The sequence below is a fragment of the Spermophilus citellus genome, assembly GCF_964194105.1.
Source record: "Spermophilus citellus genome assembly, chromosome: 4".
NCBI lineage: Eukaryota > Metazoa > Chordata > Mammalia > Rodentia > Sciuridae > Spermophilus > Spermophilus citellus.
Genome location: NC_138185.1, coordinates 24,732,654 through 24,875,417, shown reverse-complemented (window position 1 = coordinate 24,875,417; position 142,764 = coordinate 24,732,654). Strand labels below are relative to the sequence as shown.

The window sequence follows — 142,764 nt, the reverse complement described above, 5'->3', positions numbered from 1 at the left end:
GTGTCATTCTACCCGAGCCATTTGAGTCTAAAATGATCCAATATCAGACAAACCACAACTGAGCTGCATGAGACTTTCCTGGGCTTTGTCCATATTTGCCCTTTGATTGTCTACTCTCCCCGGTTTTTAAACAACACCAAGAGTTGCTCAGCACTACAAGAAAACACATCTCACTAGGGGTCCTCAACCACTCCCTGTACCAGGCCCTCTACCTCCCCCAGACATCATCTCCAACCCCCAGAACTCCAATGAAGTTCATGCCTCATCTCATTTATCTCTGTGCAGCCAGATGGTGGCCAGCCTCAACCAACCCACTGCACCCAGGGAGCTGGCTCTCCCCTGGTAGAGTGGAGTTGCATTTACACCCTGCCATGGTGTGTTTCTTTGGCAACTCTGATCATTGTGCCAAACTGATTAGTAGAAGAGTGTATACCAGTTATGAACCCCGGGGAGAGACTGGTCACCAGTCCCCAGGGTAGACTCTACGCACTTCTGCTCAATGCATCTGCATGGGAATCTCCAAGGAAAACAACACAGTCAGCACTGGGTAGAAAAACACTTAGATGGAGAGGAGACAGAGCAAGAGGACTTCAATAATGTGCATCACTCCCCATGGTTAACAAGTCCCCCCACGCAAGTCACTGATACCAAGCAATTGGCTATGCTCACTGCTCTTGAGCCTAGAGGCTCCTCCCCTTCCCTAATAGAGTCTGAAAACTGAAAACTGGGGACATATTTCAGGGCCTTTGATGCAGACACTTAAAAAAAAACAAAGGAGTACATATTGAGTTTGAAGCAGGAAAAACTATAACCACATAATGTACACACTATGTGAGCTCCTCATCTTAGGGTAAGGAGGTGTCTCAGGCCCAAGGCTCACTCTCATGAGACTAAACAGAAGTTTGAAAGATTGCACACACAAGACTGCCTTTCTCAGCATAACCATTAATTGGCCACTAAGATAACCAAGCAGAGACTACAGAAACTTCATATGACAAAGAATATAGACTTCACTGAATTGATTCAGGAAAGTCTCTAAACAAATAACTACAACAACCAGTAACAATAACAAACTCTGAGGGGAGGGAGAATCCAATTTCCAGAAACTACCACATTATATTTTTTAAATATCCAATGTTCAGCTAATGAACCAGATATTTGTATAAAACATGCAAATCACTTGTATAAGACATGCAAATCAACAAGAAAACTTGGCCTATACCCATGAAAAACTGTCTCCAAAGAATCTCAGGTGTTGGACTCACTACACAAGAACTTAAATTCACTATTTAAATATGTTCAGAGAATATATGTTAAGAAACCATAACTAAAAACTAAAGGAAATCTCAGAACAAAATCTAGAAAATAGAGAATGTGTATAAAGTCATAGAAATCATTGACAAACAGAAATTCTGCAGCTGAAAAGTACAGTAACTTAAATGGAAAATTCACTTAAAAAATGAAACAGCAGATTTTAACAGGCCAAGGAAAATAATCTGCAAGCTTGGTGGCAGATCAATTGATATTCTTTAATCTGTAGAGCAGAAAGAAGAAATATATATATATATATATATATATATATATATAAATGGATAAAGATTCTAAGGTCATGAAGCATATGAACATACACATCATGGGAGTCACAGAAGAGGAGAGAGGGTGAGAAAACATTTGAAAGAAATAATGGCTTCAATTTTTCCAATTTTGATTAAAAAAATAATCATCACTTCAAAGAGCTCAACAAGAAATTCACACTTAAACAATTTATAATAAAACAAAAGACAAAGAGAGCATCTTAAAAGCAATAGGACAAAAGTGAGTCATCAAGTATAAGAAAGTCTCAATAAGACTAACATCTGATTTTTAATCAGAAACCTTGGAGGCCAGAAGGCAGTTGAATGTCTTACTCAAAGTGCTAAGAGAAAAAGACTATTAAGGGACACAGCCACAGCATTGTTTATAGCAGCACAATTCACAATAGCTAAACTTTGGAACCAACTAGATGTCCTCCAATAGATGAATGGATAAAAAAATGTGGCAAAAAATACATAATGGAATATTACTCAGCAATAAAAGAGAATTAAATCATGGCATTTTCAGGTAAATGGATGGAGTTAGAGAAAATAATGCTAAGTGAAGTTAGCCAATCCCAAAAAACCAAAGGCCAAATGTTTTCTCTGATATAAGGAGGCTGATACATAGTGGGGTAGGGAGAGGGATCATGGGAGGAATAGAGGAACTCTAGATAGGGCAGAAGGGTGGGAGGGAAAGGGAGGGGCATGGGGTTAGAAATGATGGTGGAATGTGATGGTCATCATTATCCAAAGTACATGTATGAAGACACGAACTGGTGTGAATATATTTTGTATACAACCAGAGATATGAAAAATTGTGCTCTCGATGTGTAATGAGAATTGTCATGCATTCCGCTGTCATATATAAATAAAAATAAACAACAAAAAAAGACTATCAGGGGCTGGGGATGTGGCTCAAGCGGTAGCGCGCTCACCTCGCATGCGTGTGGCCCGGGTTCGATCCTCAGCACCACATACCAACAAAGATGTTGTGTCCGCCGAGAACTAAAAAACAAATATTAAAAAAAATAAGACTATCAACCAAGAATTCTATATCCAGCGAAACAATCCTTCAAAAAAGAAGGAGAAGGTAAGGCATTTCCACATAAATAAAACAGAAAGAACTTAACACTAGAGAACATGCCCTAATGAGTCTTTTGGGATACTTGATACAAACTGCAGGAAGAAATAAAGAGCACCAGCAAAGTTAACTACTTAGGTAAATATAAAAGACAGTGGGGTTTTTGTTTATACCTCTTTTCTCTGTTTTATTTAAATGACAAAACAATAATTAGAAATGTGTGATGATGAGGCTGGGACAGAGTGGCACACACCCTAACTGGGGAGACTGGGGTGGGAGGACTGCAAGTTCCAAGCCAGCCTCAGCAACTCAGCAAGGCCCTCAGCAACTTAGCAAGACTTTGTCTCAAAATAAAAAAAAATAAATAAAAATAAAAAGGACTGGGGAATGCTGCTCAGCAGTTAAGCACCCCTCAGCTCAATCTTCATTACCAAAAAGAGAAAACATGCAAATCATGGGGCATACAATGTATAAAGATATAATTTGTATAAAAATAACAGCATGGAGTAGAGGAGTGGGCAGAGATCCATAGAGGCAAAAATATTTATATAGTATTGAGATTAAGTTCATATGAAGCTGAATAGACTTAACAGTTAAGATGCTTATTGTAATCCTTAGGGCAACTACTCAGAAAATAACACATAAAACAAAGTAAAGGAATTAAAACAGTACACTAGGAAATACACATCTACACAAGTGTCAGTTGGTAATTGAAAAAGAAAGAAATATAAAACACATAACTGGGTGCAATGATATGTGCTTTTACTCCCAACACTCTGGAGGCTGAGGTAGAGGGATCACTTGAGACCAGGAGTTCAAGACCAGCCTGAGCAACACAGCTAGATCCCATCTGAAAACAAACAAAAAGCCCAACAACAGTAACAACAAAACATAATGCATTCAAAAAACAAATATCAAAACACCATGTTTAAATCCTGTGTTATCAGCAATTACATTAAATGTAAATGGTTTAAACACTCCAACTAAAAGTTCCTATCTCCAAATACGATCCAGTTGGGACCATGGGGATGAGGTCTTCAACATGGGAATTTTGAGAGGACATAAACTTTCAGTCTATCACATCACCCTCTCTTAATTTGGCCCCTTAAATTGTTCTCTCATGCTTAATTTCTCTGGTTTGTTTTTTTCTTCACATTATTTAACACGCTCTGAAATTGCTGTTTCTTTCTTTCCTTCCCCATTCACTATGATGCTCCCTCACTAGAGGGTAAGCTGCAGGAGGTAAGAGCTCTGTCTCCTCCTCCACAGCTGAATCCCCAGCATCTGAACCGTGACTGCCACATAATAGACGCTTAGCAAGTACAGGTTGAAGGAAAGGATGGCAGAGGCCACTTCCATCGCTGTGTAATAGAACCATGCTTTGAACACCTGCCAAACTGGTGTCGATGTGACTCTGTCACTTTGGGAGATATTTAAATGGAGATTGGAGGTTGTAAAAGTGGTATGGATAGGAGCCTAAGGAGGATTTGAGGAAGGGAGGCCCTTTACCCTGTCCTGACTGGAGTCAGGATAATGTTTTAATGAACAAGAAACTGAAGATGGGAGGCTGGGGACTTTCTCATCAGCTAGCTGTCACTTTACTCCCTCAAGGCAACGGAGCAGGGGATGGTGGTTCTGTGAGTGACTCTGCAGCCACACTTTGGAGGTGCCATTCATTTCCAAGGAAGGCTCCATTAGTATTTGGCTTCTCCAGGCATCTGGCTGAGTTGATGTTGTTTTGTGAAAATGTAAGTGGTGGTTGGCACAGAGGGGTCATTTGATCTTAGTGGACCCTTATTGAGATTGCCTAGCCCCAATTCCCAGACAGTGACAGCCAGCTGCAGAGACTCCAGCCTCCTGTCTTCACTTCTTGTTCATGTGACTGCTGACACCATTTCCCATAGAGACCCCTGACTCTTGGAGAAGCTTCTGAACACACTACTGGTCATACTGATGGAGTTTGCCTGTACAACGCCTCACCATCCAACGGCCCCAGATTAGGCGTTTATAAAAGGAATTTTCTGCTAGGTGCAGGGCACATGCCTGTAATCCCAGTGGCTCAGGAGGCTGAGACAGGAGGATCACAAGTTCAAAATCAGCCTCAGCAACTTAGCAAGGCCTTCAGCAATTCAGTGGGACCCTGTCTCTAAATAAAAAATGAGAGGCTGGTGCCGCAGTCTGGCTGGGCACAATTCAGGAGCCACTTGTCAAAAGAAACTAACTTTATTTTTAGAACTAAAAACACCAAACAAAACCGCTCCTCAGGAAAAACCCCTCAGAGCCCAACTGCCACCACCGGCTTCCCCCAAGCCTCTCACCCCCACACAACCCTCACCACCTCCCACAATCCTCCTGTTCTTGAGGCCGATTGGCTGGGTCGTGTGGGCGGAGCCAAAGAAGTCCCCCAAGGAGCAGCTCCGTGGAGGAGCCAATCAGCTAGATGTTGCTGGGGCCGCTGTGAGCCAATCATCAGCTGGCAGTCTGAAGGGCAGGGAAACAGCCCAATGAACATCACCGCAGAGGAGCCAATCAGCTAGATGTTGCTGGGGCTGCTGTGAGCCAATCATCAGCCGGCAGCTGGAAGTTTGCTGGCAGCTGGAAGTTTGCTGGGGCCCCATTGGCTGTGGCTCTCAACATCTCCCCCTCTCTGTTTAAACAACAAGCATGTGGCTTGGGGACCGTGCCTGCCTTAGGTTGTCCAATACTACATATGGTCCTTACCCGTCTTCGGATGAGCTGACCTCAGGGCGTCAGCCTCCTGTCTTAGGTTGGTACCATTGTAATTGGATCTTACCCGTCATTGACTACCGGTCCAGTATACAGCCACACCTGTGGAGAGGTCTTTGTCATGACAAGCAGAAGGGAGGAAGATACACCAAACCAATTGATGGCTCTTGTTGGAAAAATTGTACCACCGATGACATCATCAGCAAAAATACCCCAACACTACCACAAGTCGCTGCACCAACAGATAGTTCACAATGCATAGTCTAGGCAAGTCTAGGCAAGTTCTGCAAGTTCTGCACATAGTTTAGGCAAGTTCTGCAAGCAGTTCAGTGATGGCTATTGCAGAAGCTGTAGATTAGTTTTATCTTTGTCTTCACCGGCACTGGGATGAAGATAGGAATTCTGGCAATAATGGCTAAAGAAAAAATTATGTAACATTCCAGAAGCCACTAAAAGAAAACAATTTTCTTAACAATTTACATTATCTTGAAGAGAATTATTAAATATAATGAAAAGGAAAGGTGAAAGTAAACAAACAGATCTGTTAACCTTCTTTTTGCCGGCTGATGATTGGCTCACAGCAGCCCCAGCAACATCTAGCTGATTGGCTCCTCTGCGGTGATGTTCATTGGGCTGTTTCCCTGCCCTTCAGACTGCCAGCTGATGATTGGCTCACAGCGGCCCCAGCAACATCTAGCTGATTGGCTCCTCCACGGAGCTGCTCATTGGGGGACTTCTTTGGCTCCGCCCACACGACCCAGCCAATCAGCCTCAAGAACAGGAGGATTGTGGGAGGTGGTGAGGGTTGTGTGGGGGTGAGAGGCTTGGGGGAAGCCGGTGGTGGCAGTTGGGCTCTGAGGAGTTTTTCCTGAGGAGCGGTTTTGTTTGGTGTTTTTAGTTCTAAAAATAAAGTTAGTTTCTTTTGACAAGTGGCTCCTGAATTGTGCCCAGCCAGACTGCGGCATTTGGTGGCCCGTACGGGGAACGAACCCGCGACCTTGATGAATTTGGATTCATCAGGACTTAGTGCTGCAGAAAGGCATATGTGTCCAAAAAATGTACATAAGCCCAAGGTACTTTGGAAAGATATTCTAACAGGACAATGGAAAGGTCCTGACCCAGTAATTGTCTGGAGTCGGGGGTCTGTTTGTGTATTTCCACAGGAAGAACAGCAGCCGATTTGGATTCCGGAGAGATTAACTAAAGCGATTTCTACAGACCAAAAAGAAGATGATTTGGTTCAAATCCATAACAGCTGATATCCAAAACTCCAATTTGGCTATCCTTACATCTGCGACAGAACCAGGATGCTTTTTTCAATATCTATTTTATTATTGCCCTTTCCCATATCATGAAGTTCTATTTTGTTTTTTTTTTGTTTGTTTGTTTTTGTTTTTTTTTAAGAGTGAGAGAGGAGAGAGAGAGAGAGAGAGAGAGAGAATTTTTTTTTTAATATTTATTTTTTAGTTCTCGGCGGACACAACATCTTTGTTGGTATGTGGTGCTGAGGATCGAACCCGGGCCGCACGCATGCCAGGCGAGCGCGCTACCGCTTGAGCCACATCCCCAGCCCCATCTATTTTGTTTTTTGAGCTCATACAGACCTAGGTTAATGTTTTGCTGATCAGTTCTATTTTTTTTTTTTTGACTATAGAGTTTTAAACATTGCAATGGAGATTTCACCTGTAAAAAGTTATAAGGCCTTTACTATTATGTTATGTGTTGTATGTATTATATTATGTGTGCACACTTGTGTTTTGTGTTATATGTTTGAATGTACGTATGTCCATATATCATATATGATGAGCGCTCATGAAAAAATGGATCCAAATTTTTTTTTATTCACGTGATTTAAATGGTTTAACTTAAATTGGGTAAATAACTATTAAGAATTGTTTTAATATGTAAACAAAAAAGAAGGTTAACAGATCTGTTTGTTTACTTTCACCTTTCCTTTTCATTATATTTAATAATTCTCTTCAAGATAATGTAAATTGTTAAGAAAATTGTTTTCTTTTAGTGCCTTCTGGAATGTTACACAATTTTTTCTTTAGCCATTATTACCAGAATTTCTATCTTCATCCCAGTACCGGTGAAGACAAAGATAAAACCAATCTACAGCTTCTGCAATAGCCATCACCGAACTGCTTGCAGAACTTGCCTAGACTATGTGTCACTTGTATGCATTGTGAACTCACTTGTATGCATTGTGAACTATCTTTTGGTGCAGCGACTTGTGGTAGTGTTGGGGTATTTTTGCTGATGATGTCATCGGTGGTACAAATTTTACAAAAGGAGCCATCAATTGGCTTGGTGTATCTTCCTCCCTTCTGCTTGTCATGATCGTTCAGCTAAAATTTGGGGGCCAACAGAGGTGAGGCAAAGAACCTCACCCCCCCCCAGCTGGTACAAAGACCTCTCCACAGGTGTGGCTGTATACTGGACCGGTAGTCAGTGACGGGTAAGATCCAATTGCAATGGTACCAACCTAAGACAAGAGGCTGACGCCCTGAGGTCAGCTCATCCGATGACGGGTAAGGACCATATGTAGTATTGGACAACCTAAGGCAGGCACGGTCCCTAAGCCACATGCTTGTTGTTTAAACAGAGAGGGGGAGATGTTGAGAGCCACAGCCAAAGGGGCCCCAGCAAACTTCCAGCTGCCGGCTGATGATTGGCTCACAGCAGCCCCAGCAACATCTAGCTGATTGGCTCCTCTGCGGTGATGCTCATTGGGCTGTTTCCCTGCCCTTTCAGACCACGGAGCTGCTCATTGGCGGACTTCTTTGGCTCCACCCACGTGACCCAGCCAATCGGCCTCAAGAGCAGGAGGATTGGGGGAGGTGGAGAGGCTTGTGGGTGAGAGGCTTGTGGGAAGCCAGTGGTGGCAGTTGGGCTCTGAGAGTTTTTCCTGAGGAGCTGTTTTGTTTGGCGTGTGTGGTTCTAAAAATAAAGTTCGTTTCTTTTGACAAGTGGCTCCTGAATTGTGCCCAGCCAGACTGCGCTCTGACTACTCTAACCAATTCTGCGTCTTTTCTTTCTTGGATGGCTTGATATCAGGTAGTTGGTACCATGCCATATTGTTCATGAATAGATTAATAAAGTAAGAAAGCCAGGGACAGTGGCCCGTGTCTATAATCCCAGAGATTTGGGAAGTTGAGTCAGGAGGATTGTAATTTCAAGGACAGTCTCAGCAACTTAGTGAGGCCCTAAGCGACTTTGTGAGACCCTGTCTCAAAATTAAAAAATGAAAAGAGCCTGGGATGTGGCTCAGTGGTTAAGTGCCCCTGAGTGCTATCCCCAGTAACAAAGAAGAAAAGATTAAGAAAAAGTGATTAAAACTATATCTATTTACATGATGTTATGTATAGAAACTCCAAAATTTCCACTAAAAAAACTGTTAGAACTAATGAATGAGTTCAGCCAGATTGCAGAATGCAGGATCAATATGTAAAAATCAGCCATGTTTCTATACAGTGCCAAGGAAACAACCAAAAAACAAAATTAAGAAAATAATTGCGTTTATGAGTGCATCAAAGGAGATAAAATACTTAGAAATAAATTTGAACAGGATTTGAAATATTTGTTGCATACTGAAAAGAGAATAATGTGGAAAGAAATTTTAAAATACCTAAGTGAATGAAAAGACCTCCTATGTGCGTGGATTTGAATAGTAGAAGTGACTATGGAGATAGATAGATAGATAGATAGATAGATAGATAGATAGATGGATGAAACCCAGTTGTATTTAAATATATATATTTATACTGAACTCAGGGGTGATTAACCAGTGAGCCACATCCCCAGCCCGTTTTATTTTTTTTATTTTGAGACAGGATCTTGCCAATACTCCCAAAATGGATCTACAGATACAGTGAAATCTCTCTCAAAATCCCAGCTGACTTCTTTGCAGAAATTGACAAGCTCATCCTAAAATTCTTGGAGAAAAATAAATAATGGGGTAAGTTTGCTTTTACAAGATTTCTTGAACTGAACATAGGGAGACAACTTAAAGGAACATATTAAGTACATAAGGGTAAAGGCATCTGATTTGTGGCATGAGGCGTGAAGGGGATCTGTAAATGACTGAAGTCCAGGGAGCTGGGGCCTGATCAGCCTGGTTCCCGAGTTCCCTGAAGCCAAGAGTTCCAGGCCCTTAACCTGTGGTGGGAGCTCACACAGTTCTCTCTGTGACCACTAGAGGGAGCAGATGACCGGTTCTTCCCAGCATCTCTTCCTGGGATAAATAGTAACATTTGGTAGCAGTGACTAGGATCCAGCTCCTCCTGTCCTGCAAGGAAGGGTCTCATCTAATCTACACAGAGTTGGGGTCCTAAGGCCCAAAGTCAAAGAGCTTGTGGGCCATGGACCAGGGAGCAGATCCAGAAGTCGGGCTTAAGAGTTCAGGGTGTCGCTGTAGATTCAAAACTCACGGCTTTGCCCAAATCTGATAGCACCCCGGAAAGGGCTAACGGTTCGCTAGCCCTTTCTATTTTTTATTTTGAGAAAGAGCCTTGATACATTGCTCAGGCTGACCTTGAGCTTCTGACCCTCCTGCCTCAGCCTCTTGAGTATCTGGGATTATGGGCATTCACCAACATGCCCAGCCACTTTTTAAAAAAAAAATTATTTTGCTTTGCACCCTGATTATTCTCCAACTGGGTGCTAACTGTGAATGCATTCTCCATTTTCCCAGCCAGAACATCGGATTCTCTCACATGAACTGCTTGGCCCCTAGAGTTGTAGATTTATCAAGTAGGATTGTAGATTTACTTATAAAAACATAGGCATTTATGGGGGGTGTGGCTCAGTACTAGAACATGTGCTGAGCACAAACAAGACCTCGGGTTCCATCTCCAGCACATAAAATTAAACATGTACATTTAATTAATATATATCACTATTAAAATGCATTTCAGATAAACAACAAATGATTTTTAGTGTAAGTATCTCAAATATTTCATGGGATATAATTATACTAAAATTTTGCTTTTGATCATCATCTGAAATTCAAATACAACTGGGTTTCACTCATATCTATATAGTAGAAGTGACTATGGAGATAGATAGATAGATAGATAGATAGATGGATGGATGAAACCCAGTTGTATTTGAATATATATATTCATACTGAACTCAGGGGTGATTAACCAGTGAGCCACATCCCCAGCCCATTTTTTTTGTTTGTTTGTTTGTTTGTTTGTTTGGTTGGTTTTTTTTAAATTTTGAGACAGGGTCTTGCCAAGTTGCTTAGAGCTTTGCTAATTTGCTGAGACTGGTCTCAAATTTCCAATCCTCCTGCCTCAGCCTCCCAATTCACTGGGACTATAAGAATGAGCTGCTGCACACAGTGATATGTATTTTTAATGCAGAAAAGAAAAAGTCCGGCGGTGCCTGTCTGACCCACATCCTTTGTTCATTTCCCATGTTGGCTTCACAGCAACTTTGCTGGTCTCCTGACTATTCCTCTAACTCAGCAGGTGACTCTCCCAATCTTCCTCTAAAGGCACTGCATTTGAAACTCCTGCTCTGTTCTCCATTACTCTACAGAGAATATTTACTGAGCTTCTACTATGTGCTAGTTTTTTTTTTTTTTTTCTTTTATGGTGCTGGGAAATATACAAGCAGGTAAGCACTCTAGCCCTGAGCTGCACCCCAGACCTGATGTGTTGGTTTGAGGTGGCTGAACCCGGATGTTAGACAATCAAAAGGAAGCTGCACCTTGGCCTCCTCTGAGCTGAAAGCTGAACGGTAAACAAATACCAAGCTCCAGGCAGGATGAGAGCTGAAGTCCGGAGTGGGGGTCGGACCTGAGGGCTTCCCTGGGAAAATCATCAAAACAGTAAGATGGATGGATGGACGGACAGAGAGACGGATGGATGGATGGATGGATGGATGGATGGATGGATGGACGGATGGACGGATGGACGGACAGATTCTAAAGCAAGTGCAGTAAAATGCTCATGGTAGAATGGAGGTGGTCGATAGAGTTCTCTGGAAAACCAACTTTTCTCTAATGCTTCCTGGGGGAAGGCAAGATGGCCCTGGCTACAGTGGTGAGAATAAACTTGAGGGGGTCAGGTGGAGGTCAGTCCATTGAAGAAGAAATAAGGAAGCCTGAGGGCAGCTGGGCAGTGGGGGGGGGGTGGACAGAGAGAGACACCATTTGAGGGAGCCTCTAAGAGCCAGAGACCCAGGTGAGGAATGACTGGAAGCCAGGCCTGCTGTGGGGGTGGCTTCTCAGGAGCAGCCAGAGCCCTGCTGGGCTGGGGAGGGGCTGCTGCGGGGTGCCTCACTCACCACGAGGGCAGCCCTCATCTCCCCTCCTGAAGTCCTGGTGACCAGTCCATGTTCCCACAGGAAACCAATCCTGCGGGGGGCCATGAAGGAGATGTCACATGGTTCCCTGCCCCCCCACCTGGCCCCCAGGAAGACACCAAAGCAAAACAAACAAGACGCAGGACTCAGAATCCAGATCAGACACAAAGAGGTGGAGAACCCCCTTCCCTGGGGCTGGGGTCCCCCGTGGGGAAGAGGCGGGGTCTGGCTCCACGTGCTCAGAAGCCCCCAAGGATTGTTGGGTGACCCCAGACAGCTCGGGCAGGGTTGGCAGGAGCACAGGCTGCCTGCGAACGGGGCACCTTGGAGGCCCCGAGGTCTCCACACCTGTCCCTAATCGTGGCTTTGAAAAGACAGAGCAAGGGCTGGGGACGCGGCTCAGCGGGACAGCGCTTGCCTGGCATACGGCAGGCCCTGGGCTTGACCCCCAGCTTTGCCGGCCAGAGCTGGTGAAGGGGCTCCTGCACCCCCGTCTGACAGGGTCACAGCGTGGGGGAGGCTGCGGCAGGGCCACCCCATCTGGAAACCGGAACCCTGGGGACTGTTAGGAGTTTTGTTTATGAGCCTCAGGATACGGATCACAGGGCTCACGTCAATCAATCATCCAAGTACGCATTGCCTGAGATTGCAGGAAAATTCCAGAAGGAGACCAAGGACATCATAAAGACGTGCCCGAGGTGCGTTTCAGTATCTCTCAGGATTCAGACAATAGTGTCATTCCTCAAACCTGAGCCCACGGTTAACAATTTACTCTACCCCCCTCCTAAAGCCACAATCTGTGTGACACCTGGCTACAGAAAAACAATTGCTGTGTCCACAGAACCAGGACCACCGAAGGCAGCTTATGGTATCCCCCTCGGGGACAGGAGGCTGACACAAATGCATTCCCCCACCAACACCCTCCTCTGCCTTGCACAGGAATTTATGCTGAAATTGGGAAACATATAATTGATATTAATGACAAATGGGTTGAGGTGCAGCGCCTGCCCTTCAGTTACAGATTACAAGACGTAAGAATTGGTGTTCCTTGACCAAGGATCAAGGAAACTGTTTAAGAAAGCAGTTGAATAGGTCATATGAAAAAAGGAAATTACCTTGGAAATTAAAATAGAATAATGTAAAATTAACATAGATGTAGTTTAGAGGCACTTCAGAGCAGTAGGCTTTTAAATAATAGACTTTCACTACGTTAAGTGTGTTTTACTGGGATTTTAGTTTAGAAGTAAGAAAGCTGACCAATAATCATAAGTATGCTTTAAAGTTAAAGGTTAATGAAATAGTTATAGGCATGCGGTAAAGTTGGAAGTGAATAAAGGTCAGGAGACATGGGGCCGAGCTGCGTAGTCTAGCACCTAGTGATCGAGGTGAAAACGTAGAGGCTTAACCATGATTGGCAAAGGTTACGGGATAATATTTTAAACAAGGTACTCAATATCCTAGGTAATCAGCATATGTCAGAAAAGATTGTAACTCTTGAAAATTATGTAAATCAAAGAGGTTTCGGGCTTTGAGGCTCTCCTTTAACTACCCGAAAAAAACCATCTGTAAAAATGGTATTAAAGTAAGGGCCCTCCAGGGGCAGCAGGTCTTTTCTGGAGGCTGCTCCTGACTTGCAACCTGTTGTCCCGTCTCTTCTTCCTCCGCCGACGTCACCCCTCCTACACGACCCCCGGATCCCCTCTGGGGCTGGCCCCCAGCACAGAACTGGTGTGTTTCTGTTTCCACTGAGGCCTTGGAAAAAGGTGTCGCCTCTGACAGGGGCTCAGCCAAACCTCCCCCATCCCCCGCACAGGCACCCGTGGGAGTAAGCAGCACCCAGCCCTCAGCGAGCACTTAGGCAGCTTAACTGTCACCCGTATCATCATCTCTGTAAGCCTGTTGTCACTTTCTATTTGTGGGAAATTATGTTTCTCACCTTGGACTGTGAGACACAAATTCCTTATCTAAGTTTTCAACTGTGAGTTATTTGCCTAAATGTCTGCGCAGGAGATAATAACCCCAGGAGTTGGTGGGAATAGTAAAATATGGAGGTGGACCCAGGAGGTGGTGACAACCTTACAGAAATGACCATACACTGGCCGAAAGATAGGCGCACAGGATTTGGAATCAGACAGGCCCGAGTTCAAATCCTGACTTCTGGTCCAGATAGCTGTGTGACCTGGAGCAAATCATTCAGCCTTTCTGTGCCTCCATTTCTTCTTTTTTAAAAAATATTTATTTTTTAGTTGTAGGTGGACACAATATCTTTATTTTACATTTATGTGGTGCTGAGGATCGAACCCAGTGCCTCATGCATGGTAGGCGAGTGCTCCACCACTGAGCCACAATCCCAGCCCCCCTCTTCTTCCATTTATCCATCTGTCCCATGGGCTCTGGGCTGAGCCTGGCAGGTAGTAAGCTCTTAGAAATGGTAGGACCAATCTGTTCTATGCTTCCACAGTCCCCTTTCCTTTTGGGCATGATCAGCCCCCAAAATTAGATTCAAAGTCAAATGCATGAAAGATGAACAGGGAGTCACATGGTGTGTGTGTGTGTGTGTGTGTGTGTGTGTGTGTGTGTGTGTTGGGAGACATCTAGTTCCTGGGGGGGGGGGGCTGAAACTTCTTAAACCCTCAAAGCTGCATGGCGCTTGCCATCGTCTCCAATATTCCACCTGTGTTCTTTTTCTTCAGGTCCTCCCCCTGAGACAGGAGCAAGGTGACTTCACATTACTTTATCAGTCTCTAGCTCACTCTATCTTCCCAGGAGAATATGAGCACACAGAGGGCCAGGGCTGGGCTGGTCCTCCTGCCTGTCCAGGGCTCAGAACAGTGTCCACACCCAGGATCTGTCCTATGCCTTCATCAGGGAGAGACTCGGGGATGGACCCCTAAGACACCCAGCCAAGTCACGGGCTCCAGGTGTAGGCGCCTGTGACTCTGCTGTGGGCTGCAGGTGGGACCCTCTCCACTCTCCTGACCTAGAGAGAGTGGCGATGGGGTGGGAGTGAGGGGGTATGCTGGCAGTCTGTCTCTAGTGGTGGCCACAGGGGAGACACAAGGCTCAACCTGAGTCCCCTGGAGCTGAAACATCCCCATTTGAGGGACTCAGCTGCCCCCAGGGGCCTGTTCCAGTAACAACCCCATTCCCAGGGCTCCCTATATCCCAGAGACACCCCATTTCCCAGGCCCTACATAGATAGTCACAACTTGTTTCTAAGAACAGGAAACCATGCCCAGGGAAGAGCCGTCACCCCCCTGGGCTTGTTAAACACCTACTTCGTCCCTTGTCATATGGCTACAGCCACAGGATAGCTGTAAGGACCGTAGGGTAACAAATGCTCCGACCAAGAGCGATTCCTGCGCTCGCAGATGGCCCTGGGTCCCATCCCCAGCTCTGCAAAGAAAACAGAGAGAGAGAGAGAGAGAGAGCCCCTTCCTGGGTCCCAGGCCCCTAGAGCCCTGTGGTCATGCAGTTGACCAGTTCCTGCTGGGCTCTCCATGTCCACACCTGAGTCAAGGTCAGGCACAGCTCAGTGATGAGGATGGGACCCAGAGCCCCTTTGCCAGTCCAGGGTGTAGCACAGAGAGGGGAGGACATGTGCCTAAGGTCACACAGTAGAGGCAGACCACTCTTGGCATGTCCACATGCCAACGTCTGTTCTTTCCTCGGGGACCCCAGCTCTGTCCCGGGACTTCAGAGAGGCACCCAAGAGATAACCAGAGGGGCTGGGGATGTGGCTTCAGCAGTAGCGTGCTCGCCTGGCATGCGCAGGGCGCTGGGTTCGAACCTCAACACCACATAAAATAAAAGATGTTGTGTCCACCGAAAACTGAAAAATAAATATTAAAAAATTCTCTCTCTCTCTCTCTCTCTCTCTCTCTCTTTAAAAAAAAAGAGAGAGAGAGAGAGAGAGAGATGACCAGAGACAAAGTGAAAGGGGAGGGTCAGGACAGGGACAGACAGAGGGGGAGGGAAACAGAAAGAAGGGGATAAAAGGAGGAAGACAGAGCCGGGCGCGGTGGCTCATGTCTGTAATCCCAGCAGCTTGGGAGGCTGAGGCAGGAGGATCACGAGTTCAAGGCCCTGTCTCTAAAGCAATATTTTTAAAAGGGCTGGAGGTGTGGCTCAGGGATTAGGTGGCCCTGGGTACAAAAAAAAAAAAAAAAAAAAAAAGGAGACGGATGCAGGGAACCAGAACGGAGAAGTGCAGGCTTCGGAGGCCAGAGGCTGGCGGCAGGGTCCCAGGCCTGGTTTATGGGGGCAGAAGTTCCACTGTGGCCCGAGTCGCTCTGGGGCATGCTGCAGACCCCAGTGCCCCAGCTTTGCTCAGTTCCCACCCCCCAGCCATCTCCCCTCCACCAGTTCCAGTTCTGGTGGGGACAACCCCTCCCCTGCCACCCACCTAGACTGTCCTCCTTCACGAGTCTCCAACAGTCTTCCGGCCTCGCTCCTCATAGCCCACCCTCCCAGGGACTCTCCCCCGCTCACCCATGTGCCACCTCGTGCCATCTCTCTGCCTGAAGCCCGGGTCAGACGTCAGAAGGCCTCTTTGAACCAGCCCAGTCCAGCTGAACCCCCGCCTCTGGGCCACCTAGCCAGTGGGGACAGTCACACCCCAGGCAGGTGCTGATCCTGCTGCCTGTGTCTCTCTGCAACCTTTTGTCACACCCGCACGTGAGGTCCCACACTCCGCCCTGATGACAATCCCTGTGTCAACCTCCGTGCTGGTGTGTGACAGTTGGCCTGGGCCCCCCTCCGAACAAGCCTGCGTCACCCTGTTCAGGTGACGTCCCTCCATCACACACTGTCCTTTGGGCTGGAACTCGCAAAACTTGGTCACCCCAAGGTGACCTTGGTGAGGCCACTCTGCACACTTGCTTCAGCTGGACTGGGAGTCCCACGGGGGCAGGGACGGGGTCCTCATGTCCCACGCAGAGCTGGGACACCGCCTGGTTCGCCAGGGTTTGTTTGCACTGAATTTAATCCGTCTCTGTCCCACAAAAGGGGACTCATACCCGGAAAGTTCCATAACTGCTTTCTTTATTTCTTTCCAGTGGTTCCGGGACTGACGTGACCCTGCTTTTGTCACCGTTATCAGCAAAGTGTCCCTGGAATCCGGAGGAGGTGGGGGCAGATGGAGGCATGAGGTTCCCCCCCTCCCTTGTTCTCTGCCCAACCTCTGTTGACTCACTCTCAAGCATGGAGTTTGTTTGCAGATCAAAAAAATAAAGAAAGAAAGAAAGAAAGAAAGAAAAACATATTCAGTGTAAAAAGAATTCTTCTTGTTTTCTTAAATTTTGAAAAACACCAAGAAAATGGCAAAAGTCACCCAGTGGATCACATCATCAAAAAACAAATGCAGTCACCTGATGGGTGCACTCCTTCCAGAATGTTCTCTAGAGGAAAAAAAAAAATTTTAATGAAAACAGAGGGAACTGTTTTCCGTGTTGGTCCAGCTCGGTCGCCCTGCAGTGACCTGTGGCCCAGGTTTATTTGATGAATTGCCTGTTACTGGACATTAAGCTGGCCCCACTTGGGGACGATCATAGCTAAGGACGCAGGCTGAGTCCAGCAGCTCTCTCCTCCCAATCCTCTGGCAACGCCCTTGGCAGAGCCCACGTGCCCTGGGCCCACAGTGCGGTGCCTCATGGCGTTGACCGGCTCCCGGTGCAGACAGCAGAGCCCATCACACCTGGTGGCATTGGCCACGTGGGGCGCAACGTCCTTATTTGACAGCTGAGGACACTGAGAGATAAGAGCTGGCTTATCCAAAATCAGCCCCAGGGAGTGGCCGACTCCACGTCACCAAGAGACCTTCTCCGCACTCCGTCATCTCTTTAAGATTTTACCACCGACCCCATAATCTCCATGGGACCTGGGGTGGGGTGTGGGACGCGTCGTGGGTGGGATGTGGCCGGAGTGTGGCCTCTGTCCTGCTCGGGGCAGGCCTGGCTGATCCACCCGGACGCCCAAGGCCATCATCAGCCAGTGTTCTTCCTGCCCCTCTTGTCCCCTTTGTCTCCAGCTGACTCAGTGTCCCCTGCATGAGGGACCCAAGAGCTGCGAACCTGTTCTTGGTCCCTTGGCTGCACCACGGCAGGGCCCGATCCTTGGTGCACACTGTCGCTGCGTTGTAGGGCCTAGAATGACACATGAGTTTTCAGATCCAGTTCCAGCAAAAGCTAGTGCCCATCAGGGTGCAGCCAGAAGCACCCTGCTAGGGTCAGGTGAGCAGGAAAGGCCTTTCCAAGTGGGGGACTCTGAAGCTGAGGCTTGGCAAATGAAAAGAAGCCAGCGGAGGTGGGAGAGGGGAGAATGGCAGCAGGCTCTGCATGTGCAAAGGCCCTGAGGTGGGAATGAAAGGCACAAGGGGCAAAGTGGTGAGGGATGAAGTTTGAAGGGAGAACAGCAACCAACCACGACGGGTCTCCCAGAGCCTGGTTCTCACATGAGAGCAACGGAGCCTTGGAGAGTCCTCATGGGCAGAGGAGTGGGGAGTAACGCCTTGAGAGCTAACTGGCTGTGCACAGAGCTGGACTTTAAAAGGGACCAAAGGTGGAGACAGGAGACCAGAGAAGGGGAGTGAATGAGTGAATCATGGACATCCCTCTAGGCAGAGGGCGACCCAAGGCCTACGAGGGTGAAGAGCTGGTGCTCTGAGTCACCCTCCCCGGGGCAGCGGTGGCAGCTCCCTGCAGACGCTGCCTTCTGAGTCAGGTCTCGAACGTGGCCGTAGGCTTCCCAAGTACCAAATTCTCCGAGGTGCCAAGGATCCTGTGGTCTCCTCTGTGACCTTGAGTCGGTCCCCAGTGGAGGAGGAGAGCCCGGGGGAGGAAGCCGCTCTGCTGAGGCCGCAGATGCCCCCAGAGAGCCAGGTGCCTGTGGGGCCTTGGGACTCCAGAGGCTGCCCTCCGGCTCCCGTGGGCGTCGAGGGCGGGGGCCAGTCCCTGGTGCTTGCAGACCCCAGCCCAGGCCAGGGCCGGAGGCAGGAAGCAGCGGCCGACAGGGGCCCAGACGCTGGCTCAGCCTCCAGCACCCACAGAGGGGCATTGTCCTTGGGCAGCAGCCGTGGCCAGTGGGGAGCCACCGCGGGGCGTGTGCCTCCCTGGAGATGCGTCCAAGGCGCTGGCAGGGTCCTTCAGGGGAGTCCTGGCTCCGGAGCTTCCGCCTCAGGGGCTCGGGGCCTTTGGCGGGTTCACAGACGTGGCCGGGCAACAGACGCTCTGTGCCTTGTTCCTCTTGGCAGCACCAAGCAGAGGGGACCAGCCAGGGCCGATCACACTTCCTGACCCCAGGACGTCTCCTGCCCCGTCTGGTCCCCCTGCAGATGGAGACAGGACCCAGCGATGACCACAGCCCTAAGCCACAGCAACTTGCCCTAGACAGGTCAGCCACCAGGACGAAGCTCCAACGCCAACCTGGAGCCCCGGGGAAGAGCGATGTGTGGTCAAGAGATGGGGCCTGCACGCGGCCATCCTGGTCACGTGACCTTGAGCAAGTCACTGTCATCTCTGAGCCTCATGCCCTCAGGAAAACCCAGGGCCACTGTTGGGGAGCAGTGGCACCCACCTGTAATCCCAGGGACTCCAGAGGCTGAGACAGGAGGATCCCAAGCTTCAAGGCCAGCCTCAGCAACTTAGCGGGACCTTGTCTCCAAAAGGGCTGGAGACTTTGCCCAGTGGTTAGCGCCCCTGGGTTCAGTCCTCAGCACCAAAATAAATAAATTTAAAAAGGGCTGCTGATTCCCCATCCTGTCCCTCCTCCCCCCTCCCCCTGCAGGGTGACATATGGTGCAGCGGGGCCTGGGACCAGGTGGGCAGGATGGGGCTACGGCAGGGCTGTTTACTCTGCTCCTGTGAGTTCCAGTCAAGCCTCATTTTCCTTCCACTCCACAAATCCTCACGACCTTCCTGTTGAGACGTGACGGACAAGGTCAGGTGGTGCTCAGTGCTGCAGAAAGCCGGAAAGCCCCGGTGCCAAGTGCTGTGTGGGCAGCACCTTGGTTCATGCCCTTCAGGGGCTGGGAGGAGATGCTACCATCATCCCCATTCTGTAGATGAGGTCATGGAGGCCCAGAGAGGTGAAGCACCTTGCCCAGAGATACACAGCAAAGAAGTGGCTGAAATGGGGTTTAAACATATGCTCTTAGGGTCTTAAATTAATGGAGATTGGCCGGGCGTGGTGGTGCACTCCTGTAATCCCAGCGGCTCAGGAGGCTGAGACAGGAGGATTGCAAGTTCAAAGCCAGCCTCAGCAAAGGTGCACTGCTAAGCAACTCACTCAGTAAGACCCTGTCTCTAAATAAAATACAAAATAGGGCTGGGGATGTGGCTCAGTAGTCGAGTGCCCCTGAGTTCAATCCCAGGTACCCGCCACACTGCATTCCTCTCCACACTCCAGGAGAGCTGCTAGGAGTTGCCCATTTTGCAGGTGGCAACACTGAGGCTCAGAGATGTAATTGACTGAACCCTGAGTCACACAGAATGGAAATGGTGGAGCCAGGATTTGAACCCAGTCTGGCTCATGACACCTCTGTGTCCACCATGCTGTGTAGACATCCCTAGGAGGATTTAAAAGTCAGAGTTCTTCAAATTCTGGCCCTGCCATTTGCCAACCATGGAGTCTGCCCCTCCTGGGCACAGTCAGGACGACCGACCCCAGATGGAGCTGAGGCCCCACCAATGTAACAAACGTAGAACTGGGGGTGGCACTTGTCCCGTCCAAGGTGCTCATTCCTTGTCACTGTTACTGTTCTCATCATGTCCCATGGGGGTGACTGCCTGGGCTAGCTGCTGCATGTGCCCCAGTCCCACCCCCCACCCCCCACGCCAGCTGGGACCCTCCTTTCTCCGGTCTCAGGAGGCTGGAGGCCGGAGGCTGCGTCTGGGAAGGGCTCCACTTGACCAAGAGCCACAAATATTTACCTTGGAGACCTTGGCCCAGCCAGGCGCCTCCGCCCACACTCCCAGGGTGGCCTCTGGGGCTGGACGTGCAGGATATAAGCCTAGATCTCCAGTCCCACTGCCCAGGACAGGAGAGGACGGGCAGAGCACCCGGCGTGTCCAGGTACAGGGCAGGGCAGGGCTGCAGGCCCCGCTGCAGGGTAGTTCTGCTCTGGGGACGCCATTGGGGTCAGTTCAGGATGGACGACAGGCGTGGCCACTCAGTCAGGGGGACCCTCCAAGGGTGAGGGCCAGGGGCAGAGAGGTGCCAGCTCCCTGGTTCTGAAGGCCAGAGGGCCGGGATAAGGGGAGGGGACAGTCTGAGGGGTCTCTGTGACACAAACCTGCCCTGCACACCCAGTGCTCTGAGCCCGAGCTGTGCAGGGGTGACAGGAGGACAGAGGAGGACCAGGCAGAGAGCCCAGGGATGCCCGGTGTGGCCAACGCAGGCTCCAGAGGCCAGGGACGGGGCGTGGGGAGGTCAGAGAGGGCTTCCTGGAGGAGGTGGCGTGGCCCTCGCTAGGAGGAGAGCAGGGCCTTCCTGCCGGGGATGTGGCGTGGCCGGGGCTCCTGGGCAGAGCAGCACGCCTGCAGTCCCCTCTGTCCTCTGGCCCCGACTGCGAGCCGCTCCTTCCGACGCCACTATCAGCAGTAAGCACCATCGTCCCCTTCCTCGTCGTAGCTGCATTTATTAAACCCTTGTCTCTGCCGAGCCTCGAGGTGTGTGTACCACGGTTTCCCCATTTCACAGCCGAGCACCCTGGGAGGTGCAGAGAGGGCAAGTTGCCCGTCCACCATCACAGAGCGGGGTGGAGGCAGACCTCCTTCGTGGGCCTGGCTCTGAAGGCCAAAGGGCAGGGGGTCCCCTGCATCCGGGGCTCCTGACGCTCAGGATGGCCCTGTGGCTCACAGGGGACCCGCCAGCCCAGAGCTCCTCAGCACTGGAGGCTCAGAATCCTGGTCCTCCCAGGGTCCCCAAGTGCCCGTCAGTGGGCGGCTGGCTGAGTGCGGGCTCTGTGCTGGGCCCGGGGACGCGGTGGGGAGCAGCAGCCCAAGGCCTCCCTGCCGAGCTCAGGGCCTGGTCAGGGGGCAGGGTCAGAGCAGGACGTCTCAGAAGAGCCCCGCTTCCCAGGCCACAGCACCCTGTGCCACCCAGATGCCACCTTTGTCTTTGGCAACAAGAGCACATACGCTGAGCCAGCCAAGGGCTTGGGCCTCTGGGTCTGCAGGGCGCCTCTGTCCCAGCAGGACTGTCCACAGGGGGCTCCGATGGGCTGTGGGGCAGAGCAGGCTGAGAGCTGAGAGCTCAGGTGACAGGCGCCAGCCCGCTGTATCAAGGAGGGCACAGAACACCCATAGCTCCTCTCCCTTGCCCACAGCCCCTCTCCCTTGCCCACAGCCCCTGTGTCTGCCTGTCTGTCTGTCTGTTCCTCTCCGTCTCTCCCTGGCTCCACAAAGCCACCCACCCCCTCCTGGGTCCCCTCGCCATTACACATTAAGAAGGTGACCTTCTGGGCAGGCTTTACAGGATGGATAAGAGCCCACCAGGCAGATCTGGAAGGAGCCAATCCCTCTGGGAAGAATTAGAGCACAGGCTTGGACACAGGCAGAAACGGAACATTCTGGAACTGCCAGGCCGGGCAGCTTGGAGGGGCTGGAGTGTGATGGAGTGAGAAGAGACAAGCAGGGTCCGGGGGCCTCGGGGGCTGACCGCAGAGGGCTCTGAGTGCCGGACTGACGGGCCGGGCCGGGGGTGGCCAGAGGGCTTCGCCCTGACCGTCGCTGGGGGGTTTCTGTAAGGAAATAACACACATCCCCACGCGCTCACCGTGGCCTCCCTCCCTCCGTCCTGCGGGCTGGGGACGGTGCCCACTGCAGGCAGGTGGACTCTCCACGGCCACATGACACTGCCCAGCGAGGGGCCGCTCCTGGCCACGCTCCCCAGGTTGGTGGGCATCGCAGACCTGCCCTGGGCCTCCTGCCCTACTTGGAGGGCTCTCTGTCCCCCCAGGCTCTGCCACCTGCCACAACTACACCTGGGAAGATGACCGTGCAGTGGACCGCCACCCTTCTCTGTGGCTTGCTGGCTGCCACCTTGGCTCAAGCCACCTTCAGCGCCCCCGCAGTCCTCAACCTGGGCCCAGACGTCATCAAAGAAAGTAAGTCTCAGCCGAGCCTCTTGCGGCCACCAGGAGGTGGGGACAGGTGGAGCAGACTCCAGGAGGGGCCTGGCCTCCCCGAGGGAACAGGACCTGGGGTGTGAGAGGGCCAGCACTGGAGGTCCCCGCTGCCTCCGGTCTCCAGAGCCCCCTGTGCCAGGTCCCCTTCTCAAAGCCCACTGTGCTGGGGCCCTGTGACCTGCAGAAGGGACATGTGGCCACTGTGTGCTGTGATCCTGCTCCCGCCCTGCCCTGGCCTGGGACCCCTGACATCAGGGTACCCTCCCTGGCAGGCCCAGTACCCCAGCCCTCGACCAACGGCCCCAACAGGAAACCTGGAGGCCTGGGGTCCCCACATGGCCTTGTCACTCTCCAGCTCTGTGACCTGGGCACGTCCCTGAGCCTTGACTTCCTCTCTGGAAACAGATAGGAGGCCGCCGTCACGGGTGTCATGGACACCCGAGAGCACTCTTCCCATGCCATGGATCTGTCCTGCACGCGGGAGAGGGGGGTGCCTTTGGCAAAACCCTCCACACAGGGACAGAGTGAGGCCACAGCCCCACAGTGTGGCCCCAGAGAGGGGTGTCATCAGCTTCAGAGGGTCACCCGAAGCTCTCGGGGACCAGAGCAGTCCATGGAGCTGAGCCAGGGCCGGTGGCTGGATCCGAGGGGTGTGGGGAGCAGAGAGCCGGGGACGGGCGTAGGGAGGGGACGCCTGGGTCGGGCTGCGGAGGCCCAGGCACAGCCCTGACCAGGAGGGGCCTGGAGTGGGCGGTCACGGCCAGAACCCAGGAGCTGACTGCGCCTGGAGGGTCTGAGAGGAGACCCCGGGATCTCTGCAGGACAAGAGGGAGGAAGCTGGGGAGGAGGACACGGCCCAGGACGGCCGACCCGTGTCCACTGCGGGGCCTAGAACTCGGTCCTGCCGGGCAACTGTTAGTAGGGGCCAAGCAGCGGACAGAGCCATGCCCACACCCCAACAGGTGGATGAGAGCAGGACTACCGGGGGACGGAGGGATGGGGACAGGCTAAGAGAGAGAGAGAGAGCCTAGAGGGTACTCAGGGACCAAGGGGACCCAAGGACAGAACGAAGGCAGAGCAGGGCGCCCCCAGACCTCGATGGAACAGTATAGTTGAGGCACACTGGACTGTCCCCAGCCAGTGCTGCTCACAGCTGGCCACCGGAGGCTAACAGGCACAGAGCCACCCAGGGCCCCACGACATTCTCTGGAAGCTTCGGCTGGAGGAAGCGGGTCACAGGGAACCCCTGGGAGGCCATCTCTGGGACACGGCCTGCAAGCTCCCCAGGTGCCCACAGAACTCACCCCCAACCCTCAGCAGTGCTGACCATGGCCCAGTGCCACTAGGCAGTGCCACCACAGGGTGGGGGGGGAGGTTATGCCCCAACCAAATGTCCTGGGGCTGCTAGCAAGAGAGCCTGGAGGGACCAGAACCGGGGCCCTGAACCGAGGCCCCTGCTCCTGGTTCTCCCTCCCGCTGCTCAGCCCCTGAGGGGCTTTGGCCCACAGGCCCTGGGACACAGATGCCAGCATCGTAAGCACCTGTGGGCGGCCAAACTGCCCCAGCGGGGCCTCTGGTCCCCCTGCCTCTCGTGCTGGATGCCCTGGCCAAGGCCCCCGGCAGAGCCTGGGGTCTGAGTGGCCCACCTCCCCTCGCCTCACTCCTCATGGTGAGTCCCCATCCTCAAGGCCACAGCTGCCCAGGTCAGAGTGGGGGTGGTCACACCCTCACCCGACGTCAGGATCTGAGGAGCCCCGAGTGACAGCCCTCCCTGGCCTGGAGCCCCCCCAGCCACCCTGAGTTTGGATGTGCCCCCAGGGCTGACTCAGAAGCTGAAGTATCAGGAGGCCACCACCATACTCCAGCAGCTGCCGCTGCTCAGCGCCATGCGGGAGGAGTCCTCCCGGGGCCTGCTGAGCGGCCTCATGGACACCATCATGAAGCATGTCGTCTGGTAAGTGGAGCCGGACGCCGGCCACTCCTCCCACGCCCCTGCCCGCAGGACTACCAGGGGGTCGAGGAAAGGGGACAGGCTAAGAAGAGAGAGCCTAGAGGGTGCCCGCTCAGCTGAGGGTCCACACCCCCAGGCCACACTGACCCTGCGTCCCCCACTTCAGAGAGCGGATGGGACCAGTCCCTCCCTCCAGGGGCTCCCAGAGCAGCCAGAGGTGGCACAGAGAGGGACGCAGGAACCCTGAGAGGGTGACTCCAGAAGAAGAGGGCCTGGGAGGGGAGAATGAAGGGACGAGGGGACGCCTCCCAGCGGAGGGGACAGCTGAGCCAAAGACCTGAAGAAAGTGGCCTTCCAGGAAGGGGGACCAGCCTGGGCAAAGGCATGAGTGGGGACAGCAGAGCAGAATGGCTGAGGTCACAGCAAGGAGCAAGAGTCCACAGGACCAGGTCCCAGGGAGTCTTAAGGGTCCGCCAAGAAGCGGAGAGTCACCTCCTAAAGGGCGAGGAGCCATCGCAGAGTGCGGCAAACACGGGTGGAGGACCGTGATGGGCAAGACCAGGCTGGAGAGGAGCCACTGGACAGGGCCTGGGATCCGGTCACTGGCCATGCACCCAGGGAAGACAGGACAGACGGAGAGGGAGCAGGCTTGGGGACGGCACTCAGCTGAGCATGATTCTTACTTCTCGCGAATCCCATCCAGGCTGAAGGTTACTTCCGCTGCCATCACCCAGCTGCAGATCCAACCCTCAGACCAGGACCAGGAGCTAGTAATCAAGATCCCCCTGGACATGGTAGCTGGATTCAACACGTGAGTGACCCCTCAGTCAGGCAGTGGGCCTGACTGGTTGGTCCACTCAGTCTCCTCCCCCATGCAAGTATCTAAAAAAGATAGTCCCTAGAAGAGCAACTGCAAAGGTCCTGAGGCAGGGATATACTCATCTTGTCCAAAGAATGGCAAAGAGAAGGGTTGCAGCAGGGAGAGGGGCCAGAGATGAGGTCGACAGGCAACTGAGGCCAGATTATGCCAAGATTCAGGGGCCAAGATAAGGCCTTGGCTTTCACTGAGATGCATAGGAGCCATGGAGGGTCTCAGCCCAGGAGGGGCAGGACATGGCCGAACATTCCTAATGCATCTTTCTGCAGACTATGGGGAAAGCAGACTGTGTGGGGGCAAAAGTGGAGGCAGGGAGGCCACCTAGAAGATACCACAACAGCTCAGGAGGGGATGGTGGTGGCTTAGACCAGGCCCAGTCAGGATGGCACTCAGGCCTTGGTGCTGCCGCCCCCAGGCCCCTGGTCAAGACCATTGTGGAGATGCACATGCAGTCTGAGGTGGAAGCCCGCATCAGAGTGGACAGCGAGCAGGTGGGCCCCTCAGCCCTCGTCCTCAGCGACTGCTTCAATAGACAGGGCAGCCTGCGCATCAGCCTGCTCCACAAGTGAGTCTCTAGCCACGCCGGCTCCCCTAGACCCCGAGGGAGGCCAGGCCGTGGCCTGCTTCCATTTAAAGATGGGGAACACGAGGCTTAGAGAAAGAAGGGGACGGGTCCCTTCTGGTTCCTGACCTGGGGCTCCTCCCAGGGAATCTGGGCTGGGGCTCAGCGGTAGAGCGCTCGCCTGGCATGCATGAGGCTCTTCCTTCCTCCCTGGACTCTAGGGAGGTGCTTTCTAGCAGGAGAGAGGTGAACCTCCCTGACCCTTCCTGATCTCCCGACTCTCCTCTCCCCAAGGATCTCCTTCTGGGTCAGCCCCTTAGTGGATAAAGTCACCAGCCTCCTGATGCCAGCCCTGCCCAAACTGGTGAAGACCCAGGTGAGTGGCATCTGGCCTCTCTGGACTATGAAGGATGCGCCCCCTGTGGGACTAGGGTGGAACTGCAAGCTGGTGCCAAGGGGTTGAATAATTCCTTCAGTAAAGCTCAAGGGCAATGGATTGGACACTGGCCCAGCTGGCCCAGGGCAGTCAAGGAAATGGAGCAGCCGGGAGGCCTTGATCAGTGTTGTGCTGATAAATTGTTTAACGATTTTCCCTGGAGGAGTTGAGGGGAGCCCTGATCTTCCTGATTTATCTGCTGGTGTAAATCCTCCCTCCTTTTAAACTACCAATGTGACGTCACTGAGCAGAGCTGGGGAGAGATACACAGTGGCACATTTCCTCCAGAGAGCTAAAACAGAGGCAGCCTCAAGGGCAACAAATAATTGAAAAAGATAGCAGAACTCCTAGGGAATCGTGAGATTTAAAACTGTATTCTGTTCTTTTTTTTCGGGGAGAGAGTACTGGAGATTAAACCCAGGGCACTCAACCACTGGAGACTAAACCCAAGCCACATCAACAAGCCCTTTGTATTTATTTAGAGACAGGGTCTTGCTGAGTTGCTTAGGGCCTTGCTGAGTTGCTGAGGCTGGCTTTGAACTCGCGAACCTCCTGCCTCAGCCTCCCGAGCCGCTGGGCACCTTGACAACCAGTTGATTTTTTTTTTTATAAGACCTTTTTAATTGAAAAGAGGGTATAATAGCTAAGGCGATTTGGGGAGAGAAATACCCATAATCCTCCCACTCTCGCCAGCCTCAGCAATTAGTGAGACCCTAAGCAACTTGGCAAGACCCTGTCTTATAATAAAAAATTTAAAAGGGCTGGGGATGTGGCTCAGTGGTTAAGTGTCCCTGGGTTCAATCCCTGGTACCAAAGAAAGAAAGAAACAACCCTGGTTCTGTGAATGCAAGCTACTTTCTGCAGTATCTTATTGGAAGAGGGTGAGGAGGGAAAGAGGCAGGAGATGGGAGGTTTTGAACTCGAGTTAATATAAATGTGCAGCATCAAAGTCAAGGCCAAGGTCTGCTGTTGTTAGAATTTTGAGGCTCCTATTTGTTAGCAAAGGTACGTACCCAGGGAGGGTTTTGAAGGGAACGTGAAAGTGAATAATTTCATATGATTGTCTTTTCTTATGTGAGGTTTTTTTTAAGCCCTTTATTTTTCTATGCAAAGGCAGGAATTCCTTTCCCCACACTCATTTATCTATTTACTTATAGCTGTACATACTGGTGGGGTTTGATGGGAGGTATTTGTACCTGCCCACAGTACAACAATGTAATCTGCCCAGTATCAGTCCCCAGCAGGTCCCCATCTCTCCCCTCCTCCCACGCTCTGGTCCCTTTCTTCTCTTCCACTGATCTCCCGTAGATTTTTAGGAGATCCTCCGACCCCCACTTTTTTCCTTTCTCCTCTTGAGCTTCCACATATGGGAGAAAAACCTGCGACCCTTGACCTTCTAAATTTGGCTTATTTCACTTAACACAGTGGTTTCAAGTTCCATCCATGTTCCTGTAAATGACCTAATTTCATTTTGCTTTTTGGCTGAACAGAATCCCACTGCACACGTAGACCACATCTGCTTGACCCTTCTCCCACTGAGGGACACCTAGGCCGGTCCGCAGTTCGCTACTGTGAACCCGCTGCTGTAACCGCAGGTGGCGTGGACCACCAGAGCAGGCGACTTTGATTCTTTAGATGAATGCCAAGAAGTGGTGTAGCTGGGGCCTAGGGTGGTTCCAGGGGCAGGAAATTCTTCAAGTGGGGCCCAGGTGCAAATTTTCTCCCAGCCTCGGGGGAGGGGGGGGAAATGTAACTAATCCAGCATTATATTTTAAAATCCAAGAATATTTTCCTCAAATTTCCCATTTAATACCTAAAAACATAGAAAAGATGGCAAGAACTTGGAATTATAAAATGCTCTTTGCATGGGACCTGTCTGTGGCTCAGGGGAAAAGCCAAGTGTGGGAAACCTCCCGTTTATCACCGTGGTTTCCCACGTAATTCGCTGGCTCTGCCATGAGGGTCCCGTCAAGATTTTCTTTGGCATGAAGGGAGAGTCAGCAGGTGAGTGCGTGGAGGGGCTCATCTGGAAAATGCAGAAGCCCTTTTCCATGTAGACCAGAGGCTCTCAGCCTTGCCTGCACCTCAGAGCCATCCGAAGGGTTAAATTTGGGGGGGTGACTGGCCCCGCCCCTATTCAGATGCAATTGGCTTGGACCCTGTGTCCTAGAGGACTCTACTGTGCAGCCAGGGTTGAGACAGACTCATGACATGAATTGTGGAATTATAGGAGAAAATGCAGAGGAGGCCAGAGACAGCGGATCCCCTGCTCTTCACGGGAAAGGTATCCCCAGATTACATGCTGGGGAGTCTCTCAGCCGATTCCTCCTAGGTTCTGGGTTGGTAAAAGCAGACAGGAACAGGGAATAGTGATGCATAGAAAAAGTTACCATTTCCCCAAGTGCACTGTGGGCTGGGAGTGGTGCACATGACTATACTCCCAGCAACTCAGGAGGCTGAGGCAGGAGGATTACAAGGTGGAGTCCAGCCTCAACAAGTAAGCAAGAATCTCACTGTCTCAAAATAAAAAAGACTGAGATGTAGCTCAGTGGTAAAGCACCCCTCCCTGGGTTAATCCCCAGTACCAAAAATAAAAGTAAGAAAGCCCTCAGTCAAAATGCACTCATTCCTGGAAAGTATTAAGAAATGATTAACTAGGACAATGGTACCTAAAATAAAATGACCTCAGCAATCTTGGAGCACCATCCAGAAAACAGGATGCCTCGGGGCAGGAAACAGGCCTTTGGGTCCCACAAGCTGGCAAGTCAAATATCCAGCCCCCTTAAGCAGAATAGGAGAGGCAGGGGCCTCAACTTGGTCCCACCAACACTCGCGCTGGGTCACACTGTCATGGGGGCTGAGGTGTTCCAGAAGGTACTTGGCGAGGATCTATTCTGTGAATAACCAAATTGTTTACTTCCTTTAAGGAAAACCTGTGAATGAGACAAGGTGCTCTGGGAGGGGAGCTGGACTGCCAGGCACACCAAGACACAGGGCAAAGGTCATAACACTGCCAAGGGTCCCAGGTGGCTCAGGGCCCTGCAGTGGATTCTGAGCAGCAGGGAAGGCTGGGGAGTGGAGAACCAGGTGGCTATGGGGCTGGATTCTGCCTCCCGGCTGAAGGAGCCCGTTTTGCTCTTACAGCTGTGTCCTGTGATCCAGGCAGCCTTCAAGGACATGTTCCAAGACTTCCTGAAGCTGGTGAGGGGTAGGTGCCCGGCTCCCTCCCCTAACTTTTCCCTGACCTAGGTGGGTGGCCTCCAGGCTCTGCCTTCACCAGGCCTCCCCAGGCCAACCGGTAGAGGACCAGCAGGGAGGAATCCATGACTCAGCAAGGTTCTAGGGAGGCCTGTGGGACCCCTGATGAACCCAAGTTCAAATCTCTGCTCTTCCATGACCTTGGGGATGTCCACCTACTTATCCTCAGTCCTCCATCTGTAAAATGGAGCTTACATTCCCTACTTCATAGGACTGTAGGTGAGAATTAAAAGTTTACTGAAGGTTCCCAGAACATAGCAGGTGCCGGGCTTGGCACCCAGAGGGACTCACAAGTCTGGCTGAGTGACAGATGGATTGATCGGAGGGGAGGGGGGGCGGGTGGATAACACAGCGACCACCGTGTGCTACTAGAGAAGGGGAACAGGGAGGAGCCAAGACAGGCACCAGGGAGGGCGGTCACCCCTCCTGCCCGAGAGCAGAGTTGGGGGGACGGGGCTTCTGCCCACCCCCATCCCGAAGTCGGCCCCGCTCAGTCCCCTCGGAGTGGGAATTGACAGGCAAGAAGAAAATTCTAGCACCTGGGATCTAAAGAGGCCCCTTCAAAGGGCGGCAGGGAGCCCTGGGCGAGGAGATGGCGCTTTGACGCCAGAGGCCATCGGCTGAGGGACCGGCCGCGGGCGGCTGCTCTCCCTCGGCCGGGAGTCGCCCCACTTCGCACACGAGGGAACCGAGGCTCAGGGCAATAAGGTCGTTTGTCCTGCCCCCAGGGGAAACCGGCGACAGGGGGGAGCTGGAACCCGATTCTTCCCATTGCCAGCGGGTGTGATTCAGTTTGGGTGGTTACTCCTTAGATCCCGCTTTACCAGGAGGACACGGGGCGGGGCTGGGGCGGGGCTGGGGCGGGGCTGGGGCGGGGCTGGGGCGGGGCTGGGGCGGGGCTGGGGCGGGGCTGGGGCGGGGCTGGGGCGGGGCTGGGGCGGGGCTGGGGCGGGGCTCCGTGCGGGCGCGAGGCCTGGCGCCACGGGAAAGAAAACGGGAGGACGGACAGAGGGCCCTTCAGAGGCGGGAAGAGACCGATTCACCCGAGCTCAGACCCGAGTCTGTGTGGCTCCTGGCTCCCATGGTCAGAGTCAAGGTCAGGGATCCCCGGGGGCAGATGAGACGCCACCGCCACCTGGTGGCCATGTGGGGCATCCCGAGACGAACGCCGGTGACCTGGTGTCCAGCTGCGCCCTGGACGGCGCTGGGTACCGTCCGGTGGGAGAGCAGAGAGTTCTAAGCAGCAGTTCAGGTTTGATAAGACAGACTGGATCCAAAGCTGCTCCCAGGACGACCGGGCACTTCGTGTCGCTTCTCTGTGCCTTGTTTCCCCTTCTGTAAACGGCGGTAGTAACAGGACCCACCTCCTCAGGTGACCATGGGGATGACAGTTGACAGGTTTACAGGGTTAACACTGGCACCGCACCCCGCCCAGTGCTCCCCCTCACAGATCTCTCTTCTCCCCGAGCAGTGCCCATCCCCCTGAGCCCGGGAGGCCTGCTGTTTGACCTTCTGTCTTCCGACATCAAGGGCAATGTCATCCAGCTCAACCTGCAGGTGAGCGTCACGGAACCTCAGAGTAAACCGGGACCTTACTACTCTGCCCTGACCACCCAGGGTCAGACCGCTGGGGGAGAAGACCCTGCTCACTCTCAGGGCACACGGCGGCCTGGTTTAGAAGTCACAGCAGCCTGAACAGGATTCTGAGGGAGAGGACCAGGAGGGGAACCTAAGGACCAGACACAGAATATGCACCCAGGAGCACTCCCGACCCTGACCCTGAACAGTCCTGCCCATCTCGGGACCTCTGGCAACATTGAAACCAGAGCTCAGAGTAGAGAGGCATCCTGGAAGATCACACAGACCTAAGTTTCCCAGCTCCGTGACTTCCTGGCTGTGTGATATTGGGCAAGTTTCTTCACCTCTGAACCTCAGTTTCCTTAGCTGTAAAGGTAAATACTAATAGTCACTGAGGAGAGAATAAAATGAGACCACAGAGGACCTGACAGGAAGTTCCCAGTAACTGTCCTCTAAAAAAATGGAGCTGCACACCCATCTGGGGGTGGACTCCCTGAAGGGTAAGGCTAACTGGGGTAAATCCCGAATAGTTCTGAGGAATCCTTTGGAGAATTGCAGCATCCAATATTTCCACCCATTTTGTTGCAATTTTGAGTTATCCCCTCATTGAAAGGATTTGAGGTGTCTGAGAAGTTGAAATATGTGAAAAATAAGATATTCCAATTGAAAGGCATGGCACTACATGCTTAAAGTCCCAGCTACTTGGGAGGCTGAGGCAGGAGGATCACTTGAACCCCATAGTTCAGGGCCAGCCTAGGCATAGAACAAGACCCCAACTCTTAAATTAAAACAAAATCCAGAGATCATTCAGGTGGCATAGATATTGCCAGACCCCTGGCATAACTCAATGTCTACAGCAAGGCACTGAATTCCAAGCTAAGATTCCTGACAACAGATGCAAAAAGGGAAACAGGCTGAATGGTGTCTGAGTCCATTTTGTGTTGTGATAACAAGCACCTGAGACTGAATAATTTATAAACCCTTTAAGTTTATTTTTACACATGGTCTGGAAACTGGGAAGTCCTAGGGCATGGTGTCAGCATCCGGCAAGGGCTTTCAAGCTTGCATCACTCCATGGAGGAAAGCAGAAGGGCAAGACAGCAAAAGCAACAGAGGGCCAAGTTCACTTCCATCACAGCCCGCGCTGGTGAAAACATCAGTAACCCATCAGTCGTGACCTAATCGCCTTGTAGGGCCCTGCCTCTCAATCCTGTTGCCCTGGAGATTGTTTCCGACACATGAACTTTGGGGGACACATTTGAGTCACAGCAGTGTCATTTCCTGCCAGGTTGTCATTGGGTGAGCTGTGCAGTTCAGGTTCCCAACTCCCTCCTGCTCCGTGTCTTCTCAGGCCAAGCTGCTGGACTCCCAGAGCAAGGTGACCAACTGGCTCAATGACTCTTCGGTGTCCCTGGCGATGCACCCCCTGGACTTCGCCCCGTTCAGCTTCGTCATGAGGCAGGATGTCCTGAATGCGGTGGTGGCTGTTCTGCTCCCTCCGGATAAACTCACGGTCCTGTTGGACTACGTGGTAAGCCTGGGTGGGGACGGAGCTGGGGCCCCTGCCACGGCAGCGTCTGCTGGACCTCAGGGGATGCGAGGCTCCCTGGCCCCGACAGGTGTGGTCGTATCCCTCCCTCTGACCTCCAGCTCCGAGCGGGAAACCTCTGTGACATGGGGCTCTGGCCTGGAGTCTGAAGCACGTATTTCCTCTACCAAACAGTCCTGGGGGGGCGAAGGGCACTGTAGCTCTGAGTAGTCCAGGGACAGCGGTTCTGCCGCTGTTCCCCACTATGTGACCTGTGGCGGACTTCCCTGACGGATCTGGCCCTCCTGGCCACCGAGCCCAGATGCCACCTTGGGATCAGCATAGAAGGCTGGAGCCCGGCCGCGGCCACCTCCTCGGCGGAGCTGCTGGGGAAGCCGAGGTCCAGAGGGAAAGGCTGGGCTGAGTTCTGGAGGGGGCAGGTCCTGCTCTGTGGACAGAGGACACATACCAAGTCCTCAGGGTCCACGCTCGGGATTCGGGGCTGGGACAGTGAACAGATGGTCAGTGGTCACTAGCGATCACATTTGTGGCTGCAGCAAGCACTGGAGTCACTCTTGTGCGTCTTCTGGGAGCGAGGAGTGGCCGGCAGAGCCCAGCCACCACCAACCACGGCCGGAAGGTCACCAGGGACCCCAGGCCCCAGGGCGGCTGACCCAGGGGATATTTTTGCACCACTGACAGACACGTGTCCTGGGCCCAGGGCCCACCCAGCTTCTGAGGGGTTCTGGGACACCTTCCTCCCAGCAGTAGGGTGCAGCCCACCGCCCTGGCTTCCTCTCGTCCACAGCTCCCTGACCTGGCCAAGGAGCTGAAGTCGAGCATCAAGGAGATCAGTGAACAGGTGGGTCCATCACACCTGCAGCCCCGTGGGTCTCGCTGCCAGAGGCTTCCAGAGATTACTGTCGTCTTTCCACCACTGGGGACGCTCACGACAGACCCCAGGCCCCCGGAGGGTTCTATCTAGTCAGGCCGTTTAGGTCAAATGATCACACAGAGTTTCATCCCTGTGCACCTGAAGGGCGGGGGCTGGGGCCTCGAGAGGCCCTCGGAGGTCCCACGCTGTCCGCTGTCCTTCCAGGCTGCAGAGAAGCTGGACCGCACCCAGCTGGTGAAGTTCCAGACTCGCAAGACCCCCCAGCTGCTGCTGAGCCAGGACGGCGCCCAGGCAGCCCAGATGATCGTGTTGGACCTGTTTCCCACCAATAAAGCCCAACGGCCGCTCTTCACCCTGGGCATCGTGAGTGTGGTTGTGTGTGGCACGGGTGGCAACCTGGGGCTCTCCTGTTCACCACTCTTGTCACCCGGAGGGGCAGCTCTGAACCAAGAGTCAGGAGCTTTGGGGACCCAACTCTGACCTTGTGACTTTATTAGTCAGGGATCTTTGGACAGAAACTCAACTCACATGCACAAAAAAGAGTTGTATTCACTCATATAACTGAAAGGTCCAGAAGGGATTGGCTTCAGGAATAGCTGGATCCAGGTGCTCAAACAATTTCGTCTTCATCTGTGCTGCCTCCAGCCTCAGGCAGACTGTCTGCTCGTGGAAGCACCCCCAGCTGCCTCAGGCCCCTATCAACTTCCCAGTCCCAGCAGGAGGAACTTCTCTTTCCCAGTAGCTCCAGCAAATGTCTCAGGGATGAGTCTCATTGGCTGAGCATAGGTCATGTACCTGTGGCGTCTGGAAAATGAAATATGGAAATTTTCTGATGTGGAGCGCACACCAGCTGGGGATTGGAAGTTGACTCCATCTACACCGCACGGAGAGAGGGAAGGATAAGTCCTCTCCCGATGTCTAAACAGGAGTAAACGATCTCCAAGGAAGTTTTTTTTTTTTTTTTTTTTTTTTTTGGTACCGGGGATTGGACTCAGGGGCACTCACCCACTGAGCCCCATCCCCAGCCCTATTTTGTATTTTATTTAGTGTCAGGGTCTTACTGAGTAGCTTAGCGCCTCGCTGTTGCTGAGGCCGGCTTTGAACTCGTGATCCTCCTGCCTCAGCCTCCTGAGCCGCTGGGATTACAGGTGTGCACACTGGGCCTGGCTCCAAGGAAGTTCTTAACTGATGTCGTCAGCAGCCCCAGCAGTTCAGATCTCAGACACCTCCTATTGGCACATGGGGGGCGCTGGGGGGACGTGGGGGTGGGGTCATGGAAGGACAAGCCCAGCAGGAGGCCCCAGGAGCAGGTAATTTATTGAAGGAAGCAGATCAGGGCAGGGGAGGGTCTGAGCAAAGATGAGTCTCAGCTGGAGAGTCCACGGCTTGACCCCAGAAGGGGCATGGATGGCAGCACGCTGAGTCCCACTGAGGCCAGAAGGCAGCCTTTCTCACCCGTCTTCAGTCACCACTGGCCACCAGCCCAGGGGCAGGGGTCACAGAGCCTCCCAGCAAGGCACCTCCATTCAAGCAAGGGAAATGCCCCAGGGAAGGGACAGCTGTGGCCTCTAGTGGCCAACCCCCCGGGGGCAGCAAAGGTCGGAGATGAGGCAGAACTCATGGCTGGTGCTGGGCAGCGGAGACCTGTGCCCAGCTTCACAGGGAGCCGGCCAGCGCCTGGTTGTTAAAGGAAGCTCGGGTGACACTGTCCTTACAGCTGGGTCTCCGGCACAGCCTGCAGTTAGCCCGTGTCAGTGTCATTGGAAAGTCCAGAAGCGAAGCCAGTCCCAGATACGGGGCCTAAGATGTGCATCTGCCAGGTGCCATGGCGCACACCTGTGATCCCAGTGGCTCTGGAGGCTGAGGCAGGAGGATCTCAAACTCAAAGCCAGCCTCAGCCCTTTAGTGAGGCCCTCAGCAACTTGGCAAGACCCTGTCTCAAAATAAAAAATGAAAAGGGCTGGGATGGGGCTCAGTGGTTACACGTCCCTGGGTTCAATCCCTGGTACAAAAAATAGAGAGATGGGCATCAACTTGACCCCTGGCCTGGGGTGGCCTGAAGGCAAGGGGTCAGCCCTGGTCTTTGTGAAGGTCCAGGATGCGTGCCCCTAGGCCACCATGCCCGACCTGTGGATCAGCTCATTCCTGGGCCCCGGGCTCAAGTGGATGCAGGCCTGGGCCCCGTAATGGGGCTAGCGTGGCTTCTGGACAGTCCAGTGACACTAACCCTGGCTAACAGGCAGCAGGGCCTTCCTGGTCCTGTCTGTCCCCAGTTTCCTCGCCTGTGCCGTAGGGAACAGCAGGCCCAGGCAGGGTGACAGGATCAGAGGAGAGAGAAACCAAGACCCTCAAGCTTTGCTGACATTGAGCGAGGGCCCGTGCTCATCTTCGCCGTCATCCCTGAGACATGCTGTGTTGTCATCTATTGGGTGGGGACAGCGGAGACAAGTACTGTCCCGTTTCACAGATGTGGAAAGTGAGGCCCAGAGAAGGCAAACCCTCTCCCGAGGGGCCAGCCACTGAGGTCCAGACCAGGTGTGCTGGACCCCAGAGCCTCCTCGGGTCCCCCCACCCCACACCCTCTTCAGAGGGACAGAGCGTGGCTTCTCTTGTTGCAGGAAGCGAAATCAGAAGCTCAGTTTTACACTGAAGGTGACCAACTTGTGCTCAGCTTTAATAACATCAGGTGAGGTGCATCGCCGCAGAGCTCCTACAGCAGAAATGAGCGCTTCCCCCCACCCCGACTGTGGGCCTGAGTGCCCAGAGGTGGAGCTCAGTGGGTGCTGCCCAGGCTGGGCGGCGAGTGCCTTGCTGGATCTCCTGCCACCGACCACTGAATGCAGGGGACAGGGAAGGACAGGGAAGGGCCTCCCAGCAGCCTCGGGGTGAGCCGGCCCTGCTCAGGATCGGCCTGCGGGGCACCGTCCCCAGGCCTCGGGCAGCCCAGACTGGACACCTCCAAGACAGCAGCAGTGACAGCCCTTGGAGCCCAGCACAGAAGTGCCTCTGTGCCCCTGCAGTTGTCCCCCATCCCACCACCCTCCTCTGCCCTAGAGCAAGTTCAGGGCCGTGCACTGGAGCCTCGCAGGATAAACCAGGCTCGGGGCAAGTTTTGATCAGTTCTCACGAGGCTGGAGTTTATAAATTTGCTGCAACACAGACCACTTGGCCGCGCTGGGCTTGGCCTCCCTCCACAGCCACAACCCTGAACCCGGAGCAAGGGGACCTTCTAGGAGGCCTGGGCTCCCCAAGCCACCGGGGGTTCCCTGTGGGGCTCTTGTGTGTATCCTGGAGCGGCACCTGCCACTGAGGCCTGCGCCGTGCCTGGTACACAGCAGGTGCTCAGTAAGTAGCCAGTGGCCGCACGACTGGGGTTCCCGGGGTCACCTCACGGGCATCTTTTGTTGCAGCGCCGAGCGGATCAAACTGATGAACTCGGACATTAAACTATTCAACGTAAGTATCCACAGTCGTCCCCAAGGCCACAGGGGCTCCCGCCAGAATGGCCCATTCTGCAAAGAGACATTGCCCGGGACTAGCTTCAGATGAGACCCCAACAGCTCGGTACCTGCGGGTCACCTACCCAAGCCCCCAGCTCTGTGGGCGCTGGCTGGGCATCTGCTGTGTCGGCCGTGGGGACACCCCCCGCACGCTTTCCTGCAGCAGAAGTTTGACCCTGTGTCAGGAAACAAACCCCTCCACTCCCGGCCTCAAACCCTGCCGGACCCACCCCAGGAACCCGGGCAGCCCCTTCTCTCGGACCCCATTTGCCGTCGGGGTCCAGCTGCACCAGCGATCTCACACTCGCTGAATCTTCTCTGATGTTTTCTCTGATCTTTATGTTTTTTTGTTGTTTGTTTGTTTTTGTTTTTTGGTACCAGGGATCGAGCTCAGGGGCACTTGGCCACTGAGCCCCATCCCCAGCCCAATTTTATATTTTATTTAGAGACAGAGTCTCACTGAGTTTCTTGGTACCTCGCTTTTGCTGAGGCTGGCTTTGAACTCACCATCCTCCTGTCTCAGCCTCCTGAGCCTCTGGGATTACAGCCTGGGCCACCGCCCCTGGCTATTTTGTTTTTTAATAAATTTTTATTTTATTTTTTTTTAATATTTATTTTTTAGTTCTCGGCGGACACAACATCTTTGTTGGTATGTGGTGCTGAGGATCGAACCCGGGCCGCACGCATGCCAGGCGAGCGCGCTACCGCTTGAGCCACAGCCCCAGCCCTAATCAATATTTTAAAACAAGGACATTTCTATGTGCCCGTGGGGCTCTGAATTCCCTAGAAGTTAGGAACGCAGGCAAGGCAGGGCCAGGTTCCCTTGGAGCATCTGATAGAGCGGTGGATGGAGCCCCGGGTGGGGTGCACCTGACCCTCCACCTGCGGGGACCCTGGGCGGCCGAGTCCTTCCTCGTCCCGACTGTGCGGCCGCGGCATCCTCTGCAGCTCAGACTCGCAGGGGACCTGAGATTCCAGGGTCTCTGGCTCTGCCCTCACCCTGGGGCTGACCTGCACCCACCGGAATGGCCAGGAGGACCTGGGGCTCAGCCGGGGTGACGGGTCCCTTCTCTCTCGCAGCCTAAGCTTCTCAAAGACATCATCACCAAGATCCTCAACTCTGCGCTGCTGATAACCGAGAACGGTGCGTCCCTCTGCCGCCTGCTCCCCTCTCCTGTGTCCTCACCTGGGGTCCCTTTCCTCCATCTCCCACCACCTTCAGGTCCTAGTTCAAATCCCACCTCAGCCGCCCAGCCCCGCCCTTCACTAGAGCCAGTACCAGGGCGCAGGGACGGGCCTCGCAGGGCGGGCGGCGCACCCAGGTCCTGGAGCAGACTCGAGGGGCAGCAGGCCTGGGTCAAGTCCTAGCCCCTCGTGCCGGCTGCCTGGTCTCGGACAGGCTGCCCGGTTCTCCTGGGCCTCAGTCCCTGCACCAGTGCAATGGGAGAGTCAGAGCAGCTCCCTGAGGCACCAACAGGACCCTGCGTGTTGGGCAGCGGGGCCGGTTCACTGCTCGGCCTTTCCTAGCATCGCTGCTGCTGGTGCCATAGCTACGTCACCAGCAGGGGTAGCGGGAGAAAATGACCCCAAGCCCCACGTTGAGTGGGTGGGAGAGTATGTGACCTAAACCAGCATCACCATTTTAATGTCACTCTTTTTTTTTTTTTTTTTGCACCAGGGATTGAACCCAGGGGTGCCTGACCACTCTCTGAGCCACACCCCCCGGCCCTTTTTATTTTTATTTTGAGACAGGGTCTTGCTAAGTTGCATAGGGCCTCACTAAGTTGCTAAGGCTGGCCCCCAGCTTTTGATCCTCCTGCCTCAGCCTCCAGGCCTCTGGGGTTACAGGCGTGCACCAGCGCACCAGCTTTGACTTCACTTTATTAGCCGTGGATGAGGGAGCCCATGAGGGTTCTTGAGCAGGAGGATGGAGGATGTGAGGGGCTCACTTTGGGGCAACCGGAAGCTGGTGCCAGAGCCTGCTTGGCACTGCCAGGCCCACCCGTGCCCCAGCCTCTGACCACATTTATCGTTCCAGGCAAATTAAGAACTGGGATCCCCATGTTGATACCGAAGGCCTTGGGATACACGTCAGTGACGCCGTGTGTGATCAGGGTGAGTGACACGGGACTGAGGGGCTGCCCTCCAGTCCCCGCCCTGCTGGTCCCCTGTGGGGCGACCTGGGCAAGTCCCTGCCCCTCCCAGGGTCCCCCCTCTTCATCTACAGATTGACATCATTCATCCACTGCTCAGCCGTCAGTCAGCTGCCTGTGAGGGCCGAAGGCCCCGGAAATGGACCCGCCCACCCCCGTTTGTAGATACATAAGCCCATAAATATCTCACATCAGGCCAAGTAGGGAAGGGCCAAGAAGGAAAGTAGAGCAGGCTCAGAGGAGAGCGTGAGGCCAAGGAGAGAGGCTGTTTTAGATGGGATGCTCAAGAGGAAGTGGGACAGTGCGCCCTCTGGGAAGCCAGGAGGAGCATCCTGTCAGAGTGGACAGTGTGTGCAAAGGCCCTGAGGCAGAAAGGTAAGGAAGGAGGCCCAGATGTGAGGCAGCATCCAGGGTGTGTAGACCACACACAGCTCCTGTGGCCAAATGGGCTCAGCCCACGAGCATCAGGATGACGTCTGTCCTGTCCATGCCTCTGTCCCCAGTGCTGTCAGCAAGGGCTGGTACACACTAGTTGTTCCAGAAATACCTGTGAGCAAGTGACTCTCCCTGGCATTATCTGGGAGATGGGCTGTCACAGCCCTTACCCCAAACGTCACCCTTCGGCACCTCTCCTCATAACCCCTGCCTTGGACCCCAACCTCTGTATGAGCCACTATCAGTGAGGTGACCCTTTCTGTTGGCCAGCCAGCTAGCAGGCATTTATTAAGCACCAGCTGCATGTATGCACTGATCACAACAGTGGATAAAACAGTCAGAAACCTTGGCTTCTCTGAGATTTGATTCCACTCTTGAGGGAAAAATGTTGAAAACAGAATCATTAGCACTTAAGAAAATCCAGAGAGGCCTTGTCCCCACCCCTTAGTGACAAAGTGTCCATTGTAGGGCTTCAGAGGTGCTTTGCACCAAACTCTGACTCTCATTGGCCCTGATTTGCCCAAAGCCGTTGACCAGGACCACTGAATTCCGGAGTCCTTTAACCCTGGAGAAGCCACAGAGTTCAGTTCATTATTCACATTAATGTCCACATTTCCTGTCTTGCTCTGCCCGACCGTTCCCAGCCAGCAGTACCTCGATTTCCTCTCTATAGTTTCACAATGTCATGTATCTTAAAATCTAGAAAGAAGAATGAATAAAAGGACAGGCATGTCGGTCTGGGTAAGAATCCAGGTGATGAGTGGACGGTGTTCACTCTACAATTCTGCTTTACTGGATGTTTAAAATGGTTATGATAAAATCTTGGATGCCAGGCATGGTGGTGCACAACTGTAATCCCAGCAACTCAGGAGGCTGAGGCAGGAGGATCACAAGTTTGAGGCCAACCCGGGCAACTTAGTGAGGCCCTAAGCAACTTAGCAAGATCCTGTCTCAAAATAAAACATAAAAAGGGCTGGGGATGGGGCTGGGCTGGGGCTCAGTTGAACTGTGCTCACCTGGCAGGTGTGAGGCCCTGGGTTCGATCCTCAGCACCACATAAAAATGAATAAAGATATTGTGTCCAACTACAACTAAAAAAATATTTATAAATAAATAAATAAAAGGCAGGGGATGTGGCTCAGTGGCTAAGTGTCCCTGGGTTCAATCCCTGGTACCAAAAGATAAAAAATAAATCGAGCTGCCTGACCCCAGTGGGTTCACAGCCAGGAATCTACACTTTATAAAACTTCTTGGAGAGTTTTGGTGGCAGGCAGGGCTTGGGGACAGCAGTCCTATAAGACCCACTGCACGTGGACACATCCCCTGTGCGGAGACAGCTGTGCGACACAACTGTTCCCCTCTGGCCCTTCCAAGAATTCTGCAGGAGGGAGTTAGGGTCCTGTCCCCCCCGGGGCCAGCAGTCACCTCATGGAGACAAAACCAGCCCCAACCTGGGGAGGGCCGGAGGTAAAAGTAAATCAACACGTTGACTCTTCCTCTCCAATCCCAGGACGCCCTGGTGCTCGCCCCGGCCACCTCCTGGGCCCTCCCTGTCTCCCAATGAAGACGTGGATGGCGGTCGTCCAGCGCGGGCTGGTCCCCAGCTGGGAGTGTCCCTCTCCATGATCAATAAACACTTCTCTGTGACCCCTGCTGTCTGGAGTGTGACTGTCCCGCACAGGAGTCAGCCGTCCGAGCTACACCTGGGTCACGGTCAGGCACATCTGCCAGTCTGGGCAGCGCCTTAGCTGTGTCTGGGTGACATCAGTCCCCGTGATGATGGGTCAGCCGTCTTGACCACTCCCCGGGTTCAGGCGCTAGAAGGCCCCGTCTCCCCGCCTGCCCTCAACACATCTATGGTGGGCTTGTCTGGTGGGGACACACATTCTGTTGATCTTAGTGGCGTGGTGTGTCACGAGGTCCCAGAGGCAAGCGGACCAGGCTTCAAGTTCTGTTCTGGCCCCTCTTTGATCCTGAAATGTGGCTTCCCCTCTGTGAGCCTCAGTTTCCTTCTCTGTAAAATGGGGACAATCATAGTCCTGGCCTTGGAGGGTTGTGGTTCAGATTTAAATGAGAGAAAACAGTTGCACCAGGCACGGTGGCACTTGCCTGTAATCCCAGGGACTCGGGAGGCTGAGGCAGGAGGATCACAAGTAGGAGGCCAGCCCCAGCAACTTAGCAACACCCTGTCTCTAAGTAAAATATTGTAAAAGGGGGGGGTGGCGCTGGGGTGTGGCTCAACTCCCAATACCTTAAATAAAATGAATGAGAGCAAATAGTGCCAGGCCCACGGTAGGCACCAGACAGTGTCATCTGTGGGTGACGCCATCGTCACTGTTGTTACTGGCCTTGGGGTACGGGGCCTTATCACCAAGCACCCTTCCCACTCAGGCAGTGGTGACTGCCATTGTCTCCCTGGCCCCCCGAGGGCCCAGGAGGTTCAGGACAGACAGTAGGGCCCCTGTTCTCCCCCCGGTACCCAGAGCGCTTCAGTTCCATGAGGGGCCTGACAGGAAGAGTGGCGCGGCATGGCCTGGGGAACGGCGTACCTGTTACTCAATCCCAGGACACACACACGAGAGGACCGCTCAGCCCAGGGCAGCCGGCGAGGCTCTGTCCAGTCCCCACGATGGGCCAGGCTGACAGGCACACGGACGGCCAGGGCCGGTTCCATGCCAGCCCCCAGTGTGGGCCAGCCCTGAGCAGTCCCTGAGCACCAGGCCTGTGCCCAGACCCAGGTCCCCCAGCCCCGCCACCTTGGAGGACCCGGAGGACCTTGCTCAGACCCATCACATCCTGGTTTGGGTTTTTTGTTTTCTAAATCCTTTTAAATCTGGGTTTGAACCTCAAGGAGGCAGAGGTCCATCTCCTGGTCTGGACAGGTCTTGTTGGCTCCCCGGGGTCCTACCTGATCCATCCACCCAGGCGGGGGGCTGCCAAGGGCCTGGAGGAAGGGACAGGGTTCTGTCTTTGGCCCCGTCTGGTCCAGCGAAGGGGCCTCTATTCCAGCCCAGAGGTGAGCAGCTCCACCCTACAGCCGAGCCAGAGCGTGGGGGTCCTTCTCCAAGCAGCCATGGCCAAGGACCCCGGGGTCTGACCACCCACGTCCTCTGGGACTTGCTAGGGGCTGGTGGATAAATGACCCTGGCGTCTTCAGGAGAGGGACCGTTTTTCTGTATGGTCAAGGAACACACCAGCCACCCATGAACCCCGAGGCAGGAGTCCCCAGATGGGGACTCCAAGGCCCCATCACCTTCCTGGGTCTGGGGAGAGAGAACGCCCCCACTTCTGAGTCTCAGCAGCCGGAGCAAAGAGCAAACACCAAGTGACGCTCGCACATCCTCCTGCGTCACAGAGACCCCAGGTGACGAGGTGGGGCGGGCCTAGCCCAGGCCTCACCCACAGCAGGACATTGGCCTTATTTTCTTATTCCTGACAGGAGGAACGGGGACGGTCATAACTGGTATCACCAGTAACGAGGGCTCTTGGGTTCCCAGCTTCCTGGGGGTTCACATTCCCATCTTACACATCAACAAACTGAGGTTCAGAGGGAATCAGCAGCTGGGCCCTGTACCTTCTGCATCCTTCCCAGGGGTTCTCCGCATGGAAGAGACTCCGGGAAACCTCCCTCTCTCTGAAGACACTGGGGAAGCAGAGAACCCTTTGGGGCTCTAAGGAATCCTTCCCTCCTCTTTTCTTTAGAGGTGAGATTTGAAAGAGGCACTTCCCTGAGCATCCTGGGAACGCTCCCCAGGGACTCAGAGGAGGCAGGTCCCCTGGGGGCCCTTCTCAGGCGGCAAGACACCTCCTGACGGTGATGTTGAGACCCAGTCGACAGAAATCAGGGGACTCATCAACTCTTAGAGCATCCTCCAACCCAAAAGCCCGTGACTTTAGGACTCTGAGATTCTAGCACAAGATTCCATCCAGCAGACGCGCTGAGTCACACTAAGCTTAGCCAGTGCCTTTGCTATTAGCCAAAGAACCGGCTCACGTGGACCTCGTGTGGCCGTCGCTGTCCTCCAGGACCCGGCCTTCCACCTCAGCCCCTCTGTCCCCAGCGTCTCCAGGAGTCCCACACCTGCCCTGGCTGCATCCCTAGGTTGAGAAAGAATAAGGAATTAATCCCAGGGGACACCTACAAGCCGCCTACACACCTCTGCCCTTGGGGACTGCACCACCAGCAGTGATGGTCAGCAGGGGGCGCCAGTGTCCCCACGTCAGAGGCTCCAGCCGAGTCCTGGGGCTGTCAGGCGCAGGAACACCAAATCCCCGGTCACAAACCCCAGCTTGACCTCAGACATGCTGCACGACCTGGAACATTTCTCAGTTTCCTCATCTGTAAAGTGGGAGTGAAGCCATTTTTTAACCATTCCCATGTGCCAGGCCCCGTAGTGATAGCCTCGTGACCTCCCTCCAGGAACCTCGCCAGGGGACACAGGTAGATTCACTATGTGCATTACACGGCAGGGAAAGGGGGTCTCGGAGGGAAGGTCGCCTGCCCACAGTCACACAGCCCCTGGACATCAGAGGCAGACTGAACCCAGAGACATGTCCTGGGGAATCAGAGTGAAAATTGTAGCTTGAACAACAGACGCGGAAAAGGCTTGGGGATGCCCGCTGCTGGTCACCGGCGCCCCTCAGCCTCACCTCTGCGCTCCACCTGCTCTCCTATCCCTGCTGCACCCCGCTTCCTCACTCCTCGGGTTCCATGACTCTGTCCTGGGAGGGCTGCAGCCCTGGCCCTGTTTCTCTGATGTTGATCCAAAGGGAAGTGGCCCACGTCCCAAACCACATGGCCCGCCCACTTCCTCCTGGGGGCCGCTGGCCCCGGGGCCAGCCAGAGCCTGCCCCTGTCCTCAATGCCGGGTCCTATCAGTTTTGGCAAGAAGCCCCTTGTCACCCAGTGCCAGGAGGACCCTCCCTCCCCTCAACAGCTCCTCTGAAGGGCAGGGCCTGGCCAGGGGCTGGACTTCCTGTCCACATGCCCACCCCCACTTCAGAGCTCAGTTATAAAAGTTGTCCGGGAAGCTGGAGGCAGAGGCCGAGACCTGGATCCTGGGAGGCTGCATTCGGGGAGAGGTAAGGAGGAGGAGGCCAACGCGGGTGTCTCCCCAACACTGGCTGAGACCTGGTGAAATGGTGCATGGTTCTTAGTGCCAGGAGAGCCAGGTTCAGTCCCAGCTCTGCCTCTTACTCTGTCCCCAGGAGCAAGCCATTTCTCCTTTCTCAGCCTCAGTTTCCTCATCTGTAAAATAGGTCTGGACGTCAGTGATCCCATCTTGATGAGGACGTAATGATTTGATGAAGCCTATAGAGTTCTTGGCACCCAGTGAGGACTCCAGAGGTCAGGGCAGGTGTGGATGCCTCTGGAGGAGAGCTGGGGAGGGCTGGGCGTGGGGTGCACAGGACCAAAACCAGGGAGTGGTGAACTGACAGAGACCAACTCAACGCTGGCTGGCAGAATGAACAGTGGCTGAGTTTAAGGTCAGCCCGGAAGCCTGTGCAGTGGCTCATGCCTTCAATCCCAGCGACTCAGGAGGCTGAGGCAGGAGGATTGCAAGTTCGAGTCCAGCCTCGGCAACTTAGCAAGGGCCTGCCTCAAAATAAACATTTTTAAAAGGGCTGCAGGTGTCACGGTGTGGCTCAGTGGTAGAGCACTTGCCCAGCATGTGAGAGACGCTGGGTCCAATCCCCAGCACCACAAAAAAAAAAAAAAAAAATCATCCTGGAAACCAAATAGGGAGAGTCAATGCCACAGCCACAAACTTCACAGACCAAGATTTGCATATTAATTTCTACTACCCAATTTCATCACCGTGTTGTGGGTTTGCTTGTGTTTATTGGGGTCCTGGAGACTGAACCCGGGCCACGCACACACTGGCAGAGCTCTACGCTGAGCGAGGTCCCCCAAGGAGCGGCCCCGTGCGCCTCCTCAAGGTCCCTGCTCACCATGACATCTGCCTGGAGATGCCGCATTCACTGGGCTGCGTGTCGCTCCAGAGCTTGGCTTCCTGGTGGTGTCCTCCTGCCCCCAGAACGCCCTGCCTGCGGCCTCCGGGGGCCCGGCTGCTCCTTTTGGCCAACTGGGGAGGGCTGAGGGCCTGCTGGTTGGCCCTGGTACAAATGCTGATTCACAAACCTGAATGATTTCCCTGCTACTTGGCTCCAAGGCCCCGGTGCCTACTCCTGCCCCATCAGCCTCCGGGGCACCTCCATCAGGACCCCACCCCTGGTTTCCTCACAATCCAGAAGCATCCAGCTGTGAAGGGAGCCCTGGGCCCTTGGACCCCTCACCACGGGCCGCCACGTTGGCAGCTGCGGGCGCTCACTGTGTGCTTCTACACATCGTCAACAACCTGTGATCGTCCCCGTTTTTCAGATGAGAAAACTGAGGCAGAGAGGAGTCAAGGGACCTGGGCAGGCCAGACAGACGGGAATGGCAGAGCCGGACTTTGAAGCCGGCCTGCAGGAGGGGAAGGGCCTGCAGTTGGGGGGTGCCCGGGCCAGAGCTATGTTGGTGGGAGGCGCAGGCTGTGTTCCAGGACCCGTGGGTGGGAGCTGGGCAGGCAGGGGGCTGGGAGGACGGGATGGGGGAGGCAGAGCCAGGTAAAGGGCTGCCAGTCCCTGGCTGGGACCTGGACGTCCTCACGCTCTGCGCCCACAGGTCCAACAGGAGGATGCGGCTGCTCTGGGCATCCCTGCTGTGCTGGGCACTGCCGCCCCCTGCCCAGGGCAAGGCCCACAACCCGCTCTACCTGCGGGTCAGCAAGGATCAGCTGGAGACAGGTGAATGTGGAGGGTGCGTGGCGGAAGGCGGGGGTCAGGAGAGGGGGCCACAACCCCCCCCCAGCTCCTCCCCACTAGCCATAGGACTCACCTGCCGGTCCCGGGGGCTGACCTGTCTCTCTCCAGCTCTGTCACTTGGTTTGGCTCCCCAGTGCCCTAAAGAGCACTTTTTGTTTGTTTTGGATACCTGATTGAACCCAAGGGCCCTCGACCCCTGAGCCCCATCCCCAGCCCTAGTTTGTACTTTATTTAGAGCCAGGGGCTCACTGAGTGGCTAGTGCCTTGCTTTTTCTGAGGCTGCTTTGAACTCTGATCCTCCTGCCTCAGCCTCCCGAGCTGCTGGGATTACAGGTGTGCACCCAGCGCCTGGCTTTTCTAAAGCATTTCTAAGCTCCTGGTCCTCGCAAAGTCCCACATCTCCCAGCTCTCCCTCCTCTCCATGAACTTCGTTTCCTTCCTTTCTTATGCAACCCTTCTGCCAAAACGGGTGCCCGCTCCTCACTGGGGAACTCTGACCCTCTGAGAAGGCAAAGCTTTTCCTGCGCCTCCTCTGGAAATCCCTCCTGATCCTCCCAGCAGGACTCTCCCTCCTTTGGGCTCCCAGTCCTTTGGTGGAGCCTCTTCTATGGCCCTATCCAAGTGTAACATTGCACCTGTCGCCCTGTCCCTCTGTGTGCCTCCCTCCCCGTTGGCTGTGAGCTACTTGTCTCCCCCACCCCCCAACCCCGGCTCCAGCCTCGCCCATCTTTCTATTTCACAAACCCACCGGGCTCATAACCACCGCAGGGCCTTTGCACACACCATTGCCTATGTCGTTCTTCCCCAGATGGTCAACAGTGGGCTCCCCACTTCCTCAGGCCTCGGTTCAAAGGTCACCTCCTCATGGAGGCCCTTCCTAATCCCTCTGTCCCAAACAGGCCCTCAGCCTGTCAGGCTCCATCTGCTCCCTTTTAGTCTGTAGCACTTAATTGATGCTAAAAATTACTTTGCTCACTGCTCTGAGCGCTGGGATGTTGTCGTCTCCCTGACTAGAGTGCTGCTGTCCCCAGAGCCCTGCTGAGAAGTGCTTCATAAGGGCCTGTCAGCCACTGGCAGTGGGGACGCACCTGGAGTCCCGGCTCCTCGGGAGGCAGAGGCAGGAGGATGGCTGGGGCCCAGGCTTTCAGGCGCAGCCTGGGTGACACGGGGGCCACTGGTGAACGAGTGGGGGGAAGGCCCAGGCTGAGGAGGCCGTGTCTACAGACATTTCAGACCTGTTTGCAGAGCACCAGATCCTGAGCCGCGTAGTCAGGGTGCCTGTGACGGGGACCCCGGGGGAAGGCGCGACTGTCCTGGACCACCTGCCCTTTGTCAGCAAAAGCCTGTCCAAGAAGAGCAGCGGGCTGGACCTGTTGCTGGTCGGGGACCTGCTCTCGGGGAAGAGTCTCCCTCTGCTGCCGGACCTGCTCCAGGCCGGCGGGTGAGTGGCCTGAGGCTGCTGTGGCCTTTCCTGCCCCGGGGACAGGGCCTGCGTCCTGTCCCCAGCCCACGTTCTCGCCTATCCAGCGGAGACGAGGTGGGCAGCCGGGTGTCTCTGTGGCCTCTGCAGCCTCGAGCACAAGGCAAGGGTGTCCTTCTGTCCCTCCAAGCCACTGAAACCCCCTGGGAAGGCAGGAGTGGGGTCTGAGCCAGGCTCTGAGGCCCACAGGGCGGCCGCCCTGTCCCCTTTCTCTACAAACCTGTGTGGTGTCTTTTTTTTTTTTTTTTTTTTTTTTAAAGAGAGAGTGAGAGAGGAGAGAGGAGAGAGAGAGAGAGAGAGAATTTTTAATATTTATTTTTTAGTTCTCGGCGGACACAACATCTTTGTTGGTATGTGGTGCTGAGGATCGAACCCGGGCCGCACGCATGCCAGGCGAGCGCGCTACCGCTTGAGCCACATCCCCAGCCCCCTGTGTGGTGTCTTGAAAGACATTTTAAATAAATTGACCCCATCTAGCAATCGAGACTCTCTGGGCCAGGAGTGTGGCTCAGGGCACGTGTCTGGCCCGCACGAGGCCCTGGCTCAGACCCACCCCACCAAGAGAAAAGGGGAAAAAATAGAGGATTTTTCTAAAAATCTGGCTTTTCCAATTGTGTCTGTTTGTCAAAGTGCCCCAAGCTGAGTCGCCTAAACAGCCTCACTGTCTGCCTAGCAATCAGGCCCAGGTACAGTGTGGGGTCACCGCCCCTGTGGGCTGGCTCCCCGGCTGCTGTCACCTAGGGCGCCCTCTGGTGCTGGGTGTAGGAACTCCACCCGTCCCTGCTCTGCGCACCAGGGATGCCCTCTGTGTGTCCAGAATCCCCCTACCCCAGGACACGTCATGTGGATTAGGGGCCTATACGACCCCAGGACAGCCTGGGATGACGGATCACGTCTGCAATGACCTTGTTTCCCAATAAGGTCACATTCTGAGGCTCTAGGGATTAGGACTTCAACATATGAATCTGGGAGCCAGGGACGTAATTCAGCCCTTGACATTGATTCTCCTTGAAGCAGAACTCTGGGCCACCTGGTTGGCCCCTCCAGGATAACCACGGGTGGTAAGGTCCATGGCCCCGAGTCCGTCCCCAGCCGCCCCACCCCTCACTATGTCCCTTGCTGGGCTCTGAAAACAAATGAGGCAGAGGATTAAGGACGGACATGGGGACCCGTGAGACAAGTGCCTGCGCGCAGGGCAGGGCTCCCCGGGGAGGGGCTCCCCCCACATCCGTCCCCAGCATGAGCGCCTCGGACAGCAGGCCAAACCCTAAGACAGCAGACGACTCAGAGGACGTTTTCGGGGGTGGGATGAGGTGAAAGGCCAGGGCACTGCTGGTGGGAGGAGGTGCGGCCCACGGGGCCCCAGCCTGGCCAAGGCCCGGCTCGGCTGCGGTCACCCTGGCCTGTGCATTCACAGTGCCTCTCCTGCCCGCCCCACCAGGGCATGGCTTCGGAGAGCGGCAGGAAAGCTGCGCGGGTTCCAAGGCATTCTGGAACCTTCCTGAAAGTTCCATGCTGGAGGCCAGGGTTTCCTCCTGTTTGGACTTGCAGCTGCCGGACTCTCTTTGCTCTTCTTTTCCAGAGCCTGCCTTCATGGTCTTGTTTTCCGATTTGGTGTGGCTGTTTGTTTTGTTTTAGCGAGGTTGGGGACCAAACTCTGGGCCTTGCACATACCAGGCAAATGCTCTACCCCAAGCCTTGTCCCCAACCCCAGAGGCCCGTATTTGAGTTCAGACAGGTGAAACATGACAAGACGGCCCCTCCACGTCTCCTCCCCATTTCACAGAGGTGGACACTGAGGCCCAGACAAGGGAAGAGGCTTGTCCCATCTTCAGGGCTTGGAGACTGTAATTAGAGCCCCGTGTTCCACAGCCAGGCTGGAGTCACCGGAAGGGCTTGTCGCCCCAGCTTCTCCTGGGGTCTGCCCCTGTTCCCACCCATTCAGATACACACACCCCACAAGCCTCACCAGCACCCCGTGCCTCTCCAGGTTGGTCATAGAAGATGCCAAAGGACCCGAGGTCACCCTGCAAATCCTAAGCGACAGCCTGCTGCAGGTCACGCTGTGCTGCAAACTGTACCTCTCGCTCCAGGAGTAAGTGCACGTGGGCTTCCTCACCACCCAGACCTGCACTGCCAGGACGCCAACCAAAGCCACAGGCCACATGTCACCACAAGGACCCTGATAGTCCTTTCTATCCATGCACGTTTGACAGCCATTTTGCTGGTGGGAAAAATGAAGCACAGAGTGGGAAAGGGACTTGCCTGGATCACACAGCGAGTCATCCAGCCTTCTGACTCCATGCTGGGGGACACATACTCACTCTGGGCACCTGGGCAGCTCAGGGCACTAATAGCGTGGCCTGAGGAGGGTCTAATACGCGCTCACCTGGAGGCTGGCACTCCTGGGCTGGGCAACTGACTGGGCAGGTCTGCTCCCTGGCCTCGGTTTCCTCATCTGTGAAATGGGCACCGGGCTCCCTGCACTAAGCGGTCCTGAGTGTTCATCTGCAAAACTCAGAAATGCCACAGAGCAGCCCGTGGACCACTGTTTGCCCAGGAAGCGGGAAAACTCATCGATGCCCTTCAGCTACACATCCACCCCCACTTTTCCTTGTAAAATATCTTCCTTCCCCTTGTCGGGTGGCGCCATCAACGTGCTGAGTGACCATCGTCCTGGTGGGGGCTGTAGCAAGCAGGGGAGCCTGAGGCCCACCCCCAGGCCACCCTCAGTTCCAGGTGTGGGTCCCCCGTGAGGGTGCCGCCAGGTCCCCCGGTTGTCCCTGTTTTAAGGAGCTCTCCTGATTTTCAATCTGAGTCCTCCGGGCAACCGTGGGGCCGGCTGTGACGTCCTGCCTCGACCTCGGGCCGGGTTAGAGCCTGTCCCACACACCGTCCCTCCAGGATCCTGCGGCTCAAAGTCATCAAGAACATTCGCATGGGGGTGCGGCTGGAGCAGACGGGGAACAGGACCACGGTGGCCTTGGAAGAGTGCCACACCCCTCCCGGGAGCCTGAGCGTGGAGATCCTGGGGCAGTGAGTGGCAGAGCCCGGGCCCACTCCTCCCTCCCGAGCTGACCGACCTCAGAGACCCAGGGCTGGGACTGCTGCCTCTCCCTAGGGTCTAGAGAGCCCAGGGCACCAGGGACAGGGTCATCTCCAAGGCCCCAGGCTGACAGGCCACCTGTCCCCATCTCCTGCCTCCACACCGGATGTCATGGCTGAGAGCTGCCACCTCGGGCAGGCTCAGACCTCCGCCTGGTCCCTTCCTACAGGGAGGACCTGCCCAGGCTGCCCCGCTCCCGGCCTCGGGTTCCCCACCAGAAAATGAGGTGCCCCCGGCACCCACCAGCGGGGCGGCGTGGGGAGGGGGTCAGCCACAGGCCCACCCAGCGCAGGAGCTGACGCAGGAGGTGACGCTGCCTATCGATCTCATGGGGACACACCCGTGCAGACGTCCTCCAGGAGGCTTTCTGTGGCCTCTGCGGCCAGCTAGAGCTCTGTGCCATGGACCCTACCAAAGACAGAAGGGAAGAGAATCAGGAGAAAGTCAAGTCGGCAGGAGAGAAGGGGGGGACGAGCAGACTGCAAAGAGGGGAGAGAGGACAGGAGGGGAGAGGACAGGAGAGGAGAGGAGGGGGGGACAGCAACCAGGAAGGGAGAGGCCAAGCCACCCAGGCCAGCAGGGGCCCCTCAGCCCAGCCCGGGCCTCCCCTCTCTGACCCACGCCTGCCCTTGCACAGTGTGTCAGGTCCCACAGCTGTCCCCTTCCCCTAGGGCAGACGCCCTCCTGGTGGACAAACCTCTGGAGTTGGTGGCCGGCGTCCTGGACCACTCCCTGCCCTTCCTGCTGCAGAAGATGGTGAGTGGCCCTCCCGCCCTGCCTCCCACCCTCACCAAGGGAGCACGCCGACCTGACCCCATGCTAAGGAGGACTGTGTCGTCCCCCAGGTGTGCCCCCTGGCCACGGCCCTGCTCAGCTCCCTGCTGGAAGACCTACTGACCATCGTCCTCCGTAGGTCACTGCTGCTCGGGGCAGAGGTGTCCACTCCCCGCCCGGCGCCAGGCACTGTTGTAGGCTCTGGGAATGCGACTGGGACAAAGCAGACCTCCCGCAGGGACCCTGCTTTCTAGTGGGGGGAAGGGGCCATGTCACTTGTGACCTTGACAGTCCTTGAGCCTCTGAGCCCCTGTTTCCCTGTCTGATTCAAGGGGCCCACAGAGCATGGCCGCTGGGTGACCCAAAATCCTGTGCAAAGCTGTCGCTCACTTTGTTCTAAGATGCACAAGCACAGCCGTCTCAAGGCTGGGGTCGGGGGGACCTTTCTCCTGCCCCCCACCCCTCCCCTGCTGTAGGCTGAGCCCTGGTTCTATGTCCACCTAGCCCCGGCCATCTCGGGCCCAGAGGACGTCCAATACTACGTCACCACCACGGAGTTCAGGGAGGAGGCCATCCTGATGAGAGTCCAGGTGAGCCGGCCCTCGGCCAGCAGACCCTCTGGGGACCAGTGGTCCAGGGGAGATGGACGAGGAGGAGGAGGAAGGGGGGAGGAGGAGGGGGAAGGGAGGAGGAGGCCCATGGCCTGGAGCTCACCCAGGGCTGCCTGGCCAGCGAGGGGGGCTCAGCTCTGTCCCAGCACTCCCACCCGGGAGGTCCCTCCACCTGGGGAGCCACAGTGTCTGCCCCACTCTGTCCCCTGCTCCTTGGGACACAGGAGGTGGCAGGATGCGGAATCTGCCTGGGTCCCACGGGGCCCTTCTGACAAAGGCACAGAGAAAAGGGTGGGATCAAACCGGGGGACGCGAGGAGCCAGGCCCCTGGATCAGAGCCCAGCGCCCGGCAAGCCCGGCAGGTCCTTGGCAGCCAGCTGCAGCCGGGAGCTGCTCCGCTCAATGTCCCCTTCCTTCTTCTCTCTGAAGCTTGTGACTCCCTGTGGCCCAGCCCAGAGGGCCCTAAGGCCTGACCACCTGGCCCCGCGACCCCTCCCACCATTAGCCCCAGGCAGCATGGCGGACCTGGTCTTTGGGATGGAGCTCTACAATGACATCCTGTCCTGCCTCTACACGAGCAAGGAAGTCCACGTGGCCCCCCAGGACCCCGCAGTGAGTGCTCCAGGGGTGGGGGCGGAAGGGCCTTCACTGCTCTATGTTTCACAGGAAGAAACTAAGGCCCAGCGGCGAAGTGCTGTCCTGGGCCCACACAAGTCGCCCAGGGCCTTGGGCCTCACCTGGGGTCTCCTATCTCAGCCTCAGAACCGCGCAGGGAAGCCCCTCGCCAGAGACGTCACCCGCAGCACTCAGTCAGCGGCAAATGTTTGTTGAAGGCCCACCGTGTCCCGGGTCCCATGCGCACAGCATCCCTGCCCCTGCAGAGCTCAGGACCTCGTGGTACACAAACAGCTTATTTTATTTAAAATAAGCAGGGCACTGGGGTAGCCAGTGGCTGGGGATAGCCAAAGGGCCACCGTGGACAGCGCAGTATGTGACGATATCTCCGAGAAGTGACCTAGAGAGAGCAAGGAAGCACACACTCAGAGGTCCCCAAGAAAAGCTAGTTCCCAGGGTGGATGGGGATCAAAGAGCAAGAAACACAGATGGATCCACCCCGAAGCAGGTCATTACATCCAGAATAAAGTCTCCTTCTGCAGCTCCAGGGTGCTGTGCCATCTGACCCCTGTCCCTTTCTCTAGCCCGGTCTTCTCACCCCCCAGCATTCCAGCCACACAGGCTGAACTGGTTCCTACCTCAGGGCCTTTGCACCTACTGTTCTCTGCCTGGAACACTCTTCTCTCCACTATTGGTCTCAGTTCAAACGTCATCTGCTCAGAGAGCACCTTCTTGACCTCTTCCATTCCCACCAAAACACTGGTCATATTCTGACTTTATATATGTACACGTGTATATAAGGTTATATATACGCAAAGTGGAAAATTTCACACCATGAATCTGGTTCATGCAAAAATAAATAAATAAATAAATATATATATATATATATAAAATAGTGTGTACAAACCAAGACCCAGATAGGGCAAGTTATATGTTTAAGGTCGTCCAGCAGGTCACATCTGGACTACAGCCAGGCCTCCTGCCTCGCCCTGCTGTCCCCTCCTGTCCCCTCTGTCCCACAGAGGTGTGGAGCCCTGAGGCATTAGGTGGAAGCCCGTGATCCCTTATCTGCAGAAGTTCTTGTGCCCATGGACTGGGGTCGGCGTGCCAGGGTACTCTTTGCAGCCCCACTTGTGATGGGGGGAAAGTGCCGTTGACGTGGATGTCGTGGCCACATACAGCAGGTCTGGGTGGGTGTGGCAGAAAGGAGTGTGCTAAGGAGGACCCGTGTGACCTCAGGTGGGACCAGGAGGCAGTGCATGTGGCCAGCAGGTTCCCACGTGACTCGGACGTTCTCCTGATTAGCGCTGTGTTCCCACGTGGCGTGATTAGAAAGTCCCCTGGGGTGGGGGTGTCCCCATTTATGGCTTGTACGAGGCCAAGCGACCCAGGAGGTCGTCCTGGAACCCGTGCTGAGTGACGTGATCCCCGTGACAGTCTCTCCATGTCGCCGGGTAGGAGTTCTCAGAATCAGCTGAGAGAAAAACCGTGGAAACAAGTGAAGTTTCCAGACGGAGCCTGCAGAGACGCTGGGCGCGGGGCCCCTGTCCTGCGGAGACCGGCCAGAGAGCAGGCGGTGTCCCTGTCCCCAGGGCTGCAGGACACGCACACACACTCTGTCCTTTTTCCAGGCTGCTGACCTGGTCCAGCTGCTGTCCCTGGGAGAACTGGAGCCCGGGCCCACGGTAGGGGCACTGCCAGCTCCCCCAGCGCCCTGGCCGGTGTCAGGGAAGGTTCTGGAACAGGGCGGGGCTGGGCGGGCTCCAATCTGGCCAGGGCTCCCCACTGGGACTCCAGACATCCCTGACCTGCCTCCCCAGGCCTGGGGAGGAAACGAGGGACAGCAAATGCATCCCTGAGGGTGCTGCCAGCACAGGTGACCGTGACCTTGAGGAGCCCCACCCGCTGGGCAGGTCCCCCCTTCAGAGGCTCAACCAGGGAAGTCACCTGTCACCTCACATTGTGAAGCGGATGGCAGAACCAGGATTTGAAACGAGCCTCTGGCCCCCAAGTCTAAGCTCAGTGCCCTCTTCAAAGGCTTTTGGAATGTGGCATCGAGGCACTTAGGGGAGGGCACTTAGGGGAGGGAACTGAGAATGCTCCTTTAATCCCTCCCGGCTTTATGGGATAGGTGCAGAGAGATTAAGAAACTTGCCTCAGGTCACACAGCCTGCAAGTGTTGGGACTGGAACTCTGGTGCCAAAACTTATGTTCTTACCTTAAGTGTGAACAGGACAAAGAGGATGTAATCCCACCTCTGAAAAGTTCAGAGAGGGTAAGCGACCTCCCCAAGGTCTCACAGCAAGCTGCTGCAGAGCTAGAATGAAAACCCAGACGCGCTGCCCCCTGGGTGGTCTTGTTCCCATTCTCTGAGCTGAGCCTAGGGACCATCTCCACCTCTGCTCTAACTTCCTTCAGGCTTCTGATGGGTCCAGAGGGAGTGTGGGACTGACCATCAACACTCCGGATCCTCCCACTGTCCACCTGATCGGCCATACAGCCACGGTCACCCAGCCGGGCTCCCTGGTACTGCTGGGGCCCAACAACACCTCCAGCTCCATTTCCTGGGTGAGTGAGGCTCGAAGGTGGTTGTTCGGGGGGTCCTGGGCCCACTGACCGTGGGCAGGGCAGAGCTCACCACCGTGTCATCAGCTGACTTCAGTCACACTCAGGCCACCGTGCCCACTGCCAGGACTGAAGCCCACTGGCACCTGCTCCCGGAGCCCACCCCCAGGGCTGCCCACGGGTGTCCTCAGAACTGAAGGCCGTGTCCCCGCCCCTCGGCTCTGCACTCCTGCTGGGTGACCCAGGCCCCTGCACCCTCTCCCTGGACATCAAGGCATTAGGAGCCCAGGAGGAGGCCGGGTCCTCCATGCCCCAGGGCCAGCCAGGCTGGAGAGGGCAGCCCGGGGGCCTGGGGGATGGGCAGCCCCTGGTTGTCTCTTAGTTCTGTTCCCCTGAGGTGACCACTTCCCCTTTAACAGACCTGGACACAGGGAAGCTGCCTCAGATAAGGGGCCAGGGGTCCGTGAGTCCTCGGGGTCCCTGGAGCTGTTGGTACGATTCCGTGGCCCAGAAGCTGGCCACGTCTGGCAGGTGCAAAAAGTCCATTTTTGAAACGTGAATCTGGAAGGGCCTCCTCACAGCCCAAGGCTCTCTGCTTCCAAAGCCGGGTGCTGGAGCCAGTGACAGTCACTGCAAAGGCTCCCCCACCCCCCACCCCCCCAGGCAGCCAGCTCCGGCCTCTCCCTTGGCAGGGCCCACATGGGCACGGAGCAGACGGTTCTCCGCCTGGAACGCAAATCCCACTCCCCTCCCAACCTCATTCTCTCAATTCCTTCTAGAAACTCCTGTCAACGGCTGCATTTTCCTCCACAAACCAGAAATTAAAACTCCAGTTCTCTCCAAACAGGTAACGTTTTTTGTTTGGAATGTTCTGGAAAAAGAAAAAAAAAAGACAGCCTACAGCAAGAGTGGAGGGGGAGGGTGTGGTTGTGGGCACAGTCCCACCAGCTGTCAGCATGGGGGGAGGGAGGGGCACTGTGTCCACCCCGCCAGCTGCCCTGCCCTGAGAGACCCATCTCTTTTCCCTGGTAGTGCCGCGGTCACCCTGGGCCCTTACCCGGCTGTTCTCAAGAAGCAGGTGAGTCCCTTCCCACAGCCTTGGCCTCCCTGTGGTCTCAAAGGACCCAGTGCTGGACAAACCCAAGGTCCCAAGGCCCTGGTGCAGTGGGGTGGAAAGGCTCATTCGCTTCCTGTCCCATCTCCTCTCCCACTGGGTGGCAGGGAGAAGCCTCCGGGCTTCAACTTGCCCCTTACCCTCCTCCTCACACTGAGCCAACACTAACCGAGCACCGACTCTGCCTGGCCCTGCTCAGGGATGTGTTGGGGAGCAGCGAGGAGGTCCCTGCCCCGTGGAAGGCCTGCGTCATCGGGGTGAGGCCACACTCCACAGGAGCCGCAGTAGGGCAGATTAGAGAGCAGCTTCTACAGGCCCAGGGGGAGGGGACAGGGGATCAGGCATGTGGGTTGGGGTCAGACTGAAAAGGAAGGTCTGCGAAGGCCTCGTTGACAAGCTGAGACCCAGAGGAGAAGTGGGAAGACTGGGGCTGTTGGGAAGAAGTGGGCCCAGGCCCCTGGCCAGGCGTGCCTGATGGACAGGTGGCTGTTGCAGGGATAGTGAAGGAGGTCAGGGGGCGCAGGGTCAGGCTCACAGCAGGGGTGGCCGGTCCTCTGAGTGAGCCAAGAGCTATGGAAGGGAGTGTCCAAGCAGAGGAGGCTCAGATTGGAGGACCAGGTAGAGGCTGGAAGCCAGGAAGAAGACCGGCAGGAGGAGCAGCCCAGCACTGGAGAGGCCCTGAGTGAGGACGTGGTGGCGTGGAGGGCAGCAGTCAGTCACGGGTGTGTTTGAAGGTGGCACTAAAGGGACCTCTCAGTGGAGCTGATATGGGGAAAGAGCGGTGTCCAGAGCCAGGTTTTCCATGGGCACCTCATCCCCTGCATGTTGAGGACAGCTGTGCAGGGCTCCCCGCTGCACGGGACTGACCTGAGCCCCCTGCTCACAAGGGAGGAGGAGGGGAGGCCTCTTCCAGGGCCCAGGGCCAGGTGCCTGGGCTAGAAGCAGGGCCAGGGGCACGCTCCGTTCTCAGCCTCCTCCGTGTCCCTGGGCCAGCGGGGACAGCCCTTCAGTCTTTGCTTTGAGTGTGAGGAAATGTGGGAGGAGAAAACAGTTCTCGTCCTTAACTCCAGCCAGGCCAGAGCACGACCCGGCCAACACGACAAATGTCACCACCGGCACCACCTTGGACCTTCCTCCCTCCATCTCTGCCTCACAGAGTCCCAGGGCTGGAGGTCCTGAGGATCATGTGCCCGGGTCAGGGACTTCTGTAACACCCCAGGGGCAGTCCTCAGACCAGGCTGCCATGCATCGGGTCAGACAAGCCAGGCGCTGTCCGTGCCACCCGCGTCATAGACACCACCTACCTCCTGTGACCACCTCCCGGGGGATAGGAGGAGGGCGATGAAGAGTCCACCTGGGTTGGGACCATCCTGGTCATGACCCCCTCAGCACGTCCCCAGTGACAGGAGGTGGCAGCTCCACGTGTGACATTACTGGCACCTCTCAGCCTTAAAGAGCTCCCTCGATTGTCCCCAGTGGGCACCTGTGAGGCTTTGGCCCTGGGCTCCACAGACCAACCCGTTTCTCCCCCAGAGAGTCCACAGGGTGAGGGTGTCTCTTTCTGAGGCCCTCCGTGTCCCCCAGTCCCTTCACCAGTCTGGCTCCAAGGTCCTTCAAAAGTGCTATCTCCATGTTGTCCCCATGGGCATCTGTGCACTGGGTCCTTCGTCCCTGTGGGCAGAATCTGCCAGCCCAGCCGAGGGGACATTCCTGGAGGTGACCTTCCTGTCCCCCTTGCTGTGCTGCAGGAGGAGCAGCTGCGGGCTTCTCTCTCTCGGTTCCTGAAGAGGAGGTTCCTGCCCCATCACAACGGTAAGCCCCATGCGACTCTCCGCCATGCCACCTGTCACGTGGCTTGGAGCAGCTCCAAACAAGTCCAAAGGGCCTGGTCCCCAGGTGGGCTGAGGACTGTCTCAGGGAAGGCAGGCAGCAGGGCAGACACTGGACCTGGTGTGACGGGCAAGTGCCCTCTTGTCCTGCCCAGTGGCCGTGTGAGGGCAGCTGGGGATGGAGTGGGGCATTGCTGCTCGGGAGGGGAGGCTGGCGTTCGGCGGAAGGGGCTGGAGGGGAGGCAGCCCGCAGAGCACCAGGTGGGCCTCAGGGAGGCCACAGGAAGGGGCGGCTCTTCAGTGACCGCGCACTGACCCGAGAGATGCGGAGGCTGCACTTCACCTTCACCCCAATGCAGGACACTTGTTAGCACGAAAAGACGGGCCAGGGATCAGGGGTCAGGGGTCAGGGGTCAGGGGCCATCTCGGCCTTTTACTCAGGGAAGAGACTGCACCTCCAAAGGGCCACTTCCCTGCGGGAAAACAGCCTCTGCTCTCAGGAGAGGCCGGGCTGTCCAGGCTGTCCTGAGAGCTGAGCGGGTCAGCGGGGCAGTTGGACATGGGGAATTTGAACTTGGGGCGGGGGTCTGTGCTCAGCACTGGAGAGGGTTGTTCGGGGAGAGGTGAGAGCGGGCAGCGTCTGGCTCTTTCTCACTCCCTTCTCCCAGGCCTCGCCATTGGGGGCTTGTCTGGCAAGAAATTCAAGCTCTGCCAAAGCACCACGGTCTCCCTGGGGCTCCCCCAGAGCAGGCCCGGGGAGGAAGGCTGGTCTGGGCGAAGCAGGAAAGCCTGTCCAGGAGCAGTGGGGAAGGCCGCTTGGGGCCTGGGAGACTGAACTGTCAGAGCCTCAGAGCCCTCCCCCACCTGGCCCTGCTCAAACTGTCGCCAAGGTGACCTGTCCCAGGGATTGTCCCTCCCTCTGGGAGTTGACAAGTCTGTTAGTTGATGTCTCCTCTTGACCCTGCCCCAGTCCATTTGCTCCTCACCTTTTAGCCACCCACCGGCGCCTCCTGGGCCTGGTCACACGCAGGAAGGAGAGAGGTAAGGGGAGGAGGCGGGAGAACCAAGAAAGACCAGGAAGCCTGAGAGGGGCAGGGCACCTCACTCCTAGAGCCACCAGGACACCAGCCGTAGCCCTCCTCTCCCTCCCGGGAGAAGTCTGTGTCACTACTTTGTAAATGAACCCTGTGTGTTGTGAAAAAATAAAAATGAAAACCTGAGACAGTGAGACCCGAGGGAGGAGGTGGGGAGGCCACCTTGACAGCCTTCCCCTCTCCCAAGAGGAGCCCTCCCGGTGCTGCCGCGGCGGAGAAGGCGGCTCACAGTGACAGTCTCTAGAAAACACTGATCCCCTCCAAGTGCTGGCCCCCCACCCCCAGCCCAAGGACTCAAGTTCCTGAGTGACACGCTCACTAAGTCACCCACAGCCTATACACGCCCAGTCCCCTCCTGGGTTCAGTGGCTCATTTTCCACCAGAAAGTGGGTCCGTTCCCGTAGGTCAGTCCCGTTCCTGGACAGAGGCAGGAATGATCTGTACATGGTCTCTGTGCCGCCTGCCTCCGCGTCCCTCTCCAGTGTTCAAACTTCCACCCGTGGGCAGCAGCACTCGCCACCGTAACTGGCGGGATCCTAGGGAAGTGAGCCGGGAAGACCGAGTGCAGCTGGGAGTCAGTCCTACAGAGATGCACTTGGCCTCCTGCCTCAGCCTCCCCTGCAGTGAGCGGGACAGTCACCATTCGCCATGTGATTACTTAAGTGTCTGTGTCCGAACCAGAGGGTGAGCTGCCTGAGAGCAGAGCCCCCAGGTCTCCCATGCATCCCAGCACTCTGCCCGCAGCCTCATGCCCCGAAGACACTCATGTAGGATAAACAGCCCGAATCTACTCACCCCCTGGCTCTTCATCTTTCAGATGGAACCATCCCACCAGGTCCAGAGAGGTTAAGTGACTGACCCAAGGTCACATAGCAAGTCTCTGGCAGAGCTGATTCCAGAACCCTGGTTTCTGGCTTCCCCAACAGGAGTCCTGTGCTGTGACTCCTGTTAGGACACAGGGTAAAGAAGCAGGTGGGCGCCAATGCCAGCCAGACTGAGACCTATGGGGCCAGGGAAGCTGGGCATGAAGTGATTCAATTGGTATCTGAGAAGGGGACTAATTGAAGGCAGAGGAGGGTGGCAAGGGAAGACCCAGAGAGGCAGCCAGACGCCAGGTGAACAGGGGCGCAGCCTGCTGGGGAAAGGGGTGCTCTTCATATTGCAGCCTCCCTGCAAGGGGAGGCCAGGGCTCTACCACGTGTTTTGTGTAGTGGTTTTATTAATGAGGTTCTGGCATTCAGTTAGTTAGAAGAGATCAAAATAAAACACACAGACAGTACCTTATTTTAATGTTAGGTCCGAGACGGCTCGGTCTTTCTGTTTTCTTGTCTCCAGCCGCTCAGTAGGGCAGTGAGGATTACTCTGGGTTAGTAGGAGAGAGAGAGAGCGAACACGCCGGGGATTAGTCTTTTATTTGGGGGAAACAAGAGATTTAGGGGAGAATTTCATCCAATGAAGGTTGAGGGGGGGCTGTACTCCAAGGTTAGGGTCAGTGATTGGGTTTTTAGGGTCAGTGGTTACGTACACCCCCACACGGATGGGCTCTCTCATCAGGAAAGGGTCGGGATAACTCCGACACAGCCAGAGTGCCTCAGGCCCTTAACGGGAGTCACCCAATCACGTGTCAGAATGGCTCCCCACATATTCCCCCTTTTTATTCTTAACAATGAGGCGGCGGTTCACTCTTTGGAGTCCCCGGATTCTTGATTGGAGGACTCGCCATCCTATAGTTATAATACAAAAGAGAATTAACAGCAAAGAGAATAATCCAATAATGTACCAAGCGGAGTGTTTAAGAATATTTCCAGGGTTGAATCCATTTAACTCCTTCAATATTTGATTAGCCAAAGAAGAAGGATCTGAAAAATCAGCTCTATTATTTTGAATGTCTTGGATATGGTGATGAAGTTCCAGAATATCCAAGCTATTATTACTATTTTGCCATATACCTAATAAATGGTTTTTAACCTTCTCCCAATCCCAGAGAGAAGCATTGTACTTGGCAGCTGTAACACATACATACTTATAATTAGCATGGCATTTAAGCCTTTTCTTAAATTTTAAGGCTGAAAGTTCATTACCAATGTTAATAACAGTCGCCTCTAAGGCGTTTAATTTAGTCTCAATCCTTTCATCAATATTTACTTGATTACGCAGAGTCTTGGAAGTATTTTGAGCTAAATTATTAAGAATTTTTGTATGTTGAATATTCTGAGACAATGTCAGAGATGTAGAGACGGTTGAGGCAATAAATGAGACCAGTGCTAAGGCACCAACAATTATGACTCCAATAGCACGTTTAGGTCTTGTTAGCTGGGCATGAATTTGCTGTAAAACTTGTAAACCAGCATCAGCATACCATGGCTCTGAAATATTAGCAGGTAATAAAACAAAAGAGGGCTGATGAAGTATCAGCACTCCTTTTCCTCCATTATACCTAGAAATATAATTGGTTAGATTGCACTTATTACAAGTAACAAAATATCTATCATCTATCCATCTAACTTTTACATTTCCAATAATTAAAACATAAGGAGATTGGACACAGGCTCTTAGGCCATAGCAAGATCCCTCTTTACAGTTCTTGCCGACAAATTTTGGTAAAGGTTTGTCTGAAAAATGTAAATACTCTGAGGCAGCAATTAAACGCCAAATATCTCTTTGAATGCCTCCTTTACTATAAGTCAAAATATTACTAACAAATCCTGCAGGTGTCATAGCAGAATTTTTTTGTAATTGTCTCTTATCAATTTTTGGAGACCAATCTAAAATATACCCACTAGCTTTAGACACCTTATGTTGTACAGGAAAGGTATTTACACAATCCATCCATTTAGGAAAGGTGCCAACTTCAATTATAGAACTATTTGGACAGTGGGGTACCGGTGGAGGTTTTGCAGAAATGACTGGCTTGTTATGGGAAAGTCCCATCTTAATTACTGATCTAGTATTAGGTTTTAAGTCTCCATAAATAGAATTATTTGTCAGTCTAGGTTTACCAATCGCTGTCTTTTTTTTGAATGATACTTTCAGACAGCCAGCATGTTTATCATGTGACCAACATAAAGGTAATTGGGCACTGTAGCCAGAATAATTAAATCTAGTCACATGACTGGGAGTAATATGAGTATCTGTAAATCCTCCCATCATGAATGAGTCATTAGTAAATACTGGAATAGATTCTCCAGTCCACACAGCTGGGTGTACCAGGGGTGGATCTGGGAAATATGTCCAATAAGTGTCTATTTGATTCCCTTTTACCTGACAGCCCAGTAGGGCAATTACTGTCGCTACCATCAAGACTGGTGTCCTGTTCTTTCCTAGGCGTCGAAGTATTTGGGAAGCCTGGGTTGTCAATTTCTTCACATCTTTCCACGAAATCAGCTTCTCGGCTGGTTCAATCTGGTCTTTCTTCATCTTTTTCCGATATCTCCTCCTTCTGGGTTGTGGCTCCTCCGTGTCTATCCTCAGTCGCTTGAGTCTGGGTTCTATCTCCTCCATGTCTGATGGCACGTTCAGGCACCCAGATGGGACGGAAAGCACCTTCTGGAAAAACACAAGCATGCCCTCGGCCCCATGATATTACCGGATCTGGGCCCTTCCACTGACCAGTCTGTAAATCTTTCCACAGAACTCTGCCTAAAGGGCCTGTCACCGAGGGAGACATTTGCCTCTCAGCAGCAGTGTGACCTTCTGTGTCACAGTTTAAAAAATTTAAAACAAATAAGGCATGATTAAGGCTATTTTGGGGAGTCATTATCTTATTCCCCCTTTTTAATTTTTGTAATTGAAGTTTAATAGATAAATGAGCTCGTTCTACAATGGCTTGACCTTGGGGGTTATAAGGAATTTTTGTTTTATGATTAATTTGAAACTCTTGGCAAAATTGTTGAAAAGCAGAGCTTACATAAGCTGGAGCATTATCTGTTTTAATCTGCATAGGACACCCTAAAACAGAAAAAGCTGTTAAGCAATGAGAAATTACATGTTGAGTATTTTCCTTAGTACGTGCTGTGGCAAAAATAAATCTAGAATAAGTGTCCACTATGACATGCACATAACATTGCTTACCAAATTGAGGAATATGAGTTACATCCATTTGCCATATTTGATTTGGTTTTAATCCACGGGGATTTACCCCTGATGGCAGAGATGGAGTGTAAATAACACACTTAGGACATTGGCTTACAATCTGACGAGCCTGTTCTCTGGTAATACTAAATTTTTTACGTAAGCTAGAAGCATTTTGATGATGTAAGGAATGGGAAGCTAGGGCACAGTCATATGAAGACATCTGTTGACAAAAAGCTACTAATTTATCAATATTATCATTACCTGCAACCAAAGGTCCAGGGAGGCTAGAATGTGCTCGGATATGTCCAATAAAATATGGGTACTTTTTCATTAGCACTGTCTTTTGTAAATTATGAAATAATTCAAATAACTCCTGTGATGAAGTAAACCCAATAACTGAGGTTTCAATATTTTTGGTAACTCTGACTGCATATAAGCTGTCAGAATAGATATTAATAGGCTCATTTGAAAAATAATCTAAGGCCAAAATCAGGGCTTGAAGTTCTGCCCTTTGAGCTGAAGTATAAGAAGTTTGTATTACCTCTGTGTGAACACGGCTGAAGAAACCTGCCTTACCAGAGCTGGAACCATCTGTGAACACCGATAAAGCTCCCTCTATTGGATGGGAAAGTACAATCTTTGGAAAAATAAGTGATGTTAATGATGCAAATTGTACAATCTTATCACGAGGATAATGGCTATCTATCTGGCCAGGGAAATCTGTAAAAGCTATCTGTCATGAAGTAGAAGTTTGAAAAAGCCAATTAGTCTGTTGAACAGAAAATGGAATAATTATGATATCAGGCTCAGATCCAATTAATTGTAAAATCCTAGTTCTACCCTTAATCACTAATTGAGCTGTAGAATCATGAAAAAGTGTTAATGTTTTTTGAGGGGAATGAGATAAGTAAATCCATTCAATAACTCCTAATTTTTGTCATATGGCTCCTGTTGGGGTATGTTCAGTTGGAAATATTAATAAATATATTATTTCTTTAGGATCTATTCTAGTAAGCTGTGCATTTTTAATTGTAATTTCCACTTTCCTTAAGGCTGCTTTGGCCTCCAAAGTTAGTTGACGTGGAGAGGTTGGAGAAGGATTTCCTTGTAATATCTGAAATAAAGGACTTAACTCAGAAGTAGTTAACTTTAAGGATGGTCTTAGCCAGTTAATATCTCCTAATAGTTTTTGAAAATCATTAAGGGTACGTAACTCCTTAACTCTTATCTGAAGATTTTGAGGACGGATTGTACTCCCTTGAATTATCTGACCTAGATATTGAAAAGGAGATACCTTTTGAATTTTTTGAGGAGCTACACTTAAACCCATAATTGTAAGTGAGGTCTCTAACTGAGTAAAAATTTCTGAAAGTACTTCTGAATTAGCATGGGCCAATAATATATCATCCATAAAATGAATAATGTATGCATCAGGGAAGCTATTTCTAATGGGATCTATTGCCTGATCAACATATTTTTGACACAGGGTAGGGCTATTACGCATTTCCTGAGGAAGGACCTTCCAGCAGTATCTTTTAACAGGTTCCTTAAAATTAACTGCTGGGACAGTGAAAGCAAATTTTTTACAATCTTCAGGATGTAACCTTATAGAGAAAAAACAGTCTTTTAAATCTATTATCATCAAGCTGTAATCTAAAGGAATGGCTGTGGGGGAGGGAAGTCCTGGCTGTAATGATCCCATAGGCCGAATTGTCTGGTTTATTGCCCTTAAATCCTGTAATAACCTCCAATTTCCTGACTTTTTCTTAATAACAAAAATAGGTGTATTCCAAGGGCTAAGTGTTGGTTTAATATGACCAGCTTGAAGTTGTTCCTCAACTAATCTATGAATTATTTTAAGCTTTTCCCCTGAGATGGGCCATTGAGAAATCCAAATAGGCTCTTCTGTGAGCCACGTAATTTTTTCAGCTGTTTTAAGGATCGGGGAAGTACTCAGTGCCCCTAATAAAAATTTTGTCCTGAAGTATTTACTAATCCTTGTCGTGGAGACTGGCTTGTAAACAGATATTCTTTCTGAAAGTTTTCCCTATCATCTCCAGGAAAATACCTTTGATTAATTTCTTCAACTGACCTTATAGAATTTGGGGTGACTAGTAGCAGTCCCATTTTGGCTAGTATATCTCTTCCCCATAGATTAGCTGGTAAAGACTCTAACACATAAGGCTTAAATATTCCACTGTTTCCATCAGAATCTTCCCAACGGAGATAGTTGGCACTTTGAGCAGGCTGTGAAATTTTTCCTATTCCTTCTAGATTAGCTGAGGCTGTATGTAGAGGCCATGTCCTGGGCCAAAATCGGCTGGACAATATTGAACTATCAGCCCCTGTGTCAATTATTCCTAGGAAATTTTTATTATTAATTTTAAGTTTTAATAAAGGGCGTTCTTGTCGCACTAACTGGGACCAATATACTCTGTCCGGCGGTTTAGAAACTGAATCTGCCGGCAGGTGCCTTTTTGAGACACAAGGCAATAATATTAATTGAGCAAAAATATCCTTTGGGGTGAGTCTTAGGGCATAATTGGATCTTACAGTAACATGTAATTGCCCTTTAAATTCTGAATCTATCACGCCAGGTATTACTTCAATAGCTCCCTTTAAATTATTACGCCCCAAAATTAAACCTACAGTATTTTCAGGAAGCGGCCCGAAAATCCCAGTAGGGATTTGTGTTGGTCCCGTTTCAGGATCTAATTCAACTGTCTCTGAAGGTCCTAAGAAAACTGTCTGTGATTTATGTCTCTGCTCTGGTAAAAATCGCGGACTGTCCTGGTCGGCGCCGCTAGTGACGTCACACTGTGCGACGTCTCCCCATATTGTTTCTGGGCCCGGGGAGGGGCCGAACGGAAGTTTTTTGTCCCCTCGCTAGGAGGAAATACTTGTGGCGAGAAGGCGGGCTCATCCGCGCCACCCGAATCAACCACGTGGCGCCGAGTCCTGCAATATCTATTATCGCCAGTAGATGGAGCCCTAAACCTAAATTTGCGTTGGCGACATTCGTAGGCGAAATGACCGGGTTTTCCGCAAACGTAACACTTGCTGCGGGACTTTTGAATTGAATTTTGTGGCCCCAAAGTTTCCTTTAATACTGTTGCTAAGGCTACCGTTTGCAATTGAGTGGAATCTAAGTCAGAACACAAGCGAATATACTCAGAAATTGTTCCTTTCTTACGATGGGGGCGGAGAACATCTTGGCAAATTTTGTTTGCGTTCTCAAAAGCCAATTGTCTAACAATAAATTCGCTAGCTCCTGGGTCTCCGATGGACCTGTTTGCAGCCTGATATAGTCGGGCTACGAAATCTGAATAAGTCTCATTGGCACCTTGTCTGATTTTGGTAAGAACTAAATTGGACTGGTCCTTGGGGACAATTTGCCTCCAGGCACGTTTTGTACAATCAGTTATTTGATTGTACACTACAAAATCATAATTTAACTGTCTTTCTAAATCAGCAAAATCTTCAGTCCCTAAAAACATCGCTACTGGCGTTTCTATGCCCTGTCTTCTGTTTCTTTCTGCCTGTTCATTACAAAAATCAGTCCAGTAAGTTTTCCAAAGTAAGTAATTTCCCCCGCTCAAACAAGATCTGGCTAAAAAAACCCAGTCACTAGGAGGAAGGGGTTGTGAGCAGATATTTTCTATCAGACTCTGAACAAAAGGCGAATTTGGGCCGTACGTTTCACATGCATTTTTTAATTCCTTGATAGTTTTAAATGGAATTACAGCATGAATTCTAACTCTCTGATTTTGCTCATCAGTTTGCTCAAAAACTGGAAAGAGGTGAAAACCAGTAGTATCCTCCCCCATTTTTTGAGCCTTCTTAATACCTTGCTGAACTGGGGTAAGAAAAGTCATCTTTAATTCAGCACACCTGTTAAATTTGGTTCTTCTAGCAGGTATCGGCTGAATTTTTAGGGCTTGGGCAGGTGGTGCTAAATGCAATCTATTAAAATTTCTCTCTAAGTCCTGAGTTTCTATGTCTAATTTTTCTTCCTCAGACTGCGAGCTGTTATCAGACTCTGTACTATCGCCATTTGGAATTTGGGTTTCTAACTCACGTGGCTGAGAAGAAACCTGAGCCCCGCTAGGAGTTTCCTTTGTATTTTCCTCTCCAGGAAGATTGGTTACCACTTCTGGAGGGCTCTCCAAGATTAGAGATGCTTCTTCTTTATCATGCTGTTCTGTATAATCTGTCTGCGGGCTAGCTTGCACATTTTTAACCTTTGTTTTAGCTCCTAGCGCTTTTGTTTTAAAACGGCTCAAAGGAAAGGAAATTAATTTAGCCTCAGGCTGATTTTCCATTTGAATAGACTTAATGGCTCTTTGAATACCTCTCAGAAGCTCTTCTGGTGGCCACGGACTCTGGTCCATGTATTCAAAGAGACAAATTTCTAGGGCCGTCCAAGTTTTCTGTATATTCTCTATGCCTCCAGGTATTTCAGTAGAAAGACAAACTCTCTGTAACTTTCTTCCTAATTTCTCCCAAGTAAGTAAATTTGGAGACTCTTGGTCACAAAACCAAGGACAATATTCACCTACAATCTTTAAGAATTGTAATAACTGAGTTTTCTTTATCTGTTTTCCTTTCTGATTAATTATACTGTCTAAAATAGTTAGATACATTTCCTTATCCGAAGAAGTAGAATTTCCCATTTTAAGTAAATTAACGTCTCTTTCCTTCAATATTTCCTGGTACTTTTGTGACTCAATTGTCACTTCTTCCTTTCTCTTATTTCTTATTTTCTTTATTCTCTTTATTACTTTTGTGACCCAAATGTCACTTCTTCCTTTCTCTTATTTCTTTATCTTCCTTATTTCCTCTATTTTCTCTTTATTTCTTTATTTCTATTTCCTTAATCTTTTTAGCGCGCGCTCCCACTCAATCTAACTAATTCAGAATGCCCCACGTTGGGCGCCAATTCTACCACGCGTCCTGCGCAGTGGTTTCATTAATGAGGTTCTGGCATTCAGTTAGTTAGAAGAGATCAAAATAAAACACACAGACAGTACCTTATTTTAATGCTAGGTCCGAGACGGCTCGGTCTCCCTGTTTCCCTGCCTCCAGCCGCTCAGCAGGGCAGCGAGGATTACTCTGGGCTAGCAGGAGAGAGAGAGAGCGAACACGCCGGGGATCAGCCTTTTATTTGGGGGAAACAAGAGATTCAGGGGAGAATTCCATCCAATGAAGGTTGAGGGGGGGCTGCACTCCAAGGTCAGGGTCAGTGATTGGGTCTCCAGGGTCAGTGGTTACGCACACCCCCACACGGATGGGCTCTCTCATCAGGAAAGGGTCGGGATAACTCCGACACAGCCAGAGTGCCTCAGGCCCTTAACGGGAGTCACCCAATCACGTGTCAGAATGGCTCCCCACACAGGGCTAAGGCCACTGAGGAATCCGGAGGGCTGCCTGCAAGAAGCAGCCCAAATAGGAGAATCGGCAGGAGGGCCATCTGGCCTCCACACAGGGAAAGGACCAAGCTGGGCAGCCTGGAGGCTGGGGCCAAGGGACTGTGGAGAGGCCTCTGCATGGTGAGGACAGAAGGAAGACATGCACCTGTCACTCTTCCTCCATCCCACCCCCACCTGTCTGTGCCAGAAGGACACAGCTGGGGGGGGGGGGTACACTCTCCTTCCCTGGGGCCAGGTGACAGTGTGGGTGGGGCTGGCTAAGGGCTGCTCAGCCCTGAAGAGGAGTCGGGGAGCCCAAGCCAGGCCTCAAGGTCAAGTCTAAGGAAGTTTGCAAAAACCAACTGGCCGAGTAGCTAATTCACAGAAACTGAAATTGAAAAATGACCAGTTCTCCACGTTTACCAAAAACTTGCTTTAAGGACTCTGGGTAGATAAGTATATTCGTGAATACACTTATATATTTGATGGATATCATCCTATTAGCAGAATCCAATTTTTAACATTTTCAGGTGAATTTTTTGGTTTATTCCAACTTTTTTCTAATCCTGTTTTTGAGCCATTCTGTTTCTACTGACATTTCAGCATTTTTTAGGAGCTCAGTATTTTCAGCACAGTTTTCCCGCAGCTGAAGAACAATGCGCCTCCCTGAAGGACTCCTAAGAAGCCTCAACAAATTGATCATCCCTTAACTAGCGTGCTGCTAAACAGAAGATCCTGGGCTGGGGTGTGGCAGCGAGGCAGTGCCCGCCAAGTGCCCCAGGACCCTGGGTTCAATCCCCAGAAGGTTGGGGGGTGGGGGCGTGGTTCACAATGACAGAGGCCGGAGGCCGACCTGGAGCAGCAAGTCTAGGTTGCAGGAGGAGGCTGGGTTTCACAGTTTACAATGAGGGTGAATTACTCACTGGAGACTGCGGGCAGAGCTGTTGGGACACACGGGGACCTAGTTGTGCTGGTTGAAATTTGAACTGGGGAAGGCAGGGGTAGGAAGTCACGGGAAGAGCTCACAACTCGGAATCCACTGCTGACCTTCCTTCCTCTGCGACCTAGAGCCTCGCTCTGTGCTCCTCTCCTTCCAGGGACCACCTGCCATGGGGAAGGTCCAGGCCCGGGGTTCAGTACTGCCCCCTCTTCAGGCCCCGTTGGGGTTGGGAGGGTGAACGTTTGGTTTGGTGGAGAGGCTGGGCACTAGGCGGGAGGGAGGAGGTTGGCTCTCCCCTCAGGGCTGGCGTTCAGGTTGGGCAACGTTTTCCCGGGGAGCGGTCTTGTGGAAGGTCATTTTCCAGAGCCTTCCCAGGGGAGCAGGCAGGGTCCTCTGGCCTGGCCCCGCTCACCCCCCAGCGCCCCTCCCCGCTCCCCTCTTGTAGCGCAGCTCAGAGGACACAGCCTCCCGCTGCCCAATGTCAAGGGCCTCTCCTTCAACCAGGCCCACATGGACCTCTCCGAGGTAGGTGCAGAGGGAGCCCTTTGCAGGGGAGGTGGGGGTCAGAGGCTCCCGCTCACCCGCAGAGGCGGAGGCTCAGTTGGAGGATGCGCCTGCGTGGGCCCAGCCCTTTGCCTCCCTTTCCTTAACCACCTGTCACAGCTGTCCTGGACGCTAGCCCCATTACAGATGAGGAGACCGAGGTTCCTCAGGCCTACAGAGTCCTTCAGGAAGCCAGACCACAGGGCTGAAGAGCTCAACGCCTTCCACACATGCAGGACTCTCACAATCAGCTCCACAAAGTCATTTTTATCACGGAGGGAACTAAAGGCTCAGAGAGGCAGAGAAAATGAGAAAACTTGCCCAGCACAGCAGAGCTGGAGTCCAAGGGGCTCATCTGAACTCACCTATTGTTACCTTAGCCCGGACTACCCACCTCCCTAGAACTCAGGTGTCCCCAGAACAGGGCTATAGTTTACATGACCAATGCCACCAGGAGTTGAGCAGTGCACAACCTACACATCCTTGCATGGCAGGCCTGACCACCCCTCATTCCTTCATTGCCATTCACTCATTCAGTCAATGTATCTCAGGAAAAGCCCCCAAGTCTGGTCTGTTCCTTGCTCGCAAGCATCTCTGAGACTCCTTCTCCTCTGCTCAATCCTCTTTGTCCACCTGGTCTCTGACTCTTCCTTCTTGGAGTGTCCTTGGGACAGGGTGCGGTCCCTCTCTAGAACAGCCTCAGGGAGAGTGGGTTTTATGGGCATCGAGGATGAATGGGGAGTGCAACTCTGTTTCTGTTCACAGGACTACCTGCTGCTGACCATTCCAGAGTAGTCGGTTCTGACCCAGGACCAGTCCCTGCCCTCAACCACGCATGCTCAGGACCTCCAGGTCAAGAACGGCTGAATCACCATGGACTTCTCTGTACAATAAAGATGCTTCCTGCTGGTGGAGGAGTCTGCTCCGTCGCTGACCTACGGGGTTCTGGGAGGCAGGGCTGTGTCCAGCTATTTAAATGAAGCCCGTGGTCCTGGCTCCTGGGGCCTGGGGCGGGGGGGTCTGAGCTCTGTTCTCAGCTCTTCAAGAAAAGGGAGTTTCCTCCAAAAACGAAGAAAAGCCTGTGCGTTTCCAAAGCCCAGGCCCTGAGCGGATGGGGTGACCGTCGTGCAGGACGGGTGTGCCATGACCATGTGCCATCGTCGGGAGGGTCCCAGAGACGCCAAGTGGCCCAGGTAGAAGGTGGCAGGCAGGGAAAGGCAGGGCAGGGGCTGGTGCAGCGGGAAGCCTGGGGCCCGCAGGGCAGAGCAAACACAGCACAGGTCCTCACACCCGCCACCTGTCACACCCACAGTAAGGACAAAGCTCCCTGAAGGTCTTGGGTTCGAGGGTGACTCTGCAGCCATGGTGCGCCCAAGGGAGCCTGGGAGCCCCTCCCCAGGGAAGCCCCACCCACCCAGGTCACACCCAGCATCCGCCCAGCACCTGGGGATGCCCACTGCACCAGAGGGCTACTGGAGACCCTGTGTCCCCCTTCACCAGTGTTAAGGGTCAGCTTGCTAAGCAACGTGTGTGTCCCCATCAGCTTTGCTTCAGGTGACGCCTTGGGCACAAGGGTCACAGTGGTTGCCTGTGTGTTTGGGGTCCTAAGTGTCCGATGGCTGACTTTTTGACATGAAGGGCCACTAGCTGAAAGTGTGTCTTTGAAGAGCCACGAAGTACAACTGCCTGTGTGTGGACCCCCAAGCGTGGACCCGGCTTCTCCACTTTTCCTCACCTCCGACGGCCCTTCCCACCCTCTGACCATCTGCCTGTTCACCCGTAAACGCCGAGAGCCCAGGCCAGGGGGCAGATTTGAGGCTTGGTCTTCCAGCTCGTCTATTTGCCCGCCTCGAGGATGATACACTTATTGCAAAACTTTCAGCACCCAGCTTGCTGCAGGCCTAGTTCAGTCAGGGTCACAAAATGGCCCATGGAGGTGGCCTCATGGCCTTGAAGGCCTCCAGTGACTTTATCAGGCCCCTCCCTTCACAGCTTGCAGGCAGCCTCTTCCATCTTCAGAGAGCACTGAGGTGCCAGGGGGCATGGGGGCTGGTCGCCACTCCCAGGCGGGCAGGCCCACCCTGCGAGTTCTGGAAAATAATATTCCTACAAAACAATGCGGCAGTGAATCCAATGCTTCCAGTAACCGTGGGCCCTGAAGGCAGGAGGCAGGTACTGAATGTTAGGCGCTGGGCTCTGGCCTTCCCCCATCGCAAATTAGTGCTAAGCGGACACACAGCCATACTGGACATGGCCGGGGAGGAGGGGAATAAACGGGGCTCCCACTCCCACCTCTCGCAGCTGCCCTCGGAGTTGAAGTTCTGACCTACACACCCAGCCCGGGTGTCCCACGAGTGCCAAGGAGGAAACCAGCCTAACTGCACCCAATAGAGCCAGACCCCTCCATAACCAAGGCCATTTCCACACCCAGGAGACGAGCCCCCACGTCCTCTCCCAGCCCAGCCTCACTACTCAGCGCAGAGCAAAGGGCCGATCTGTGCCCCTGCCCCAGACGCCTCTCCCTCTCGCACTCTGGTGGCCCAGCATCTCTGCTGCCCTCACTAGTGAAGGTCGTCTTAAGGAAGTACACCTCTGAAGAAGTGGCTTTCAGGGCTGGGGCTGGGGCTCGGTGGCAGAGCACTTACCTAACATGTGTGAGGCACCCGGTTCGACCCTCAGCACCAACTATAAATAAATAAAAAATAAAGATACTAAAAAATATTAAAAAAAAAAAAGAAAGCAGCAGCTTTCAAACTTTTCAAGGCTCACAATCCACTTCTTCAAATAAAACCTTACACAGCAAAGCAACGCGTACAGCCGACCACAGGAGTGCTTCTGTGGCCTCAGTGAGGCTGGGGAGGCTGCCCGGCCAAGGCCCACCTTCCACGGCCCCTCTGGGGAGCCTCCGCGCTTGCTCTGAGTGGAGATCAGGCCTAGGCCGGAGCCCTCAAGAACCCCCAGGGCCAAAGGCACATGGGATGGGTGCATTGACAGCCGGGGGTGATAACTAAGAGTGTGGGGGGGCTGGGAAACAGGGGCCTCGAGCGGAGAGCGCAGAGCCACGCGCCTCCCCGGCCAGCACCAGGCAGCCACGCCCCAGCCAGGGCTGCAGGCCCCAAATCCCAAAGGCCATCACTCCTCCACACCTTGGCCAGCAGCCCACCAGCTGTCACAATGTCACACTGGACAAGGGCTCCCCCCCTCTCACAGGTGACTCTACATGCCTTCTCCCCGTCTCCCTGCTCCCACCAGGCCCACACCCCACCAGAGTGAGTTTTCAGAACGTAAATAAATCACACCACCCCCTGGTGAAGACTCCCTGTTGCTCCTGTGCAACTCAGAAGAACATCCACAGGCTTCCTGGAGGCCCACCCGGCCCGGCCTGGCCTGGTCCTGGCCCCAGCCCACCGGGCCCTTCACCCCTCTCTCTGCCCAGGAGCCCAGAGCTGCTCCAGCGCCTGAATCCTCCCCTCCCTCCTCCCACACCCGCAGGGTCCTGCCTTCCCTCCTTGAGGTCAACTTGGACATCACCCTCTCTGAGGTCCTAATATTCCCAACAATGATAAATGTTTGAGGCGACGATGTGCCACGGACTCGGCTCATTACACATGGGGTGCCTGTGTGGGAAAACCACGCTGTCCCCACAAATATGCACAGTTATTATGTGTCAATTACAACTTGAAAGTATTTAAAATTTCTCAGGGACTTTTTTCCCCTTTTTACTACCATCCAGTGAAATTTATGCTTGGAAAAATCTTTGCTTTATCCAGATGTAAATGATGACATGGGAAATGCACCTGGTGGCGTGCACTTAGGGTCCCAGAAGCTGAGGCTGAGGTGGGAGGATCAACCAGCCTGGGCAACACCAGCCTTTCTGTTTTTCATTTGGGGACTGGGCATCACTAAGCTGCCCAGGCTGGCACTAATTTACAATCCTCCCGCCTCCCAGGTCCTGGGATTAAAGGCGTACCCCACTGCACCTGGTTAATACTTTTATTTTTACTTCAACACTTTAATACATCCTTACTTAGTGACAGAGTGAAAAGCAAAAAGATGATATTTTATGGGAGTGTGCTTTTTAAAAATGTCCTTGACGCATTTAAAAAACTCTATTATGTTGTCTTATATATTAATATTGCCAACTTTCTATTACTTTCAAAAATGTACCTTCATAATGTGTTTTCAAAAAGAAAAAGAGGAATGAGAAGCCCCCTCTTCGGGGCCTCCTCCGCGACCCCAGTCTCTAACTTGGTTTCTCCCGCACTCTGGGACTGCTAGACTGTTTTCTCGTCCCATGCGCGTCTTGCTAAGGAGTCATCTAGGGAGAGCTGCAGCCAGGCCTGGGCAAACTTAACCACCACCAACCCAGGCCCTGCCTGCATCGGAGACACCACTGCTGGCCCCCAGGGGGCTGAGGACTTCAGAGTCTCTATTTGCATAAAAATATAATCCAGTGATAAATCATTCTTCTCTATTCGAATTAAGAGCCCCTAGTAGTGGCTCTTTTTCTTTTTTTTTTTGGTACCAGGGATTGAACCCAGGGGTGCTTAGCCACTGAGCCCCACATCCCCAGCCCTTTTTGTGTTTTATTTAGAGACAAGGTCTCACTGAGTTGCTTAGCACCTGGCTTTTGCTGAGGCTGGCTTTGAACTTGCAATCCTCCTATCTCAGCCTCCAAGGTGCTGGGATTATGGGCATGCACCACTGTACCCAGCTCAGTAGTGACTTTTTTTTTTCTTTTTTCTTTTTAGTTGTAGATGGACACAATACCTTTATTTGGTTCATTTATTTTTATGTGGTACTGAGGATCAAACCCAGTGCCTCACACATGCTAGGCAAGCACTCTACCACTGAGCTACAGCCCCAGCCCTGTAATGACATTTTAAAACAAATGCAACCCAGTTTAAAAGGCTATGCTGAACCATTTTTCTTTCCAAAATAAATCTGTAATTCCTATATTTCACTAATTGACTCTCACTTTCTCCCACAAGAAATCCAAATACTTGTTGGGCTCAGAGGTACATGCCTGCAATCCCAACTATTTGGGAGGTGAGGCAGGAGAATCACAAATTTGGAGCAGTCTGGGCAACTTCGGGAGCCCCTGTCTCCAAATGAGAAAGAAAAGGGCTGGGAAGTGGGATGTAGCTCAGGGCCAGAGCACCTCCACATATTTAAGGTTGGCATGAGGAACCCAGGAATCTTGAAACTATTCATGTTATTTGAAATGCATATGACAAAATCTCACTTCTAGGGATTTCTTTTTTCTTTTTTGGTGTGTGTGTGTGTGTGTGTGTGTGTGAGAGAGAGAGAGAGAGAGAGAGAGAGAGAGAGAGAGAGAGAGAGAGACTGGAAATTGAACCCAGGGCCTCATGTATGCTAAGCAAGTGTTCTATTACTGAGCTACATCTATTGTCCCCACTTCTGGAAACTTCCTAGAGGAAAAAAGAATTGGACATGCAAAAACAAAGGGCAAGACTGTTGACACAGCATGGGTTTTATGGTGATAGGGATGAAGAGGGCGGAAGTCCCCGGCCTCGTGCAGGCTGCCACCTTCCACACTCAGAGCTGCGGCTTCTCTGATTCCCAGGAGCCCCATGAAGGAGAAGCAGGCGGGGAGGTGTTAGCCTATTTGATGGACAGAAGCTGAGGCCCAGAGAGGCTGGCTCACTCTTCACTGCACACCATGATGAGAGGGATGCCGTGAGGGCGCGTGCCCCAGCCTCAAGAATCTGAGACGAGAAGATAAAGAGCCTACCCCAGGTCCAGGCTTTGAGCCAGTCTTGAGGAGGAACTTCACTTTTCGAGGTGCAGTTTCTTGGTGGGATGATGCAGACGACGGGAGTAATGCTGCGGCTGCTCAGGACAACTGGCTGCTTGCTGTAAGAGTGGGCAGCATTTCCAAGAGCTCAGTGGGGAGGGTTTGGTGGCTTGGAAGAAGTTTTCTAGCCAAAGTTTCAGTGTGATTTCCTTGACACACACACCCCTGCTCCATCCTGGGCAGTGTTAGTTCTCCATGTGGAACCCAGGCTGGCTGAGTCCACAGGCAAATGGCAGCCCAGAGATACTTGCGGCTATCAGGGGTCAACCACTGCACATCGAAGAGGCCACAGGCACCCAGTCAAAGGAAAAGAGGCAGAAGGTGTTCAGAGGAAAGGAGTGAAAGGAGTGCCCGCCTGTAATCCCAGCAACTCAGGAGGCTGAGACAGGAGGATCATGAGTTCAAAGCCAGCCTCAGCAATGGTGGGGCCCTAAGCAAATCAGTGAGACCCTGTCTCTAAATAAAATATAAAAAAGAGCTGGGGATGCAGCTCAGTAGTTGAGTGCCCCTGAGTTCAATCCCCAGTAACCCCCACACCTCCCCCAAAAAAGAAAGAAAAAGAAACCACAGGGCCAACGCTGGACGTTGACATCTATGGGGTATCTGGATAGAAGAAGCAGGCAAACAGACACTGGCCAGGCACAGTGGCATGCACCTGTTGTCCCAGCTACCTGACAGGCTAAGGTGGGGGGATCACTTGAGTTCAAGACCTAGGACTGGGGATATAGCTCAGTTGATAAGTGCTTGCCTTGCATGCACAAGGCCTCGGGTTCAATCCCAAGCACCAAAAAAAAAAAAAAAAAAAAAAAAGTTCAATACCTGCTTGGGCAACACAGTGATCCTTGTCTCCAAAAATGCAACAAATATGTCTTAAGGCAAATACTTAGCTTTTGGAAATTTTTAGTGTACTTGTGACAAGGTTGGTTCATGTAAATATTTTGGTAGAATGTGTCAAGAAAACTCTATCCTGTCACTGAAAATGTAACCTTCAGTGTGAGGTTAAAGACAGTTCTATATCTGCCTTCATTCTGTTAAAAGTATTGTAAAGGATCCATTTTGTTTTCTGCAAAGAAAGAAAACCAAAAATCCATATTGAATTGTTGCAAGCAAGTTGTCCATATTGGATTCAGGTGAATGGTGTCCATATTGAATTCACAGGTAAATGATATAGATTTTTTTTTTTTTTTGTATTTTAAAGCACCAGGGGTGCTTTAACACTGAGTCACATCCCCAGCCCATTTTTTTTTTTTTTTGAGACAGGGTTTCATTAAGTTGCTTAGGGCCTCACTAAGTTGTTGAGGCTGGCTTTGAACTTGCAATTCTCCTGCCACAGCCTCCCAAGCCACTGGGATTACAAGCATAAGCCACCATACTTGACTAATGGTATAAAATCTGAGAAAAAGCCTAATCCCAGCAACTCAGAAGGCTGAGGCAGGAGGATCACGAGTTCAAGGCCACTCTTATTAACTTAGAGAAACCCTGTCTCAAAATTAAAAAATAAAATAAAAAGGGCTGAGGATATAACTCAGTGGTAAAGCTCCCCTTGAGTTCAATCCCCAGTACAAGGAAAAAAGAAAATTTACACCAAGCTCTGAATGTGAACATAAACTGCCTATTTCTAAACCAGTGGCTCTTAACCTTTTAAAAATCATAAGATCCATCAAGAATTGCGTTAAAGGTATGTCTCTAGAAGTGAATGTTAGTGCTAAATTTTACATGCAATGTCAATCCAGGGACACAAAGTCCCTTTGAGAGGCCCCTGTGAGTCGTGACTGCCCATGATCCAAGACGAAGTAGACCCCAGGACTGAGACAGGGATGCTGACAAGACTCGGAGTTCCAGGGGGCTGGAGACAAGGATGCAAAAGGATAAAGGGATAACTGTGTCCAAAGGTATGGGTATTGTGTGTGTCTAAATATAACACCTAAGAAAGGTCAAAATCCTCTATCAAGAGACACCCTCACACAGCCTAGCCTTTGTGATCTCTTCACACAGAAGCCATTAAGAGTTGGCACCTGCCTTATCACTGGCAATTGTGATTCCAGCCAGGCCTTGGCCCGTCTTGAAAGGAACCCTCCCTTCATGGGTCAGCAGGTTAAATCACTTAGTGCTTGGAACAAGTCAGCCTCCTCCCACCTGATAAGGAATGTTCTCCCTCTCTTGGCGGAGCCTGGATTAGCAGATTCACTGGCTGCCCTGAGTTCAAAGAAGGGGAGAAACACAAAGAACCAAGAGGCCCCAGGAGCCATCAAAGCCGCCTCCCGGATGTGCCCCTCCCCACTGCTGGAGTTGGGGTTATTCTTTGGCTCCAGAGAACCATTATAGGTACCAAAATCAAGGGCACACCCACCAATGGGTGGCACAAACTTCAACCTCAAAGATGACTCAATTTCCCTCAAGTATCCAAGAAAAATAAGACACAGGACAGTCGGATTTTGTCTTCTACTTATCATCATGTGCAAAACTCTCAATTCTACCCTGTGAGAAAAGGTCAACTGTTATTTGTTCTTTGCATCTGACATTTCAGCTATGGCCCAAATGGGACCTTTGGCAAATGCGACTGTAGTGGAGGTTGATGGTACGAGAACTGGAGAGGACAGGAGAGGCCCTGCGACCGACATGCGGAGCCTCTTGAAGGCCATGACCCAGTCTATGCCCGGCGTGCAGCGAGCGGGAGCAGGCACCGACCCTCCTTAGTCAAAATGAGCCCTTGCCCAGAGTCCTGTTTTAGAAACTGTGATTGTCCTACAGAGCATGACAGCAGGTTCAGGAAAAAAACACAAAAGTTTGATCGGTGGGTGGGAGCCTCGTGGCCTTTCTCTGGAGATGAAGGGAAAGCCCGAGGCCCAGAAAATAGGCTCCAGGAATTTGTCTTTGTTAAATCACAGTGAGAGACAATGTGGCCTAGAGACTAGAATTTCTTGAATATAAATGAGACCACAGCAGGCTACTCGCTGCCCTGCTGAACGCCCTCTAGGCCTTGCCCTGCCATTTCAGGCTGTGTGTACCTTCTGGTCTCCTTGCACCTGCTGCTTGTCCTTAGCTAGGTCGTTCACACACTCCAGCCTGAGGTCAATGTCCTTGACAGGAGACCGTCCCTGGGCACCCTGTGCGAAGGACCTCAGACCTCCATCACAGATTCCTGCCCTGGGCTTGTTCACTCAGTGCTGAGGGCTGCCTCCACCCAGGGCACTGCGAGGACACCATAATGGGCCCCACAGGACGGGTACCTGCCCCCTCTGCAGGCCCTTCTGCTCTGCCTCGCCCAATGTCCTCACAGCTCCAAGCAGACCTATGAAGGTGTAAATAAGAAGGGGACAGACCCGTGGCTGACTGCCCCTTCCCGAGAAGTTCCAGCCACTCCAGACACCTTCCAGGAAGTCTCAGAACAATGGCCCAGCAATGAGCTGGTGCTGATCTTGGAAGACAGCCGGGGTCACGCCACCCTTATCAGCACGCTTGAATCATGTCCCATCTTCTCTGATGACTTTTTCAAGAGACATCGGTCTATAAAAATAGGATGCAGCTTCGCCATCAATACTTCAGGGGCAAGAGCAGGAGAGGCAGCTGCTGAAAACTGAGACCCACCAACACCGGGCCAGGTAAGGACTTGCGCATCAAACGCAGAGAGGAGAAGGTCACAACTCTGCAGTGACAGCAAGCAGAGGACAGCCATCCAAGGACCCATATCTAGGGTTTAAGGTTCAGATCTAGCAGCGGCCTCCACGCTGAAATGAAGCGCAGTCCGCCCAGCAAGGGGAGGGCGCTGAGCGCCTGCTATGGAGGTGCTTTTAAGAGAATGGGGGGGTATTCCTGCGATTTTTTTTTTTTTTTTTTGGTACCAAGGATTGAACTCAGGGGCACTTGACCACTGAGCCACATTCCCAGCCCTATTCTGTATTTTATTTAGAGACAGGGTCTCACTGAGTTGCTTAGGGCCTTGCTTTTGCTGAGGCTGGCTTTAAACTCCCAAGTCGCTGGAATTACAGGTGTGTACCACCGCACCCAGCTATTCCTGGGATTCTTGAAGTATTCCACTGGGTCACAGTCTAACAACATTGCTGTGAACACAGTGACTCTGGCACAGGATTTTTTTTCCCCTTAAAGAATGCTTAGCTATTGTGTGAGATACAGTTCCAGTCTCCCAGATGAGTCAAGTGTGAAAGCTGGGAAAATATACCAAGTTTTGTGATTGGTTTTGTTTTCGAAAAGGTCACTGATTCAAAATGAAGAATTGTAGCTGGTTTCATATTATGCCATAACTGCTCTTTTCACCATGTTGGCAAATGGCAGAAGGCTTGCTTTTTTTGCTCGTCAACTACTAGATTCCTTCCGCTTGAAGATCTGTAATTTTCTCCTGTAACATGCTGTCGTGCTGTTTGGGGCAATCACAGCTGTCAAAGCAAGAGTCTGAGTGAGAGACTGATTTTGACTACCTGCTTCATCTCCCTGGGTGCTGGGCTGGGCTTCCTGTCTTTAAGGAGGCTCAGCCTTTTGGTTGCAAGCTCAACCTAATAAGAATCATAAGTCAGGCTGGGGATGTGGCTCAAGCGGTAGCGCGCTCGCCTGGCATGCGTGCGGCCCGGGTTCGATCCTCAGCACCACATACAAACAAAGATGTTGTGTCTGCCAAAAACTGAAAATTAAAAAAAAAAAAGAATCATAAGTCTCTAGAGATGAATTAATTTGGGGGGGATAGAATAACAACAATGGAAATAACTACACCACAGTGAACTGGGAGTGTATTCAAGCAGGCTGGGGCAAGAAGTTTTTTAAGGTAAGATGAGGATTACATGAAATATTTTGAAAAAAATAATGGATTATCCAGGAGTGGTGGCACATGCCTGTCATCCCAGCAGCTCAGGAGGCTGAGGGAGGAGGATTGCAAGTTCAAAACCAGCTTCAGCAACTTAGTGAGGCCCTAAGCAACTCAGTGAGACCCTGTCTCTGAACAAAATACAGAATAGGGCTGGGGATGTGGCTCAGTGGTGAAGTGCCCCCGAGTTCAATCCCCAGTACCAAAATAATAATAATAATAATAATAATAATAATCATCATCATCATCATCATCATCATCATCATCATCGACTAATAACAGGGGTGATGCCAGTCCAAGGTTGAACTGACATTTGCTGGGCAGATATTCCTGCAAGTTACTTTTGTGCAAGGTTCTGGTCAAGTCTTCTGGTAATAGTGGTTGTTATCAGGCACATACGCAGGATCCCCTCCTTCATAATCCCCTGAGCTTCATTTACTTATCTTGGGGGTTAGGGCTTGACCAAAGCAACTCCAGGTTGATTCTGACAACTTTCATATTTCAAGAACAAAGACCCACAGCCCTGATTTTACAAAACTCGATGGGCTATGAAAGGCAAATAGGAACTCCAGAGTCTACGTTCTCAGGAAAATGCTGTTAGAGACATAAGCTTCCACATGACCCTAAACGTTAGAGGGTAAAACATTGGGAAAATCAAGTGAGAGAGGAATGTGAGCGTGAAGGGTGGGAGGTGATCCCCAGAAGTCACCTAGAACAGCTTAGACCCAAACAGCAGGGTCTTAGTGGGCTGCACCCAGCTCTCTGCTTCCCTAAGATCCTCAGGCAGACATGGGGGACCTGCAGCCTGGATGAGCAGATAGAATGACTAAGACATAGCTGTGGAGAAGGTGCTGAGCACACTGGACAGGAACTGCTCATTGGCTCATTGAACAGATATCAATGGACACATTCCAGTGGAAAGGGATAGGCCTGAGATCATAACTGCATAATTCAAAACTCTCCAGTTCCCCAGTTGCCGATTAAGATAGAGCCAAGGATGTTTGACTGAGGAAGACGGCAAAAGAATATGTGACCCGAGAGGTCAGGCCACTGGGCAGAGGTGGACTTTCTCCAATGCTGCAACCAGTCCTTAGAGAACATTTATGAAAAGCCCAATTAGAGGTAGAAAAGGGCTGCTTCCTCAAGACAGTGCCCACTGTGTTGAAACTTTTTCCCGGGAATACAGTGTGCAGACTAGAATGCGTGCCCCGCCCCCCCTTTTTTTTGGTCCCGGAATTGAACTCAGGGGCACTGAGCCACTGAGCCACATCCCCAGCCCTATTTTTTTGTATTTTATTTAGAAACAGGGTCTCACTGAGTTGCTGAGGGCCTCACATGCTGAGGCTGGCTTTCAACTCAAGATCCTCCTGCCTCAGCCTCCCAAGCCACCGGGATTATAGGCGTGCGCCACTGTGCCCAGCAGAACATCTGCCTCTTGAGTGGCAACCTCTTAAGAGTCAGAAAGCCATTTTACACAAACATCTGTGACAGGCCTGTGGCCCACTGGGAATGTAGTGTCTGACGAAGTCCTCCTTTACAGGTGTCACCCACCAAAATGTGGACTCTCTGGGCCTTGGCTGTCGTGTTGGCCATCAAAGCAGGAGCCCTTGATGTGCCGCAAGTAAACACAGTACTGGAAAGCCTTCCTGTGGGACAAGACTCCACTTCCAGTTTGAAACCTGTCCCTGTCAGTGTGTCACAGCCGCAGGTCTTCAGAAGTCCCACGGTCCAGAGGAACTCTCCTCCCAGAAAGTCCCGAGTGGGAAACACCAAGGGCAAGTGCAAATCCGCGGTCAAGTACTTTGTGTCCAGCAGCAAACTCGATGACTGTGAGTAGGAACTGTTGCCCCTGCACCTCTGGTCCTGTCCACCCAGGCACAGGCAGTCACAGCTCTCCAAGCCAGGAGGCCTGGTTCCACCCTCTGAACAAGCGAGGAGCCCTGGCGCCTCAGGAGCTCATAGAGAGCCAGCATGGCCGAGCCCTGCCCCCAGACACTCGGCGGCAGAGCCTGGCTATGCAACGGGCTCCACAATGAGGAGAAGGCTAACTGGACACACGGGGATGGACGGGGCCAGGCTGCCCAGGACAAGGGAATCCTGGGTCCCACATGCTGCCTTGTTACCTTTGACGTGACTCATTGCCTAGAGAAGGGGCCAGACCTCACTGCTGGCCCCAGTGCCCACCAGACCCCCTCGGCCTGCTTGACCGGGAGCTAGAAAATGGGAAACCAGGTTCCACCTCCAAACTCCTTGAGCCCTGACTTGCCCTCCCCAAACTCCCACTTCACTCCCTCCCTGAGTCTGGCAGCACGTCTTCCATGAGGTACGGACCTCTGCCACTCCAGCTTCCCACACAGGCTGAGAGCACAGGAACTCGGAGTTTGAGGCTTGACCAAGAAGTGGCTTCCACGTGGGAAGCTGTAAGGGGGCAGGACTCATTGGCAAGTGAAGACAAAGCAGAAAACCCCTCATAGCTCAGCAGGGCAGCCATGGCCTTCTAAGATAGCACGACAGGGTGACAGAGGGGACACAGAACCTGACCGGGGCCCCACTAGGCAGGCCAACGCTCCACTGCTTTGCCTTGAGGAGCAAAATAACCTTGAGGTGCTCACCTCTGCCTGGCACCCTTCCCTGTTACAAATATTTCAAAGTAAGACAAGGTCAGACAGTCGTAAGAAAAACAGGTGGGTTCCTTTTAAGCAATAATTTGGTGGTAGTGTTGTCCATTTCCTTTTCAGATTAAAAAAACATGCTAAAGAATAAACAGGGCGGGGGCAGGGTCGTGGCTCAGCGGTAAAGCGCTCGCCTAGCACATGCGAGGCCCTGGGCTCGATCCTCAGCACCACATAACAATAGGTAAACATATTGTATCTAACTACAACTAAAAAATAAATATAAAAAAAGAATAAATAGGGCAAATATCCATGTGCTACCACCTAGATTAAGGAATAAAGCCAGCCTTGGGACTGGAGGCCCTCGGCCATGCACATGCCACCTCATCCTTCCTCCCTGTCCCTCTACCCGACCCAGAGAAGGCCTCTAACCTGATTATTTTTCCCTAGCATTTTTTTTTAAATCTTATGACATGTGGATATTCCTTACCGACAGAAGAGCTTGCACTACGTGTTATGGTTTCCAGAATAGGCAACCTGCTTGCTGTGTCCCTGACCACACATGGGGGTGATGTATGCGATGAGAAAGTCTCGCCTGCTTGTCTTCATGCTCTGTCCTACTGATGAACCAGCCATAATTTATGCATATATTCTATTTTGGTTTTTTCCTACCTTTCTGTGACTCCAAACCCAACATGCATTCTAATGAAGGTGTCCTGGTGTGCATGCGCCAGAGACCCCCTAGGGCATACGTCAGGGGTCGAGATGTGTTCTTGCCACCCCACACAGGCACGATCTCAGAATGAGAGTTCTGGGCAAAGGAAGCAGCAAGGCTCCAGAGGTCACAGCCACTAGTCCCACGGGGGTTGCTCCTAGGGGACTTCCTCCCACAGCTGCTCTGCTGGGTCAGAAATGTCATCCTTGGACATTCACTTGAAGTTAACCAATTAACTTCAGCCCTGAGGCCAGCAGGGGGGACTGCCATCCAGATTTATAGCTTTTTCCTTCAGTTCCTACTAAGACCACCAAGAGCCCCACAATGGGATAGGACCCTGGTGACAGAGAGCTCTCCAAGCCCCAGGGCTGGCCTCAGTCCCTTCCCATAGGCATCAGGCTTCTAGCTCCCCCTGCCCAGACAATCCTGAGGGAGGGAAACCCGTGGCTAGCACCTGCCCCAGTATGCAGAAAACATTGTCGCAGAAGGCCAGCTCACAGGGGGCTCTCTACCAGAGGCAGCCCTTCCAGGGGACAGCACCTCCTCCAGGGGACAGCACCTCCCAATGACCCACAAGGAGAAAAGGAGAAGGGAGAGGGACTTGAAGAGCTCAGATCTGCCAACTCCATGCCCACCGCCCCAGCTGCCCCCACTTCACCATCACCTCAGTCACCCGTTGCCCCCACCTGGTGGGGGCAGTTCCTGTCATGGGTCCCTGGCCAGGTGCAGAGACCGGGACCCAGAATAGAAAAGACCCTGCCCCAGGCTACTCAGCCTGTAAGGGACAGAGCCAACGCTGAGCCCTGGGCAGCAGGGCACTGATCAGGCACCCGCAGCAGGACCGTGTCTCTTGATGTCTTTCAGATTTGAATGCCACCCTGCCCCCGCAGATCGAGAAGCTGCTGAAGTGTGAGGACGTGAACATAGCTGGCATTATCGGGTCAGCGCTGTCCGTGCTGGGCGATTCCAACCTGCTCTCACTGTTAGATGTCACTTCAGTGCTAGATATAGGAGGTGGTGGCCTTGGAGGGATCCTAGGCAAAGGAGGCAGCAGCGGCAAACCCCTGGATTCACTCTCCCAAGCCACCGGTGCCGTCAGCAACCTGCTACCACTGAATCAGGATATTCTGGGTGGCATAGTCCCTGGCGGTCCAGACAAGAACCCCGTAAAAGGACTCCTCGACAGCACTGGTGTGTCTGGCCTCCAGGAGCCCCTGAGCGACGTGGTGGAAAAAGCTAACGGCCTCAAGGAATCCACGCAGGACGTGGTGAAGGGTGCCCTGCCGCCAGACGTCAAAGATGCAGTCTCCGGCCTGCTGGGAAACATTAACCTGGAAGAGCTCTTGTTGGGGTAAGTGCTTCCTTGACCTCTAGGCTTCTGGCATCTCAAAAGCTGCTTATTTGGGATGTTCAAGTTCAACTTCCAACGATCCCAAATGAAAGCCACAGTTACCTTTTCACAAAGCACTATACTAGCTCCAGCTGAAATTATGCCCTTCCAGGGGAAACTGTAATACAGATTTCTTGATTTTGTTTGTTTGTTGTTTGTTTGTCTTGGTACTAGGGACTGGACCAGGACACCTAACCACTGAGCCACATCCCCAGACATTTTTTATATTTTATTTAGAGACAGGGTCTCGCTGTGTTGCTTAGGGCCTCGCTAAGTTCTGAGGCTGCCTTTGAACTTGTGATCCTCCTTCTCAGGCTCCTGAGCCACTGGGATGACAGGTGTGCACCCCTGCACAGGCCAGATTTCTTGAGTTCAAACACAGGAGCAAGTGTGGGGGCTGAGGGGCCAAGAGAAGGAACAATGACTTGTGGGGTGTGAGCTGGTTGGTAGTTCTCCTGAAGAACTGATACTTGATGCTGTCACTTTGCAGATTAGAGGTCCAGGAAGTGACTGTGGATAGCATGGAGTCGTCTGTGGCAGGCAATGAGATCCACGTCCGTGCTGCCACTACTGCCACCATAGGTGGAAAAGGGTGAGAACTGTTTTCACAAAAGCCAACTGGGTCACTCAAGACCAGAGCTTTAAGTTCCAGGGTCCAAAGCCCAGACTCGGAGGATACAGAGTGCCACAAAGTGGGGGAGGAAGGTGCAAGCAGGCCACCACATACAGCTCCCCTTCACCCCCAGCCCAGAGGCGCGAGGTTGGAGATGGGCCCCCGGGGAGTTTCAGCCTTCACTGGTGTAAGCAAAGACATTCATGGGAAATCTGCCCCAGTTCATACCCGAGCAGTGAAGCTAGAAGCCACAGAGAACAGACCTCATTGTGACATCTCCATTGGTCTCATACGAAACATACCTTCCCAAATACTCGAGGCTCCGTTAGGATCAGCCCACTCTGCTCCAACACTGTTCTAATCAGTTGGGGAAACAGAGATGACTTACAGATTTCACATCCCTGCATGCATTCATTCATTCATCCACCTGATACACAGTTAAGATGCCACAATGGACTCAAAGAAAAGACTAAAGATAGTCCCCATCTTCAATGAGCAACAAATGTGATGGAGGAGCATGTTACAGGGTAGTCTCTGGGCACCCAGAAGACAGCAGGGACAGGGCAACCCCACTGGGGAAAGAATGAACCATGGACTAGGGCATAGAGCTAGGCATCTCTCATTGTCCCAACACCTACAGGACTTCACAGCAGCCTCCCTGCAACCTTACCAGAGAAGCAGTTGTGTCTCCCAACCAGAAATCAGTTCAGACTGGCAAAAGCAATTTCAAACCTGGCTCAAAGCCCCCTGTGTCTTGCTCCCCACAGCATAGCTGGACCTGTAATCAGCCTACTGGGATTTCAAGTGAAATCGGACACAACTCTGACAATTGCTATTTCTGCCAACAACACCCAATGTGTCAACCTCGAGGTCCAGGAAACTCATATCAATGTCAACAAAGTGACTCTTCAGATAGTAGAGACGTACGTAAGACAATTTTTCTCATTTTCTGAGAGGCCTATGTGCCAAACATGTCCCCACTGGTACCACCCCCAGAGATGAGCTGGTCCAAATAAATGGTGTGAATGACCAGTAAACAAAGGCCCAGAGAGAGGTCTCTCCGCCCACCCTGCACTCTGGCTGCTAACTACTTTCATAATTCATTCTAGTTTTTCCATAGTCATTACGTTCATCTCAGTCAAAATCGAAAAAATACAAAAGGCCATAGAGTGAAGCCTCCCTCTCTGCTAGGCATCTTCCTGGAAGCAACTAATGGATCCAGGCTCCTCTGTTTGGTTTCACAGATGCGTTTGAACATGCATGTAATTTTCCATCTGTGTGTTCACAAGCAGAAAGGAGTAGATGCCGGACTAAGCACATAGCTCAGTGGTGGAGCTCTTACCAACATGCACAAGTCCCTGGCTTCAGGCACCAGTACCACAAAAACAAAAAAGAAAAGGGCAGCTATCTTACAAACCTTTCTGGACTTTGATTCACATTTTTAAAAATAGCTGGGAATGTATTTCATCAGCAAAAAACAACAACAAAAAATACCAGCTTCTTCATTCTTTGACTCCCTAGAATTACCTCAGGAAGACGTACTGATTTCTTTCTTTTTTTTTTTTTTTTTTTTGGTAGTGGGGGATGCTGGAATTGAACTCAGGGGCACTTGACCACTGAGCCCCATCCCCAGCCCTATTTTATATTTTATTCAGAGACAGGTTGAGTTGATTAGCACTTCACCATTGTTGAGGCTGATCCTCCTGCCTCAGCCTCCCGAGCTACTGGGATTACAAGTGTGTACCACCGCACTATGATTTCTTTAACCAGTCCCTTTTCAGCTGTTAATGTTTACACCCAACTCAAATGAACAAGATCACAAATGAGGCTGCCCACCAGCATGCACGGGTCTGCAGAGTCAGCTCCTCCCGATGATTGGTGGGCCAGGTGCCCTGGGCTGGGGTCATTTTGAAGGGGAAGGGCTCAGGTGTGCAGAGTAAGCAGCAGAACATCGTTGTGGCTCTTTCATCAGTGGATGGATGGGCTTGTCCAACGTTTGTGCAAATCCAGAAACACGAGAATCACTCAGTTCTCCATGGACGTCTTTTCCAGGATCACAAATGTTCTGCCTATGCCTATCCCTATACCTTTGCCCTTGGATGACCTCATCCTTCAACTGTTGACAGTGGAGCTGAATAAAAAGGTAAGTGCTGGGGAGGAGGGGGCACCCCCTCAAAGGCCTGCACCATTAGGGTTACATGAGGAGAAGCCTTGCCTCAGAGGGCCTGACGCTGAGAAAGACTTAGGAAGGGGGCCCAGGCCCTCCAGAGACCCTCACTATGGGACAAGCAGGACCTCTGGCCAAAATGGCTCACCAGCAAGAAGATGACCCCTGAGGGAGGGAGGGATTACTTCTGCCAAGGAGGGAAAGGGAAGGAGGACAGAGGAGAAAAGGAGGTGGGTTGAGGGAGGCGGCTAAGGTGGTGCTCGGTTGGGAAAGTCCTGGGGATGACTTCACAGGTGCAAGAAACGGACTCCTGTGACATTGTTCTCAATGACTTCAACGACTGCAAGAACTGTGAGTACAAATGCTCACCTCCTTGGGGAAGCCACCATCAGTGGAGAGAGATGGTCGAGGTTTCTTAAGGGATTCCCCGGGTGACCAACCAGAGGGCTGGAGGCTCTGAATCGCAACCACAGCCAGCACCTGCCAACGCCCCTCCTCCTCTCCCCAGGGCCCGGGAGAGGCCTGTGCCAGCTAACCTTCCTCCAGGCCCCTGAGACTTGTTCCCCAGGAAGGGAACAGGACAAAGGGCCCCTCAGAGACTCTCTGAAGCTCCTGGCCCCAGATGGTTTACAAAGTCCACACATGCACCATCTGGTCACGGCATGGTCCTTGCCCCCATGCCAGGAGCCAAGAATCTGGAAAATCCCCAAAGTCCCCAACACATGTTGAAAGAAAGGAATCATAGGACACCTGAAATGACAATGGAAGTAGGAAATCAGTGACATTTGCTAAGTCCCAGAATAGACAAAACACAGAACTCATGGCCAGGAAGTGCCTCCTCTTGGGGAGGTTTGGACCCATCAGGGAAGGGGAGTTAGGGGAAGCATCCTCCCATGGCATCCTAGACACCTGCGGAGAAGCCAGTGGAGGGTACCAGCTTCCTGCTTGGGACCCAGAGAGCAGGTGTCCACACTGGTCCCTCACGGGGAGGACAGCATTGAACAGAGAGCTTAGGGCCCAACAGCTGCTGGGGAAGGCTGTAGTTCCACCGCTGTCTCCTCTCTCCCCTGCAGCCACTGGCTTGTTCAAGTTCCAACTTAAAAGCTCCAGGATTTCCCCACAAGGCCTTTCCATCTTCTACTGCGTAAGTGTTCCTTGTGCTTATAAAGCTGTGGGTGGAGGCTGGAGGTGCAGCTGAGCTCAAAAACACACTAGGAGGACAGCCAGGCGGTGGTGCAGGCCTGTAATCCCAGAGGCTCGGGAGGCTGAGGCAGGAGGATCATGAGTTCAAAGCCAGCCTCAGCAATGGCAAGGAACTAAGCAACTCAGTGAGACCCTGTCTCTAAATGAAATACCAAATAGGGCTGGAGATGTGGCTCAGTGGTCGAGTGCCCCTGAGTTTAATCCCCGGTACCCCCCAACCAATAAACACATCAGAAGGACAGGGCAAAGGCACTGTCATCTCTTGTCTGATCCTCAAACCTTTATCCTGGGCTCAGTCTTAGAATTCCACCACAACTCCAGGGCACCCACCCCGGGGCTCAGCTTTGTGTTTTCTTCCATTCAAGTCCATTGGACGATGCCCTCAGAGATATTCCAACAAAGACAACCATACCTTGACCTTTAGGATCTGCTCAGCACAGATCTAGACACTGAATGGACAATAGCAATAAAACAAAAAATGCTGTCTCTTCCCAGATACCCTCTATAGCCCCAGGGAGGGCAAAGCCTGGGCGTGACATGTGCTGAACATTTATTTGTACCTCAGCTTCTCTTCCAGAAATTCATCACCCCAGGTATAGCTATAGCAAAGCACAGAGAAAAAGATGTTCATGATGAGATTAGAAAAAACAACCTGAAATAGCTAAGCCAAGGATGAGAGCAATCCAAATATTTAACGTTTGTGTCCAGAAATGCTACACATATTAATTTTTTTCAAAGTATATTAAAAATCCAATGGAAATACCAGTGACATTTGAAGAAATCTTCCTTCCCACTTCTCTAAGTTTTCCACCTTTTCTGCCATGTGGAGTTTACATTTTATAAGCAGAGAGGAAAATGGATATCAAAAAAGGAGTTAGTTAACATGTAGGCCAGAACATCCGTGAAGTGATTTCTTGACAAGATGAGCTTTGAAAGGCAGGCAGGAAGGAAAGACCAGGACCTTCTGGGCTGGGAGGACATGCTGACCACTGAACAGACACCCCTTACCGGACGCCATGTGTAAATGGGGGAATGGCCCTGGAAAATAAGGATCTGTGGCTTCTCTTGGAAAAATCAGAGATGGGGCTGCGCCAGGCCACACTACCTCAGGGCTTCCTTCCCCTGGGCTCCCCCTCTGCAGTCACCACAAACCTACACTCCCACAACACTGGCCAGGCCACCTCCTCCTCCACTTCACAGCCAGGCTGCAAAGGCCTTAACATCCGCGTCAGTCTCTGCCTGATGGGGATTTTTCTGTTTCTCTCTCTAGGCCGAAGCCATCTTTGGCAAAAATACAGTCCCTGTCGCTGGAAGTATCCTCCCTCCTGATCCTAAAAATGCCAACATTTCCATGACTCTGTCTCACACGTTGCTCAAGACAATCGTTACTTACGCAGCCAAGACAAGCTCTGTCAAGGTAAGCGTCATCCACATGTGGCCCCCGTCATAATTCCATTCTCTGCGTCGGTGGAGTCTGTCAACTCTGAGAGTGAGAAGGTGGGGATGCAAATATTCCTCCAGGGATAAGCACAACTGATGCCCTGGGATTCCACCTTCCCTTAGTGATCAAGTAAGCAAGCAGGTCCCTATTTACATCAACAGAAAGCAGACAGCAGGAGAACAATCAATCTCCATGTGCCATGTGTGTGCCAGGTACACAGCCAGGTGGAGGTATTCTTATTCCCATTTCACAAGACCTAAGGGAGAGAATGATGTTACCAAGCCACAGAAGGCGCGATGGTAGCTTATGTACCCGTGAGGCATTCCTTTGCTCTTAGCCCTTAAAATGGCAAAAAGAAGCAACAACATCAAGAGTTAGTGACGGTTCTCCATGTGCGAGGCTGGATTTGAAGCAATACACATGTCCCCAAATGATTATCTGAGAACTGTCGTGCCACAAGGGCATAGAGAGAAACAGTCTTCAAGTTTGACAAGGCATAATGAGGAAGGCAAAAGTTTGTAATATACCCTTCATCTTCCGAAGAAGCAAATGAGATGCAGAGAACCATCTAGAAGGGGACTTTGTCAGTCATGGTTGCTTTAGCTGCTCCAGCCTCAGATAGGTGGCCGGTGACACACACTAGAGGACTGATAAATGCTGGAATGAATGATGTGAGCGCTGCACGCATAGCCATGAGATGGCGTCTGCTGTCCCTCTTCCTCCCCACGCTAACCCATGTGCTCCTGACCACAGGCAGACAACCTGGAGGCGAGCATCACCAAAATCACCTACACCTTCCAGCCAGACAGCACCATCCAGGCCTCCTACTGGACTGACATCAGGAAAGACGAGGAGAGCTATGCCACCGGGAAAACGGTGAGTGCCAAGAAACGGATCAGAACCAGGTCATGAGGAAGGACTGTGAGCGGTCATGTTCCAGGGCTAAGCTGCTACCTAAGCCCAAGGTGCAGAGTGCCTGGTAACTTTAGGATGAAGAGACAGACAGCCAGTGGACAGCAGGGACACCAGTCTAACCTGGGGAGAGGAGGTTGGGCAGGTGCCACTCTGCATCCGGCCTGGGACTGCTGGTCATCTCATAATGTGACATGTTTTTGAGTAGCCAGGTCACGGTGCTACTCTGACACTCGTCTTGTGTTATTTCAGACCCTCATCATCTCACATGAGTGCAAGATTTCAAAAGACAAAATGACAGTCAACATCAAACTTGTAAGGTACTACCAATGACTACATCCTCCTCCTGCAAATTTAAGAGAAAATATGAAACCTAGTATGATTCACAGGCTCTTGGGAAATACTTGGACAACTGCAAGGAAGTCAGATGGAGTTTTAAATTCATGCTCTTACTCATCTTAAATTGTCCCTTTCTAATTAGTAGTTTCTAATTTAAAACTTTCATTAAGAAGCAACTGAGAGGGCTGGGGATGTGGCTCCGTGGTAGACCACTTTCCTAGCACGCACAAGGCCCAGGGTTTGTTCCATCCCCAGCACTGCAAACAAAAAGCAACTGAGACACAGGTATGGTGGCACACCTCTGTAATTTCAGCAACCTAGGAGGCTGAAGCAGGAGGATTACAAGTTTGAGGCCAGTCTCAGCAACAAGACCCTGTCTCAAAATTTTTATTTTATTTATTTATTCGTTCATTCATTTGGGAGGGGCACTTGATCACTGAGCCACATGCCTAGCCCTATTTTTCATTCATTTTATATATATAATTTTAGTTCTTGATAGACATTTTATTTATTTATATGTGGTGCTGAGAATCTAACCCAGTGCTTCACACATGCTAGGCAAGTGTTCTCCACTGAGCCATATCCCCAGCCCTATTTCATATTTTATTTAGAGACAGGGTCTCATTGAGTTGCTTAGCACCTCACTTTTGCTGAGGCTGGCTTTGAACTCACAATCCTCCTTCCTCAGTCTCCTGAGATGTTGGAATTATAGGTGTGCATCACTGTGCCTGGCTTCAAATTTTTAAAAATAATAAAAATAAAAAAGATTTGTGATGTATCTCAATAATAGAGCTCCCTGGGTTCAATCCCCAGTATAGAAAAAAAGAAAAAAAAAAAAAGAAACTAAGACAATATTTAAATTCTGAAATTGAGTTGTAATTTTTTAAAAATTTTTTTGTAGTTGTAAAGAGACAGAATGCCTTTATTTTTATGTGGTGCTGAGGATCAAACACAGTGCCTCATGCATGTGAGGCAAGTGCTCTGCCACTGAGTTGTAATTTTTATATGAACCTAATATTTCTCTGTATTTTGTTTCCTCACAGATCTGACCACAGTGTGAACCCCCCTGAGGCTGTGAGTTGATGTGGTTTTAAATATATTTATTTATGGTGTATGAGAATTAGTTTAATTCCAGACATTGAGTGACACGGGGACTCTGGGAAAGGAGGAAGTCATGAACACTAGATAACAGATACACTGTGTCATGAACACAGGCTCCTAATCAGGGCTTTCTGGGGAGTTCCTAGAACATGGCTGCCCAAGCCCACTGTGTCGTGCCACATTCAGTCAGTACCTGAGAAGGGCCTGGAGTCTGTGCTCCTGAAGTGTCCTGAGTGTTCCAATGTGCCAACAAGCCTGGGACCCACTAGAAGCATGGAAAGATGATCTAGAAGCTAAGCTGACTCAGCTCACTAGAGCATCTCATAAGCACAGTTTCCCATGGCCTCGGTTCCCTGTCAGTGGCTCCCACCCAGGTTCCATGGAGTGAGCATGTTCCCGGGCAAGCACACAGATCACCAAGAAGAGCCTGGGGAGGAGAGGAGAGCAGAGTAAGGCAGGGGCTGGGGCCGGGGCCAGGCTCCGGCAACAGAGATGGAACTGACCAAAGGCTCATCAACCACCCGTTTGAGACATTTATTCTGAGCATGTTTATTTCTCAATTCAAGAAATGCTTAGAGAGCATCTGCTATTTGCTTGGCCCCAAAGACAGCATGAAGCCATGACAAGGAACTAACTCAGGAACTGACATTCCAGTGTGGGGGCCAAATGAGTTCATACAAGCACACAATAAGTAGGCCACAGTTAGCCACATGTTGGATGGAGGCCCATAATGGTCAACTAGAGATAAAGAGTACAACTGTGGGTTGAGGAACTGGGTCCCCCATGTTAGCCCTGAGATAATGGGGGGTCAGCAGAGTGGCGACTCTGGAATCATCACAAGCTTATGGTTCCCTTAATCTCAATTTTGCCAGGCATTTACAGGATATGGCAGGCTCTGTGTCCAGGGGGAGCAATTCAGAAAGACTGTTCACCTGACAGGCAACACAGACATTTATGCAAATAGTTGTCAACTGAGCATGAAGAAGACAGAGTGGACAGGGCTCAACTGGGAGGCAGAGAATGAGATGACCACACAGGTGGTCCCTGAATCAGTTATAAAGGAGCAGGAGGTGGTGGCACACACTAGGGAGAGGTGGACCAGGGAGAGGGAACCACATGTGCAAAATATAAGTGGCCTGAACTTCGGGGCTACAGGGGGAACAAGGCGGGGGGGGGGGGGGGCGGGGAGGGAGGAGAGCACCAGAAGGGAGGACCAAATCCGGGAGGGCCTGACCTCCTTGCAAAGGAGGGAGCAAGCACTTGTCAATAGGGTCCTCCCACTGCGGAACTCAGTGTTTGACCTGAAGGGACAGGGCTGATGGCTGTGCCTACCGCAAGGTCTGGCACATAGGAGACACCAAGGGCAGTGAACCTACCAAAGGGCCTCAAAAACTCTCAGAGATGTAGAGGCCTGAGGGATGGACAGAAACCCAGCTCCCCACCCAGCCTTATCCAGTAACAGACACAGAGCCGTAAGCCTGCTTTCCCTGGCTGCGACACCCAACTGGGGGACCACTAGAAGGCACTGATGACAACGCTCTTTCCATCTCTTGTAGAGTGACGAGGTGCAAGATCTGCTGTCTGGGGTTCTGAAGAAGCTCCTGTCTGCTGCTACTGGTATGTGGAACCTGGAAAAGTCAGTGTTGCAGAAGAGGTCCCTAGGTGTGGGTCACCCCTGCAGGGTGGTGCCCACAGAGAACAAGGCCATTCCATCGCCACCTTGGTAGCACATTTTTTTAAAACAGGGGAAACAGCATTTTATACAGTAAAAATGAAAACCAAATCAAAATGCCTTCTCCACAGTACTTAATGAAATGTAGCCCACAAAGTATACTTGGGACCAATACCCTCTTGCTACTTAGTAGAAACATGGGCTAGGTCACTGGGTCATGCAGACATTCAGGAGGCTTCGATTATAGCCCTTATGACCAACACTGATGCTGCGACATGCATCTGCACATATTTTTGGTCAATTCTAAAGGAATTCAAAATAGTGCACTTACCACCAAAACTGCATGGGCCAATTCTCATGGTGTCTTAACAGTGAGGTCAGCCATGCCAGTGTACCCCTGGGCATCAATATTTGGACTCTACATGGTTCTGGAGTCTCTCTTCCTTGCTACCCCACTCTCAATCCCAAACCCAACAGACAGGGAGAGACCTAGGTCTTTATTCAGGTGTTCTGCTAATCTAGCAGGGCAGTGATTTCTCCTCGAGCCACATACTGTGGCTAAAAAAAAGCCAGGCAGATATTTGTTTCTTTCAACTCATAAGATGATGCTTGTTTATTTCAGAATGGTCTAAACAATGGAATGTCCCAGTAGGAGTAACCTCACAGCCCTTAATTGATGCCAAGGTTATCGTGATTAAATCGGTAAGAAATACAAATTTTTTCCTTTCTTGCATTTTGCAGTGCTGGGGACCGAACACAAGGCCTTCCACATGCTGGGCGAGCATTCCACAAACACTTCCCTTTTGCACCAGCTGGGCTGGGGGTTTTCTCAGGAATAAAGGGAACCAGTGGGACCTGGCATCACTCTGTTCCTGGCTTCCCTATCAGTTCCATCCAATGTCCCCACTCCCTCCTGGTAGAAATGCTGTTTGTTATCCTTTCAGTACCTTACACTTCCTAAGCTATGACCATAAATGATGAGATAATCCGTCCTACTGTTCCAAAAGGGCTCCCACATTTACTGAATAGATCACAATGATTCCTTTGGAAAAGTCCCCACTATGTATGACTCAGCCTATCACCTGCTGAGCCTGTCATCCCTTCCGTCCTGACACAAATTCCCCTTCTTCCTGCCTATCTAACCCTGAACCCAGAAAAAAAAAATGAAGGAGATCTTCTTCCTGAAAAGAATGAGATTTTTATTCAATACTTTCAAAGTAAAATCACACCATGAAGATGGAACTGCAGATGGTACATGAGTTAAGAGGTTTACAATCTCCTAACCTTGCTGGGCAATGGTGCACCCTTGCAATCCCAGCAACTCAGGAAGCTGAGGCAGGAGGATTGCAAGTTCAAAATTAGCCTCAGCAACTTAGCGAGGCCCTAAGCAATTCAGCAAGGTCCTACCTCTAAATAAGATATAAATTCAGTAGTTAAGCACTTGGTCAATCCCTGGTACCAAAAAAAAAAAAAAAAAAAAAAAGAAAGAAATCAACTTTAGAAGTTCCTCCCCTTACCCCTTTTGGTGACATACTCAGCTTGGTAAAGATGAGATCTTGCTGTGTTTCTCAGGCTGGCCTCAAGCTGATAATCCTCCTGCCTCAGTCTCCCAAATATCTGGGATTACAGACATGCACCAACCCACCTAGCTATAAATTCCATTGTTGATAGATCTGCTTAATGAGTATGAAATCTGACCAGTAGAACATCTGTATCTTTCACTTTGGCACGAATCTGACAAGTTGCACCTTCCTGGTTTTACTTAACCTTTGAAATTCCCTGTATCTGTGTCCAAATCAACTTCAGAGGGTATAGTATGGTAAAATCAGCACTTGCCTGGGTGTTAGTTTTCAATCTCCAGCTCTTACACTCCATGGCTGAGCAGCCTTGGAAATACTACTTATCTCCTCAAGTCAGCCTTAAGTCAAGGGTCACAGCTATAGGTAATAGAAAGCCCAGCCCCCAAATGCAACAATTTAAAAAATTATAGGTTTTAAACAGCCAGGGGTGCTTGCTTCACAAGTAGCTTGATTCAGAGTCTAAACAATGACATGGAACCAGTCTCTTGACTCCCCTCTTTCCGGATGGGCTCTGTTTTGGGTCTACATGGAAGCTTTCACTTACCAGCAGCTTCAACCTCTGTTTCTTTTCTACCTTCTGGGGCTCACATGGGTCAGACTTGTTTCACCTCCCCTTTCCTGGAGCAAGCACTGGGCCAGAGACAGGAGCACACCAGCTAGCTGAGACTGTGCCAGCAGTCAGCCTATGCATCTAAGTTTCTGCATAACTGGCTGTCTTGTTCTGTTTGCAGTACTGGGGACTGACCCAGGACCTCTGAAGGCTAGGCAAGTGTTCTACCACTGAGCTACATCCCAGCCCCATGCATAACTGGTTGTCTTTTAATCTCTTCACAGAATGATCTTCAGGCAGCAAGCTGAACCCGGCAAGCCCGAAACAGGCCATGCTCCTGAATAAAGCAAAAACATTCTGTAAAAGTTTCCTAGAAGTATCAAGCCAAGGGTGTCCCTGTGATTGAGGAATCCAGTAGAGTTAGTCTTAAAATACCCAGTACCCTATGGAATTATACCAACTACCTTAACATATGCAAGACAGGCAAAAATTCAAGGATTTTTAGCACTGTTATAATCAGCTCTTTAATAAACATCTGTTTTCATGCAAAAAATGACTCATTTGTTGTCACTTCCTATAGTCAGGAATCTCTCTGTTTATGACTAGTCAACGAAAAATTAATATGAATGATAGGGCAAGAAAACTCAGTTATCTATTGGACGGGGGCAATTATGACAATGGGTAAGACTTTCTTCCTGAGTTTTTGCCCCCTTTCTCCCTGTAGTTGGATCTGGAATGTCCCCCAAAGGCCGGTGTGTTGATGGCTGGCCCTAGCATGGCACTACTGGGAGGTGGAGGAAACTTTGAGGGAGGGTATGGGGGATGTCCTAGGCCATTATTCCCTTGAAGAGGATAGTGGGACCCTGGTCTCTTGTTTTTGATAACTGGCCACCAGATGAGCAGTTCTGCTCTCCCACACGCTTCCCGCCAAGATGTGCTGCCTTGCTACTGGCCCAGAAGCAACAGGGCCAATCATAGACTGGAATCTCTAAAACTGTAGGGCAAAATAAACCTTTTCTCTTTACAAATTGATTATCTCAGGTGTTTGTTATAGTGACGGAAAGCTGACTGAAACACTCCACAACACTAAGAGCTTTGTTTTACATGCTGGCACAATATACAGGGCTGAGAGTTCAAGTGCTCCATGCAAACACCAACGGGCACACTCTAAATGCAAAGTGGGATGAGCAGAGCAGGTAAGAGTCTGGAACATCATGAACCAGGCAGCAAGGTCTCTAAGTCCCAGGTCAGTGACTACAGCTGGCCAAGTGGCCTTGAGTAGAAATAAGCCAACAAATGCAGCTGATAAATGCAGAGAACCCAGAAAAAGGGATGCTAGGAACATAACCACCATCTCTGTACCAGACAGAGACCCTCTGCTCTGTGCCCAGTGTCTGCAGAAAGAGCTCAAATTGTGACCACAAAGACCATATAAGGGAAGTGGGGCCAGAGACTGGCCTTGCCTCACAGCAAGGGACAGCACCCCATAAAAGGCCAAATTACACTCATATCTGCATTTGTCAAAAGATCTAAGGTCCTGATATCCCACTGGGTCAGACCTCTACAGTGAATCCCACCATGGCAAATAGTATAATCCACCCAGGTGTTCTAGTCAGATCCCCAGAAATCATTCTTGATTCCTCCCTCACCAATACACTAAGTCCTGTTGATTCTGTTTCAAGAGTATGTCTCATCTATGTTTCTCTCCCTCACTAACCTAGTCCAAGTCACGCCCTCCTTCTACTCTTGCCACCTCTGATCCATTATAAAAATGTTTGCCTACTTAAAAATCTTTTATTCATTGGTAAGGATATGGAAAAATCAAAACATTTATACACTGCTAGTTGCAGTATAAAAATGATTCAGCAACTACAGAAAATAGGTAAACTATTCCTCAAAAAGTTAAACACAGAATTAACCTACAGCTTAGTAATTCCATTCCTAGGTACAGATCTCAAAGAACTGAAAACAGGGGCTCACACCCTGTCCACACTGTTCACAGCAGCACCATTCACAATAGCCAAAAGGAACAAACAACTCAATGTTCATTTGTGGATGAATGGATAAGCAAATGTGGTATATGCATGCAATGGAATATCAGTTAAGACATAAAAAGTACTGGGCTGGGGCTGGGGCTCAGTGGCAGAGTGCTTGCCTTGCACATGTGAGGCACTGGGTTCGATCCTCAGCACCACATAAAATAAATAAATAAAAAGTAAAGGTACTGTGTCCAAAAAAAAAGGTACTGATAAATACAACAGGAATGAACCTTGAAAACAGGCTAAGTGAAAAAAGACAAAGCCAGAGGTCACATTTTGTATGATTCAATTATATGGAATGTTCAGAACAGGCAATCCACAGACACACACATGTATGTATATATATGTTTGCCAGGGAAAGTGGGGAAGGAGAATGACGAATTAGAAGCTGGGGATATAGCTCAGTTGGTAGAGTGCTTGGCTTGCATGTACAAGGCCCTGGGTTCGAGCCCCAGCACCGAAAGAAAGAAAGAAAGAAAGAAAGAAAGAAAGAAAGAAAGAAAGAAGGAAGGAAGGAATGGCTGCTAACAGATACAGGATTTCTTTTTGGAGTGAGGAAAATGTTCTGGAATGAAACAGTAATGATGGTCACAACCCCTTGTGAACATACTAAAAAAGAAATACTGATTTAAACACTTCAAAATAGTGAAATTAATGGTATGTGAATTATTTCTCAATAAAAAGAAAGAAGCCAGGTGTGGTGGTGCATACCTGTAATCCCAGTGACTTAGGAGGCTGAGGCAGGAGGATTGCAAATTCAAAGTCAGCCTCAGCAATTTAGCAAGGCCATAAGCAACTAGAGAGACCTGCCTCAAAATAAAAGTCTAAAAAGGGGCTGGGGGCTGGAAGCTGGGCATGGTAACACACGCCTATAATCACAGCAGCTCTCAAGGATGAGGCAGGAGGACTTCGAGTTCAAAGCCAGCCTAAACAAAAGCCAGGCACTAAGCAACTCAGTGAGACTCTGTCTCTAGATAACATACAAAATAGGGCTGGGGGTGGGGCTCAGTGGCTATGCACCCCTGGGTTCAATCCCCAGTACCTAATTAATTAATTAAATAAAATAAAAAGAGAGAAAAGAGGTTGGGGATGTAGATTGGGGACAGCACTTGCCTACCATGTATGAGGCCCTGGATCCAATCTCCAGCACCAAAAAAAACAAAAATGAGAGAAAGGAAGGGGGTGAGGGAGAGAGCGAGAGGAGACAGCTAAGCATATAGACAATGTAGATTTCAAAGTAAAAAATATTACCAGGGAAAAAGAAGGTGATATCATAATGATAAAGGTGTCAATTAATCAAAGGAAGATAGAAATCCTAAATGTCTATTTACCTAGTAACAGAATTTCAAAGTATACGAAGCAAAATGTGACAGCAACCACAAGGAAAAATTAGACAAATGTACAATTATTTTCAGAAAATTTCAATAGCCCTCTCTCAACAGAACAATTTGGCATATAAGAAAGGATATTAAACTTGAACAACCTGAACTGACTGGCAGTTACAGAACTTTTCTTTTATTAAAGCATTATAACCATACATTATAGTTGGGTTATCCCAACAAAATCAAACATGCATGGAATTTGATTTCAGTTTATAGAAGTTTTTTTTTTTTTTTCTTTTCATACCGAGGATTAAATTCAGGGGCTGAGCCACATCACCAGCCCTATTTTGTATTTTATTTAGAAACAGGGGCTCACTGAGATTTAAGCACCTCGTCATTGTTGAGGCTGGCTTTGAACTTGCCATCCTCCTACCTCAGCCTCCCGAACCGCTAGGATTTCAGGTGCGCACCATGGTGCCCTGCAGTTTATAGAACTCTTTACCAGCAACATATATTCTCAACTCAAATGTACACTAAACACCAAGATATCATATTCTGAGCCACTAAACAAGTTCCAATAAATGCAAATGATTAAAGTCACAGAAAGTTTGTTCTTTTATCATGGTAGATTTAAATTAGAAATCATTAACATACAGGTCTCAAGAAAACCCCAAAATATTTGGAAATTTAAAAACCTAATTTTAAATAGTATTTATGGTTTGGATTATCCACCACATGTATGCTTTTGCTTTTGTTCCCATCAAGTCCTTGCTATCTTGTTGGGGCTGGTCTGGAAACAATGGACTCATCTCCCACTTCAGCCTCTCCAGCTGGGACGACAGGCACGTCATCATACCCAGCTCCCATATGTATGTTTTAAAATTTTAAATGAGTAAAATGTTAAAACTTGTTTTAAATGCCTTTTAAATGAAGAACTGAGTAAAGAGCCATAACAAATGTTTTTGGCAGCACACGGAACCTGATAGCAGAAACCAACCTTCCTCAGTAGGAACCAGCCCTGAAGAAGAGGCTCCCCAGGGCCGTCACGAAAGTCAACAGAGAGGGTCTAAAGGAGATCATGGCCAGACTCACGTGGTACCTCGGCACACCCTAATATGCAGTGTGCTTCAGAAGCAAAGCCTTCAAGATCACTTCCATTTGGTAAGAGCTTACATTATTCTGTAGGAATTTTTTCCCCCTTTTAGCAATGGGGATCAAACCCAGGACCTCAAATGTGCTAGAAAATGCTCAACCCCTGGACTGTACCCCCAAACCAATTCCTAAGATAAGAATTGTATTATTGGGGCTGGGGATGTGGCTCAAGCGGTAGCGCGCTCGCCTGGCATGCGTGCGGCCCGGGTTCGATCCTCAGCACCACATACCAACAAAGATGTTGTGTCTGCCGAGTACTAAAAAATAAATATTAAAAATTCTCTCTCTCTCTCTCTCTCTCTCTCTCTCTCTCTCGCTCCTCTCTCACTCTCTCTTTAAAAAAAAAAAAAAAAAAAAAGACTCAACATTTAAAAAAAAAAAAAAAAAAAAAAGAATTGTATTATTACCCTCAGGTCACATGTGAGAAAAACTAGGTTCAGACTCTTAAACAATGATGTAGCAACTTGAACTGGAGATCACACATTCCATGATACCATACCTTGGGTTTTCTCATGATGAACAAAGTAGCACAGGAGTTGAATGGACTGAGAACCACTGCTCAGAGCCTGTTTCCAAAACTCCAAGTGTTCTCAGACCTGAAAGAATGAACTGACAGGTTAAAGAGTCCGTGAGGGAAATTCTCAGGCAAAATACATAAAATGAGGGGATGAACAGCTGAGTCAATGGCATCAAATAAAATTTTCAGAAGGTTCTGGAGAGGTTTTTTTTCCCCCTAAGCAAATGGTTCTCCCCACCATCCCCCACTTTGTCTCTCCCTCCTAGGGTCCTCCCAGGGAAAGAAACAGAGTTTGTCAGTGTCAGTTTCTCAGCAGAAACTGGGCTGAGAAATACAGAGACTTCAGGGAAAAACCCAGAGACAATAACTGAGGCAAATATGAAGTAAAAGTATGTCCATTCATTTCAGGTAAATTTAATGACTATCAAGGGTTCATGCAGCACAAGGAGATGAGGCTTCCATTAGACACAGTCACTTCACCACTCGCTCCTGTCTCTGAAGCTTCATTACCACTTTCATTAGTGACCAGTCATGTTGCCCTTCCTGTAGAGAAGGATGGCCCAACTCAATGCTGAGCCCATCCCCTCAGGTCAGCAATGTGCCAAGGAGTCCTTCAGAGTGGTCCTACAGAGGACATGTCCTTTAAGTGTCTGAGAGCTGGCAGAAGTGATCTGAAAGAAAACCAGTGGGAAGATGGCAAGATAACCAGGACTGCACCACAGGCACTTAATGCTCTCCTCCTCCAGAGGCCACCAAAAGGAATCTGATGGCAGCGACAGGATGGCAGAGACTGCACGGTTCCTGCGTGCCTGAAACCTGGGAGGAAGCGCTCGCTGATGGAATGGCAGCACATGATCTCAAACACAGGCCCATCCCCCATGGTCACGTCCTCCTTGACTTTTGGGAGACAGCTCCTCCCCAGCTCCAACCATGAGGGTCACGGGAGCTGCCCATGAGGACTGCCCTTCTAGTCACAGGGTGAGATGCGCTCCTGTCTGAGCTAGTTAAATCCTTCCATAGGATATTTATTGACAAATTTGGTAAGAAAGTTTCTCTTTTTCCTCTGAGAGCTGAAAGGCTGTAACCCCCAACATTACCAACGGTCGCATTTCTGACCAGAACAGGTTGGTACATTAGTAAGTATTCATGGAGTACTTATTCTGTACTAGGAATTTCCCTAGATGTTGCAGTAGTAAAACAGTATTTCCCTGCCCTCAACAGAGCTTTCAGGAAAAAATAGGTAGTAAGTATGTAAACAAAGACGATTTCAAATATTGGAAAGTGCTTCAAAGACATAACAGTTAAGGTATTAAGTGGGAAAGAAAGTAAGGCAAGGGAAAGCTGCTTCAAAAAGACAATGTCCAGGGAAGGCCTGAGAAGGTGACTTTTTATTTTTATTTTTATTTTTAATTGTAGTTGGACACAATATCTCTATTTATTCATTTTTATGCAGTGCTAAGGATGGAACCCAGCACCTCACACATGCTAGGCGAACGCTCTACCACTGAGCCTCAGTCCCAGCCCGAGAAGGTGACATTTGAGAGAGAACTGGAAAATTAAAAGATCCGAGCCCAAGCATGGACAGCATATGCAAAGTCCCTGAGAACAAAACCAGGCTGAGGGCCAACAAAGGAGACCACAAGGCTGAAGGACAGAATAAAAAGCAGACATGAAATTGGAAGGTAGCTGGGTTCCCTCCCAAAAGGCCTTGGCCACCCTGGATGTCACGCTGGCTGCAATAAGGAGCCACTGGAGGCTAACGCTGAGGAGAGTGATCTCACTTAGATGGATAACACTGACTGCTGTGGGGTAAACAGGCTAGAGAAGGGCAAGAGTGGAAGCAGGGAAGAAGCTTCTAGAATTCTCAAGCACTGCTGGCAGGAGTATAAAATGACACAATCACTTTGGCTATTTCTATCATACATACCCCATGACCCAGCAATTCCAACTCAGATATCCAACAGAAGCAAATATACATGTGCACCAAAACACATGTACAGGAATATTCAGAGCAATATTATGTGAAATTGCTCCAAACTGGAAACAACCAAACGGCCACCAATGGTACAATACCCATATAAATTGTGGTGATGAAAAAATATAATCACGGTTGATTCACAGAACGCAATCTGAGGGACAGAAGGGAGACACAAAAACGATATACTGTGTGATTCATTTTGATGACAATCAAACCCAGCCAAAACTAAACTATGATATGGAAATCAGGAAAGCAGTTAATTTTAAAATGTAGAGAAGGGGAGTGACTGGGAGGAACATGAAAGAGGATTCTGGGGTTCTGAAAATACTTCTTTTTAATCTGGGTGACACTTACATGGGTAGTGCCACTATAATTCATCATATAATTTCACTTACAATGTAGGCAACTGTCTACACTTGTGGTGTTTCAGTATGATTCATTTTTAAAATATGGAAGCAAAAGACCAGGGAAGCTGCCTGGAGAGAGGATGAAGTGGCCGGGTCCCAGGCGTACTCCGGAGGTGAGGCCGACGCAGACTGGCTGCAAAGGGGAATGCAGGAGCGCGCCTGCTGGGGGCTTGAGCGGCTGAGTGGTGCCACTCTCTGAAATGGGGAAGGCTTGAAAAGTGGGAGAGAGTAATTCCATTTTAGCCACATTAAGATGCAAGAGATGGGGGAGATAAATGCCAATCTCTTGAGAATGGGAAGGGCTGGACGTAAGGCCCAAGGGGCAGTACGGACAGCAGAGGATGCAGACACCACCTACGGTCCCAGGAAGGTAGACAAGTGACAGGCTGTAGAAAACAGACAATGACGTTTTGTCTAATTGTACATATTTTCTCTAAAATATGAGGCAAAGACATCAGCAAAACACAAAGGATTGCACAGGAGAGTGAAGTTTTAAGAAAGAGAGTGGAGAAATCAATTTACAAGGAAAACATAGTGGGATCAGGATTTCAGGGCCATGCTGAGGTTCATTTGATTTTTATGGTCATGAATTTGAAAAAGTACAGTCAATTCATGCACCAAAGACTACTACCTACACCCCAACATCTCTTCTCTTCCTCCTTTGTAACTGAATTCTCAATCCTTTGCTGGGCACATGGTCATTCAGAATGAAGATCCAACTTCTCAGTTTTTTTGCGGCCAGGTGTGATATGTTACTATGGCAGAAGTGATACAGGGAACTTCTACAAAGCATCCTGAAAGGAGGAGAGCATGCCCTTCTCCTCCTTCCCAGTTACTGCTGAATATGAACAGGGTGGCTAGAGCCTTCTGAATGAGGGGACCTTGGGAGTGAAGGCACAGGCAGAACAAAAAACAGAAATCTGGGCCCTGGACCCTGGAGCCCTACTCATACAGCCGTAACAATCACCAGTCCTCGACACTCCATATCCAGATTCTCAGGAGGAAGAGAATTCCTACCTTAGTTAAGCCACTGTATTTGGAGCTCTCTGTGGCCATCATGTACCCTAATCTACCATCAAACTGTGTGTTTCTTCCCCATCGGCGTTGCATTAGATGCAGATGCAGAGTAAACACATAACCAGTTCCACCAAGGCTGAGAGCAGGCAAATGCATGAAATTTATGAGAGTGTTCCAGGAAGCCCAGAGTGGACAGAACATGCCAACAGCAGAAAAGAGGAACAAAGAACCAACCCTGTTCTACAGCTCCTTCTTCATTTCAATCATCCCTCTAAATCATACTTGTGGGATTTATGTCACTTGGAACAAAATATTTAGGGGTAGAGGTACAGCTCAGTGATAGAGCTCTTCTTATATAGCATGTGTGAGGCCCTAGGTTCAATCCCCAGTACTTAAAAAAAAGAAAGAAAAGAAAAAGTTGAGTTCAATTTCACGTTCTTGCCAAATTAAACTCTTCCATTTTGAAAAAAAATACTAATGCTACAACCAGCCCACCAACCTAATCCCTTTTTGTCAAGTGACCCATAATTACAACAGAAAAAAATGTGGTTTGGGGCTGGAGTTGCGGCTCAGCAGTGGAGCACTCACCTAGCACATGTGGGGCCCTGGGTTCAATCCTCAGCACCACATAAAAATAAATAAATAAAATAAAGGTATTCTGTCCAACTACAACTAAAAAATAAATCTTTAAAAAATGTGGTTTGGCAAAGCAACTAAAAGTCAAAGAAGCAAACCCTCAAAAACAAGAAAATTAGACACAGAAAAAAAATTTTTCTATATCAGGGATTAAACCCAGGGATAGTTAACCACTGAGCCATATCCCTAGCCCTTTTTTTAATTTGAGACGGGGTCTCACTAAGTTGCTTAGGGCCTCGCTAAATTGCTGAGGCTGGCTTTGAATTTGCAATCTCCAGTATCAGCCTCTAGAGTCACTGGGATTACAGGCATGTGCCACCACTCCTAGCAATTGTCAGAAATTTTTTTTTTAATATTTATTTTTAGTTTTCGGCAGACACAACATCTTTATTTTTTGTATGTGGTGCTGAGGATCGAACCCAGGCCGCACGCATGCCAGGCGAGCACGCTACCGCTTGAGCCACATCCCCAGCCCTGTCAGAAATTTTAAAAGGAAAAAAAAAAGGAGAAGCCTGTGAGGGATACTTCCATATCAATCGCATTGCTAACTAGTGGGAATCACTGCCATTAAGAAATTCCTAGGTAACATTTAAGAAAGATAATCCCTAGTCAGAGCAAGGACAAAAGACAGGAAGAAAATCCCCAACCAGCATGCTGATCCTGTTCTCAGTTTTTGTCAAATGGACAGAACTAGGGGGGACAGAGTTCCCATAGAAACAGAAAAGTTTTGAATAGCAGTAAAATTTCTAGGCCAACCCACAGAAGTTGCATGCCAGGGAAACGCGCCTCCCTCAGATGCAAGCCATGGGCTGCATCTCCCCCATCAGTCAAGACAGATAACAAGAGCAAGGACACAAAGCAGAATAGAAGCTGAGGCACTATGGTGTAGGGAAGAGACAAGACACTGAGCAGTACCAGCAGAAACCGAACCACCTCACTCCTTTCCTCCCTCAGTGTTAGAAAAGCATCTTTGTTCCTGCCCAGCTCATCCTGCCAAATTCTGGCTATGAGGTAAAGCAGATGTGAGAACCAAAAAGAAATTAGTAGACCTGCAGCAGTGAGAGAAGAGTAAGAGGAAGGAGGGAGGAAAGGAGAAATATCCCCAGTGAAAGGAGGAAAGAGGAAGGAGGAAGTCCCTCCATCATACAACTCTGTCTGCTAGTGCAGGGAAGGGACGCAGGAAATGGGATCACCTATGAGTCAAGGATGCCTGGATATCCGAGAATCCCAAAGGCATGCCAGCCTCTGGCAGAGGGTACTCTCCACTCACTTAAAATAACCTGCACTTCCTGGCCTCTCTTGCAGCAGAAAATTGCATACTACTATATACCCAAGAGCTCATCAGGAGAAAAGATCAGAAAAACAAGAAGGCATTCATTATAAGTAGTCAAAAATTTAATCCAAGGTACCCTTTCATTGTACTGGCTGAGAAGAGATTTTTATTTTATTAAAGAATTTCTCTAGGGGCTGGGGATGTGGCTCAAGCGGTAGCGCGCTCGCCTGGCATGCGTGCGGCCCGGGTTCGATCCTCAGCACCACATACCAACAAAGATGTTGTGTCCGCCGAGAACTAAAAAATAAATATTAAAAAAAAAAAAATTCTCTCTCTCTCTCCTCTCTCTCTCTCTCCTCTCTCACTCTCTCTTTAAAAAAAAAAAAAAAAAATTTCTCTAGGAAAAAAATTTATTCCACCGAATTGTCCAAACTAATATTCATTTCAAGCCAAAAGTCCAAAGAATACCTTACCTTCACTAGCACATAGTCCCCAGGCTGTGCTCTGACCCTGAGCCCAGGGTTAGCAGTGTCCTCCATCTCTGCATCAGGAAAGATCACCTTAAGATTTCCATCATTCCGGCCACACAGGTCAGTGGCAGAGCGTTTGCTGGGCTACAGAAAGAAAAGGTTATGAATCTGTGACAATTCTCAATTCTAGGAGGGCAGAAACTGTGCCTTCTCTGTCTCAAGCCTTCAAGACCACAGAAAGCTCAGTATTCAAGGTACTAACCCAGGATGGTACACGGCACAAAGAAGAAACTATAATGTTTTGTTTGTTTGTTTGTTTTGGCAATACTGGGATTGAACCCAGGAGCACTCTACACTGAGCTACATCCCCAGACCTTTTTATTTTTATTTTGAGACAGAGTCTCACTAAGTTGCTCAGGCTGGCCTCAAACTTGTGATCCTCAGGGCTGGGGTTGGAGCTTAGTGGTTGAGCACTTGCCTCACATGTGTGAGGCACTGGGTTCAATGCTTAGCACCACATAAAAAAATAAATAAATAAAATAAAAATATTGTTTCATCTACAACCAAAAAAATATATATTTTTTTAATTTTTAGATGTTGATGGACCTTTATTTTGTTCATTTATTTGTATGTGGTGCTGAGAATCGAACCCAGTGCCTCACACATGCTAGGCAAACACTCTGCCACTGAGCCACAACCCCAGCCCCCAAATAAATATTTTAAGAAAAAAAAAACTGTGATCCTTCTGCCTCAGTTTCTGAAGTAGCTGGGATGGGCCTGCCACCACACTCCATTGATAACTTCATTTTAATGAATCGTTCAATCAATGAGTCTAGGCAGAAGTGCTTTCTGAAGAAATGAACTTCTAACAAGCCCAGGTATTTATAGGTTATGCACTTGGCAAATCAACATTCATGTTACACAGTCTCATAGTAATAAGAGTGTTCTGGGATTGTTTGGCCTGGATTACCTGCCCCTATTGAACAGGCAGATTCAAAATGACAGTCTCCAACACAACATGAGGCTAAAGGATAAGTGAACCACTGTGATGGGATTAACTTCTTGAAAATGCCGAAGTCTTTCTCTTCCACCCATTTTAAGTGACAGAAATTGCAAGGCACAGTGGTAAATACCTGTAATCCCAGCAGCTCAGGAGGCTGAGGCAGGAGGATTGCTAGTTCCAAGCCAGCCTTAGCCACTTAGTGAGGCCCTAAGTAACTGAACAAGACCCTGCCTCTAAATAAAATATTAAAAAAGCCTGGGATGGGGCTGGGGTTGTAGCTCAATGGTAGAGCGCCTGCTTTGCATGCATGAGGCCCTCTGGGTTCGATCCTCAGAACCACATAAAAATAAATAAATGAAGATAAAGATATTGTGTCCATCTACAACTAAAAAAAAAATATTAAAAAAAAAAAAAGGCCTGGGAGCTGGGGATATATCTCAGTTGATACAGTGCTTGCCTAACATGTCCAAGGCCCTGGGTTCAATTCCCAGTATGGAAAGAAAAAAAAAATAGAGAAAGAAAGGGATCAGGTTCAAACATCCTGAGAAAGCTAAAAAAATTTGTAGCAAACTGTAGAGAGAAGGGAGATAAGTAGGGGAAAAAAAAAAAAAAACTCTAGAAAAAAAAAAAACTCTAGAAATATTCATGGAATTCCCACGAGTCTCTGCTGAAAACTCAAGTACAGAGTCAAACTCCATGAGATTGGCCAAAGAGAGCAACCTGGAAACTGTCAGCTGAACCATTCCTAGAGCTGAAACAGGGCTGAAAATCACTTGATCTGCCAACAAATAGTCTTCACTGGTTCCTTGGAACATTCAGTAGCCAACTCCTGAAAGGGTGAGTCTGTTTTTTGAGACAGGGTCTGTGTTGCCAAGGCTACGCTCAAACCCTCCAGCCCCAGCCTCCTGGGTAGCTGGAACTACAGGTGTGCACCACCACACCCAACTAAGGCTATAACTTAGTCGTAATGCTGAATTATCCCCAAAACAAAAAAGTTCTTGTAACACAATTTAAAAAAGCTTTGAGAGCTGGGGGTGTAGCTCAGTGGTAAAGCATCTGCCTACCATGCATAAGGTATGGGTTTCATTCCCTGCACTGCAAAAAAAACAAAGAAAGAAAGAAAAGAAAACCACACGGGCTGGGCTGGAGCTCAATGGAAGAGCGCTTGCCTAGCATGTGTGAGGCACTGGTTCCATCCTCAGCACCAAATAAAAAATAAATTAATAAACAAAGATATTGTGTATCCCTCTACAACTAAAAAATGTCAAAAAAAAAAAAAAAGGAACAGAAAAACTAAGCCTTGAAAGGATCTAACTGAATTGCAAACAAGTTAACTGCCTGGCTGAACAAAATCCAGACACTTAAACTGAATATCATTTAATCATTAGCACCAAAGCAAACAAAATTCTTAAAGGCAGTGAATGAAAAATGTCTTCCCTTACAAGGGGAAAATCCTGCAATTTCCCATCAGAAACAATGGAGACTAGAAGGAAGTAGCACAGTTTTCAAGAGCTAAAAGAAAAGCACTACCAACCCAGAACCCAGCATCCAGCAAAAACACCCATCAGTAGTGAGACAGAAGTGAAGACCCTCCAAGGTGAAGGAAACCAAGAGAATTTGGCTAAAGGGAGGTTCTCTAAATGTTTTTTTTCTCGAAAAACAGTGATAAGTTCCTCCAATAAATAGAGAAGGAACAACAAAAGAGGGAACTTTGGTACATCAAGAAGGAAGGAAAAACATAACGACATGTTTGTAAACAAGAAAATCCCAAAGAATCTACCAAGAGGGGGAAAAAAAGTCCTGCTAGAATCACTGAATTCAGGAAGGTTAATAGACGATAAGATAAACATAAAAAATTCAATTTCTATACAACAGCAATGAACAGATACCAAAACTGAAAACACAATACCATTTACAATAGCTCCAAAAAGATTTTAAATGAGCCTCTCTCCATTATGGAGGGATGTGCCTTGATTTGTCAGCTCTGACAGACTCTTTCATGTATAAAAAATATATATAAATATAATATATATATATATATATATATATATATATATGTATATATATATATAATTTAAATGAAATACGTGTAGATGTTATAAAACATGTACAGGGCTTATATTCTGAAAATTACAAAAAAACTTTAACTAAAAACATCAAAAAAGATATAAATAAAGGAGAAATATACTGCATTCTTTTTTTTTTTAATTTTTTTTTTTTTTTTTAGTTCTCGGCGGACACAACATCTTTTGTTGGTATGTGGTGCTGAGGATCGAACCCGGGCCGCACGCATGCCAGGCGAGCGCGCTACCGCTTGAGCCACATCCCCAGCCCCCAAATATACTGCATTCTAAAAAATAATATGTCAGGCATGGTGGTAAATGCCTGAAATTCCAGGAGGCTGAGGCAGAAAATCAACAAGTTCAAGGTTAGCATGGGAAATTTAGCAAGACCCTGTCTCAAAATAAAAAGGTACTGAGTGTGGCTCAGTGGCAGACTGCTTGCCTAGCATGTGGTAAGCCCTGGCTTCAATCCCCAGTACCTTAAAAATAAAAATAAAATATATACATATACATATGGCCTTACCCCTTCTACCAGTACCAGCTGGGTACCGCCCACACAGGTCCCATTGGCTTTTGAAGCTTCTTCTCGGAAAACAGTGATAAGTTCCTCCAAACGCCTTAATTTTACTTCTTCTGGGACGTCATCCTTCAGCCTATGATAAGCCCGTGTCTTCTACAAAAAAGAGAAGATGGAGGTCAGTAAAGACATAAAATCTATTTGTAAGGTATGGAGAAAATACGTTCAATCTACCTGCAAGTTACAGACACATGCACAGAAACACATGTAAGGAACTGAGAGATTTCTCTGGATCTGGGAACATTCCAAGAGAAAAAGGTTCTCTCTGAAGTGGAATTGCATTTTTGCAAGGGTCAAATTCTAAATTTAGCATATAAAAAAATCATAGACATGGGGCTGGGATATAGCTCAGCTGGTAGAGTGCTTGCCTCCCATGCACAAGACCATGGGTTCAATCCCTAGCACCACCAAATAAATAAAGAAAGAAAGATTCTTGGGTTAAGTTTAAAAAAAAAAATCATAGACTCAAAATTACTCTTGATGTTTATCACAAAGGGTTATACTAAATAATTCATGTATCAGGTTACTCATCAGCACTGTTTATAAAGACAAAAGGTGCAAAGCAGCCTCATTGCTTATAGATAGGCAACTAGTAAAACAAATTATAATTTATCTACCCAATGAAGTATTATACAGCTGTATAAGAATGATAGCTCAATATTTACTAAATAAACAAGTCTTCAAAATGTTATTAAATGAAATATATACAGATTAACATGTAGATCTTTGATATAGAATAAATACATATAAATGTGTTTATAAATACATGAAATACACTGGAAGGTTATAGAAGAAATTACTAAGAGCGATTGCCTCCAAGGAAGGAACTGAAAAACTAGGCAACCTGAGAAGAAGGAAGAACTACTTCTCACTTTATGTCATTTTAACCTTTGGAATTTTACACCATAAGCATGTATTACCTAGTCAACAAAATGAATTATACTTGAAAAGTCTTTAAACATCCAAAACCAAAGTTGTGCAAATGTTCAAATATATTTCTTAATGTACTTAAGATCATGTTCAAAACAGTTGGAGAAACAATGAGTTAGACAAAACTACGGAATAAAAGAAAAATCTACACTCTACCATGTGAACATTCAAACCAATCTCCCTTTGAAAGAATAAGAAAATCCAAAGAGGAAAACAGAGCCTAAAATACTTGGGTCTTCATTCTGTCTTGTTAGCAATAACTTACCCTTATCATGCACTTACTGTGTTCAGAATACTACTTAAGTAATACGTGTTCTTACTGACTACTCAAAAACAACCCTATTAAGTTGGAACTAATGTTATCCTCATTTCACCAATGAGAAAACGAAGAACCTTGCCCAATGTCACATAGTTACTAAGTGGCAAAGGCACAATTTGAGTACCTGTCCTCATCTACTAGGTTATTTGATTCAAGTCTTCTATAATCCTAACACTAACTAGGAATTGGGGCCCAAAATGAACACTCATATTCAATGCCCACAGACATTCTATAACAACTTGTGCCAGGTACGGTGGTTCACACCTATAATATCAGGCAGGAGGATCAAGAGTTCAAGGCCAGCCTCAGCGATTTAGCAAGGCCCTACCATCTTACTGTGACCTTGTCTCTAAATACAATATAAAAAGCCTAAACAGCTGGCGATGTGGCTGTGGTTATGCTCCCCTGGGTTCAATCCCTGATAACCAAAAAAGAAAAAAAAGGAGTGGCTGTAGCTCAGTGGCAGAGCGCTCACCTAGCATGCGTGAGGCACTGGCTTTGATTCTTAGCACCACATAAAAATTAAAAAACAAATAAAATAAAGGCATTCTGTCCATCTACAACTACCAAAAAAAAAGAATTTGTGATGTCCATGGAAAAGAAGCAAAACAGAATCTAAAAGCTCCTCTGAAGCTTTGTCTCTTTGAAGTAATTCTGCAAGACATGAAAATACACTGGCCCACTTACACTGCCTACAGAACATTAGGCAATGGGATTTAAAACAAATTAATGAGCTTGAGGTTCATTCATCAGTCAGCTTTCCTGAGCTCCAGGCATGCTGGTTCAAGGTGACTGGGCGATGATGAGTGACCCATGCAAATCAATTCCCACCACCAAGAAAATGGCAGACCAGAATTATCTTTCTCGGAAGAAAATATTAATTATTCCTCCTTTCCTTTCTAATCTGCTTTATTTTCCTGGGAATTTATGTTACAGGGGAAACCCCAAGAAAAATAGCAATTAAAAATAGTTAAGGGTGGCTGGTAAGATGACAAGAGGTTTCTGTAAAATAAACATTCATAGACCAGAAAAGAAGTTTATGTTGAGAAATCTTTTAGATTTCTTATCAGAATAAGTCTCTTTCCTTCCAAATGTTAAACAACCTAAATATCATTTAAAATATTTTAATAAACAGGAACATTGGCACAGTAATCTTTTTTCATCTCAAATTGCTGAATTGTGTCAAAGAGTAGACAAGAGGTAACTTGAAAAATAAAAAAGAAGAGTAAGATCCTGTGGTTTTGCAAGGACTGCCTTCCTGCCCCTCTTCTCGGCCCAGGTGTCTATAATCAGCCCCAAGCTGGTCAGCTCTTCCCCATCCTAGGGCTCACCTGTCTCATGCTGTAGGCAAAGAGGAAACCCATGTTGTACTGAACTTCCCGAAGCAAAGACACTGTCTGCAGGTGGTCTTCCTCTGTCTCCCCGCAAAAGCCAGCAATGAAATCGCTGCTGAGGCTCACACCTGTGATACACAACAATGGAAAAAGGGCAAGAGGATGGTGCTGCTTACCTTCAAGAGGAGCCTTTGGCATTATGGATTAGAGAGAGAGAAGGGTAAGTGTAAGGCGTTCTGGGATACTCAGGCCACACCAAAGTAAAACAGAAACACCAACAGAGCAAGGGGGATGGACCTGCTTCTCCACCATGATCAATGCCAGAGCTACCTTCTCAGCCTGCATCTCCCGGCACTAGAAAGGGTAGTTTTAGTTCAAATGACAGATTCGGAAACACACTAGGAGTATACATTTTCAAATTGGTTCTGCTTTTATGAGTGAAAATCTTGAAGCACCTCATACAAAAATATTCTTCTATTTTTTTTAAATAAACATATGATAATTGTACCTATTTATGGGACAAAACATATCCTTTTAAATTTAGTTTAACACATGTTAATTTTAAACAGTAGCAACAGTGCAGTGTGAGCAGTGGCACACACATGGAATCCCAATGACTTGGGAAGCTGAGGCAGGAGGATTGCAAGTTAAAGGCCAGCCTCAGCAACTTATCAAGGCCCTAAGCAACTTTGTGAGACCCTATGTCAAAATAAAAAATAAAAATAAATTTTAAAAAGACCTGGAGATATAGCCCAGTGGTAGAGAATCCCTAGTTCATTCAACAGTATTTAAAATAAAGAAAAAGAAAAAGAAAAAAGAAAGAAGGGCAAAGATCTTTTCCACATATTCGGAAACAAACACAAAGACTATAGAAATCTCTCTCAGGCCTAAGAATGTAGCTCAGTGGTAGAGTGCACGCCTAGCATGCATAAGACCTTGGGTTCGATCCCAACATCACTAAGGAAAAATAATCTCTTTAGCCTTGAGACCACAAGTTGATTCTAGACCTCTGAATATTGCTAGAAGGACCAAGAAATCAAAAAATAGAAAGATGCACAAAAAGAGGAAAGGGGATAAAATGAAGAGGAGCAAGAGAAGTATAACATGGTGTCACAGGGATTGGTGTGGCCTGTATCTGACTAAGATGGCTATGAACTACAACAGATTAATATGCTCAGTTTTTTAAACATACCTGGGATAGACTCTCTGATATGGTGAACTAACTCCACATAAGCTTCTCTTGAATATCTGTAATAAAGAACAAAAAGAAAGACCTAGATGAACCAATCTTTTTGTTTTCCATTGCTGAGGACTAAATCCAGGGCCTTGCACACTCTAGGCAAATGCTCTACCACTGAGCTACACCCCCAGCCCACCAATCTTTTTTAAATTAATGTTATAAAAAGATAACAGTAGGGCTGGGCTGTAACTCAGTGGTAGAGCACTTGCCTTGCACATATGAGGCACTAGGTTCGATCCTCAGTGATGAAAGAAAAGAAAAGGAAGAAAGGTAGACAGATATTGTGTCCATCTACAACTAAAAAAAATTTTTAAAGATAATACTATAAATCACTTCTCATTCACAAAGCATGGCACAGTAGTAGTAAGTTAAAGAGCCCTTTTGATCAAACTTGATTTAATTTAGATTATGAATTTTTATTTTAAATAGGCTTTTTACTTAACAAATCAAGACACATTAAACATTTAAGAGGATTTCTAAAGCTCTCTGCCACTATGGAAAACAAGGCAAGGTACTGGCTCTATGCAATTAGCCTTGGGTTCCATTCACCCTGCAATCTTACCTCCGTGATACTTATTATTCCCAAAGTAAGTGAACAGAGCTACATTTAAATTTCAAGACCTAAAAGACTTCATTATTCTCAAAAGTTAAAGGACCAAAGCCTCAAAGTCAATCAGATGTGGCAGTGCACACCTAAAATTCCAGCTACCCAAGAGGCTGCAGGAGAAGGATCATTAGTTTGAGGTCAGCCTGGGCAACTTATTAGCAAGACCCTATCTTAAAATTAACCAGTTTGGGATGTAGAGCACTTGCCTAGGATTACAAGCCCTGGGTTCAATCCCTAGTACTGAAAAAACAAAACGATCACTCAGTATATCATATGGTAGGTGCTCAATAAAAAATATGCTAGGGCTAGGGTTGTGGCTCAGTGGTAGAGCACTTGCCTAGCAAGTGTGAGGCACTGGGTTTGATCCTCAGCACCACATATAAAAATAAATAAATAAAGGTCCATCAAAAACTAATAAATTTTTTTTTAAAAATGCTAAACAAATGAAATGAATGATTAAATTCTTATTCTGCTTATAAAGAACATCAAGTCCCAATGTCCACAGGCACTACTCACACAATGATTTTATGAGTACCTACTATGTGCCATAAACCATGCTAGGTTCCTAACAACACCTAGTGATAGGTGTTAATATTGTTTGGTCATTAAAGAAAAATGGAAAGGTACAGGATGTCCCCTGCCCAAGTAAGTCTGACCCCCTCCGCATGGCATCCAGCACACGACTGCTTCCACTCTGGGCAGGCAGGTGGATCTGCTTACAGATGTTGCCTCTTTCGTGAATCAGCTGCAGAACCTGATTAAACAGAACACACTGTGAGCCCCCAAATCCCACCACAGCACCTTGCAGAAAATAATACCACTTTGTTTCTCCTCCAGGTTTGTTTTCAAGTAATTAAAAGGTTGATTAAATCAAACCCAAATTACCCAAACTCCTAACTTTTACTCAAGCCATCTTCTCTCTCCCCCAGATATTTCAAAGAGTGGGAAGAAGAAAGCAAGGAGAGATGAGATTCAAGCCAGGAAGTTTATCAGGTAGGACTGATACAAGGGTCAGCAGCCAGGAAGGAAAAAATAGCAATTTTTTCCATCTATCTCACAAACTAATTAACCACCTCAAGAAACACCACAAGACTGTTTCTCCCTCTGGAGATGGCCTGCACAAAATGCATATTCCTTACTTTACCCACAACGGCCTGCCCCCTTTCCACCCCTCCCCCATTTTCCCTTAAATTTGTATTTATTTTCCTAAATAAACCTAAATCTATATCTTTGGGGCATAGTCATAAACTATTGAATTAAAACTAGAAGAAAATATCTGAAAAACATGTTGACCAGAGATCTGTATCAAAAAATACATGGGCTGGGGATGTGGCTCAAGCAGTAGCGCGCTCGCCTGGCATGCGTGTGGCCCCGGTTCGATGCTCAGCACCACATACAAAGATGTTGTGTCCGCTGAAAACTAAAAAATAAATATTAAAATTAAAAAAAAATACATGAAGCTGGGTGTGACAGCACAAATATGTAATTCCAGCAATGCAGGAGGCCAAGACAGGAGAATCACATGTTTGAGGCCAACCTCAGCAATTTAGTAAGACCTCATCTCAAAATAAAAAGGGGCTGGGATGTAGCTCAGGGACAAAGCTCCCCAGTTCAATCCCTAGTACTTAAAAAAAAAAAAAATACATGAAGGCCAACACAGTGGCACACACCTATAATCAGGAAGCTGAGGAAAGGGGATCACAAGTTCAAAGTCAGCCTCTACAACTTAGAACCTATCTCAAAATGAATAAAAAGGGTGGGGATGTAGCTCAGAGGTAGAATGCTTGTCTAGCATATGCAAGGTCCTAGTTTCAATCTCTGGTACTAAAAAACAAACAACCAACCAACAACAACAACAACACACATTAAGAACTTAAATAATTCAATAAGAAGATAATGCAGGAGGGAAAAGGCAGGAGTAGGGCCAAAAGACAGACGTTTCACCAAAACCAAAAACATCAGAAGGTTCTACATGTGGGCTACCTATTGCAATACCTAGCACCCTGCTAAATCTGAAGTTTTTATCTTGTCACAACCCACTCAAAGTAAGAAGTAACTATTATCCCCACTTTATAGAGGAGGTTGAGGAGTTAAAATGTATCTTTACACTTCTACTGGTAAAACAGTGGAAAAGCAGGGATTTGAACCCAGGTCTGTCTAAAGCAAAAGCCTGGGCTATCTGCCACCACATCACATTACCCACTTCCTATCTTCCCCATGCTAATTTTACCGCCGCCACCACCACTGCCATGCAGCTGCCCACCTTGTGATAAAACACTCTGCTCAGCCCTCACTATCCCACAAGGGGTCTTTACCTCCTCTTCAATATCAGTCCTATCTCCATCTCAACTTTATTGGATATTAAACTTTTCCAAAGAGGCATTAGATCCAGAGGGTGACATACTGATACACCACAAGGTCCCCCAAGCAGGACTCAAGGTCTCTGCTAACATCCCTAGTGAGTCCAGCCTTCTGGAATGCTTCAGGATATTGACATAATTTGCCACGACTGACTGATGACACTCACCTCATCAGGAAAATCCTTGGGGTGGGGAGAAGTGAAACGGATCCTCATTTCAGGATCTACTCTGGAAACCTGATCCAGAAGGTGAGAAAAACGAAGCCCCCCTTGTTTGGTTTTATAGTTGGTGGTGAAGCCTCGGCTGAGGTTGGTAGACACTGCACTGTTGAACTGGATCTCGGAATTGTCCCGAAAACTATTAACATTCTGACCAAGAAGGGTCACTTCTTTTAGCCCCTAAAAAAAGGAAAACTATGTTGGAAGGAAGTTAAAAATTTCTGAGTAGCTTTATGCCTTAATCAAAATTAGCTGTACCTATCAAGAGACAACTATAAATGTGTTCTATCTTTAACTCAATAATTTCATGCTTCAGAGTCTTATCTACAGAACTGACCTGTAGAATAAAATTCTAAGGAACCCAGGTGTGATGGTGCACTCCCATAATCCCAGCTACTCAAGAGGCTGAGGCAGGAGGGTAGCAAGTCTGAAGCACGCCTGGGCAACTTAAAGACCCTGTCTCAAAGTTTAAAAAGAGGGGAGTAGCTCAGTATTAGTGCATTGCCTAGCATGTGCTAAGGCCTGGGTTCAATCCCCCACCCCCCAAAAAATAAACAAACTTAAGTAAAAATTAAACTTCAAAACATTATTTAGAATAGTAACAAAAGAAACCAGAAACAAACTCAATGTTCAAAAACAATTGCTAATTTATGACATATTTTGACAATTGAATATCATATAACATGAGTCTATTAAGTATACTCACCAAAAATACATAATCTAAATCTCCAGGTTTTATACCTGACTACTAATAACCAAGTCAGGCCTGGTGACACCTGCCTATAGTCCCTGCTATACAGGAGGCCAAGGCAAGACAAGAGGATTGCTTGAGCCCAACAGCTGGAGGTCAGCCTCAGCAACATAGTAAAACCTTATCTCAAAAACACACTTTTTGAATATGGACTGCATATTAGATAACATCATCATTTATTTAACATATTATGATGGAATTATGGTTATGAAGAGGAAAATATTCTTAGAAGATACATACTGGAGATGTAGGGTTAAGCAGGCTAATGCCTAAATCTTAGTTTCAAAATGGTTCAGAAAAAAAAATTTATATATGGAAGGAGGTAGGTGGATAAAACAAATTTGAACAATCACGTTTATTACACTAGTCTTCAATTTGTGTGTCAAAAATTTGTATTTAAAAAGTCATAAAAAGGGGCTGGGGTTGTTGCTCAGTGGTAGAGTGCTTGCCTAGCATGTGTGAGGCCCTGGGTTCGATTCTCAACACCACATATAAACAAATAATGAATAAAGATCCATCAATAACTAATAAAAAAATGTTTTTAAGTCATAAAAAAGATAGCTATAGAACTATTTTGTAACTTTGACATAATTTCAAACATAAACTGCAATTATAAAATAACTCTCAAATAACCTTTGCCCATATTCATCAACTAATGTTGTGTCCATTTATGTATCATTCCCATTCACAAACACACACACTTTAAGCCTTCAGAGAATAAGCTGCAGACATCCTACTTTTACTCCTAAATACTTCTGAGTATAAAACTAAAAACAAGAGAATTGTCAAAATCAGATATATTCATACGATATTACTACCTAATTCAGGCACTCTACCAACTGAGCTATATTGCCAGCCCCCATATCTTTTAAATCAAACTTTTTCAATTGTCCAAATAACATCCTTTAGAACTTTTTCCCTTCTGATCAGAAATTTAATCCAGAACAGTGCATTTAGCTGACATGATTCCAGTCTCCACAAAGACTATTTTTTAAAAAGTGTAACAAACTGATAATATAAAAAGAAGGATATACTAAATGCAACATGGATCCTGGATTGGATCCTGGAAAAGAAAAAAGACAATTAGTGGGAAAAATGGCAAAATTGAAATAAAGTCTGAAGTTAGTTAATATAATGTGCTAATATTAGTCTCTTAGTTTTGACTAAAGTACCAAATCTCTTGTTAACATTAGAGGAAATTCTCTATACTATCTTTGCAACTTCTGTGTAAATGTAAAGTTATTTTAAAATAAAAAGTTTATTGTAGGAAAAAAGGAGGATATAAAACTAGGTAAAGGACTGGGATTGTGGCTCAGTGACAGAGTGCTTGCCTCTCAAGTATGAGGCACTGGGTTCAATCCTGAGTATTACATGAAAATAAATAAATAAACAAAAGGTATTGTGGGGCTGGGGATGTGGCTCAAGCGGTAGCGCGCTCGCCTGGCATGCGTGCGGCCCGGGTTCGATCCTCAGCACCACATACCAACAAAGATGTGTCCGCTGAGAACTAAATAAATAAATAAATAAATAATTTTTTAAAAAAAAAACAAAAAAACAAAAGGTATTGTGTCCATCTATAACTTTAAAAAATAGATAGATGAGATAGTAGAGTTAGCAATTTTTATTAGTCTTGCTAGAACTGGTGATATTGAAAATATCCTAATTTTTAGAGATGCATAATTACTTATAGGTGAAATGCCCAGCTCCATTTTTAAATATTTTATCAATAACAAAAAAAATATGTGGCACAATGTAATCATTGTTAAATTTAGACGACTGGGGCTGGGGTTGTGGCTCAGTGGTAAAGCACTTGCCTAGCATGTGTGAGGTACTGGGTTTGATCCTCAGTACCACATATAAGTAATACATAAAGGTCAATCAACAACTAAAAAAAAAAAAAAAATAGATGACTGTAAGCTCAGAGAGAGGGATCCTTATACTGGTCTCTCTTTTCTGTGTATTTAAATTTTTTCCACATAGAAAAATTAAAGAAGACATTTAAAAAGCTGCTTTAAACCAGCTGATGCACCTCAGGAGCTACTCAGGAATATGAAACAGAAGGATCTCAACTTTGAGGCCAGCCTAGACACATACTTAAAAGGAAAGGGACACAGGCCTATAATCCCAGTGATTAGGAGGCTGAGGCAGGATGATCTCAATAGTCTCAGTACTTAGGAGACTGCCTCAAAATTTAAAAAGGGCTGGATATAGCTCAGAGAACTTCAATCAATCAATAAATAATCATTGTTTGAAAAAATAAACAAACATTCTGTTAAATACACAATATTCTATTCTCTTTGCAACTGTAGTGTAAAAATCTAAATGCGCTAGATGTGGTGGTGCACACCTATAATCCCAGGGGTTCGGGAGGCTGAGGCAGGAAAAAGACAAGTTCAAAGCCAGCCTCAGCAACTTAGCAAGAAAGACCAAATCCAGGACAGGATTATCTGGGAATGGGCACAAGAGGGCAAAGACGAGAACAGAGCCAGAATGTGATCACGAGGCAAGTAACTGACTTAGAACTGGCAGAGGCTAACCTGCCTGCTCCCACAGTTCCCAAGTTAAACAAGGAAGGAAATAGGGAGAGCCCACCGGAAGAGAAGAACCATAGTGCCTAGGCAAAGACCTGCTGAAAGGCTGAGGGACCAACTCCTCTAAGGAGGCAGGGAAGCAGATCTCTTTCCTCTGGCCTTAATCTGACTCACTCCCCTCATCTGTTCTGTCCCTGACCTAGGAAGCTGACTCAGTGATAAGATGAACTACAGATGTGGGAGATTCCCCTAAAAAGGAAAGACTAATGTGTCATTCCCCCAAAACCTACTATATGCCAGGGAATTTAAAACTTTTCCTCAATCTTGGAGCTGGGGTTGTGACACAGTGGTAGAGTGCTTGCCTAGCATGCACAAGGCACTGGGTTCGATCCTCAGCACCACATAAATGTAAAATAAAGATATTGTGTGCACCTAAAACTAAAAAATAAATATTAAAAAAAAATCAAAACTTTTCCTCAATCTTTTTCATGACTCTACAAGGAAGGTATTATCTTCTTTTCATAGATGGGGAAACTGTGTTTCAAAGAAGATGGTCAAATGACATACCTAGGTACCAGGCCAGAGAATAGTACACAGAGAATTCACATTTGGTCACCTGATTCTAAATTCATGCTCTAGCCATTGCACTGTGCTACCTCCTAAGCAAAAAGCCTATAATTTGTGGGTGATGAACCAAAGATATACACCCAAGTATTTCTGGCCAGGCATGGTCCTACACCTGCACAACATACAGACAGCAGAGACTACAAAATTAGAATAGGTTGTCCTCATCCTCCCAAGGCACAATCATAGAAAGAGAGCCTGGAGCACTCACCTGCTCAGAAAGCTTCCTCACCTCCTCCAGAATGGAGGCCACAGGCCGACTCCTTTCCCTACCACGTGTGAACGGAACAATGCAATAGCTGCACATGTTGTCACAGCCCCGCATTATTGACCTGGGGAAGAAAGTTACCAGATCTTAGTTAACAGAGCAGGGTGTCTTGGCATGACCCCAAGAGTTCCTGTGGGATTATTTTTTGGCTCTGAATCCTCTAGTTTGCACAGTCACACTGGGCCAATCTGAGATCTATAAAGAACTAAAGCAGACATTTTTTAGCTTTTAAAAACTAGTGTCTAGTCACAGAACACAAACCAAACTGTAAATGGAAGACAGCGGTTAGCCTGAGGGAGCTCGGTGGTGAAGGGATGGCTTACAGACTCACCACACATGAACTTCTGTCTTGACTTGTTTTGTCACAGTTCTGTGGAATGAACCCAGGTACGCTCTCCACTAAACTACAGTCCCAGTTCTTTTCATTTTTTATTTTAAAACAAGGTCTCAAAAAGTTGCCAAGGCGACTTCAAACTCCTCCTGTCTCAGCCTTCCCACTGGCTAGGAATATAGGCGTGTACCATCACCAGCTTCTATTTTTATGGGCACACTATTTGAACTTTTTATATCTAGATCAGAAAAAATATAAGTGTCATACAGAGTGAGTGGTCAGTGTGTGTGCATGCGCAGAGAGAAGAGAGAGAAGACCCTGCATTTCTCACAGAATCCTGATCCAACTGCTAGATACCCAAATTAAATCACTCTCTTTCATTTGCATTCTCTGTATAAAAATTTTAATTTATGTTAAGGAATTACAGATATGAATCAAAAATGTTCACTGAAGAACTATTTAATAAATATTAGCTATTGTGTTTACTGAACATTTATTTCAACAACAGAAGGGGATACCATTAAAATGAACAGAGGTTAGCAAACTTGTTCTGTAAAAAAAAGATGGTAAACAGGCCTCCCTCTGCGTCACAACTACACAACTCTTGCTGCAGTGATGAAAGCAGCATAGGCAATATGTAAATAAATGGGCCTATTCCAATAAAATTTGCAAAAATTTATAAAACCTGTCATAGAAAATTTAATGCCACTTTAAGAAACATTCAGCAAGGGGAGGTAGTGCATACTTGCGATCTCAGCTATCTCAGAGGCTGAAGCAGAAAGACTGCAAGGTCAAGGCCAGTCTGGCAAACTAAGCAAAATAAAATTAAGAGGGCTAGGAATGTAGCTCAGTGGCTAAGCACGTGCATGCACAAGTCCCTGAACCACGAAAGAATAAGTAGTTTAGATTCTAGGGATGATGGGTGTGAAGTACTCTTACAATATCATTTCTTGTGTTTTGTACCATACCACGTACATATATATGTGTGTGTATATGTGTGTGTGTGTGTGTGTGTGTGTGTATGTGTATATATATATATACTTTTTTTAACATAATGAAAGTTATGTGTTATTTTAAAAGTGAAAAGGAAAAGAGTCTCATCTCCCAAGTCCTGGGCAATAACTCACACGAAGGCAGAGGTGGCACTGGGGCTTGTCTGGACTGGCATGACATCAGCATAAGTCTCCTCCAAAGACAGCAGCACATTGGCAGCTTGTTGCCCTGACTCCGTGACAGCCAGCAGTCGGGGAAGGTCTCGATAGGCATCCGGACCAGCCAAGAGATCCACCATTTTCTCCCTGTTGAGAATCTCCTCCTTCAGTCTCTCAGCCATGCAGCCTGGCGGGGAAAAGAAACAAGCATCTACCTGCAAACTCATCTGCTTTCATGCCTTCTTCTCAGTATCCATCATCCCTAGCTTTAATTACAGACCATAGCACAGAAAATTCTTAAAGAGTTTAGTAGCATCCTTCAAATTTGAACCACAGCACTGGAACCTGCATCTTCCTACATAAGAAAACCAAGGAAATCTAGGTTGGCTCCCCAGTTTAGCTCTTGTGAATTGTGCTGCTATAAACATTGATGTGGCTGTGTCCCTGTAGTATGCAGTTTTTTTTTTTAAGAGAGAGAGAGAGAGAGAATTTTTTTAATATTTATTTTTAGTTTTCGGTGGACACAACATCTTTGTTTGTATGTGGTGCTGAGAATCGAACCCGGGCCGCACGCATGCCAGGCGAGTGCGCTACTGCTTGAGCCACATCCCCAGCCCGTAGTATGCAGTTTTTAAGTCCTTTGGATATAGTCCGAGAAGAGGAATAGCTGGGTCAAATGGTAGTTCCATTCCCAGTTTTCCAAGGAATCTCCATACTGCTTTCCAAATTGGCTGCACCAATTTGCAGTCCCACCAGCAGTGTATGAGTGTACCGCATCCTCGCCAGCACTTGTTGTTTGTCTTCATAATAGCTGTCATTCTTACTGGAGTGAGATGGTATCTTAGTTTTAATTTGCATTTCTCTGATTGCTAGAGATGATGAGCATTTTTTCGTATATTTGTTGATTGATTGTATTTCCTCTTCTGAGAAGTGTCTGTTCAGGTCCTTGGCCCATATATTGATTGGATTATTTGTTTTTTTTTTGGTGCTTGTCTTGTTGAGCTCTTTATATACCCTAGAGATTAGAGCTCTATCTGATGTGTGAGGGGTAAAATAACTGTGGAGCCAACCTAGATGCCTTCAGTGGATGAATGGATTAAAAAATGTGGTATTTATACACAATGGAATATTACTCAGCAATAAAAAAGTATAAGATCATGGCATTTACAGGGAAATGGATGGCATTAGAGAAGATTATGCTAAGTGAAGTTAGCCAATCCCCAAAAAACAAATGCCAAATGTCTTCTCTGATATAAGGGAATGACTCAAAATGGGGCTGGGAGGGAGAGCAAGGGAGGAAGATTACCTCTAGATAGGGAATAGGGGTGGGAGGGAAAGAGAGGGAGAAGGGGAATAGCATGGAGACCCTCATCACTATACAAAATACATGTATGAAGATGTGAATTTGGTGTCAACATACCTTACACATAATCAGAGATATGATAAATTATGATATAATGATGTATTAAGAATTGTAATGCAAAATAAAAAATAAAAATAAAAAAAAAAAAAGAAACAAGAAAACCAGGAAAAGGGTTCAGAGCAATTCAAAAAAAATAACGAACTACCCCAAAAGTCTTTTTTTTTGGTGGGGGCAATGTTGGGGTTTGAACTTGTTAGGCAAGTATTCTACTATTGAAATTCCACGTTTTACAAACACCCTTTGAAAATACTTAAATAAGTATTATTATTAAATAAGAATTAACCTTAGGGGCTGGGGTTGTTTGCTCAGTGGTAGAGCACTTGCCTAGCATGTGTGACGCCCCGAGTTCAATCCCCAGCACCACATTTAAAAAACTAAATAAACAAAATAAATTATTATGTCCATCTACAACTAAGAATAAAAAAATAAAAAGAATTAATTAGAGTCAGGCATAGTGGCACACACTACAGCGGTTCAGGAGATGTGGCAAGAGGATCATAAGTTCAAGACCAGCCTCGGCAACTCAGCAAGTCCCTAAGCAACTTAGTGAGATCCTGTCTCAAAATAAAAAAGGGCTGGGGATGTGGCTCAGTGGTTAAGTGCCCCTGGGTTCAATCCCCAGTACCAAAAAAAAAAAAAAGGAAAAGAACTATTCTTGGGTTGGGGGTGATGGCATACACCTGTGACCCCAGTTGTTCAGAAGGTTGAGGCAGAAAAATTATAAATTTGAGGTCAGCCTAAGGCAATTTAGAGACCCTGACTCAAAATAGGAGATACAAAGAGCTGGGGATTTACCTTGGTGGTACAGCACCCCTGGGCTCAATCCCAGTACCATTAAAAAAAAAAGAATTATTCTTGGTTGTAGAGGCATGGTGGTGCAAAAGAATCACATGTTCAAAGCCAGACAGGGCAACTCAGCCAGATTTTATTTCAAAATAAAAAAGATGAAAAAGACTGGGGATGTAGCTCAGTGGTAGAGCACCCTGGGTTCAATCCCCAGTACCAAAAGAAAAAAATTATTCTTGGTTGTATACCCACCTTGAATAGCAAGCAGCATCATTCACAATAGCCAAAAGATGGAAGCAACCCAAGAATCCATCAAAAAAGGAACAGATAAGCAAAACATAGGGTATGTACAGAGAATACTTTTCACTCTACATTATGCAAAGTACCCTAAGGCAGTCACAAAGGAAAATATTGTATAATTCCAGTTATGTGAGAGTTACCTAGAGTATTCAAATTCAGACGAGACAGTATAATGACAACTGCCCAGGGCTGGGGGTAGGGCAGACGGGGGAGTTAGCATTCACACAGAAGGATGGCAGCAATGCTTACACAACAACGTGAATATACTTCAAGCCATAAATTATCACATGGATACAAGGTCTGCCCCGAAAACTCCTGTGTTAACACAGGAATGTTAGGAGGTACAATGACTAAATTGTGACATAATCAGTCCATCCTAGGACTAATGGACTAACGGAGTGGTAACTGAAGGTAGGTGAAACATGGCTGAAGAAGTCGGGTCACTGAGGCACGCTCCAGAAGGGAGCCCTGAGGCCCCTTCCCCTTCTGTCTCTGCTTCCTGGCTGCCATGAACAAACGGAACAGCACACTTCCACCACAGCGGTCAGCCCAAAGTAACAGAGTTGGCCAGCCACGGACTAAACCCTTGAAACCATAAGCCAAAATAAATCCTCCCCCTCCAAGTTGTTCTTATCAGGCATTTTGGTCACAGTAACACAAAGCCAACTAACACCACAGAAAATGCTTTTTTTTCTTTTGTGTATGTGGGGGTGTGGGTGTGGCAGGGGGGGTCCTAGGGATTAAACCAAGGGGCACTTTACCACTGAACTACACCCCAAGTGCTTCCTTTTTACTTTTTATTTTGAGACAGAGTCTCACTGGTTGCCTAGCCTAGCCCGGAACTTACAATGCTCTTGTTTCAGCCTCCTGAGTCACTGGGATTACAGATATGTGTCATGTCCAACTGTAGAACATACATTTTAAAATGGCAACTTTGTGTATATTCTGCCACCATTACTATTTAAAAGAAATAATTATTCTTGAAATTTCTGAGATTCTTAATAGATATATGCTCAGGAGCTTCTCTAACAAAGGAAGTGAAGTGAAACAAAACATTTCCACTGGGCTGGGGTTGTGGCTCAGCAGTAGAGAACTCGCCTAGCTCGTGCGAGGCCCTGGGTTCGATCCTCAGCACCACATAAAAATAAATAAATAAAATAAAGGTATTGTGTACAATTAAAAGAAACGGATATTATTATTAAAAAAAAAAAAAAAAACATTTCCACTATCTCATCTTCCAGCATCTCTTACTACATTCATCAGTATAACCAGATTTACTCTAAATGTGTGTTGACTCATCATGAGGGATTAATTTATTCCACAATGACACAGACTAGAATCCATAATGTTAAGTATGTTAACTAAATTCTGGGACAGAAAGAATGAGGGGGGGTACAGAGGATTGGTACTCAGGGGCTTTCAACCACTGAGCCACATCCCCAGCCCTATTTTTGTATTTTATTTAGAGACAGGGTCTCACTGAGGTGCTTAGGGCCTTGCTAAGTTGCTGAGGCTGGCTTTGAACTCACAATCCTCCTACCACAGCCTCCTAAATTGCTGGGATTACAGGCATGTGTACCACGATGCCTGGCTGGGAGCATTTTTTTAAAATATGCTTCTCAGCCATTTAGGACAAAACTGTCTAACAGAACATTCTAATAAGTGATAGAATGTGCTGAATGGAAATGATTGAATGTGCTGTCCAACCTGGTAGCTGTTGTCTTGTGTGTCCACTGAGCAGTTGGAAATGTGGCTAAAGCAACTGAGGTGAACTTTTTTCTTATAACTGTGGCTAGTGGCTATCACACTAATCAAAGCAGACCTGGCTCTTCACTCAGGCATGTGTTAGGGGTCCAGACAAAAGGTGCCTACATTGAAACTTTATGCTGCTCTTTCAAATTCCAAACACTACCCCATCCATAATCCCATGCCACCATGAGCTGCATCAGACTGGAGGAAAGATATACCACTTTCTGAGCACCTATACTTCCAGGAACTATGGAAAGCCCTTTTATGGGCTTTATCTCATTTAATCTTGTAGCCTTTGATGTTAAGAATAAGAGTTGCATAGGGTATATAAGGTTTCTTCATGCCTCTAAAGGAAACTCTAGCATATAAGCCCCTTTGGAATCCAAGTCTCAAAAAGGACAAAATCTGCAAATTACCGGATACCTAGAATCCCAATCCTCAGAGGCACCCGGGAGCGGGATCGTTTTGTCTTCAAAGCTTTAAGCTGATGTAAACGGTTCCAGATGGTCTGTTCAGCCTTCTCCCTATAGAGATCAAGAGAGGCAAAACTGAACCAAAAATAATCTATAGAGAAACCTAGAAGAGTAGAACAACGTAAAGGAAATAAAACCACCTTCAACCTTTTAAATGATGTCTACCTTTATACTCAGAAAAGTTAGCTGGGTCAACTGAAGAAGCACTGCTTGCTATAATCCACTTTTCCTAGAATAACACCTATCCTACACATCCCCAAATCCTGACAAGACGATAAGCCAAATTCAAAAACAGTCTACTTTTGCCAAGCACAGTGGTGCATGTCTGTAATCCCAGAAGGAGGCTGAGGCAGGAGGACCGCAAGTTCAAAGCCAGCCTCAGCAACGGCAAGGCACTAAGCAACTCAAAGAGAACCTGTCTCTAAATAAAATACAAAATAGGGCTGGGGATGTAGCTCAGTAGTTGAGTACCCTGAGTTCAATCTCCAGTACTCCCCTCCCAAAAAAAAAAGAAAACAATCTACTTTTCAAAGCCTTCCCCACCTCTGCAAAAGAGTTTTTCCTCCCTTCAACTCACTTTCCACTTTATGGTTTTCTCTGTTTGTAGCAATTTGTTTTTGTTGTTTCAGTCTTTACCTAGTATTTTCTATGGAATGTCAAAGTGATCTGTACATCTTTACTAGTTCCAATATGAGAATAAGCTCCTTAAAGCTAGGCTCCACAGAAGGCTTCTTTTTTTTTTCCTTACTGGTGATTGAACCCAGGGCCACTCTTTGACTGAGCTATATCCCCAGCCCCAAAGGGTTCATTTCTGAATCTCCTAAAGCTCCTCACTGTGTGCCATACAGCAAAGACCCTCAGAATAAAAATGATGAATCACAGTCGATGGCTCAGCCAGCTAAGGAAACACTAACATGCCTATACACGGAAACATCCTACATCCTACATCCAAGGGCTTCCCGGACACCCCTAATGGATGCCAGGAAGCATCTCTGTGAAGAATTCTTTCTCCCCCAGCCACTGGCAACACCCTCACTCAGGCAGTTATATTATACACATATGCCATTAGTAACAAGGAAGACCTCAGGAAAGGTTGGGTGACTCAACACACTTTGAGGTTTCTGCACCTATAAAATAGGTTTGATAAGAGGGCTAACCTTATATCGCGGTTATGAAAATTAAACTCGTTAACACATGTACAGTGTTCACGGGGAACCTGACATACAGCATGTGCTCAGCATTATGGCAGTCGGCTGCCTCAAGACCAGTTCCACTGCAGGAAAACTGCAAGTCAGCTAACATGCAACCATGGGCTCGCCTCCACTGGTAAGTCCACTGCACGCTGTTAGCTCTGGCACAATTACATAAGATACATTCACCTACTTGAGGAAGAAAATTCATACCTGATAGAACAAGTGACAAGAAGAATCACATCAGCCTGAACAAAAAACAAGGGGAAAAAGAAAAATTGTGATCTTTGAAATTGGCTTTGTAGAATCAGCACCCTAGTAAAAAATACACAAACTTTTATCATTTCAAACACGATGATGTTCTGCGGCACTAAGAACGTTCACACTGTCATGCAACCATCACCACCGTCTACCTGTAGGACTACCTCATCCTCCACAACTAAAACTGTACCCACTAAGTACTAACTCTCCACCTCCCCTCCCCACAGCAAGTTTTTAACTTAAGTCCTTGCCTAAAGTTAAGTGTCATCATAAGAGTCTCAAAAATAGCCTGTAGGGATTGGGGCTGGGGTCAGTGGTAGAATACTTGCCTGACATGTGTGAGGCCCTGGGTTCGATTCTCAGCACCGCATATAAACAAATAAGTAAATAATAAAGGTCTGCCAACAACTAAAAAATATTAAAAAAAAAAAAAAAAAGAAGCCTGTAATCCCAGTGGCTGGGGAGGCTGAGGCAAGAGGATCATGACTTCAAAGCCAGACTCAGCAACTTGACAAGGTTCTAAGCAACTTGGCAAGACCCTGTCTCAAAATAAAATACAAAAAAGACTGGGAATGTGGCTGAGTTTAATCCCCAGTACGGAGGAAAAAAAAAAAAAAGCTGGAACAAAAGTACATCTCAGTCCCATGGTACACCCCACACAAAAGATTCTCCCAGCAGGCTGCACTTAAGAATTAGCAATAAACGCAGTCTCCCCCAGGACCAGAAAACACAAGGAAGCAGGAAATGCATGTACCTCTTGGAGGTTACTGGTCCGCAGGTAGCCACTCTTCTGTAAGATGGACCAGGCTATCTCTGTATCATTCACATTCATCTGGCAGCCATAGGTCTCAAGGTAGACTGCAATGAGAAGAACATGACAATGGGTCACATGTCTCAAAAGGCGTCAAGAGCCTTAGGAACACCTGAGGCAACCGATTACCCACTAAGTCCCCTACTGCCTCTATCCTAAAATACCATCGATTGCCAGATGTACCCCAAATTAACTGCAGTGTTTCTAAACAAAAGAAACGCCAAGTTATATACATACACCAGTTACAAGCCATGTCATTTAAAATATAAGGAAATGTGGTTATAAAAACAGAAAAGGAAGGACCAGTGATCGGTTTATCAGCCTGAGAGCAAAATAAGTTTAAATCCACGTTACACTCATCCCAGAAATGAAGAGGCTCTCCAGCCCCTGGAAGCAGTGTGGTGGCCACAGGGAAAACAAAACAAAACACAAAATGAGCCAAGCGCACCAGTGTATACAGGTAATCCCAGCCACTCCCGAGGCTGAGGCAGGAGGATTGCAAGTTACAGGCCTGTCTGGGCACTTTAGCAAGACACTGACTCAAAATAAAATATAAAAAGGGATGGGGGCTGGGAACATAGCTCAGTTGGTAGAGTGCTTGCCTAGCATACACAAGGCCCTGGGTTCAATCCTCAGCACTGCAGGGGGGAAAAAAAAAAAAAACAGAGGCTAGGGATATGGCTCAGTGGTATAGGGCCCCTCAGTTCAATCTCCAGTCTGAAGAAACACAAATAAAAAAGAGAAAGAAAAGTAAAACCAACCTTTTCTCTGCCTTCCTAGAAGTTCATCCACTGTGAGATAGGGGGGTGGGTCCTCTGCTTCTGGGGAGGATGGTTTCTCTTGGGGAGCTGAAGCTCTTAAAAAATGCTGAAAAGTCGGTCCAGTGGCCAACCTGGAGCTGAAATCCTTGCGAACTCCATCCTCCTGCTGGCCTGGACTGGGGCATGCAGTGCTGGGGAGAGTGCTGTGTGCCTTACAGGTCTTGAACAAGAGCCAGGACACAGAGGTCAACGGTTCCCACCTTAGAGACCTCTGTACTCGAAGAATGCATTGTAAAGGATGCATGGCGCTGAACAGCCCAAAGTCTGCAAAAGAATGAGACATACTATTTATTTATTGATGTATTTATTGATGTACAGATACTGTTCTGAGTATGTGTATAGTGATTCATTTATCCTTCGCAAAAGCCTATGAAGAGGTTAATAATATTATTTCAAGCTGAGCACAGTAGTGCATGTCTACAGACCCAACTACTTTAAGACTGAGGAAGGAGGATCACTTGAGCCCAGGAACTCAAGGTCAATCTGGCCAATATGGCAATACCATTTCTTAAAAACTAATTATAAGCCAGGCACAGTGGTGTACACATGTAATCCCAGCTGCTTGGAAGACTGAGATAGGAGGATCATGAGTTCAAAGCCAGCCTCAGCATCGGCGAGACATTAAGCAACTTAGGGAGATCCTGTCTCTAAATAAAATACAAAATATGGCTGGGGATGTGGCTCAGTGGCCAAGTGCCCCTGAGTTCAATCCCCAGTACCAAAATAATAATAATTATTATTATAATTCTAATAAGCCAGCACAATGGTGCATGCCTATTATCCCAGCAATTTGGGAAGTCAAAACAAGAAGATTACAGGTTCAAAGTCAGCCTCAGCAACTTAACAAGGCCCTAAGCAACTTAGTGAGACCCTGTCTCTAAATAAAACATAAAAAAGGGCTGGGTTGTTGCTCAGCGGTTAAGTGCCCCTGAGTTCAATTCCCAGAAAAAGACAGAAAAAACAGAAAAAAGGCTGGGGGTGTTAAAGTGCCCCAAGGTTCCATCCCCAGTGTAATAATAATAATAACAACAACAACAATACCATCATCATCATCATCATCATGTTTTACAGGTGAAAAAACTAAGGTAACATGCCCAAGAACCCAGAGAGGAGTGCCAGAAAAAAGGCAAAACGCACCATTATTATTGACATTCAGAAATGATGAAACAGACAAGAGGCTTAAGGAACTTAACCTAAGCTCCTCCAGCCAGGAGAGCCAGGACTCAACGAAAGCCCATGCCCAGAGCCACCTTGCTATACTGCTTCCTGCTAAAAACCACTCACTGTCTGAGGGCATCTTCCTTTGAGTTCCTTCAAAAGGACAGCGTCTACTGTGTGACTCCTTTCATGTTCCAAGAGTCTCAAACTGCTACTTTCAAAAGCATCCTACCCAGACCCTCTCATGTGGAAAACAGCACAACCTTCACAAACGACAATTTGCCACTTTCCATCAAAATTACAAATGCATGAACTCTTTGCCTAATAACTTCCATTCCTAGATATTTATCCTACAGATATACAAGTTCAAGAGGACATCTGTAAAATGATATTCAGTGCAGCAGTGCTTCTAATGGCAAAGGAATGGAAAATATGGGAATGTCATCAATAGGGGAACTAATTATATAAGTCCTGCTACATCCATACAACAGAATAAGATACAACTGTTAGAAAATGAGGCTGAGGGCTGGGGTTGTGGCTCAGTGGTAGAGCACTTGCCTAGCATGTGTGAGGCTCTGGGTTCGATTCTCAGCACCATATATAAATAAATAATGTCCATTGACAACTAAAAAAGAAAAAAAGAAAATAAGCCTGAATCTATACACAAAAAAAACAAGGAAGAAAAGCACTCAGTACTACCTATAGTATGCTATACTTAAATCTGGGGAGTGGCAGGTATTTTTAGGTATATATAATATTTTTAGGTATATATAATATTGCTAGCATGCCTAAGAAACAGTAGTTGCCTCTCAGAAAAAGACTTAAGTGACTAAAGTACAGGAGATGAAAACATACTTTCCACTACTTTTGAGTGAAAGTGTGTCAAAACCAAGGCCTTGCACATGCTGAGCATGTATTATACCCCTGGGCTAGACCCTCAGGCCACAACACACATTCTCAATGGACCAAATATTTATGGACTGACTGCCTCACTTCTGCATTTATAATACACCTCTGTATTGATTGCCACTAGCTTCTCAATTTTAAAACATGCTGTCCTCTCTGGCTAGCCTATCTTCCCTCTGGCCAAATTCTGTACCACTTCAGATCCCTGCTTACTCCTAAAGCCTACCCTGGCCACCATCCCCAATTTAGGCTGGGATCCTCTTCTGAGTTACCAAAGTTCTCTTCTAACTCTCCATCACAAGACTCATTCACAAGGGTGGGAGTGTAGCTCAGTGGGAGAATACTTGCGTGAGGCTCTGGGTTCAATTTCCAGCGCTGCAAAAACAAACAAATAAACACACACATAACGTTCACACTTTTCTGTCAAATACAACTTACACTCTGCCATCTCTAGTAAGCTGGGAGCTTGCTGAAAGCAATAAACAAATCTCATTTTTTCTTTTTTTTTAATATTTATTTTTCAGTTGTATACAACACCTTTATTTTGTATTTATTTTTATGTGGTGCTGAGGATCGAACCCAGAGCCTCACACGTGCTAGGCAAGCACTCTACCACTGAGCCACAACCCCAGCCCCAAATCTCATTATTTCTATGCCCTCAGCATCTCCCAGTTCTAGAACACTTAAGCAATTTTAGGAAATGGCTTGTGGCAAGTGCTACACGTGTATAATGCACTGTTACCTTTACAACTTCATCACCTGCAGTATCTACTATCAGCACTTTAGACTTTTAGTGTGAACTTTAAAAATCACCCATTTCTAGCCAGGTGCAGTGACACATGCCAGTAATCCTAGAGGCTCGGGAGGCATTTCAAGTTCAAAGCCAATCTCAGCAACTCATCAAGACCCTGTCTCTAAATAATTTATAAAAAAAAAAAGGGCTAGGGATGTGGCTCAGAGGTTGAGCGCTCCTGGGTTCAATTCTTAGGAACCCTCCTCCCCCACCAAAAAAAAAATCATCCATTTCTGTCTCTTAATTGCTGTGTGACCTTTGGCAAGTCAAATGCCTCCTTCTGGGCTGCCAATTACACATCCACAAAAGAAAGATAAATGTTATACCTACCCTTCAGGGGTGTTATGAGAATTAAGGAAGATATTAAAAACCCAACTTGGCATGGAGTTAAGACTTCAGTAACTGAAATATTCACAGCCCCCACCTTCTTTCTGAGGGATGTAAGAGCATTGTGGTTAAAAGTATGGATAGGGCTGGGGATGTGGCTCAAGTGGTAGCGCACTCGCTTAGCATACGTGAGGCACTGGGTTCGATTCTCAACACACATAAAAATAAAATAAAGATATTGTGTCTACCTAGAACTAAAAAATAAATATTTAAAAAAGTGTGGAATCGGACCCAAATGTTGCCTAACCAGATAATCTTAGGCACCTGTCTTAAACTCTGGGAATCTCCATTTTCGCGTGAAATGAGAATAACAGCACCGATCTCTGTTAAGTCTGTTGTGAGAATCAATTGCGATGATACAGGTATAATGCTTTGCAGAGCGATGCAGGCGATGCAGGCGCCTATCGGAGGTCTCAGATGAATTTTGTAAATCTGCTACAACAGCCTACAACATGCTCACGTTTTGATTGGATGGTTACAACGTGTTAAGTATGCAGCAAAGCACTTTTCAAGGATTACTGCACAGAACTCACAGCAACTCTGTGAGGCTCGTTTTATCATCCCCATTTCACAGATGACGAAGCTAGTGCTCAGAAGAAGTGGGGTGACTTGCCCAAGGTCACACGGGAATACGCAGCGGGGTTGGGCACGAACTCCAGACTCCAGGCCCCACGCCTCAGCCACTGTGACAACTTCCCCGTAAGCCCCCTGCATTTCCAGGGCGCGGCCAAGGGGCAGGTGACTCACCGAGCCCTCGCCGGCCGCCGCTCACCTCCACTAGCCGCCGGATCTAGTGTCCTTCAGCGGAAGCTCCGCTAGGCGGTGCGGTCCTCCACTCAGCTGTCCGCCGCTGCGCATGTATGCGCACGACTTCCGTTCCGCCGAGACATCCCAACGGAAGTGCTTCTTCTATATGGTCCGGGTGGACCCAGGCGGCTGGCTTCGGAAAAATCCAAGGGCTGCGCGGAGCGGCGTGGCACGCGCTAGCCAGTAGGAGGCAATTGAGCTCCTGAAGGGTGGTGAATGCGAATTAAATGCACCTTTAACTAGGGGTGAAGTGTAGCTCAGAGGTAGAATGCTTACCTGGTGTAAGCGAGGTCCTGGACTCGTATCTTGCACCACCAAAAAGAAAATCTCAAAATGTAGTAGATACACCTTTTTTAAATGAGAAAACCTAAAATACGCTATCGACAATTTTTATATTGATTATGTGTTGAAATAACAGTTGGGATACATTGGTTAAAATAAATATATTATTTGAATTAATTTCATCTGTTTTTTTTCTTTTTGTTATAATTATCGCATATTATTTGTACAGAATAATGGAATTTTTTAATTTATGGAGTGAAGACTTAAGTAACTGAAATAGTCACAGCCTCCACCTTCTTTCGTGAGGGATAGAAGAAGCATTTGTTAAAAACCATAGTTTTTTTTAGCTGTTTTTTTAGTTGTCAATGGACCTTTATTTTACTTAATTATATACGGAGCTGAGAATCGAACCCAGTGCCTCACCCATGCTAGGCAAGTACACTACCACTAAGCCACAACCCAGCCCCGGAGAATAATGGAATTTCATTGTGACAATTTCACATATACATATAAGGTGATTTGATTGTATCCAGCCTTCCTGTTTCCCTCTTTCAGTCCAACCCTTTACCCTTTCCCTAACATCTCCCTTTTATTTTCATGTTATTCTCCCTCCCCAGATTCCAAATATGAGAGAAAACGTGATATTTTTCTTTCTAAACCTGGCTTATTTTGCTTAACATCCATTTTCCTGCAAGGGACATAATTTCATTCTTCTTTATGGCTGAATAATATTCCACTGTGTATATGTACTACATTTTTCTTTATCCATTTATTCACTGCTGGGCATCTAGACTGATTCCATAACTTAGCTATTGTGAGTATTGCTGTGATAAACATGAGTTATTATTTCAAGTTCTTTTCAGTGTAGGGTATCAAACTCAGGGCCTTGTACATGCTAGGTAAGCACTCTGCTTTTTACTTTTTTAATGTGACTACTAGAAAATTTTAAATCACATACATAGCTCTCATTCTATTTGCATACAGTGATGCTGTGTAGATCAATGACTTCTTGATGCATCTCTGAGCCAGGACCTCCCTGAAGTTCCAGACCGGTAACCCAGCTGCCTATTTGGAACATCCCCTGGGGTGTCTAATGATCATCTCTAACCTAATACAGAACTCTTCGTTTTCACATACGCATACTTGTTTTGCCAATCTGTCCCATCTCAGGGAATCAACCACCCCTTCCAGTTGCACTTGGAACCAAAGAGTCATTTTTGTTTCCTGTCCTTTAATCTCCATAGTCAGTCCATCAGCAGGTCAGCTCTGACTGCGATACCTCCATCTGTCCATTTTCCTTCTATAATTCTAAGCCCAGGCCACCATCATCTCACTGGAAACAATCACAATCCACTGCTAACTAGTCTCAATTTGTCCTTGACATTGTCTCCTACAGAGCCTAAGAGTTTACCTTTTTGTTTAATTAAATCAGATTCCTATCACCCCTTTGCTGAAAATTCCCATCAGCTTCCCTTTGCCATTGCAATAAAACCCAGACTTTCCCTCGCATGTATTAGGACTCAATCCCCAAAAGAGCCAAACAACAACAACAACAAAAAGACAAAGAAAAAATAAAGAAAATCCTGATTTCCCACTGCATCCTAAGACCTGCATGATCTGACTCCTGCTTACTTATAGTTTTACTTTACCAACCCACTTACTTTTTATTTTTCTTGATATCAGGAATTGAACCCATGGACGCTTAACCACTGAGCTGCATCCTTGGCCCTTTTTATTTATTTATTCATTTTTTATTTTGAGGCAGGGTCTCACTAAGTTGCCCCTAGGATTAGAGGTGTGCACCTGGCTACCCTCTACTTTTTACTACTAATTTTCCTACAACATTCTCTTTAGTTAAGTATACTTCAACTACATAATTTAATTTTGCTCCTCCAATATCCCTAGCACATTTTTATCTCAGTGCCTTTGTACTTAACCATTATCTTTCTGGAATGCTCTTCCCTCAAATTGTTCCATGGCTGGCCTGGTTTTCATCCTAAAGAACTCAGCTTAAATATCAGATCTTCAGAGAGGTCTTAAAACAATTCCCATCACTTATCAGATCATTTTCTTCACAATATTTGTCACCATCAAAAATTATGGCATTATTTGTTTACTTGCCATCGCCCATTCCCCAAATCTCAACTTCCTGAGAGCAGGGACAAGTTAGGTCTTGTTTGCCTCTATGTTCCCACCATCTACTCAGGGTCTGACTTGTTGAGGGGTTTAACAAATGCTTCTTTTGCTTTCTGTCTTACTATGTGTTCCCCAGATGCCAACCCTGAGATAAGCATTTGAGTGCAGGTACTTGGCTTTGGAGATGGTCTCAGGACATGATGGTAGGGTAGTCAGGGAATGAGATAAGGAATGACAGACAGCTAATAAATAGGAGTATCAAGCAAGTTTCCTGTGGGCATCTGGGTCTTAATTCTGCTGGGAACTCTAGGAAATAATGTAGAATATTGTGACAGTTAACTTTATGTATCATCTTGACTGGGCCATGGGATGCCCAGATATCTAGTGAAACATTATTTCTGACTGTGTTCTTGAAGGTATTTCTGGAGGAAGAGAATAGTATTTGAATTGGTGGACTGAGTAAAGCAGATGGCCCTGTCCAGTGTGGATGGGTGGACATTGGAGGGCCCACAGAGAATAAAAAAGGCGGACAAAGGCTGAATTCTTTCTCTGCCTTGCTGCTTGAACTGAGCATCCATCTTCTCCTGCCCTAGGACTAGTACTCACACCATTAGCATTCTTGGTTCTCAGAACTGAAATTTATGCTACCACTTTCCCTTGTTGTTCAGATTTCAGGAGGCAATTTGTAGGACATAGCTGCCATAACCACGTGAGCCAATTCCTCATAATAAATATCATTGTAGGTATATACTGTAGCAATTACAGATATTGCTATGGTCAGAATGTCTGTGTACCCTCCATTCAGATATTGAAATTCTAACCCCCAAGGGAATAGTGTTAGGAAATGAGGTCTTTGGAAGATGATTAGGTTGTAAAGGTAGAGCCCTCAGGAATAGGGATTGTGTCCTTATAAAAGGGACCCCAGAAGACCCCTCACCCCTTCTGCATGTGAGGACAGTGAGAAGATGATGTGTAGGAATCAGAAAGTGGGTCTTCTCTAGTCCATGATCTTGGACTTTGCAGCCTCCAGGACTATGAGAAATAAGTTTTTGTTGTTTATAAGCTACACTGCCAGGGGCCCAGTAACTGGGAGTGTAGACACTCACCACCACACCTGGTAATTTATGGTATTTTTGTTATAAAGCCCAAACAGATACAGACATATGGATATAATCTGTTAGTTCTGTTTTTCTGGAGAACCCCCAATATATTCATAAACCACAGACTTATTCCACCCAAAGGCAGAGGGAGTCAGGATAGTTATACACTATAGTCATGGGGTGAAGGACACTGCTGGGTGTGCTAATTCCTCTATTTTGCCCTGTGGAGGGACCGATGATGGAGGATGATGGAGGGATTCCCTCTGGCAATAAGATGCAAAAATTCTCTGGAACCCTGAACCAGTTGAGCACTGAGGACCCTGAAAACCCTTGCTATACCCAAACTCTTCACTCCTCATTAAAAACACTATAAAAGCTGGGTATGGGGGTGCATGCCTGTAATCCCAGCAGCTCAGGAGGCTGAGACAGGAAGATCGCAAATTCAAAGCCAGCCTCAGCAAAAGCGAAGTGCTAAGCGGCTCAGTGAGACCCTGTCTCTAAATGAAATATAAAATAGGGCTGGGCTCAGTGGCCAAGTGGCACACACCTGTAACCCCAGCGGCTGGGGAGGCTGAGACAGGAGGACTGAGAGTTCAACGCCAGCCTCCACAATTTAGTGAGGCCCTAAGCAATTTAGCAAGACCCTGCCTTAAAATAAAAAGGGCTGAGGATGTGGCTCAGTAGTTGAGTGCTCCTGGGTTCATTCCCCAGTACGTACGGAAGGGAGGGAGGGGGTGGGCAGGGAGGAAGGCAGGAAGGCAGGCAAACCTATAAGGTGGGAGGATCAGGAACAGAAAGTGAATTCCACGCATGCGTGAGTTTATAGAGATGAACCCAACTACTCTAACTATGAAGCTCCTTAAGGTCACTGTGCTGGGATCTACCCACAGGCCAGTCTGATCCTGAAGCCCTGCTCTCCCCACTCGTGACTGATCCAGCCTTAGACGGGCCAGCTTCCCACTGAGGCGCTGCTGCTTCCAGGGGTCACCACGGCCATCCAGTCCCTGCTGACTCCAGGGTCTTCGCCCAGGTGGTGGCTGCTGTGTGGAGAATACACAGCAGCGAGGGCGGGAGAGGGAGCAGGGAGCCCAGTCAGAGAGCATCTGGGGGCTGTGGCCATTGGACCTCTGGACTGGTGTGGTATCTTAGGCAGTGAAAGTGACGGGAACAAACTCTCCAGATTGGGGAGCCCAGGTTCCATCCTCCCTCAGGACCTTTCTCCTGAAGGCTTTGCCTGAGATGCCCTCCCACCTTCCCCCTGACGCCTACTAGCCAGTCAATGTCCTAATAAAGCTGAGCGATTATTCCCACCGGTCTGCACCCCCTGTGGGTGGAGTGCATTTCCTTTCCCACTGATGTCAGGCTGCGGCCATGAATATGCCTTGCGTGGTTTACCTTTCTTTGTATCCCAGTGACTTGCCATGGGAAGAGCATGCTCTGGGAGCTGCAGCCCCCTCATCCTGGGCTCTAGGAGGAACACAAACTCAGGCTACGATCTGGAGCAAAACCACCCCGCCCAGCCTAGCTTATACGAGTCAAATTCATCACCATGTAGCCCAGAGCATGAATATAGATGCTAGTTGCTGTAGCCGCTGAGACAGCGCTGATTAGAGCATGCTCCTTCTGGTGGACATCCATGTCAGTGTCTCCTCCTGAGAGAGACCTTCCCTACCCCCCTGCTCAGGTCAGATCCCACTGGCCTCCCTGCCACCCTCATGTCTCTGCCCAATTGGAATCACGCCATTTGATTATGGAAACTGCTAATGAATTTCTTCCTCTGAGGATGGGGATCTGTCTGCCTCACTCACGGCTACATCATCTCCTGGCCCTGGGGACAAGTTCAGAGCAGAAAACAAGACGCTTCTCAGATGAACAGCGGGTTGACAGATGAATGAGTAAATGGATGGATGGGTAAGCAAGGTCGGAATGGCTCTGTTTACCTGCATCCCCCCATTTTCTATTACCTGGCTTCTGGAACCAGCTCTGGGTCTGACTTGTTAGTAGATGCATGTGCCCATTGCCTCCTGTGGAGGCTCAATTAGAACCACTAAGCCCAAAGCAAGAACCATGTGTGGCTACAGAGCACTTGATATGCAGCTAGTGTGAATGAGAGACTGGATTTTATTTTCATTTAAAATCTGACACACAATGCAATTATGGAAGATTTTAGAATATTTAGAAAATCATAGTATGTGGATTTATGTTTTTCAAATGTAAAAGTTATAAAATCTAAATACAGGGGCTGGGGTTGTAGCTCAGAGGTAGAGCGATCACCTAGCGCATGTGAGGCCCTGGGTTCAATCCTTAGCACCACAGAAAAATAAATAAATAAAATAAAGGTATCGTATCCAACTACAACTAAAAATATATATGTGT

General features: G+C 49.0%; 4 protein-coding genes across 5 annotated transcripts; 3 read left to right on the top strand and 1 right to left on the bottom strand.

Annotated features, from left to right (window-relative positions):
* Positions 1-22,689: 22,689 nt before the first annotated feature.
* BPIFB1 (BPI fold containing family B member 1) lies at positions 22,690-42,012 on the top strand (the record flags this gene model as incomplete). The annotated part of the gene is made up of 15 exons (XM_081289182.1): positions 22,690-22,804; positions 24,644-24,779; positions 25,480-25,587; positions 26,069-26,218; positions 26,510-26,591; positions 29,796-29,859; positions 31,381-31,466; positions 32,839-33,018; positions 33,824-33,877; positions 34,115-34,273; positions 36,529-36,596; positions 37,321-37,366; positions 38,491-38,554; positions 39,449-39,525; positions 41,509-42,012. 15 exons carry the CDS (start codon positions 22,690-22,692, stop codon positions 41,560-41,562), a joined length of 1,443 nt encoding a protein of 480 aa, XP_081145308.1. The 3' UTR covers positions 41,563-42,012.
* A 4,576-nt stretch (positions 42,013-46,588) lies between these two features.
* On the top strand, positions 46,589-73,284 carry LOC308647424 (uncharacterized protein; the record flags this gene model as incomplete). The annotated part of the gene is made up of 12 exons (XM_081291457.1): positions 46,589-46,800; positions 47,992-48,246; positions 50,276-50,380; positions 51,190-51,321; positions 52,063-52,147; positions 52,237-52,359; positions 52,642-53,585; positions 55,776-55,959; positions 56,736-56,803; positions 56,989-57,034; positions 58,819-58,882; positions 70,861-73,284. The coding sequence occupies 12 exons, from the start codon at positions 46,589-46,591 to the stop codon at positions 71,358-71,360; spliced, it is 2,718 nt and encodes a 905-aa protein (XP_081147583.1). The 3' UTR covers positions 71,361-73,284.
* A 9,863-nt stretch (positions 73,285-83,147) lies between these two features.
* Positions 83,148-91,742, top strand: LOC308647423 (vomeromodulin-like; the record flags this gene model as incomplete). The annotated part of the gene is made up of 7 exons (XM_081291456.1): positions 83,148-83,213; positions 83,295-83,421; positions 85,784-86,270; positions 86,800-86,863; positions 87,535-87,914; positions 88,975-89,065; positions 91,563-91,742. 7 exons carry the CDS (start codon positions 83,148-83,150, stop codon positions 91,740-91,742), a joined length of 1,395 nt encoding a protein of 464 aa, XP_081147582.1.
* An 11,569-nt stretch (positions 91,743-103,311) lies between these two features.
* CDK5RAP1 (CDK5RAP1 mitochondrial tRNA methylthiotransferase) lies at positions 103,312-136,953 on the bottom strand. Of its 2 annotated transcripts, none has more exons than XM_081289177.1 (14): positions 136,811-136,953; positions 132,760-133,083; positions 131,942-132,045; positions 131,140-131,174; positions 129,687-129,787; positions 124,982-125,192; positions 123,467-123,587; positions 119,299-119,529; positions 117,428-117,525; positions 116,117-116,172; positions 114,922-115,052; positions 112,288-112,437; positions 108,702-108,842; positions 103,312-103,588 (listed from the first exon to the last, which is right to left on the bottom strand). In XM_081289177.1, exons 2-14 carry the CDS (start codon positions 133,061-133,063, stop codon positions 103,508-103,510), a joined length of 1,764 nt encoding a protein of 587 aa, XP_081145303.1. In that variant the 5' UTR covers positions 133,064-133,083; positions 136,811-136,953; the 3' UTR covers positions 103,312-103,507. The 2 variants fall into 2 exon arrangements, with proteins under 2 accessions (XP_081145303.1, XP_081145304.1); XM_081289178.1 differs by having other exon boundaries at positions 136,836-136,939.
* Between the last annotated feature and the right edge of the window lie 5,811 nt (positions 136,954-142,764).

Coding starts and splice junctions, on each gene's coding strand:
- CDK5RAP1 (XM_081289177.1), bottom strand. CDS start 133,063: ATGCATCCTTTACAATGCATTCTTCGAGTACAGAGGTCTCTAAGGTGG. Junction 132,046..132,759: donor TCTAGGAAGGCAGAGAAAAG/GTTGGTTTTACT, acceptor TTCTCATTGCAG/TCTACCTTGAGACCTATGGC. Junction 117,526..119,298: donor CCAAGGATTTTCCTGATGAG/GTGAGTGTCATC, acceptor CTGTTTAATCAG/GTTCTGCAGCTGATTCACGA.